Source organism: Squalius cephalus (assembly GCF_949319135.1).
Source record: "Squalius cephalus genome assembly, chromosome: 23".
Taxonomy (NCBI): domain Eukaryota; kingdom Metazoa; phylum Chordata; class Actinopteri; order Cypriniformes; family Leuciscidae; genus Squalius; species Squalius cephalus.
In genome coordinates this window covers 29255843-29400021 of record NC_137144.1, presented here as the reverse complement: position 1 = coordinate 29400021, position 144179 = coordinate 29255843, and the positions used below count along the sequence as shown (strand labels likewise).

The window sequence follows — 144179 nt, the reverse complement described above, 5'->3', positions numbered from 1 at the left end:
TTTACAAATCTAGTGCACATTTTTTTATTGAAAGTAAAATCTTTTAAATTCAATTATCTAATCATCTAATAAGATTATCAAGTGTCTATATTGTGACCCTGGATCACGTCTCGAGTCGCACGGGTATATCTCTGGCAATATCCAACAATACATTGTATGGGTCAAAATTATCGATTTTTCTTTTATGCCAAAAATCATTAGGATATTAAGTACAGATCATGTTCCATGAAGATATTTTGTAAATTTCCTACTGTAAATATATAAAACATTTATTTTTGTGAGTGAATGCACAACTTTAAAGGAGATTTTCTCAATGTTTCGATTTTCTTGCACCCTCAGATTCCAGATGTTCAATAGTTGACTATTGGTCCAGAGTCACATATGTGCTTTTATCAATATTCAGGGTTTGTGCTATGAATGTCTCAGCTAAACAGGCCAATAAGAGACTATTAACTACCATTATTCATCTTAATTCTACTGATGTCTAATTAAAACGTCTACAAAGGTGTAAAACAGATCCGAGATCAGGTAAACCCACAGACACTGGTTCACTGGTTCTCAGTGACTCCTCATGATCATGTGTTGACAGAGATCATCATCCCCAGCGGTGAAACATTGAAACGGTTATGCCGTAATGAAGCCTCGTTTGCTGAGATCTCGTGACTCTGTCAGTTTGATACACGCTCAGAACCACTGATTCAGAACAAGCGATTGGTAAAGGTTTGGAAGCTTCATGAAGCAGTGTTGTGAAATGGCCATCTCTATTCTGGCACCGACCGGCTCATTAATCTTCACCAGCGGCACATTAGCCCTCAGAACGAGCCGCTGATGACCCGAGCCTCGGCTACAGGACCTGGAGGAGAGCAGGGGCCCGTCTGGGTCGTTACTCTGATGGGATGTATTTTTAGCTGTAGTCTGTCGCTCAGGAGAACATGCTGGAGGTGTTTCCTAATGCAATCATCCACAAACTCACCAGCTTCAGGAAGAAGCGATGGTGTTTCTGCCTCGCTAACGGAAGAAACCGCTAAACTAAAGAGAGTCCAGTGAGAGACGCTGAGATGTGTTGCACTGCAAATAACATTTTCAGGAAAACAAGACTTAATATCTTCAGTCATTGTTCTTCTCCAGTAAATGTATCTTGATGTAAGAACGTTTAGATGTTTGTGCTGGAAAACGAGACAGAAACATCATTTTTTGCAGTGCATTTTTTCTGCTTCTCATTGGCTGGTGTGTGTGATTGACAGATCAATGGGCGGGACATTCAGGACAGAGAGGAAGCTGTGGCTGTTCTCACTAATGAAGAAAGCAGGAATATCGTTCTGCTGGTCGCCAGGCCGGAAATGCAGGTACGAACACACACACACACACACACACACACACACAAACTTTGCAAAAACACTTAGTGAAAACACAATTTGCACTATGAACAACACCCATGAATAACACCCTCCTGTAATTCATACACTCATATTTGTCTTCACATTTACTTTGTGATTCAGCTCGTTCACATCAACATGTTTGATTTTCACATGTGTAATCGACTTCCAACAGTAGCCTATAAAAACTAACAGCATGTTGATAACACGAGAGAGAGTGTGTGTGTGTGTGTGTGTGTGTGTGTGTCCAGACAGCTCGTGTGAACATTAACGGCTGTAATTAAACACATGATGAATGGATGATGTTTGAGGCTGTGTGTGTGTGTGTGTGTGTGTGTGTGTGTGTGTGTGTGTGTGTGTGTGTGTGTGTGTGTTGTGAAGCCGCTGACCGCTCCAGTTCATTACGCCAGCAGATCTGCAGAGAACATTACCTCCAATAATGTGTGTGATGCAGACGTCATAAAATGTGACACAGACGTAATGCGTTTCTCACATCAGAGCCATAAAAGCACAATGAACAGCTGAGTGGGTTTAATGAAGAAACGGCCTGCTCATATTTCATTTGACAAGACAGAAATGTAGCCTATTTTTAAGACTATTGCTATTTTTCTGAGGAATTTTTAAGGCAAAAAAATGTATACATTTTCAATACAGTGCTATGAGAATTTTGTGTGAAATGTGCTTCATTTTAATGACATTTTTTGTTAAACCGGACCAAAAACCATTATGTCTACACTTGAATATGATGTTCTTCCTCAGTGTTTCTGTCTTGTTTTCCAGCACAAATATATAAAGATTCTTACATCAAGATACATTTACTGGAGAAGAACAATGACTGAAGATATTAAGATATCAAAATTAAGTTTTTGCTTAAAACAAAAACAAACATCCACCAATGGAGTCCGAAAAATACACTTGTTTTCCTGTGAAGTAAAGTTATTTTCCTGAGCCCACTGACAGATATTTGCTCTTGATAAGCGTCACGTTTCAGGTTATTTTGTGTCTCCAGAAAATATATCTTGATTTAAGAATGTTTTGATAAGAAAATATGTTTTTGTGGTTTATATATAATTGTTCAGGCAAAGTTCAAAGCTTGTACAGAAGCAAATATCATCACATGATGTCACAATGCGCAGTAATGGTAATTTTCGTTACGCAGAATGACACTTCTCAGATTTTTATTGATTTATTTAATGTTTAATTTGTGTAGGGACAGATACAATAAAACATGGATAAAACTGTGAAGACAGCCTTCCAATGTGCGAATCATATTCTTATAGCTAAAGCTAATCTGCAACACTTGTCCCTTGAAGGACTTTTATAAATTACAGTTTATAAAACAGCAAACAACTAAAAAAACTTGAGTCCAAGTTTGTTGCTGAGTTAAGCCAGACTTTGTTGGAGTGAAATCCGTGATCTGCGGGTGTTGGTCGAGATTGACCCTGATCTCCTGTGGGTTTCAGGAGGAGCCGTGGCTGGATGATGAACACAGCGAGTTCTTGGAGGAGCTGAAGATGGAGATGCTGGAGGAACAGAGGAGAGAAGAGGAGGAGGAGAAGGTGAGAGAAACCAGAAGACATCTCGCACCTCAGGGGTTCTCCAGCACAAATATCTAAACGTTCTTAAATCAAGATACATTTACTGGAGAGGAACAGTGACTGAAGATATTACGACTAAAGGTCCTTGCACACCGAGTCCGAAATTCACGTTCGCAAGTTAAAAAATAAAATATGACCTCATGTTGTGTCAATCACGTTTACACACCGCCATCATAAAAAAATTCGGATCGGGTTCGATTTTATGCGTTTTCCGCATCCCTAGCAAGCACTTTAAGAGGTATTTTGACAATTCAGAGCCACCGTACAAGCGAACGGCAAAATTAGGGCTGCACGATTAATCGAAGTTTCCATGTAATCGCAATTTAACCGATTTGTCTTATTTTGATTATGAAATCACAAAGGCTGAGATTATTAGTTATGTGCAGCGTGTCAGTGACGTACGGCTCAGTAAACACTGCATCTGAAAGCTCTGAGTTTGAGTCGCTTATTACGTGCATTTGAAAAAGCAACACGTGTCAAACATTAGAAGCATTTATGAACCTCTTGTCCAACAAAAGACAACATTTAATAACACGCTTTTCCTCCAAACTCACTTCATAACGACAGTTGATCTTAAAATAATCCAGAATGGGGTCCGACATGTTGATCCGCTTCGTCTCGCTGCACAAAGCATTGTATGACAAACAAAGTGCGGAATACAGAGACTCATCAAACTGAGCCACTGATATCCTGAAGTAAACTTTGAATTGTTCGGGATAATCCCGAAATTAACTCTCCTTCCTCTCTACGCAATCTCAGGACCCAATATTTCCTCTTTCCTTTTCTCTTTTTAAGAAGAGAGAGGACACAAAAATCATCCTCACTGCTTGAAGACTCGAATTTGTATTGTTTTGCGAATTTTTCCGCAACGGATTAATTAATACACTTCGGACTCAGTGTGCAAGGTTTCTGTTGGTGACATTTTTATGATGACGAATACAAGAAAACACTTACAAACATTTTGGACTCAGTGTGCAATGACCTTTACTGAGAAAAAAAAGAAAAAATACAGAGTAAGAACATCATTTTTTGCATTGCTTGTGTTAGTAAATAAACAATGATAAATAATTTCTAGTTCCATATGTGGCAGTTTTACAATTCAAACAAAAGCTGATAAACATGTATTGTTCTAATCCATTCATACCATCTCCCAAATTAACACAAAAACTCAGTAGATTCTGGTTTCTCTTGAATAAACTCATGTCAATTCAAGTCATCTTCTTTTATACAGCGCTTTTAACAATATAGACTGTTTCATAGCAGCTTTACAGTGATAACAGGAGATTACAGTAACAGAGATTGTTTAGGCTTTACAGCAGATCTAGAATAAAGTTATTGTCCAGATAAAGTTAGTTTATGACTGATTCACTTCCGTTGTAAAGATCATTAGTTATTAACTTAGGGGCCGCTAACACACACCGTTCTAACAGAACTCTTAACCCTCATGTGGTGTTCAAAACCCTATAACACCTGTGGTCTTCCCGGGTCAAAATGACCCGAAGACCACATGAGGGTTAACACGCTCTGGCCGCTCATCCACACGACAACAGTGTTTGGGGCTCGAGAACGCAAACCATGAGATAGGTTCAAAGGTGCAAGCGCTGCAAATTTTTGAAAAACGTAAGTAATCTCTAAGGTAAGTAATAACGTAATCTCTGCGTAAGCTTCAAAAACGCGAATCTGTGAAAACGCTGACGGTGTGTATATGCATATTACATCTTTAGTCTATAAGTATTCACGTTTGAATATATATGTAATCTTTCTTTACAAATTGACCTCACCAAATGACTGGTCTGGCCTTTTTTTTTTTTCCCTGCAGGCCAGAGGAGCCGCTGAAGAAAACATCACAGCGTCCTGCTCCTACAACCAGCAGAAGATCAGTCCTCCAGACGGTTCTGAGAAGAACGTGCTCGCTCAGATCCAGAAGAGACTGTCGCGGTGTCTGCGGGAGGCTTCCGGTCAAAGAGACGGCCCGGAGAAGGAGGTTCCCGAAGGAGACCGATATCAGCAGCTGCTGGAGCTCAAGTGTCAGATCCGCAACAGCGGCGAGTTCGACCTCCTCTACACGCGCAGCAGCACCATCGAGTGTAGCGGCGTCCAGCACGAGCTCCGCATGCTCAACGAGGAGCTGCGCAGCATCGAGATCGAGTGCCAGAACATCATGCGGGCGCATCACCGGAAAGAGCCGGGGAAGAAGCTCGCGGACATCAGCGAGCATCCGGAGAAGTCGGATAAGGACAGTTCGAGTGCGTACAACACGGCGGAGAGCTCACGTAGCACGCCGCTAGCGATGGACCGATCGCCCGACCACAGGATAGTCAGGCTCACTAATCATAGGAACCTTCGTGGATCGTCCGTCAGGAGCGGGAGTCCCGATCACAGCAACCCGTCAGAGTCTCCCGCGGAAGACGAGCGATCTTTGAGGACTCGAATTGCCGCTTTATCAAGAGCGTCAGATACGCGACACTACCAGAGCTACATGGAGTTAGCCCACGGTCTGCTAGGCATGAGCGATCCGCAGGCCGTCCAGCCGTCTGAACCTAAAATGGAGTGGAAAGTGAAAGTCAGGAGCGACGGAACCAGATACATCACCAAACGTCCAGTCCGAGATCGTCTACTCCGGGAGAGAGCCCTTAAAATCAAGGAGGAGCGTAGCGGCGGGATGACGACTGATGATGACGCCATGAGCGAGATGAAGATGGGCCGCTACTGGAGCAAAGAGGAGCGTAAGCAGCATCTGTTACGGGCTAAAGAGCAGCGGCGGCGGAGGGAGTACATGCAGCGGAGCCGGCTGGAGAGTCTGCGGGAGACTCCGCTCAGCAGCGGAGAGGTGAGCATCATCCAGCTCAGCCAGCGCAAGATGATGAAGAAGCGGAACAAGAAGATTCTGGACAACTGGATGACGATTCAGGAGTTGATGACGCACGGGGAGAAAGCACCAGAGGGATCCAAAGTGCATAACGCCTTCCTGTCGGTTACAACTGTGTAGATTCACATGCAAGTTCTCAAACTTTACCCATTTACCCATGTGGTACGATCTACATTTGCCTCGTTCAATGTGGCAATTTTTATGAGAAGAGACCAGATGAATATTTTTCACACTTTGTTAATGTTTTCTAAGCAATTAAACAAGTTACATGTGCATTTTTTTTTTTTTTTATACAGTTTTTGTTACTGTAATATTTAAAGGAAGGAATATTTCACTCAAAGATTGCTGTCATAAGTCACATGTTCAACACAAACCGGTTTGCCTTTCTAAGCCTCTAGTTGGATATGATGGGGAAAAAAACTATTTTTTTTTTATCTGCTCACAATAGTTTGAAAAACTTTTTAAAAAATTTGCTTTTGCCCAAGAATTTTTTTTCATCCAATTTTTTTTTTTTCAAAATGTTTCATTTGAATATTACATTAGCCTGTTTGCTCACTAAACTATTGCTTTTCCATTTTTTTAAAGATTTTGAATATGAAAATATTCGACCCATTAACTTACTAAAGTTTTGCTTTCGTCCAATTGTCAAATTGTCAAAATTTTGAACATTGCATTCATCCATTTGCTCACAAAAGTTTTGCTTTAGTCTATTTTTTTTTCTACATTTTAAATTTTGAACATTGCATTAGCCCGTTTGCTCACTAAAGTTTTGCTTTCGTTCCAAAAACATTTTCAAATAAAATTTCATAAAATTTTGTATTTGAACTTTGCATTAACCCGTTAACTCACTAAAATTTTGCTTTCGCCCCCCAAATGATTTTTATTTATTTTGAATTAGAACTTTACATTAGCCTGTTTGCTCACTTACGTTTTTATTTTGCCCAATAAAGTTTTTTTATTATTATTATTTGAACTTTGCATTCACCCATTTGCTTATTTTTTTTGTGCTTTTATTCAATAAAATGTTTCCAAATTTTTTATTTTGAACTTTGAATTAGTCAATTTGCTCATTAAAGTTTTGCTTTCAGCCAACAAAATTTAACAAAATTTAGAATTTGAACTTTGCATTAACCCGTTAACTCACTAAAGTTTTGCTTTCGCCCCCCAAATGGTTTTTTTTATTTTTTTTATTTGAACTTTACATAAGCCTGTTTGCTCACTTACGTTTTTATTTCGCCCAATAAAGTTTTTAAAAAAAAAATTATTTGAACTTTGCATTCACCCATTTGCTATTTTTTTTGTTGCTTTTATTCAATAAAATGTTTCCAAATTTTATATTTTGAACTTTGAATTAGTCAATTTGCTCACTAAAGTTTTGCTTTCGTCTAATACAATTTTTCAAAAGTTTGAATTTGAACTTTGCGTTAGCCCATTTGCTTAACAAAGTTTTGCTTTCGTCCAATAAAATTGTATTTTGTTTTTAATTTGAGCTTTGCATTTACCTGTTAACTCACTAAAGTTTTGCTTTCGCACCCCAAATGTTTATTTTATTTTGAATTTGAACTTTACATTAGCCTGATTGCTCACTTAAGTTTTTCTTTCGCCCAATAAAGTTTTTCAAAATTTTAAATTTGAACTTTGCATTCACCCATTTGCTCACTAACGTTTTGCTTACATTCAATAAAATGTTTAAAAATTTTGAATTTTGAACTTTGCATTAGCCCATATGCTTACAAGTTTTTTTCGTCCTATAAAAATGTACACAATTTTGCATTAGCCCGTTTGCTCACCAAAGTTTTGCTTTCATCCAATACAATTTTTTTAAATTTGGAATTCCTCCCAAGTCACTGTTTGCTCAAAAAAAAGCAAAAGTTTTGCAAGTGAATGCAACATTTCTTGAGGTAATGCAACATTTTGCAAGAGAACGCAAAATATATATATATTTTCTTTCATCTCATATTTTTTTCCAAGTCCCTTTTTAACTTTCTCATGTTGAAGACAAAAAGTGAATTATTAAAGTGTATCCCTTCCTCTTATCCATAAAGAAGCATCGCATCACCTCTGACATTAATGACATTTGACCAATGAAATGAAACCTGACGCATCATATGGGCAACTTTCAGTAACAACATCAGGGGAAATTTTTTTAAATTTCTTTTTAAGTGAATTATTCCCATAATGTTTTATTTATTTGTCATTCCTCACAGGATCTGAAGTATTTTTCAAATAATGTTTACATTTCAGCAAAATGTGAATTATTGTGCAATCTCCTGCCTTTAATCAGCCTTGCTGAGTCTGTGTTTCAGATGTTGTAGGATTTTTATTGTTTGATTTTTCAACTCTCTGCACCAAACCAGCTCTCGATGACTCCGGGCCAGCTCTACCTCTACCTCACACACACACACACACACCTCCTGAAGTCCATTAAACCAGCCAACATTACTGAAAGACTGTTTTCACTTCTGCTGCCCAAACTTGATTATATGACCAGCAACTGGACAAGTTTATTGGTAATCACAGTACAGAAAGGAAACCTGTTGGCGATGTAGTTTTTCCTTAAAAGTGTCTGGATTATTTGTTCTATGAGAGGTACTGGTTTACAGAAAATAAAAATATAACAATTATGATCTAGTCCTGCTCAGTGGACTCGGTTTAATTAAAGCTAATGTCCACAAGCCATTTTAAGAGCTTTTTCAGATGCGTTTCACACAGGAGTCTGTCTGTACAAGGAACCAGTGGATTCAGTTTTTGTCAGTCTGGTTTTATTTATATTTGGAGCAACGGATGTACATTTGAATTGTAAATTTCTTTGCTTGTTCTGGCTCAGTGTTCTTAGTCTGATTTGAATAAGCTGTAGTCGTCTCTCTTGGCCAGGTGAATGTGTGGTCATTGTGAAAGTTTGACACTGAATAAATCTTTTCTTCAAAACGTCTGTCGTTCATCTAGCACACACTCTCTTCCAGGAAAACAACATTTAGTGTGTTTAGTTCATGTTTCTAGTCTTGCTTTAACTTTGCTAGTGTTCTCAGAAAAGAGCACAAAAAAATGTTTGTGTTAAAAAAGTCAAAATGCAACATTCATACATTTTATTGAGAATTATATATTTTTTTGTGTGTGCATTACAGTAACAAGATTTTGTGATGAAAATGTGTTTATTAGTCATGAAAATAATTACAATGCAAAAAAAAAAAAAAAAAAAAAAATATATATATATATATATATATATATTGTTGGTCCAAAGAAAAAGAAAGATTTCATTTGATTTAAGTAAAGAAAAAAAAAACGAAAAAAAAAAAACAACAACATTATTTTCTTTTACTGAGAATTTAAAAAGCTCCAAAAAATAAAAGTAGTTATTCAGTATTGAGACTGTACTAGTCATGAAAATAATCGCACAAATAGGATTCATCTGCTTTCCTCTCACTTGGTTTTGGGGTGAAATATGACCCGGATGTGTTCTCCGCAGGGTTTGTTAGACTGACCTCACAGTTTTTATTATTCAGAGGCTCAAACACATGATGAAATGAAGGTTAACGAGTTCATCTCCATTCACTCCATCAGCTTCATTCCTCCACTTCCCAGCACTATTACTCCATTCACATCCATCAGGATCATCTCTGCATGGGTCAGCCGGCGGGTCGCTGAGGTGTGATTAAAGCGGTTCAGTGACAGCGCTGGCATTCGTCACCAGCATCAGAAATATCATCCAGATAACGCCACTCGACGCCACTCGAGCTCACCTCGTCCTCCCTTCAGTTCATCACTGCCATAACCTTTAGGGCTCCGGAGCGCACACAACTCCCTCTCATTACACACTGTGGAGAAGACTCGCATCTTTAATAGGCCTGTCTGCATAATGAGTCTGGCGATGTCACTTCATATATTTATGGAGCAGATGATCTTTGATATGCTAATTGAAGTGTGTGTTAATGGCTCTCCGTGAGGCCGGACGCCACATTATCTTGGCAGATTATCGGATGTCTTCATCAAGACAAGCAGAGGAACATCTAGATGTACTATCTGAAGCTCTGAGCACAGATTAATGGACTAAATAAACCAATACAGCAGCTGTTTTACATTAAGAGTTCAGACAAAAGTGAAGAATCTGTCTTCATGTTCTCCCTCTCACGCTTTTTTCACAACAGAACACAAGAAAAAGATTCATGCTTTGGTAGTCATATACAAACTCACATAAAAGTGGAAATTATTACATATAAATGAAAATTATTATATAAAAAGAGAAAATTCTTACATAAAAAGTGAAAATTATGATATAAAAAGATACAATTCTTACGTTAAATTATTAAATTATTAGATAAAGTCATAATTATTATGGAAAATTATTACATATGTCAAAATTATGAAATTGTGACAAAAAGTGAAATTACAACATAAAAACATGTACATTGAAACAGTCATAATTATGACAAAAAGTGGAAATTATGACAAAAAGTGGAAATTATGACAAAAAATTCAAATTATGACAAAAAGTCAATTATGAAAGGACAAAATTATGATGTAAAAAATGAAAATTATTACATAAAAAGAAAATTATGATACAAAAAGATAAAATTCTTACATAAAAAATGGAAATTATTAAATTATTACAGTCATAATTATGATGGAAAATGATTATGTATGTCAAAATTATGAAATTGTGACAAAAAGTGAAATTACTACATAAAAATATGAACATTGTAACAGTTATAATTAAGACGTCAAATTACGACATAAAAAGTGGAAAATATTACTTAAAAGTGGAAATTATTACATAGTCATAAATAGGAGTCAAAATTATGACAAAAAGCGGAAATTGTGACATAAAAGATTCTAATTATGACAAAAAGTCAATTATGAAAGGACAAAATTATGATGTAAAAAATGAAAATTATTAGCCTACATAAAAAGTGAAAATTATGATATAAAAAGAAAATTCTTACATAAAAAGTGGAAATTATTAAATTATTACATAAAGTCATAATTATGATGGAAAATTATTACATAAGTCAAAATTTTGAAATTGTGTTGTAACAGTTATAATTATGACATAAGTCAAATTACAACATAAAAAGTGGAAAATATTACTGAAAAGTGGAAATTATTACATATAAATATGAGTCAAAATTATGATAAAAAGTGGAAATTGTGACAAAAAAAGTCTAATTCTGACAAAAAGTCAATTATGAAAGGACAAAATTATGATGTAAAAAATGGAAATTATTACATAAAAAGTGAAAATTATGATATAAAAAGATAAAATTCTTACATAAAAGTGGAAATTATAAAATTATTACAGTCATAATTATGATGGAAAATTATAAGTCAAAATTATGAAATTGTGACATAAAAAGTGAAATTACTACATAAAAATATGTATATTGTTACATAGTTATAATTTACATAAGTCAAATTATGACATAAAAAGTAGAAAATATTACTTAAAAGTGGAAATTATTACATAAAGTCATAAATATGAGTCAAAATTATGACAAAAAGTGGTAATTATGACAAAAAGTCAATTATGAAAGGACAAAATTATGTAAAAAATGGAAATTATTACATAAAAAGTGTAAATTATTACACAAAATCAATTATGACAAGTCAAAATTATGACGTGAAAATTTTAAATTATTACACAAAATAAATGATGACAAATCAAGTCATAAGTCATAATTACAAGGTTAAAAAGTTTAAATTGTGAGATAAAAAAGTGAAATTATGACTGTCATATTGAGTCAAAATTACAACTTTTGTCAAAATTGTAACGTCATAATTATGACCTTTTGTCAAAATTTCCACCTTTTGTCAATTTCAACTTTGTCAATTTTGACAGTTGAAAGTATGACTTAAATTATAATTATAACATAGCATGTCATCATTTCAATTTAGTATATCAAAAAGAAGAGTTTTTGATTCATAATTTTGACTTTTCATCTCATAATTTCGACTCTTTATGTTCTAATTCTGATTAACAAAAGCATGTTCAGCAAAATTTTCTTTTTCACACAAAGACAGTTCAATCCATTTTCTGAGACTCAGTCCACACGTTTCCCAGGAGAACATGCAGGTGTGCTGGGATCATCATGGGAACGCATGAGGAACGTGTGTGTCTGTAAACTGGGCTGAAGGTTTGTGTTCCAGCATTATCAGCTCTGGGTTCTAATGCTCTCATACATTAGAGAGTGATGTATTCAGCCCACGGCACTCGCATGAAGACTCGCGCTCACAGAAATCCTCTGGATATCTGACTTTAAAGCATGTAAATGAGGCAGAGGATGGTGAACGTTTGTCTCTCTACAGGATTAAAGTCATTTCACTAAGTGATAGAATGATCTCATCACATCTATAACCCTGTACCGAGGTAAACACTTTACTGATTTACCATAATTACACTCTCAGTGTGAGCTCAGGAAAACAGCACACGAGTATTAATGTTCATAACTCTCACTGCAAATCAAACTAACTCAGTCTCACTAACTAGCGCTTTTCTACGGAAGCCCATTTCTGCCACATCAGAGAAAACAATCATGAAGTAAATCATAATCTATAAGATGACATAATGAAAATGAAGCAAAATTATGACATGACAGTGATGATTAAGAGATTAAAAAGTCGACATGATGATTCATTTTCAACAAAAAGTTGCCGAAATTGTAATCAAAATCATTTAATTTACAAAATATGTCGGTATACCGACATATTTTGTAAATTAAATGATTTTGATTACAATTTCTGTGAACAGTGAACAGTTGGATCAACTTAAAAAATTACTTCAATTGGTAACACCTAAAGAAATTAAGTTTTCTCAACTTAAATTATCACGTTTTTCACGATAAAATGTTATAATTTAAGTTGAGAAAACTTAATTTCTTTAGGTGTTACCAATTTAAGTAATTTTTTTAAGTTGAGAAAACTTAATTTCTTTAGGTGTTACCAATTTAAGTAATTTTTTTAAGTTGATCCAACTGTTCACTTTTTACAGTACCAAGAGATTAAAAAAGTTGAAATTATGATAAAAAAAAATGTGAAGTTATGACATAAAAAGTTAGATATGCCGAAATTGTAACAAAATCATAATTATGATATTAAATTCTAAGTTGACAAAAAGTAACAAATATGAGACAAAAAGTCAAAATTATGAGTCATAATTTTAAAATTAAAAATACTTTTTACCTCATACTTTTGACTTTTTGTCAATTTAGAATTTTGTATGTTATAATTTCAACATATCTCAGTTACGACTGTCATAATTTAGACTTTTTATCTCATAATTGTAACTTAGTATGTCATAAATTCAACTGTACACTTCCATCTTTAAACACTAACAGTCTGAACTCAAACTCAGCATCAAAACGCCTCTATGAAACATTTAATGCTTCTTTAAGGACCATAAGAGCCCAAAACTCCATGATCTGATATAGATGAACGGCCAGATGGGTCATACACTGTATTAATCTCATTACAGGAATAATTTCCCTGAAAATGAAAGTGACTCGCCCTTGTGTCGCTCCAAACCCGTGTGACTTTCTCTCTTCTGTTGAACACAAAGACAGATGTTTAGCAGAATATTAAAGATGAACGTCCACTTTCATTGATCTTTCTCCATGCAGTGGAAGTGAAGAGTGATGAAACATGCTGTGATGATATCAGGATGATCTGGACATTCATATGCAGTTATTATCACTGTCTGCGACTGCAAAGAAGGCTCCTTTTAATTCTTATATAACATTATTACTATTTCTATGGAAGTATTGTTCACATTTTCTCTTTTTTATCTCTCTGCAATAGAATTGATCTGTTTTATTATTTCATTTCCTTTCCTTTCATGAGAATATTGAGCAGGAGTTAACGAAGCTCAGATGTTCTTCATGTGTTATGACTGATCTGGGATCTGTAATGCTGTTTCGTTCCTCTCATTTCCGTCTCTATTGTCATTCATGACAGAGATGCATTTCTCCTCATGCCTCTCTTACACACAAAGCATCATAAAAATGATATTTTACTCACGGTATCGTGATGCAAATACGTCTCCCATGTGGACAGGCGTGTGACGTCCTCACAAATCCTGAGAACAACACAAGATAAACACAAAATATCAAGTCAAATGTTTTTCTATTGCAATTTTCACAGTACATATGGTTTGCACACAGCTTCAAAGTAAATCACACTGTTATGTCTATAATTCCCTAGTCCTTTACCACAGAGCCATATCATAGATTTAGTGCTGGACGATTTAGATCTAGATATTGTAGTTTTGTATTGGTCAGTTAAGTTCCTTTACGAGATTTAAATGTTGGTCCGTTAACGGATCTCTTTTGACTGGTCTTTGATCTCTTTGATCCGTTAAGAGATTTAAATGTCAATCACTTTTGTTTCATTACGAGATTTAAATATTTAAATATTGGTCGGTTTTATTCCATTACGAGATTTAAATATTTAAATGTCGGTCGCTTTTGTTCCATTACGAGATTTAAATATTTAAATGTCGGTCACTTTTGTTTCATTACGAGATTAAAAAATTTAAATGTCGGTCACTTTTGTTTCATTACGAGATTTAAATATTGTTTGCTTTTGTTCCATTACAAGATATAAATATTTAAATATCGGTCACTTTTGTTCCATTACGAGATTTAAATATTTAAATGTCGGTCACTTTTGTTTCATTACGAGATTTAAATATTTAAATGTCGGTCACTTTTGTTTCATTACGAGATTTAAATATTTAAATGTCGGTCACTTTTGTTCCATTACGAGATTTAAATATTTAAATGTCGGTCACTTTTGTTTCATTACGAGATTTAAATATTTAAATGTCGGTCACTTTTGTTTCATTACGAGATTTAAATATTTAAATGTCGGCCGCTTTTGTTCCATTACGAGATTTAAATATTGGTCGCCTTTGTTCCATTACGAGATTTAAATGTCGGCCGCTTTTGTTCCATTACGAGATTTAAATGTCTAAATATCGGTCGCTTTTGTTCCATTACGAGATTTAAATATTTAAATGTCGGCCGCTTTTGTTCCATTATGAGATTTAAATATTGGTCGCCTTTGTTCCATTACGAGATTTAAATGTCGGCCGCTTTTGTTCCATTACGAGATTTAAATGTCTAAATATCGGTCGCTTTTGTTCCATTACGAGATTTAAATATTTAAATGTCGGCCGCTTTTGTTCCATTATGAGATTTAAATATTGGTCGCTTTTGTTCCATTACGAGATTTAAATGTCGGCCGCTTTTGTTCCATTACGAGATTTAAATGTCTAAATATCGGTCGCTTTTGTTCCATTACGAGATTTAAATATTTAAATGTCGGCCGCTTTTGTTCCATTATGAGATTTAAATATCGGTCGCTTTTGTTCCATTACGAGATTTAAATATTTAAATGTCGGCCGCTTTTGTTCCATTATGAGATTTAAATATCGGCCGCTTTTGTTCCATTATGAGATTTAAATATTGGTCGCTTTTGTTCCATTATGAGATTTAAATATCGGCCGCTTTTGTTCCATTACGAGATTTAAATATTGGTCGCTTTTGTTCCATTATGAGATTTAAATATTTAAATGTCGGCCGCTTTTGTTCCATTACGAGATTTAAATATTGGTCGCTTTTGTTCCATTATGAGATTTAAATATTTAAATATCGGCCGCTTTTGTTCCATTATGAGATTTAAATATCTAAATATCGGCCGCTTTTGTTCCATTACGAGATTTAAATATTGGTCGCTTTTGTTCCATTATGAGATTTAAATATTTAAATATCGGCCGCTTTTGTTCCATTACGAGATTTAAATATTGGTCGCTTTTGTTCCATTATGAGATTTAAATATTTAAATATCGGCCGCTTTTGTTCCATTATGAGATTTAAATATTGGTCGCTTTTGTTCCATTATGAGATTTAAATATTGGTCGCTTTTGTTCCATTACAAGATTTAAATATCTAAATATCGGCCGCTTTTGTTCCATTACGAGATTTAAATGTCGGTCGCTTTTGTTCCATTACGAGATTTAAATATTTAAATGTCGGTCGCTTTTGTTACATTACGAGATTTAAATGTCGGTCGGTTTGTTCCACTAAGAAATGTAAATATTGGTTTTGTTCAAACGGAGAGTAAGCCACTAACAAAAAAGTATGAATGAAAATACAGCTTTAAGGGAACGGTTAGTCAGATCAAGGCGTACAGAGGAATCACACTGAAAATATTACAGTCAAATCACGCGAAGGCATTTATGAACACACACACACACACACACACACACACACACAGATCTGCTGACCTCCTGAGCTCTGCTGTTCTACTGGACGTCAGCGGTCATTTGCATGCGGCTCTTTTCTAGAGGTTATATCTCAGAGAGTGTGGAAACCCCACGGGAACATGAACACAAACACGTTATCAGGCTAGTTACTGACAGCTTCAGGTTTGCTCGCAGCGGAGGCTGTTCACGAGCCGTGAGATTAAACCGGGTCAAACGCCTCGAGCGCTGGAATAGAGGAGGAGATGTCTCTGGATGCGCTTTCATGTCAGAAAACACATTTCTGTTTCATGCTTTGAAACAAACACAACACATGTGAAAACATTCTGACAGTTTTACTATAACTGTATCCTGATGAAAAAACAAAACACACATATATCTCTTAAACCAGTCGAAGATGGTTTCCCAGTCCACACAAAACATCAAACCTGACCTGTGTATTCTGCCAGACCAGTTGTCCACATTAAGCTGGATTAAGCTGGTCTTACAACAAAACTGTGTGCCAATTACAATTGCTCACTTTATATCACACAAAACATATGAGAACAACAGTTTAACCAGTAATTTAACCATTCCTGAGCGACAAAAACAGAGAAGTATGTTCTCATACGTGTTGTGTTAATGTTTAAAACCCATCTTAAACCAGTCTAATGTGGTTAGCTGGTCTGGACAGTTTTATGGTTTTTGGGCTCATTTGGGACCAGCAAACCATCTTAGACTGGTTTAAGTTGTGTGTTTGTCATCAAGTCTTGTGAAAGTGTCTTGTGTTTTAATGTTTAATGAGATATCAGCTATGTAAACCCAAACATCTGGCAAATATTATGTTACATAAAATGATATGCTCGTCTACCAACTCGATTACTGGTCTGGATTATGGTTTTTGGTCACATCTGAGACCAGCAGGGCCGGATCTGGGCCGACGACATAAACCTAAACCAGTCTAAGATGGTTTGCTGGTCCCAAATGTGCCCACAAACCTAGACCAGTTGGTAGATCAGCTATAACCACCTTTTTTTCAACAAAGTTGTGCAGCATTTACACTTTACTCATGCTATAAACACACTATTCGCCCGGTGTTGCGGGTTAACCTGCCCAGCCGTGCAGTAAATGGGTCAGTTTATGTTTTTCCAGCATGTGTGGCGTATATAAAAGCGCTGACGGAGGAGATTCTCCTCATCCTGATGTTATTGTCTCGATTTTCTCCTCCGTCTGTCAGATCAGATCCTTCAGTCTTTCCTGACAGAGAGAGAGAGATGTCACAGGCTCCTGAATCATAGATCAATACTCATATTCTCCATGGGAGGCCATCATAACACAGCTCATTAAAACGGGTTACGTATGCCTAACACACACACACACACACACACACACACGTTGAGCATGCCAGGCTGTTCATGCACACTTTGATGGAGGCCCATCAAATATTGATATGTTATTCCCAGCTGTCTCTGTGCCGTTATTTGACATGTCGTCGCTCTTTTAATAACCTTCCTGTGTTTTGTCTTGTTTGTCCCTTCGAGGCGTCTGTAATCTTTTTCCATTATTAATCCGGCAGAACAGAAATGTCACTCCTGCAGGATCTCGCTTGCCGTGTCTAATGCGTTCGCTCTCAGCGGGAACAGGTTTCGAATCTCCACACAATCAGGAATTACCATACGAAATCAGGAACGACTTCCAGAGGAGAATCAAACGTCTATTGAGACTCTCACACTGAACCAGAGAATCTCAGTAAACATCAAAAACACATGATTTACAGGGACAGACGCAAGAATCCATGACAAAAATATCATGTAAACCTGCATAAGATGGTCTCCTAAACACATGAAAACAGAGCAGTTCAATCACGCTACACTGAAAAACATTACTTGTAGGATTTACTTGATAAAATCCTCATAACACATTTTAAGTACATTTTTTACTGCACTGTACAACTTACCTGCTATTATCAAGTAAAATCTACTTACTTTTGAACTTAACTTTCATTTGACATTTAATTGAAGTAATTAAGTTAATTTTACTTCATTATATTTATTTATTTAATTTCATAAATAAAATTACGTAACATCTACTTAAACGTACAATATGTCTTTTTTTTCGCCGCTAGGGGTCGCTAACCTCTTACAATAACAAAGGCGTAGTTTGATGACGCAACATTTGCTAAGAATTATGGATCTTGTCATCAATGTCAAGCCGACCGATCTAATAATGTTTATGGATGAGTGAATACATCAATGTTTTTATCATGACTGTGATATGAAGCAGTTCGGGATTGCTAAGAGACAGCTATCAGCGAGTCCCGCGGATATAAAAGGAATATGGGCATTTCATTCTACCGAACTACACGCAAGTGCAGAATTACAACTCACAGGTCAGTTTATTAGACAAATTAAACTTGTGAGGTAACGCAGCGCTGTTTCACTTGGTCTAACATTACACTAAACTGCATTTAAATGTGTAATTTATGTTATTCTATGTGTTAGTTTGTCTGTATGAGACTAGCAGTGAGCTAGATCAACATTAGAATAACATACAGATCATATTCTAACATTTTATCATTGTTAACATTGATTAGTTTTATGTAAATGTGCTCACCTGTTTAATAAAGTACATGTAGGAGCGGTCGAAGTCTCGGACATGGAGCTCTCGTTTATATACTGTCTATGGGAGCTCTCGGCATCTCGAAAACACCGCGCTGATATTCGTTTTAGTTCTCCTTTTTTATCCAAAGTCTGCTTGCCATGGTCCATAATGTTTGAACAAAACAACAACAGATAGAGATTACGAACCAGGCACGGCGCCAGGATTCCAGTTTTGGATGGGCCAGACCAATTGTGGGTGGGCCTTAAATTAAAAACGTTAAAAAAAAAATAAACACGTTATCCAATCACTGCTTAACCTAATAAAAAAATATTGACTAATATAGCCTACTGTTATATTATCTGTGCGTATACATAATATATATTTTAATAGCTTGATGCTCTTTAAATATTTTATTGCATTGTTAAAAGTTTCGGTGCATAGGTCAGACCTATCCGCGATCGCTCTCCATGGTTCTGACCAAAGAAGAGCGCTCTCCATTACGTACGCATCATACCTGGGCTGAATTTTCCGATAACATTGTCTCTTAGCACGCTACGAAGACTCTTAAGGTATAACTTAACTAAAGGTACTACCACTAAAGGTATATCATTGCTACGTCTTCAGGGCTATCATCCACTCGCGAGGCAGAGGCGCTGAAAGGCAGAGGCGCTGGCGGCCTTCAACGGCGCTGTTTTTGGGAAAACATGATTTTGACGACTTCATTAAGTTTTGTTTTATAGAAAACTCTTTTTAAAAGATTTTCGTTTTGTATTAATTGTGTCTTAATTTTGATCAATGTTTTATCAATCAATTGCCCGTATTTAATAAATAAGCAGCAAATATATAGCAGACAATGTAATAAGGCGCCGGCACGATCACTTGCATTGCACGTGAACTGGAGGGCGCCGAAACTCAGCTTGTGCCTCACAGATTTGAGAAATAGTCTATATATTACAGAAAGCTTGAAATGTCTACTTTTAAACGGAAATATTCAAACCAAAATAAATAGGCTATCTCTGATTATGAAATCCATATGAAATGTGCATTTCTCTCTGGCGTTCATGCCTCCGCATCGTCAACTTCATCTTTGCAGCGACTCAGAAAACACCAGTTTATTACTAAACAATTAAATGTCTCCTTGCTAATTTAGACACATTCATAATCATTACTTTAACCGGTTCTTTGTGGCAAGCTTTATGCGTGCGGTCATAACGCTTATTATCCTGTTGTAGGCTATAGCCTATTTAAGTAATTCAATTAATATAACGGGACGATTTGTCCACGAATGGCTTAAATGAACAACTAGTCGACTAGAAAAAAAAGGCAGGCAGCCCTTATTCCGCATAGGCCTATTTTCGAACCAGCAGGCCATTCTGGGTTGAGCGAGCGACCCTGCGGAATGAGCGAGCGGAGCGGAATATTCAGAAATGCGCTCTCCACTCACGAGCTCTGATCAGAACGAACCAGAACCACTGACTGTCTGCTGAACTTGCGCAGAAACATCAAAATAGATATAGCCAGCTTTTTGAAACTTTTTTTAAAACTAAACATTTAGACTATTTTAGTACAAATTATGAGCTTATTGTCGATTTTTTTATAATTATTGACAAAATTAGAATATGTTAAGTTTTTTTTTTTTTTTTTTGGGTGGGCCTGTTGAAAAGTGGGTGGGCCTAGGCCCGTCAGGCCCACCCATGACGCCGTGCCTGTTACGAACTACACAGTTGTCCACGTCTGTCGCCTTGGTTACTATCAGAGGGCTCTGGTTGCTATGGCAGTACGAGCGGAAACCAGGGACAACGCGGATATGACGCCATTGACGGCGACAAAACGGAAATAAAGAAACGGTCCGTGTCTTTGAATTAAATTACAAATTTCTCCTGGTTTGAAAGTTGTTGGAAACAGTCGGGATAATGTAAGTACAAAACTAAAAAATATAACATAGATATAGTGATTTTTGCTATTTTTAAAGCAAAAAAACTACATATTGTACCTTTAACTAAGTTAAGTTAGCCTAATATAATAAAATGAACGTTTTACTCTAATAATATAAAATCGAATTTAACCACACTTTTAAAGTGTATGCTTTATTTTGAAACATCTTAGTAAATAATACAATATTGTATTCCACACTGTATCTACATAATAGATGCAACATGAACACAGAGACCTCACATACTTGGTACACAATACATAATAACGCTAACATTCGAAAGATCGTTTAGGAATATAAATGTCATTTTGAGTAGAAAATGAATCCAGATGTCACAATATGGCAAATTACCAAACCTAACAGCAAAATTAATGATAAAACGGTGTAAATACAGCTGGAAAACAGTGAAAATCAACCTTATTAATTATTCACGCATGATGGGAACACCAGTATTAGAAAAGTTTTTACTTAATTTTATATCGTTGAGATTTAACGCTTTAATTTCTACAAGCTTGAGTTGAGTACTAATATAGGATTTACTTAGGTTTTTTTTTTTATTCTTGTCTAAACTACCTTTTTCATGTAGAAATGACATTATTTTTTACTGTAGCACCACAGAATCACTTTTATCAGTGCATTAGAGAATCATCAAGTGCCCAAAGCATCGATAAAGACAGACTTCAGGATAATAGTCTTCACAAACCTCTGAAATACTGGAGCTCAGACGCTGCGATATGAAGAAGAATTTGACTCATATCAGAGAAGAAATGCGAGTCAGCAAACGACGGATAAATGAGTCTTTCTCTGAGCTGGAGCGATTCTTTCAATCGACTCGAACGGCCTTGAAAATCCATCAGGAATGGAGGAATTCTGACATAATCGCTTCGTATTTCACAGATGTCTGTTTCAGCGATAGGAAACTGGATGAGGGAAATCCATCAGAGTTATGACCACATTAACACACTTCAGTGGCTAACACACACCGACAAACTGACCCGGATTCAGTCGAGTCAGGACCGAGAGCCGACCGCAGGCAACGACTCAAACAGGAACATTAAAAGCGAGTGATAAAGAGACATGAGGAGTGTTTGATCAAGAGAGATTAGAGGAAAATTACAGAGAGAAGCTGATGCGCGAGAAGGAAGATTCAACGGTCGAAGAAAGAGTCGCGTTTGAGTGAATCACAAAGAACTGAAAGGTCATGATTCCGATTCTGGTTCCTTAATGATTCTTTTGAAGATGATTTGAAAGATAAAGCAATATTAGTCCTCATTATACACTTCTGAATGTGTTCAAAAGGATAATTTACAAACAATAAAACTAATCCTTATCTTTCACTCTATGAGCTCTTGCAGGGCTGCCAACTCTCACGCATTGAGCGTGAGACTCACGCAATTGACACTTTTCACACGCTCTCACGCCACACATCCATTTTCTCACGCACAGAAAAATTGCGGAGCAAAGAGGTACTTTTAATATCAAACTAATTCTCAGCTCTTAGATTCCGTCAATTTTATTACGAAATTCAGACAAAAATACGTTTGGCGCTTGTAAATGTGACGTGACAGATCGCCGAGCGCCTCAGTTCAAGTGCACGTGAACCGATCATCTGTTTCTTTTTTAAAGATGCAGTACAACTTACCGAAAGTATACATAATATCGACCAATTAGTGTTTTTCAACCACTGAAAGAGGTCAATATAACAGCAGGAGAACAATTATGTCACATAACGTTACATTTACCTCAGGAAAGCCATTTAATGACCATAGCTTGTTAATTGAATAGAAAAAATAGCTAGAGAGGAGATTGCTGAGCCCTATATTACATATTTATGATATTTTTACTTATGTCATTAAATAATTGTTATTATATCAAAAACTGCATTATATAAAAATTGGTTTGTTATTTTTAACCTTTAATAATACCAGCAGATTGGGCCATCTATGCTTACAGCATTAGGTGAGATTATTTTTTTAAATAAAATTTAAAATAAACATGTATCCAAATTAGTCAATATTGAATCAGAATCGGAATCAAATCACAAGAATGGAATTGATATCTTGAAATTTTTGTCAAGCAATATTAAAAATTGTATCCTAGTCATTGTACAATGTAAACATTGTAACGTTGTCACTAAACTTCATAAAATTCTATTTAGTTACCAAATGTTTTGACAATCACAATTACACTTATTGTGATGCAATATTTGTTTTTACATACCAAAAAAATCTCACTCCAAGCTAAACTCAAAAGTTGGCAGCCCTGCTTTTGGAGTTCAGTGAGCGAGTGAATCATTAGATTGATTCAAACTTATGAGTTCAAGAGGGAATCACGAATCTCATTTTGATTCACATGATTGGCTCATTGAGCTTTGCATTAATCTATGAACTACAATAGACAGACACAACAGCAAAATTCCCACCAAAATCTTCAAGCATGTTCTTCAGAAACGAATCCTGAACCTTTGAGTCTCACATGTTCGTTATAGCCTCTATATAATGAAATGAGTGCAAACACACAGTGTCTGAAGCTCAACCGTGAAGGAACTCGACCGTTCAGGTTTGTCAGATCTCAGTGAAGCCCTAAAGCACAAGAGCCTGAAGGGGAAGACACGTGTGTCCTGACTGAGCCAGCTTTTACCGCGGTAACAACAGAGTAAGAAACCCTGAGCAAAGCTTCATGTCTGTGATGGACTGAAGCTTCAAGTCCTTGATGTTCATATATAATCTCAGATCCACTTTAGAATAATGACGAGTCTTGAAGAGTCTAAAGCGAGAACTTCATAATGGAGACACAACTTAATATTGTTAACTCAAACCACACACACACACACACACACACACACACGCACACACACACACACACACACTTTTTATTACTAAAGTAAACATTACCTGAAATAACATAAGGCAAAACAAAAACTATAGCTAGTTGCCAAGGCAACATTTCTCATTTTTGTTTAAAGTTGAAGTACTAAAACTAAATCAACTAAAACTAAAACTTAAACTATCAATGCCACGAAATAATAATGTCACAAATAACATTGTAATGCAATAAGTCACTCTGGATAAAAATTATCTGCCAAATTAATAAAATAAAATAAAATAAAATAAAATTAATCACTCTGGATAAAAATTATCTGCCAAATTAATAAAATAAAATAAAATAAAATAAATCACTTTGGATAAAAGCATCTGCCAAATGAATTTAATAAAACAAAAAAATAAATGTAAATCTTGAATGCAATGTTATCACTGGATACAAGCATCTGCCAAATGCATTAAAAGAAAAGAAAATAAATAAAAGAAAAGAAAATGAGCAGTGATGTGGGAGAACACTGGAATGTAAGGAAGAGATCTGTAAAAGACGGGTAAAACGGAGATCAAATAATGAAAGAGTTTTAACTGAACTGTTTTTATTATTTCCTTCTTTGTTAACAGTTTATTATTTGCAGAAAGTGCAATCCTGCTTCTGATGAATCTGCAAATGCCACAGAGAGAAACACATATATTATATTATGCTAAAGCCTCCAGACTGACGCTGGTCTACATGTTCTGCATCTCCACTTTGTTGATGGGGTCATGAGAACGAGTCTGATCCTCTGGAGCCGCAGGGAATATTCCCGTGTGTCCTCCACATCCTACAGGACCTGACAGGGAACATGGCATCATCCAATTATAGGATTTCTCCGTTCTGACAGAAGCGTGTACGAGGAATCTGCGCAGGTTTAGCACTCACGCATAATCTATATGCAAATGCAGAGTTCTCCTCGTCCCGCAGCCGGTCCTGGGGCGTCACCGCCGCACACAAGCTGTGTTAGCCGCGTTACTGGATAATGATGAACCCTGATCAAATCATTTTAAATGGCATTATAACAAAGCTGCAGATTTGCCTAAAGCCGAAACCCCGTCCCGGTGTGAGGCGCTGCAATGCATGATGGGAGCATCCGCATACACACTTAAAATAGCCTACAGCATCAGCGTCAGTCACCGACAGGACAACTGTGACGTCTGCGGAGAGAAGAGAAGAGAAGAGGAGAAGAGAAGAGAAAAATCTTGAATGCAATACAAGTTACTAAAAAAATAAAAAAATAGATGAAATATAAAAAATAAATAAATATAATAAATAAATAAAATTAATAAAATAAAATATCAAATTAATTCAGTAATACATGTTTTAAAATAATAATAATAATAATAATAATAATAATAATAATAAAGAAAGAAAGAAAGTAAAGTAATACAGAATAAATATCTTGAATGCAATATAAGTTCCTTTGGATAAAAGCAAAATGGATAAAATAAAAACATCAGCTCATCCGGGAGCCGAAGAATCACAGCGTGTGTGTTCTTACTTCAGTGTTTAAACACACACAGATTCAGAGTCTGACGGAGAACAGAGAACACACATCTCACACATCTTCATCTCACACATCTTCATCTCACACATCTTCATCTGACGGAGGAGAAATGAAGAGGGAAAAGATGAGAATAGAGTCGAGACTCAGCGGAGAGAGTTTCAGTTCTCTCTCTCTAACAACTGATACACTGATGCTGTGTCTCTCTGCCATTACACACACACACACACACACACTCTCTCTCTCTCTCTCTCTCTCTCTCTCTCTCTCTCTCTAACATCTGATATACTGATGCTGTCTCTCTCTCTCTGTGTGTGTGTGGGTGTGTGTAATGATCTGTTTGTGTGCTGCTCATTACAGACTCTAAGCTCTCAGTAGTTCATTAGTCTGATGATCGATATGTGTGTTTGACCTCTGACCTCCAGCTCAAACGCTCCTCAAACACACACACACACACACACACACACACACACACACACACACACAGCTGCAGGAGCTTCGATACACTCCTCTGATGAATATCAATGCATCAATTATTGCATTTAATTCGGCCAATAAAGAATAAACACACACTTCAGAGTCATGAAGTTCTTCCTCAGTGTTTCTGTCTCGTTTCCAGCTCAAACATCTCGACGTTCAAACATCAAGATTTTTTTTTTCTTGTTTTGGGTCAAAGACGACCCGAATGCAAAATGAGGGTTCAGAACGTTTCGATATTTGTGCTGTAAAACACTGAGGAAGAACATCTCACACTCGTCTCAGAAGCTTCAGCTCCAAACTCAGAGATCCCAAACTCAGAGATCCCAAACTCAGAGATCTCAAACTCAGAGATCCCAAACTCAGATATCCCAAACTCAGAGATCCCAAACTCAGAGATCTCAAACTCAGAGATCCCAAACTCAGATATCTCAAACTCAGAGATCTCAAACTCAGAGATCTCAAATTCAGAGATCCCAAACTCAGAGATCTCAAACTCAGATATCCCAAACTCAGATATCCCAAACTCAGAGATCCCAAACTCAGAGATCCCAAACTCAGATATCTCAAACTCAGAGATCCCAAACTCAGAGATCTCAAACTCAGAGATCCCAAACTCAGATATCTCAAACTCAGAGATCCCAAACTCAGAGATCCCAAACTCAGAGATCTCAAACTCAGAGATCCCAAACTCAGATATCTCAAACTCAGAGATCTCAAACTCAGAGATCTCAAACTCAGAGATCCCAAACTCAGAGATCTCAAACTCAGAGATCCCAAACTCAGATATCCCAAACTCAGAGATCTCAAACTCAGAGATCCCAAACTCAGATATCCCAAACTCAGAGATCCCAAACTCAGAGATCCCAAACTCAGAGATCCCAAACTCAGAGATCCCAAACTCAGAGATCCAAAACTCAGAGATCTCAAACTCAGAGATCCCAAACTCAGAGATGTGGGTGGGTGGGTGTGAGATCCCAAACTCAGATATCCCAAACTCAGATATCCCAAACTCAGATATCCCAAACTCAAAGATATCAAACTCAGAGATCCCAAACTCAGAGATCCCAAACTCAGATATCCCAAACTCAGATATCCCAAACTCAGAGATCCAAAACTCAGAGATCCAAAACTCAGAGATCCCAAACTCAGAGATCCAAAACTCAGAGATCTCAAACTCAGAGATCCCAAACTCAGAGATCCCAAACTCAGAGATCCAAAACTCAGAGATCCCAAACTCAGAGATGTGGGTGGGTGGGTGTGAGATCCCAAACTCAGAGATCCCAAACTCAGAGATCCCAAACTCAGATATCCCAAACTCAGAGATCCAAAACTCAGAGATCCAAAACTCAGAGATCCCAAACTCAGAGATCCAAAACTCAGAGATCTCAAACTCAGAGATCCCAAACTCAGAGATCCCAAACTCAGAGATCCCAAACTCAGAGATCCAAAACTCAGAGATCTCAAACTCAGAGATCTCAAACTCAGAGATGTGGGTGGGTGGGTGTGAGATCCCAAACTCAGAGATCCCAAACTCAGATATCCCAAACTCAGAGATCCAAAACTCAGAGATCCCAAACTCAGAGATCCCAAACTCAGAGATCCAAAACTCAGAGATCTCAAACTCAGAGATCCCAAACTCAGAGATCCCAAACTCAGAGATCCCAAACTCAGAGATCCAAAACTCAGAGATCCCAAACTCAGAGATGTGGGTGGGTGGGTGTGAGATCCCAAACTCAGAGATCCCAAACTCAGAGATCCCAAACTCAGATATCCCAAACTCAGATATCCCAAACTCAGAGATCCAAAACTCAGAGATCCAAAACTCAGAGATCCCAAACTCAGAGATCCAAAACTCAGAGATCTCAAACTCAGAGATCCCAAACTCAGAGATCCCAAACTCAGAGATCCCAAACTCAGAGATCCAAAACTCAGAGATCTCAAACTCAGAGATCTCAAACTCAGAGATGTGGGTGGGTGGGTGTGAGATCCCAAACTCAGAGATCCCAAACTCAGATATCCCAAACTCAGAGATCCAAAACTCAGAGATCCAAAACTCAGAGATCCCAAACTCAGAGATCCAAAACTCAGAGATCTCAAACTCAGAGATCCCAAACTCAGAGATCCCAAACTCAGAGATCCCAAACTCAGAGATCCCAAACTCAGAGATGTGGGTGGGTGGCTGTGAGATCCCAAACTCAGAGATCCCAAACTCAGAGATCCAAAACTCAGAGATCCAAAACTCAGAGATCTCAAACTCAGAGATGTGGGTGGGTGGCTGTGAGATCCCAAACTCAGATATCCCAAACTCAGAGATCCAAAACTCAGAGATCTCAAACTCAGAGATCCCAAACTCAGAGATCTCAAACTCAGAGATGTGGGTGGGTGTGAGATCCCAAACTCAGAGATCCCAAACTCAGATATCCCAAACTCAGATATCCCAAACTCAGAGATCCCAAACTCAGAGATCCCAAACTCAGATATCCCAAACTCAGAGATCCCAAACTCAGAGATCCAAAACTCAGAGATCCCAAACTCAGATATCCCAAACTCAGAGATCTCAAACTCAGAGATCTCAAACTCAGAGATCCAAAACTCAGAGATCCCAAACTCAGATATCCCAAACTCAGAGATCTCAAACTCAGAGATCCCAAACTCAGAGATCCCAAACTCAGAGATCCAAAACTCAGAGATCTCAAACTCAGAGATCCCAAACTCAGAGATCTCAAACTCAGAGATCCAAAACTCAGAGATCCCAAACTCAGAGATCCAAAACTCAGAGATCCCAAACTCAAACTCAGATATCCAAAACTCAGAGATCTCAAACTCAGAGATCCCAAACTCAGAGATCTCAAACTCAGAGATCTCAAACTCAGAGATCCAAAACTCAGAGATCCCAAACTCAGAGATCCCAAACTCAGAGATCTCAAACTCAGAGATCCCAAACTCAGATATCTCAAACTCAGAGATCCCAAACTCAGAGATCCCAAACTCAGAGATCTCAAACTCAGAGATCCCAAACTCAGATATCTCAAACTCAGAGATCCCAAACTCAGAGATCTCAAACTCAGAGATCCCAAACTCAGATATCTCAAACTCAGAGATCCCAAACTCAGATATATCAAACTCAAACCGAACTCATTTCTCATCAAATGAAACGAGCTCGTATTGAACAGTGAATCCACTGGAGGAATATCAGTGATGATGAACAAACACAGATCCTCAGTCTCTCTGTGGTTATTGTTCTGCACTTCAGGAATAATTGGCCGTTCGTCATCGACAGCAAACGATCCGGCAGATATCAAGATCAAGATCGTTAAACAGATATATCTCTGTAATATGACAGATCGTTTGCTAGTGTAATTATCCTCCAGACACGACTGACCTTTGACCTCTGCACACAGCAAAGTCACGTGACTAACGTCTGAAGCGTTTCAAGAGGAACATTAGAAAGAAAACTGTGAAACACAAGAATGAGTGAAACACAAGAATGCTTTTATTCTGTTTTTCAGAGAGAGATTGTGTGCTTATGAATGTTTAAATGCATGATTAAAGTTTCAGATCCATGAGCCTCTGGACAAAAGAACAAATCTGTTCATTCAGCAAAAAAAGTTATCGCTTTAATGAATATTCACACAGTAAGTGCAAAATTAAGCAACACTGTGATTATTTAGCATATCTGGTTTAAACTTTAGTGGTCGTAGTTAAAGGATTAGTTCACCCCAAAATGAAAATTTCCTAATAATTTACTCACCCCAATGCCATCCAAGATATCCATGTCTTTCTTTCCTCAGTGGGAGAGAAATTATGTTTTTTGAGGAAAACATTTCTGGATTTTTCCTCTAACAATGTTCTTCATTGGTCACCATCGTTTTTAAAGTCCAAATCAATGCAGTTTCAAAAGTCTTTGAAGTGTTTAAACGGGCTGTACGCAATGAAGTACATTGTTAGAGGAAAAATCCAGAAATGTTTTCCTCAAAAAACATAATTTCTCTCCCACTGAGGAAAGACATGGATATCTTGGATGACATTGGGGTGAGTAAATTATTAACTAATCCTTTAATTGATTCGCTTCACTGAATCATGTTCACTTCAAAGAATCAATTCAAAACTTTGATACAATGAATCACTCAATATGATTTTTCTCTCTCGTTGATACATTTACAGGAGAAGAAGCAAAATACCTGAAGATATTTATAGAAAAATGTTTGTTTTCCTCCTTTCTGACTCCATCGGCTGATATTTGTTCTTGTTTTAAGCACAAACTCTCTTGATACATTTTTCAGGCTTAATGTCTTCAGTCGTCGTTCTTCTCCAGTAAATGTGTGTTGATGTAAGAATGTTGAGATGTTTGTGCTGTAAATGGAGACAGGAACCCTGAGGAAGAAGCTGATGTGTGTGTTCCTCAGTCTCGCGGTCATGGGTTCAGCGAGAGCGTTTGAAGACGGAGCGCTCAAGCGTCGAGTTCCTGAAGCCGTCAGTGTTCCAGCGCTGAGGAAACATGTTCCCGATCCCGAAGGAACTCAAACTCTCTGTCAGAAATGAAACCGCAGTGAGATTATGAGATGTTCCTGGAGTAAACACAGTGAACGTGTGTGTGTGTGTGTGTGTGTGTGTGTGTGTGTGAACTGTGCAGATTTCTCCAGAGACGCTCTCTGATGATAGTTTCTCTCGCAGGTCAGAGGCTTTATTCCACGCTCACTTTATAAATCGGGTAAATAACAGAGACAAGACTTCAGTTTGAGGTGAAACGCCTGAGGGAAGATTGTGTTCCTAACATTTATAATCCACCCTGAGATCTCCACACACACACACACACTATATTCAGCCCTAAAGTCAAGATTTATATAGTTGAAATGGATTTAAACAAAACTAAACTGGGCTCCAGGCGTGACGCAAGTGTTTTTTGCTAGTTTCAGCCCGACGCAGTTATCATTTTCACGTCCTGCGCCACGTTGTTTAAATAGCAAATGCATTTGCGTGGGCTGCTGGTCTGAGAACCAGGTGTGTGTTCTGGCGCATTGTTGGAGTGTTGCTATTTTGAGGCAACAGAAATAGACTGAGACATTTTTTTTTTTGTTATTTAAAGAGCAAGTTAGTAATGTGTGGCTATAGGCGGGTCCACAATGCGCTACACTCTGCTTATTACACACACACACACGCACACACACTCTCTGCTTATTACACACACAGGGGCGCACAACAACACACAAACATGCCAAATATTAAAAATAAAAGGATTACAATGTAAAAGATTATTACTGTGTACATAAAGATATGGTGAATCCGGCTTGTCCCGTAGATGTTCTGCTTGTGCACTTTGACCTCGCGCACGAGCAGATCCGCTTCCTCACTAGAGACACGCTCAGTTTTTCCGCTTGCAAACTCCGTCATGTAAATAGTGAATCCGCCATGACACGAGCGCAGCTGGCATTTAAAGGGAATGAGAGACGAGACTCTGATTGGTTTAACGCACGTAAATCCCAAAACACACCCATTACTCATTATGAGAATAGGGACGACCCTTTTAGACCAGCGCCGGGAGCGCCGACCATTTTTCCCGTCGTTAAACTAGCAAAAGTGTATTCAGACACCCTGAGTGAACTTGCGCCGTGCGTTTTAGACCATGAGCTTAGATCGTTAAAATAGGGCCCTTTGACTTATTAAGTATTTAAGCTGTCTATCGCCAGCAAAGCTTGATGACTATCCTAGGACAACATGCTTGTAACATGCTAATCATGCTAGCAATATGCTAAGTCATGCTAGCAACGTATTAAATCATGTTAACATGTTATATCATACTAGCAACATGCTAACTCATGTTACCATTGTGTTAAATCATGCTAGCCACAAACTAACAACATGCTAATCACGTTAACAACATGTTAAAACATACTAGCAACGTGTTAAATCATGTTAACAACATGCTAATCATGTTAGCAACATGCTACCAATGTGATAATCATATTAGAAATCCTGCTAACAAAATGCTAATCATGCTAGCAAACATGTTAGCAATGTATTAAGTCATGCTAGCAAAATGCTAATATTTAGCTAACATATTAAAAATGTACTAGCAATATAAATCATGCTAGCAACATGTTACATAAAACATACTAACAATGTGTTAAATCATGCTAGCAACATGTTACATAAAACATACTAACAATGTGTTAAATCATGCTAGCAACATGCTAAAACATTGACTTTCTCTGAGTAAAACCTCAAGCTTTTTCAAAGTTCTTTTAAACTTTACGACCTGTCTTTGTCAAGCGACATCAACGTTTGTCATCAAACATTACTCATCTAGTTAACACTTTTTGCATCTTTTTGATTGTATTTAAATACTCATATTTTCAAAATGCATTTATTCAGATTGCTTTGAATTAGCAAAAATATGTTAATTGTAAATACAATTATATTTATTTAGTTAAAAGTATGAACATGGTTAAAATACGACCAGCTGTGGAACAAGTAATATTCAGTCAGGTACAGTCAGATTAACACAGATTTAGTTTATTGATGATGAATATATAAAGGTGGTTATTGAGTTTATTAGTAAATCTGACCTGTTGTGTTGATGTACGAATGCATCAGTCTAACAGTGAGGTTATTTGTCAACTATGCAATCTAGGCCTAAACATTCTTCTTCACATTGACATTTTAGACACTGTAAGCAATATCAGACAGAGCGCATGTTCATTATGATCGTGTTGTGTCGGTTCTGGTGGTCTGTGGAGCGGTATTCGGGTCGCTTGCATCTCTCATGAATATTCAGTGAGCATCTGACAGATCACTTACATAAACATGATGCAAAGCCTTGTGGGAGAGAGCCTGAGCGCGATCTGGAGATGAGTCTGAATACTTCATGTCTGAGAGGAAGAGACATGTTTGTGTCTCGGTTATAACTCGATTGTGAATATATTAATTGCGGATGTGCTCTCCGTTCATAACTTCGTTTGTCTCGCGCTGATGATGCTGATGTTCTTCAAGCGCTCTGATATCATCAACTAAACCTGGACAAGACATAGCCTGACCCGAGGCCGTATCATCTGAGGAGAGACAGACATGACAGATGATAACTGTAAAGATAACCATAACTATATTAGCGTCCATAACTGTATTATGTCGTCTGTCACTTTAAATACTCGAGCTCTGAAGGCAGGATGGATTCTGATTGGCTGTCAATATTTCTATCATTCATCAACTGGAGAAAAAAAAAATTTGCTCTGAAAGCGAATTATGAAACTTAATAGTTATAGTTTCCGCCACAAAATAAAATTAAATTAAAAAGGTAATTGCAACTTTTTATTTTACAATTATTTTAACAATTGCAAGTTTTTTTAAATCGCAATTCTGTTGTTTTGTCTCCACCACAAAATAAAAAATAAAAAAGTTCAGACTTTTTCCTTGCAGTTGCGAGTTTATATCTCACAATTCAGACTTTTTTTCTCAGAATTTGTATATATCTCGCAATTCTGTTTTTTCTCATATTTATTGTTTACCATGAAATAAAATAATTCAGTGAGATGTAACTCTCTGTGCTATCGCTCTTCAGGATCCAGTGAGCTGTAACTCTCTCTGGGAAATGTCAGAGATGTGGAGAATGTCAGAGCGTCTCAGATGTTCATTAAATCAGAGATGAAGTGGATGTCTTGAGAGAAAGGGCTTGATTTCAGAGCGCTGACAACTTTAATTTCACTTTGATTTGCTAACGGCCTTGTTATTTTACGTCCCTGAAGACTTTTCGTCAAATGAACCCCGTTAATTTTATTTCATTGTGTGACTCACAAAACGCCCCGATGAGACGATTCTGAACTTTAGAAACACTTCTGAATTAAAGCAGTAATAGTAATGGTTCACTATGTCTCACAGCTGGTTTATACTGGTTTAGTTTGTCTCACGGCTGGTTTATACCGGTTTAGTTTGTCTCACGGCTGGTTTATACCGGTTTATACCGGTTTAGTTTGTCTCACAGCTGGTTTATACCGGTTTAGTTTGTCTCACGGCTGGTTTATACTGGTTTATACTGGTTTAGTTTGTCTCACGGCTGGTTTATACCGGTTTATACCGGTTTAGTTTGTCTCACAGCTGGTTTATACCGGTTTAGTTTGTCTCACGGCTGGTTTATACCGGTTTATACCGGTTTAGTTTGTCTCACAGCTGGTTTATACCGGTTTAGTTTGTCTCACGGCTGGTTTATACTGGTTTATACTGGTTTAGTTTGTCTCACGGCTGGTTTATACCGGTTTATACCGGTTTAGTTTGTCTCACAGCTGGTTTATACCGGTTTAGTTTGTCTCACGGCTGGTTTATACTGGTTTAGTTTGTCTCACGGCTGGTTTATACCGGTTTAGTTTGTCTCACGGCTGATTTATACTGGTTTATACTGGTTTAGTTTGTCTCACGGCTGGTTTATACCGGTTTAGACCGGTTTAGTTTGTCTCACGGCTGGTTTATATTGGTTTATACCGGTTTAGTTTGTCTCACGGCTGGTTTATACTGGTTTATACTGGTTTAGTTTGTCTCACGGCTGGTTTATACTGGTTTATACTGGTTTAGTTTGTCTCACGGCTGGTTTATACTGGTTTATACCGGTTTAGTTTGTCTCACAGCTGGTTTATACCGGTTTAGTTTGTCTCACGGCTGGTTTATACTGGTTTAGTTTGTCTCACAGCTGGTTTATACCGGTTTATACCGGTCTCACAGTGTCTGGTTTGGGTTTGTGTGAATGCGTGTGTTGATTCCAGGACACCGCAGGCGTTTTAACAGTAAAGCTGGTGTTTTTCATTAATTAACATGTCCAAAATCACCTGTCCTTAATATTTCTAACTTGACGGAATGAATCAATTACGCCCTGATTCCCTCAAACGCTCGCTGGCGTGTGTCTCGGCCCTCACACACTCTTCACACACACCATCTTCCAGAGCTGTCCATCACCAGAGAACAGGTTTCAATTAAAACTGGAGATCGTATCGGCAGCCAGAGGGAATGAACACGTCATAGTGAACATCAGTGTGTGTGTGTGTGTGTGTGTGTCGTCCTGCAGCGTTTGTGTCATGAATAGGGGTGTAACGATAGCCTCATGTCACGATTCGAAACATATCACCATACCATATTATTGCAATACTCCCAGATATATGATAAAAGGTTAACAGAACATGTATCGTTGATTAAAATGCTAAATTTTATATTACATTGTGTGTGTAAATGAATAGGCTTGAACTTGCTGCTGAAACCCAAAGCACAGGACAATAGAGACACCAGAATAACAATATTCATGATTCTGAAGCTGAAAACACAGGATTATTTTAGACGAATATACTTGCACTCTTTCACTGACTAGATATATTTAACATAATGTAGGACACTTTTTACTGGTAACATCAGACATTTGGCATTATCAGGACACACTAATATTCCCCATTACATTATTATACATTACATTCAACATTATATATAGCAGTTTAATGTAGTACTGACACTAAAACAGTGAAAACTAGAATTTTTTTTCATTTTGGGTGAACTACACACAATACTTACTGTCATTATCCACGATAAACACTGTTGTATTGTTGTATTGTGACGCGATATATTGTGATGAATGATTCCTCAGATCAGATGTGCTCCTTCACTGAGAGATCTTTACAAAGGCGATTTCTAAAGTATGTCTTTTATGCTAAATGAATGTTAATTTCACTGGCATCACACTGACGATCGCAGCCCAAACTCACACTATTAGTTTGAGACAATCAGAATCAATCAAAGATCTACAGTCGCAGTGGACTGTGGAAATACAGGCCTTTATTTCCCCAAGCCTCCATCACACGTTCCCCATCTCACAGACGAGTCCTGCAGCGCACATAAATAACACTGGTGTGTGTGTGTGTGTGTGTGTGTGTGTGTGTGTGTGTGAGGAGGGACGGCGAGCTGAAATTAGCTGAGAAACGTCTCTAAAATGAAAAGGCTGTTTGACTAACGACTCTCCTGCGGCGACGCTTCATCACAGACACAGCACAGCGTTCACAAAGTTTGTTTTAGTCATTTTTTAAAATACATATTTGTATGTTCCATTTATATTTTCATTTTAGTTAAAGTTTTAGTATTTTATTTTTTGTCATTTCTATTAGTTTTTTTGTATTTTTTATATTTATATTTTCTAATTTTAATTTATATTTTCTAATATTTTCATTTTTTTGTCATTGTTTTTTTTAAGTTTTGTGTTTTGACGTTTTTATTAGTTTATTATTTTTGAAAATGTTTATTTATATTTACAATTTAAGTTTTAGCATTTTTTCATTTTTGTGTTTTTTCATTTTTAATAGTTTTATTGTTTGTTTTAGTCATTCATTATTTTTAAATATATATATAATATATATAAGCAAAAATTAATCTTAAATATATATATATATATAAACTTAAAAAAGTGCATATATAAAACATATATATGTTTCTTTTAAGTAATTTTTTAAAAATGTGTAATTGTATTTTCTATTTATATTAAAATTTTAGTTAAAGTTTTAGTATTTTGGTCAGTTTTATTCGTTTTTTGTTTTAGTAATATTTTTACATATATTTACATAATACATATTTATTTTTATATTCATATTTTAATTTTAGTTTAATTTGATTGGATTTTTTCAAAAGTTTGTTGTTTTTATTACTTTTTTGGGTTGTTTTGGTAAAATGTATATTTATATTTTCCATATGAATTTTAGTTAAAGTTTGAGTTTTTTGTAAGTTTTGTGTTTTTGTAATTTTTAAATTTAAAATATGTCTATATTGTATTTTTTTAACTAAATTAAAATAAATGTGCATGTTTTATATTTTATTTCATTTTATTTCAAGTAACTAAAATGTTTTAGTTAGTGATAACACAGATATATAAAGCGCCTCATCTTGAAACTCTTCAGACGTCTGAGCGCTGAGAATGATTGCTGTCCTCTTACAGTCACGGCGCTCTCGAACTCTAATCATATTCACCGGCTGATTAAGATGAGCTCACGTGTGTGTGTCCGAGGCTCGAGAATCGAATCCGCTAGGAGAATCTTCACATGTATTGATGGGAACACGAGATATTTCCCAGATGTGAAGCAGTGATTGGAAGCTTCCCTCGAGGCGTCTCGTCCATCATGTCTTCAGATTCACTGGAGAACAGTTAAACACAGAAGATCAGGTGAAAGAGATGAGCGATGGCTTCATTAGCTCAGGCCTCAGGCCGACACACGACGATCTGATGAGGAGAACAGGCGGATCACAGAGCAAACACTATCACCAGATCAACCTCAACTACTGAACTCTCCTGAAGATTATCTCTCAGACTCGTTTCATTTACATACGCCGTCATCAAACTGACACACATCGTTGTAATCATATTAAAGTCAGATTCATGTTTCTGTGAAGCAGAACTAATGCTATGAATGAAGATATTAAACTCATAATTAGCATTACTCAATCAGATGATCTGAACCGTTAGAAGAGCTCTGGAAATGAACCTATAACCTATCAGTACTCCATCAGTGTAACTCCCTGAACAGAGATATCACATGGCTTGGCTGAACTCTAACTCCAGTAGTGTAAGATGTAGTGTAAGATGTGTTTCGAGAGTAACGAGGTCAAATCATGTGAGAATCTGCCAGTCGTAACTGGTTCACTGTGTCAAAAGCGACAATACACACATTCACACGCTCCTCAGAAACACCAGCTGCTCGTCTGGCAGGATCAGTGTGTGTTCGAGTTCTTCATCTCTGTGCAGTGCATTCTGGGAAACAAGACAAAAACACTGAGAACAACATGAGGCAGTTTCAGACTCATCCATATACACTTTATCCAGACTCCAACATTTCTCACATTATCAGTTTATTCGCTATAGTTTAGAGAATGGTACTAAAGAACTCAGAGTTATGAACTCAGTTGATATTTGACTGGTTTTGTCCGTCCTTCTGTTAGACTGTCTCACACATGAATTATGTTGAATATCTGTCAGCTGTTAAATTTAACTACACAATTAGATAATACCAGTTTAGCTCAACCAGTGACCAAGCAATGCTTCATTGTGTTCAGTCTGTGTGTAAAAAGAGCATTAGCAATTAAAGAAAACACACTTCAGCAGAACATGATCAGCTCAAAGTGTCTGAGTTATTGTTGTATTATAAATGTTACTGGTAGTCACTGTATGAAGAATATTTGGGTATAATATGTCACAGTTTATTTTATTTTGCTCTCTTCACTTACAGAAATGAACTACAGTGTCCTGATCACACGAGTAAAACAATATCAAAAATGATATCTGGTGTCTGTAAAGGACACGTCACGATTCCCGATCAGAACTCAGGATCCATAACAGTGTTTCACTAACAGAGAGTCCTGAAGAATGGCTCATTGATTACAGCCAGAGCTCGCTCTCCCAGCAGCTCCAACGGCGTCTTCAAGCAACAGAAGCTCAATTGAAATGATTGATGGTCTATTATATAACTACAGTTACTCCACAACATGATTTTTACCTCAAATGAGCCATAAAGCTCAACATGAAAGTCATCTCAGTCCAATTACGGGAAGAACACGAGATCCCAGCGGATGAAAACTGCAGGACAGAATCACAGAATGAGTAAACCGGCCTGTGGAAAACAGCTCTCGCTGTCGGCGTAATGCAGGACGACTTGACCTGAGGATCTATAAATAGTGGATTGAGATGTTGAACTGATCATGTTCTGAATATAAAGCAGATCTGTGTTCATTAATATGACAGACAAGCGTTTAATAGCAACCTTAAAATATCAGAAATGTCAAAGCCATGTTCCCCGTTTCAGTCTTTAAGAAACAGCACTCTAAAAAACACTGGGTTGAAAACAACCCAAATTTTCAGGGCTGGTTAGCCTAAATATAGGACAAAACACATGTTGGGTTAATTTTACCCAGCAATATGAGTTAATTTAACCCTGAATAGGTGATTCATGTTTACTATACTAGCTTCTTTTTTTTTTTTTTTTTTTACTTCATACATGAATTAGTGTCTACGGACGAACTTAAATTCTAAAACTCTAAACGTTTTAAAAATACTCTGTAACCACTGGCTTGTATTAATTCCTTTATTTTTAAAAAATATATTTTACAGTAGTCATTTTTAATATATATTGCCAACTTTAAGCTGATTTAACAAATATTAGAGGTAAAAATGAAACGTTTAGAAGTAATTCAAGTGTAATCGACCAGTCGTCCCGTTTCCACGGTTCTGAATCTTTTTTTTAATAAAATCATAACATTGTATGCCGGGCATCAGGCGTTCATCACGTGTAAAGACAGACGTGACACTAGTGACTCACAGCGCGCGAATGTTGATTTGCTTAAAATTAAACTATATACAGCACAATAACGAATTTTTAGATAAGATAAAATGTACACAAACCTGTATTTTACCGAAGACACACCCAAGATGGCGCTGAGATCTGCTCTCTCCTGAAGAGGGCGCGAAAACCCGCGAGAAATAACTCTGACCCAGGATCTGGGTAACACAAGAAAACTACCCAAACACTGAAAAAGAACTCAAAAAATTACACAAAAGGCTCAACCCAGGATTATTTTTAGAGTGTGTAAGTCGCTCATTTCCTCCTTTAAACCTGACTGACAGAAACAAATGGCATAGATCATAATAAATATGGGTGAGTTCAGGCTGATTGGGACACTTTTCCAAGTCATCTCAATGGCAGAAAGTGTCCCAATCATCCTGAACTCACAGCTAGATTCTATAAAAGTGTATGGGCCCTATTTTAACGATCTGAATCGCAAGTGTCAAGCGCGAAACGCAAGTAACTTTGTGGGCGGATCTCGGGCGCTGTTGCTGTTATACCGGCGGGATAAATGACTCTCCGACGCAAATCTAAAATGTGTTGGTCTGAAGCAGCTTCATTACTCATAGGTGTGGTTTGGGCGTAACGTGAAATAAACCAATCAGAGCGTCATCTCACATTCCCTTTAAGAGCAGGCGCGCTTGTTCCATGGCGGATTGCTATTATAACGGCGGATTTGCCAGGAGCGGTTCACAGCCGAGGAGACCGGCGTTCTCGTCAGGGCCGTAAAACACAGAGAAGTGACATTGGGGATGGAGAAACACACCCAGATTAGCTTCGGTTAAACAGGCGTATGATAATTTGGGTAAATGTGTAAGCTAGATTTATGCCTATTTTTCACATCTTCATGGACACAACAATGATTTCCCTCATGTGGAATATTCTTCCTTGTAATAATGAATGGTTTTCTAAAAATGAAAACTGCTGCGTCTGTGTAGAGTAGAGAAGCAAAGTGTGTGTGTGTTGTGCACACGCTACATTATGGCCAAGCATGCGCCCTTAAAATAGCATCTGAATAACACACCGCTGACTTTAGACGAGGTTTCTCCTGGTCTGTGGAGGAAGTGTTTTCTGAAACTGCAAAATAGCACCAGGGAACGTTTGCGCCGGAACACGCCTCCTCTTTTCCCTGAACCGCCCCCGGGAGCACAAGTTCATTCCCTAATTTACCGACGTGCGTCTGTGGAGGGAAAAGTCCGCTGTGCGTCGGGAGAGAAATAGGAATGACACATGCGTCGTGTACAGAGTCAGTTGAGCTGGGTGCGAGATAGGGCCCTGAGTGTGCAACTGCATCTTTCTGGGAACAACCAATGGAAACGCTCCAAACTGGTGACATAATTTCTCTCGTCCAATCAAGCGAGACGCCTGTGATCAATCCTGAGGGCTCGAGCTTATTTCTGCCTGCTTGCTTCCCAGTTTCTGCTCAGATTCTGGCAGCTCATTCATCACACACACACACACACACACACAGACACACACACCATTACCCAAACAGCTCCTGGGTTTCAGTGTCCGGATCGTTTCCCGTTCATTGCTGTAATTTATCGATGGCCTCGCTTAAAAATCTCATCACATCTCAAACACACACTTCTGTCCAGATCCAGGAGAACACTTCGACTCGCTGGTTTTTACACTCAGTTCAGCATCAGACACTCCTCCGTCTATCTATCTGTCTGTATATCTATACATCTGTCTGTCTAACTGCATTTGATCAGCTTTAATTTGAATATGGTTTGTGGTATGTTAATAAACACCAGCAAGCGTGTCAAACACAAAGAAGAGTGCAGTTTCTCCCGAATAAAGCGGAATTCCTCAGTTCTGGACCCTGTGTCACCTGACCTTCAGCTTCACATCATCATGACCCCTGACCTCAGTGTGATCAACGTCCACTGATGAACACACACCTCAACACAACTCAGAGAGAAATCACTTTTATTACAAAAATATAGTGTTTCATTCAGACATCGGGATTGAAGACGCATACACACGCTCTGACAGATTTACAAATATATCTTCAACTTCAATATAGCTCTTACAAACTTCTACATTTAAATTAATCAGTAAATTCTCATTAACACACCAGAGCACATTCATATTACACACGACCTGAATCATCAAACACACACATCCAACTAAACCTTTCATTTCTACAGATTAAAATAATTTAATTTATACTGATTAAAAAATACTGATATATATATATATATATATATAGCTAACAGTATTTTATTGTAATATTAAAGGGTAGGAGATTTTAATTTATTAATTTATTTATATAAATGTGACCCAAAGACACACAGCTGTAGTTTCAGGGTTACACTCGTACCATAGCAGATGCTGGCTCAAACTGACTAAACTGACAAAGTTGTCAAAAAATAACCTGAAATAATAAAATAAAATCATTTTCAAATGGAATATAAAATCCCCCATTTATGATTTCAGACATGCGTCATAAAGAACAATTATAATACAAATGCACCAACCTTTGATTTTTGAATTGATTTTCACATTCATAATAGCTTTAGTATTCAGAAACCCTCAGTGTCACGGAGACCTGGACACACAGATGAGCGAGGGCGTGTTGTGCATCAAGGTTATGAAGAAGTCAAATAATAATAATAAGAATAACTTATAACTGAGAGCTGGTCTGGGATCAGTTCATCTCCCGTGAGACTCGTTCTGCAGAGAGAAGAGCTGATGTACCAACACTAAGATGAGCGCCGTCACGTTCTTGTTAACAGTTTCTGTCCTGTTGTCCAGCACAAAGACTCTCAGATCAAGAAGTGTGTGTGTGTGTGTGTGTGTGTGTGTGTGTGTGTGTGTGTGTGTGTGTGATTGTCAGCAGCTGATGGTCTGGATAATATCAGTGATTCATCAGAGAGATGTGAGTCTGATCGCTCTGATCTACAGTGATAACGAAGCTCAAACCTGGAGTGTGTGTGTGTGTGTTCAAGCCTGGAGTGTGTGTGTGTGTTCAGTGTGTGTGCAGCTCTCGGATGCTCTGGCGCAGGCGTTTGGTGAAGATGTGAGGGACTCTGCCACAGTACGTGTGTTCAGCGCTCCTCAGCTTCTCCTCCAGCGGGACGAGGAGACCACGCTCCGGGTCTTCATCAAACACAAACTGGGGATAAACACAACACAGTTACATGTGTTACACACACACACACACACACTCATCAGACCGCGCTCCGGGTCTTCATCAAACACAAACTGGGGATAAACACAACACAGTTACATGTGTTACACACACACACACACACACACACACACACACTCATCAGACCACGCTCCGGGTCTTCATCAAACACAAACTGGGGATAAACACAACACAGTTACATGTGTTACACACACACACACACACACACACACACACACACACACACACACACACACACACACACACACACACTCATCAGACCGCGCTCCGGGTCTTCATCAAACACAAACTGAGGATAAACACAACACAGTTACATGTGTTACACACACACACACACACACACACACACACACACACACACACTCTCATCAGACTGCGCTCCGGGTCTTCATCAAACACAAACTGAGGATCAAACACAACACAGTTACATGTGTTACACACACACACACACACACATCAGGGTCTTCATCAAACACAAACTGAGGATAAACACAACACAGTTACATGTGTTACACACACACACACACACACACACACACACACACACACACACACACACACACACACTCATCAGACCGCGCTCCGGGTCTTCATCAAACACAAACTGAGGATAAACACAACACAGTTACATGTGTTACACACACACACACACACACACACACTCATCAGACCGCGCTCCGGGTCTTCATCAAACACAAACTGAGGATTACACACAACACAGTTACATGTGTTACACACACACACACACACACTCTCATCAGGGTCTTCATCAAACACAAACTGAGCATCAAACACAACACAGTTACATGTGTTACACACACACACACACACACACACACACACACACACACACACACACACACACACACACACACACACACACACACACACACTCTCATCAGGGTCTTCATCAAACACAAACTGAGCATCAAACACAACACAGTTACATGTGTTACACACACACACACACACACACACACACACACACTCTCATCAGGGTCTTCATCAAACACAAACTGAGCATCAAACACAACACAGTTGCATGTGTTACACACACACACACACACACACACACACACACACACACACACACACACACACACACACACACACACACACACACACACACACACACACACTCACTCTCATCAGGGTCTTCATCAAACACAAACTGAGGATCAAGAACAGAGTCAGGTGTGAGAGTCACACACACTCTCAGATGTTCATTAACATCATCAGATCAGAGTCAGTGTGACGGTGAATAATCCAAAGCCTCTTCAAAAGAACAAACCCATCAATAATGATTATACAATTATTTACAGCACTGATACTGTAACTGAACTAAATCAACACTGAACTGAATCAACACTGAACTGAACTGAACATGAACGAGCTCTCAGTAAGTACGAGCGGCTCTATCAGGTGTTTGTCCTGTGTTCAGACCCACAATGCAGTGTGTTTATGGAGGTGTGTGTTTATGGGAAGATGAGCTTTACTGCTCTACTGTGTGTTTGAGGAGCGCTAACACTGACGACATTTACTGTCAGACACACACAACTCAAGCTGTAAAACACGCCTGCAGGGACCAGATGATCCACACCAGTGTGTGTGTGTGTGTGTTTGTGTGTGTCTGTCGTGTGTGAGTGTGTGTGTGTGTGTGAGTGAGTGAGAGTGTGAGTGAGTGAGAGTGTGAGTGTGAGTGTATGTCTGTCGTGTGTGAGTGTGTGTGTATGAGTGTGAGTGTGTGTGTGTGTGTGAGTGTGTGTGTCTGTCGTGTGTGAGAGTGTGTGTGTGTGTGTGTGTCTGTCGTGTATGTGAGTGTGTGTGTGCGCGTGTGTGTGTGTGCGAGTGCGTGTGTGTGTGTGTGTGTCTGTCGTATGTGAGTGTGTGTGTGTGTGTGCGTGTGTGTGTGTGTGTGTGTGTGTGCGTGTGCGTGTGTGTGTGTGCGAGTGCGTGTGTGTGTGTCTGTCGTATGTGAGTGTGTGTGTGTGTGCGTGTGTGTGTGTGTGTGTGTGTGCGTGTGTGTGTGTGTGTGTGTGTGTGTGTGTGTGTGCGAGTGCGTGTGTGTGTGTGTTAGTGATGCACCGATGTGAAAATTGTGGCCGATACGGATAACCGATATTAATATTGCTGCTATGGCCGATACCGATATTCACCGATGTCGATATCTCTGTATAGAAAACACATTTTTATGATAATCAAATAAAGAGCTATTTTCCAAAACACTTTCTTTTTTTTTTTACTTTTGTAATTTATTTTCAGAAATGACTGATATTGGGCACCTTTACCTGTGTGCAAAATATGTCATCAGATTTTCAGAAGAAAAAATAAATATTTATATAAAAATATTTTTTTATAAAGCATACAAGTGTGTCCTGAATTCATACGGAAGAGTATTAGGGCCAGGCAATAATAAAAAAAATAAAACCATCTCAAGATTAAAGTCATTATAATGCGAGATTAAACTCGTTAAATTTCGAGAAAAAAAGTCTAAATACAATCTTGAGAATAAACTCATTAAATATCGAGAATAAAGTCGTTGTGTTTCGAGAAAAAAAGTCGAAATGAAATGTAGAGAATAACGCATTCGATCAGTGTTCATTAGCCTACTGATAGAGGACATGGCAGAGTTGGATCACTTAGTCAAGCTATATTTTAGACTTTCTTTCAGTAACAAAGCCGTCTAGGTCGGCTAGAGGAGGAGCGGTAGCCTACTATCATGGAATAATGTCCACTTTAATGCACCCTATAGGCGGGTGAGAAACAGCGCCATGAATTATGCAGAAAATGCAAGACTGCTCTTTGTGCATTGTGTAATGTGTCAAGTTCAAAGCTTCATAAAACAATAATTCCACAGTAAAAACTGCTTAAAATTTGGATTTCGTTAGACAACAGCTCTTCTATAATGGGATAATGTCCACTTTAACGCACCCTCTGATGCGGCCTAGAAAATGCACAACTAGTAGGAATGATGGCGCAATAAGGCGACTCTGAATTTGTTTGCCCCATTTAAAACTTTAACGGTCCATAAAAAAACCCGGTAGCCTACAGAAATTTGTGCCAATATTTCGGTTTCCACTAGATCAATATATGCTCTATTACTCCCTTTAGTCGGATTTAACGCACCCTTACATATGGCTGAGAAATGCAGAATTTCTTCATTCATTTCTAACACAGCTTGGTGCGAGCAATGCCATACACACAGGGTGCTTAAGGAAGCGTTGCGTCATTTAAAGGGGAGGTCCGCGAGTCAATAAGTAGCCTAACGAATAAGTAACTGGATTCAGCCTCGTATGCAATGAACTCTGATCGAATGCGTTATTCTCTACATTTCATTTCGACTTTTTTTCTTGAAACACAACGACTTTATTCTCGATATTTAATGAGTTTATTCTCACGATTATTTCGACTTTTTTATTCTCAAGATTGTATTACGAGTTTTTTTCTCGAAATTTGACGAGTTTTTTCTCGAAACACAACGACTTTATTCTCGAAATTTAATGAGTTTATTCTCAAGATTGTATTACGAGTTTTTTTCTCGAAATTTAACGAGTTTTTTCTCGAAACACAACGACTTTATTCTCGAAATTTAATGAGTTTATTCTCAAGATTGTACTACGAGTTTTTTTCTCGAAATTTAACGAGTTTTTTCTCGAAACACAACGACTTTATTCTCGAAATTTAATGAGTTTATTCTCAAGATTGTATTACGAGTTTTTTTCTCGAAATTTAATGAGTTTTTTCTCGAAACACAACGACTTTATTCTCGAAATTTAATGAGTTTATTCTCAAGATTGTATTACGAGTTTTTTTCTCGAAATTTTACGAGTTTTTTCTAGAAACACGACTTTATTCTCGAAATTTAATGAGTTTATTCTCAAGATTGTATTACGAGTTTTTTTCTCGAAATTTAACGAGTTTTTTCTCGAAACACAACGACTTTATTCTCGAAATTTAATGAGTTTATTCTCAAGATTGTATTACGAGTTTTTTTCTCGAAATTTAACGAGTTTTTTCTCGAAACACAACGACTTTATTCTCGAAATTTAATGAGTTTATTCTCAAGATTGTATTTCGACTTTTTTCTCGAAATTTAACGAGTTTTTTTCTCGAAACACAACGACTTTATTCTCGAAATTTAATGAGTTTATTCTCAAGATTGTATTACGAGTTTTTTTCTCGAAATTTAACAAGTTTTTTTCTCGAAACACAACGACTTTATTCTCGAAATTTAATGAGTTTATTCTCAAGATTGTATTACGAGTTTTTTTCTCGAAATTTAACAAGTTTTTTCTAGAAACACAGCGACTTTATTCTCGAAATGTAATGAGTTTATTCTCAAGATTGTATTACGAGTTTTTTTCTCGAAATTTAACGAGTTTTTTCTCGAAACACAACGACTTTATTCTCGAAATTTAATGAGTTTATTCTCAAGATTGTATTACGAGTTTTTTTCTCGAAATTTAACACGTTTTTTCTAGAAACACAGCGACTTTATTCTCGAAATGTAATGAGTTTATTCTCAAGATTGTATTTCGACTTTTTTCTCGAAATTTAACGAGTTTTTTCTCGAAACACAACGACTTTATTCTCGATATTTAATGAGTTTATTCTCAAGATTGTATTTTGACTTTTTTCTCGAAATTTAACGAGTTTAATCTCGCATTATAATGACTTTAATCTCGAGATGGTTTTATTTTTTTATTATTGCTTGGCCCTAATACTCTTCCGTATGAATTCACATATGAATAAGGATGAATAAGGATGAAAAGGCAATGTCAGTGTCTGAGAGTTTAACGTGTTCATGGGTTAGATGGTGAGACTGACGAGTGCTGAGAAACTGTGCTGTTGAGTTTACGCCTCCAGCCTCTAGCTCAGCGAGTGTGTACGCTGTTCTGTAACCTCTGTCATTAAGAAACATTAAGAAACATCCAGAAATTTCCCAGATATTTATAAACACCCCTCAGCAATCTCTGATATATTAAGTGAATCCCAACAAAATCCCAGTGCATAAACTTTCAGTTATGTCCATGGCTCACGTCAACACACGCTGAACACTTGCTACGTGTCGGTAAAGTAGAGTAAAGTTGGGCTGCACAAAGTTCTTTGCAATTCCTATCACTAGTGCACAGTGCCCGTGCAAAATCAGTTTTTGTGTGTGTTTTTAGTAATTGTTGGTTCGGTGTGTTTGAGTGCTCATTGTTAGAATTACACAGCAAAAGTTCAGTGACATTTTTATTTGTGCATGGTAGAAAGCAAATACTGAGACTGACATAGTGACATACAATAAATGTGGAACATTGAACTACACGCTTGAGGGAGCAGACACACAGTGAACTCCGAGAAAACGCTACGCTTGAGCAAACAGTTTGAGATTAGGCTACTACAAATGATGGCCGTTGAAGAGACTGTGAACGCATTGAATAGGATGTTTAGTTGGTGAATAGCATAGGCTACTATTACACAGCAGCGATAACGTCAAGCGTACCAGAATAAAATATAATATTCCGAAATAAACAGTGTTGCTGACTTACAGATTCAGTTAACATCCACAAATGAATAAGCGCGACACAGTGAACTCTGAAAAAATGCTATGCTTGAGCAAACAGTTTGTGAATAGGCTACTACAAATGATGTCTGTGAATAAAATATAATATTCAGAAGTAAACAGTGTAGCTGACAGAGTGTTTATGTCAGAATGTTTATTTTTAAACCACAACCCTCTAAGTGCTTCTTTTACCGATATATATTTAACGATATCTTTTGCATTTCTAATCCAAACAATGTCAAACTATACACTGCACTTACTCGTGCCCATAACAATACACCTGTCGAGTTTGAAATCCATCGGACTAACGGTTCGAGAGATATGCGAATAACAGTCACACACAGACAGACACATAGATGTTTCTGTAATTTATAGATAGATGACCATATAACTACATTCTGCCTGATACTAGGGCTGTCACTTTTGAGAAAAATCAAATTCGAACGGGTATCAAATATCAAGCAATATATTCTAATATCTACGAGTCAAAAAAACAATCAGTCAAAAAATGCGTCATGAAGAGGAAAAAAACATATATAAGTCGCATTTATTTAGAAATTTATTTCACAAAAAAAAAACAATGTTACGTGACAGTTCTCCGTTACGCAGAGACTGCTTTAAAGCTTTCACTGAGACCTCAAGCAGAACGCACAAAGCCTTTCTTTAAAGTGAATTTCATTTTGTATTAATTGTATCTTAATTTTAATCAATGTTTCATCAACCAATTGTCTGGATTTAATAAATAATAAGCAGACAATAGATAATCAGGACACGGAGGCGCCGGCGCGTGAACTGGAGCTCGTCTCATTAATGAACTGAAACTCGGCGTATAAGGTTATACTCGCCTCACAGACCTGAGACATATATCTATATAAAACTTGAAATGTCTACTTTTAAACAGAACAATTCAAAACGAAAAGAAACTGACTGCTCTCTGCTTATGTCATCCATATGAAGTGTGCATTTCTCTCAGGCGTGTTCACTACTGCGAAGATCGTGAGTCAGCATCGTCAACTTCAACTTCACACTCAAATACAGAGGAATGACTATCGGCCTGTTCACATCGGCCCTATTTTGACATCGGAACGATACCGATGTGTAAAAGAATGACCATATCGGCCAATATTATATCTGCGGCTGATATATCGTGCACCACTAGTGTGTGTGTGTGTGTGTGAGAGAGTGTGTGTGTGTGTGTGTGTGTGTGTGTGTCTCTGGGCTGTTGATCTGTTGATCTGGACATGAACTCGCAGAGACGCATCAGCAACTGAGTCATGAGCCGCCGCTAATGGATGCTCACATTAGCTAATGGTGTACGAGACTTCCTGTGATAGCAGCGACACTGACCATAATGACCACACACACACACACACACTCTCACACTCTCACTCACACACACACACACACACACACTCACTCACTAACTAGAGAACTAACATGTACTTTTCTAGGCAATTTTCTAGTGGCATTCCCAACTGTGTGTGAAAAGACTCCACAAACCCTGCAGTGCAAACACATCCTGATATTCCAACATTGCCAGTTGGATTTGGGAAAATCCCTGGCACCTGAAGCGGTCCAGACGAGGACAAACAGGAGACACACACACACACACTGAGGAGTGCCAGCGAGCGCAAACAGAGGCCGGTTCAAGCAGAGAGAGAGTGTGTGTCGGGACCGTCTGATCACCTGAGCAGGTGTGATACACACACACACACACACACACACACACACACACAGCAGAAGGAGAGTGTGTGTCGGGACCCTCCCACATTAACAGCAGCTAATTATGTTTTATGTGTTACACAAGTGCCTGATGTAATCACTCCATCGGGATATTAAACTCTCGGCGGGAGACAGGAACTGGAAATAACCACAGAACAATCTGAACAGTTCTGACGACTGATAGTGACATATTAAAGGGACAATGTGTAGTTTTTTAGGTATGTTATTATCTAAAATCAATATTTTTATTAATAAATATGCCCTCAATGGGGTACAAATACCTCTGCTAATGATCTGACTCATCCTCGTAAACGAAGAATTTATTATCTTTATATACATGGGGATGGGTAGGTCCACGGAGGCTTCCATGTCGTTCCGCCATCTTGAAAAACTATAATAGCAGAGAGGGACAAAAAGTACTAGGCCAACGCGTTTCCACAATGCGTTTTCGTTCAGAGCCAGCGTCACGTGACTAGATGGGAGAAATTCCTACACATTGTCCCTTTAAGCCCATGGATCATAGCCAGTTATTTAATTATTTTAAAATATTTTTAACTAGTTTTTCTTTTCTGTTTACATTTTAATTTTAGCTAATATTTAAGTTATTTTGTTGTGTTTTTTTTTCTTCATTTTATTATTATTCTTTTTTTTATAAATATTTTAAATATGAATAAATAAATGTGTATTTTTCAAACATTACCAGTCAAATGTTTGTAATAATTAAGATTTTTACATTTTTAAAATAAAAGGCTGCATTTATTTGATCAACAATACAGTAAAAATACCATCATTTATAGATTTTTTTTTATATTTTTAAAAGAAGTTTGATGAAAAATACAGTAATATTGTGAATTATTATGATTTAAATCATCTGTTTTCTATGTGAATATACAGTAAAGTGTAATTTATTCCTGTGATCAAAGCTGAATGTTCAGCATCATTACTCCAGTCTTCAGTGTCACATGATCCTGCAGAAATCACTCTAATATGAGGATTTGATGATCAAGACACATTCATTTGATGCTGAAAATTCAGCTTTGATCACAGGAATAAATTACATTTCTCTATATATCCACATAGAAAACCGCTGTTTTAAATCATAATAATATTACAGAATTTTTTCGGTATTTTTGATCAAATAAATGTTGAGCAGAAGAGACATTATTTATTTATTTATTTATCTATTTATTTTTCATATTTTATTTACATACAAAATTTTTACAAAATACACAAATCGAGCCAAAAAAAAAAAAAAAACAGAAAAACAACAATATAAGAATAGACGAGGAAAAAAAAGGTAAAGAAAAAAAAGAAAAGAAAAGAAACGAAAGACCTTATAATTTGATATGTCCTCTGGGGGTTGTTGAGCGTTTTAAGATATTCAGTACTTTAACATTAGTCATTTGACATTAGTTAGTGAACGATGATAACCCTATCATACCTGCTGGATGACCTCATAAACGGCTTTGAACGCCGGCTGCCGGTCGTCATGGTAAGCGCCGCGGTTGCCGTGGAGAATGTAAGCGCCGTGGTGTTCGGCGGGGGGGCAGTTGCTTCCATAGATGCAGTGATCGGGCCGGTAGTTCCAGTGGCACGGGAACACCAGCAGAGTCTCTGCGGATCCAGAGAGAGGGATTCAGAGCGGGACACTGCGTTCATACTGCATACTGGGAGAGTACATACCACCTTAAAACTAGATCCTACTGGGAGAGTACATACCGCCTTAAAACTGGATACTACTGGGAGAGTATATATCGGCATAAAACTGGATACTACTGGGAGAGTATATACCGCCATAAAACTGGATAATACTGGGAGAGTACATACCGCCTTAAAACTGGATACTACTGGGATATACCGCCTTAAGAAATATCCCTGTAATACCGCCTTAAGATATACCGCCTTAAAACTAGATCCAACTGGGATATATATCGCCTTAATACTGTATATTACTGGGAGAGTATATACCACCTTAATACTGGATACTGGTAGAGTATATACCGCCTTAAAACTGGATACTACTGGGAGAGTATATATCGCCTTAATTCTGTATACTGGGATATACCGCCTTAAGATATATCCCCGTATTACCACCTTAAGATATACTGCCTTAAAACTAGATCCTACTGGGAGAGTATATACCACCTTAAAACTGTATACTGAGAGAGTATACCGCATTAATATAATGACATCAGTCTGCTAATGAGCATTAATAATGATGTCACACTGCTTGACCTCAGTCATGAGCAGTTAACACTCAGAAACACAGCTGGGTATGTCATGCACACAGACAGCTCTACTGTGAACAGTGCTGAGAGTACTATGGGAGCATGTTATTCTGAGTTATACTATATATTCCAGCAATACACATTCTCTTTCACAATATGCATGCAATAAATATTTCAAATTTCAGAACTGAAATCATATGATTCATGTATAAAATGTGCAATATAGATAAACGTGCATCCCTTCTTAAAGGGTAACTAAACCCCTGGTCAACTCTATTGCGTTGGAGAAGCAATCCCACGTAAAATCCAGGTTTCACACTCACGGTCTTCCAGGCCAAGTGCATGCAACCACTGGCGCGTAATTTCCAAGTCTGCTGGAAAGCTATGCAGTCAACCAGCAACACTACACCTACGTACCCTCCTGACCACTGTACTAAACACAGATAAATCTACACTAACTCGTACCAGAGGCGTGGAGAGCTGGAACCTGCTTACGTCACCTGCCACCGCTAACATCCAATAGGAAAACTCAACTGCAGTCGCCACCGTTCAGCCTGAAGAGGGCAGCACTCAGATGTTTTTACACCATATAGTGTAGAATTAAAACACTTTATACCCAAATGTCAAAAAAGTTACTTGAATCAATGAACTGCACTAATAAAGCCCCATTCTTACAGATCATTAACTAAAAAAAGTTGGTTTAGGGTTTATTTACCCTTTAACACTGTTGCTGCATGACCTCACCATAATGGTGATGATGTGGTGGTCATGTGACCGGTGTACCTGGTGGTGATGATGCGGTGGTCATGTGACCTGTGTACCTGGTGATGATGATGCGGTGGTCATGTGACCTGTGTACCTGGTGGTGGTGATGCGGTGGTCATGTGACCTGTGTACCTGGTGGTGGTGATGCGGTGGTCATGTGACCGGTGTACCTGGGTTATAGTGGAATATGATGTTGAGCAGGTCTTGGTCTCCCCAGGTGATGTTGAGCTTGTACTTGTTGAGCAGCGGCATCAGTAGATCAGCCCACTTCAGACTCACTGCTGCCACGTCATTCTGTGACACACACACACACACACACACACACACACACACACACACACACACACACACACTGTGAATGACTCTCCTCTTCCTCCTGTGCTCATCAATCATCTGAGTGCATGTCTGTATAATGATCATCCTCTTGCTCAGTCTCACGAGTGACGAATAACTGAGCGAGTAAAGCACTTCAGTAATGACACACCGCTCCCTCTGAGAAGAGCAACAGCGCCATCTGCTGGACATGCTCACACACACACACACACACACACACACACACACACACACACACACACACACACACACACACACACGTTTATCAACATCAAGATTAACGTTTAAAAAGTATAGACTTATATAAACGAATGTATGAATTTAGAATTTAGATATTTCTATAAGAGAAAGTGTGTGCACTGAGATGCTGATTATCATGTCAAGTTCATCATTTTCATGATCGTACTGTAATTATTCTGCAGCTTTAATGATGTCATCACAGGTGTTCCTGACCTTGAAGTGTGTGTGTCTGATGCGGGTCATGTTCATGAGCATGACGCCGGAGTTGATGCCGGTGTGGCCGTGGTACGGGTGTCGGGAGAAGCGGTTGTACCAGCCGATGCGCGGCTCCTCGTGTTCGGGGGCCATCGCCGCCACATGGGTCCGGTTGAAGCCCTCCAGGAGCCGCCACACGTCCTCCACCGCGCGCAGGAACAGCACATCCGTGTCCACGTACAGCACAGAGTCCACGTGCTGCAGAATCAGCTGACACACAACACAGAATCAGCAGAGGAAGAACAATAATTAATGAGAAAATCAGCTGAGAAATATAAATAAAATAAAAAATCAGCTGAGAAAAATATAATGATAATAATAATAAAAATAAGCTAAGAATTATTTTTTTAAAAATCAGCTGAGAAATGATGAAAAAATAATAAAAAAAAATCAGCTGAGAAAAATAATAATAATTATTATTATTAAATCAGCTGAGAAAGACAAAAAAATATATATATTTTTTAAATGATAAAAAAAATCAGCTGAGAAATAATGAAAATAATAATAATAAAATAGTAAAATAAAAAGCATCTGCTGGTAGAGCAGGCCGGTCACAGACGCTCAGGAGGGAAATGTTCTGCTCTGGATTTCGAAACATGAACTTCAAAGAGTCGCAGACAAATCAGTTTATTGAGTAAAGTTTATTCCTCTCAGACCTGAGGCCTGTTTTACACTCTCAAACGTTCAGATCGGGGAGAGTTTCAATGTTTTACAGGAAGTCTCTTCTGCTCACCAAAGCTGCATTTAACTGATTAAACAAATCTTACAGGTCCAAAACTGTTGACCGGTGTGTGTGTGTGTGTGTGTGTGTGTGTGTGTGTGTGTATGAGTGTGTGTGTGTGTGTGTGTGTGTGTGTATGAATGAGAGTGTGTGTGAGTGTGAGTGAGTGAGTGAGTGAGTGTGTGTGTGTGTGTGTGTGTGTGTGTGTGTGTGTGTGTGTGTGTATGAATGAGTGTGTGTGTGAGTGTGAGTGAGTGAGTGTGTGTGTGTGTGTGTGTGTGTGTGTGTGTGTGAGTGTGTGAGAGTGTGAGTGTGAGTGTGAGTGAGTGAGTGAGTGTGTGTGTGTGTGTGTGTGTGTGTGTGTGTGTGTGTGTGTGTATGAATGAGTGTGTGTGTGAGTGTGAGTGAGTGAGTGTGTGTGTGTGTGTGTGTGTGTGTGTGTGTGTGTGTGAGAGTGTGAGTGTGAGTGTGAGTGTGAGTGAGTGAGTGAGTTTGTGTGTGAGTGTGTGTGTGTGTGTGGTCTCACAGGGATGAACAGTCTCTGAGCAGCGCAGGGCTTGAAGAGTCTCCTCCACTCTCTGGCGTTCTCGCTGGGGAAGCTGACGGGATACACACTGTAGAGGAACCTGGAGCGAAACCTGCGAGGCCACGAGTCCAGCTGCAGCACACACACACACACACACACACACACACACACACACACACACACACACAGAGACACGCGAACACTGAATAAGAAAAGCTTGTTTTGCAGTGTTGTGTGTAAATGATGTCAGATCTTCTCTGTGCTGACGCTCACACACACGTCTCCATTAATGCTGGATATCAGTGTGTTTTCTGCTCAACAAATGCTTTTTAATCTTTGCTGTTGCTTCAATGCAAATGAACAAGCGCATGGTGTTCGTGTTGCGTAGCGACTGACGTGTGTGTTCAAGTTAGCAGATATGAGCAGATTCTGTGCAATACACACTGGGCCCTATTTTAACGATCCGAAATGCCAGTAACTTTGTGGGCGGATCTCGGGCGCTGTTGCTATTACACCGCTGGATAAATGACTCTTGCGCCCGACGCAAATCTAAAATGTGTTGGTCTGAAGTCGCTTCATTACTCATAGGAGTGGTTTGGGCGTAACGTGAAATAAACCAATCAGAGTCTCATCTCACATTCCCTTTAAGAGCAGGCGCGCTTGTTCCATGGCGGATTGCTATTATAACGGCGGATTAGCCAGGAGCGGTTCACAGCCGAGGAGAACGGCGTTCTCGTCAGGGCCGTAAAACACAGAGAAGTGACATTGGGGATGGAGAAACACACCCAGATTAGCTTCGGTTAAACAGGCGTATGATCATTTGGGTAAATGTGTAAGCTAGATTTATGCCTATTTTTCACATCTTCATGGACACAACAATGATTTCCCTCGTGTGGAATATTTTTCCTTGTAATAATGTATGATTTTCTAAAAATGAGAACTGCTGCTTCTGTGTGTAGATGAGAGAAGCAAAGTGTGTGTGTGTTGTGCTCACGCTACATTATGGCCAAGCATGCGCCCTTAAAATAGCATCTGAATAACATGTGCAACGCGCCGCTGACTTTAGAGGAGGTTTCTCCTGGTCAGTGGAGGAATTGTTTTCTGAAACTGCAAAATAGCACCAGGGAACGTTTGCGCCGGAACACGCCTCCTATTTTCGCTGAACCGCCCCCGGGAGCGCAAGTTCATTCCCTAATTTACCGACGTGCGTCTGTGGAGGGAAGAGTCTGCTGTGCGTCGGGAGAGAAATAGGAATGATGCATGTGTTGTGTACAAAGTCAATTGCGCTGGGTGTGAGATAGGGCCCTGAGTGTGAAGATCCAGAGTGTGTGTGTGTTGTGTGTGTGTGTGTGTGGGTGCCAGTGGAGCTCACGGCGTGTGTGAAGCCGGCATGCAGCTCGTCCTCTGCGAAGATGTGGAAGTGCAGATCTCTGCGGCTGAAGAGCACAGCGGACTTCAGCATCGTCAGCGTCTCCTCCAGACGAGAGCCACAGGCCACCACCGCCAGCCCCACCGGATCCCAGCCGGACCTGCACAGGCCAGGGGTCAGAGGTCAGCACACAGGTCAGAGGTCAGCACACAGGTCAGAGGTCAGCACCCGCTGGGAATGATGTACATTCACATGGATCTGGTTCTGCAAACCCCGTCCAGCTACACACACACACACAACCCCTCAGACCCATCAAGACCCTACCTAAGCGCCGGGTCCGTAACGCAGTGTCTTCGGCACACCGGGAGACTCCCGTACGGCTCCCAGCGAGAGGCCGAGCCCGAGTCACACCTGAGGCACACAAACAGGCTCTTCGTGATCAGAGACGCATTAACAACTGGCCTGTATTCTGACAAATACTGATCCTGTTCACCCATCACATGTGGATGGCATCTAAACAAATTAATACACTTGTACTAACAACAAAAAGAACATCAAAATCACTGTTAACTCATTCAGTGGTGAGTAAACCACAAATAATGAGGATAATAATAATAAAATGCTAGACTGTCTTAAAGGGGAACTGTTCCACACCTCTGTCAAAATGAACTCAAGATGACCTGACTCGCAAATATTATTAATTACGTAACATGACGTTCACCCAATAGGCGTCACTGATTGGCGGAGAGGCAGACCGGTGGGCGGGCGTTAGCCAGCGGGCGAACTGACGGCTACTATTATGAACGAAGCTTATGAATATTAAGTAGATATTAGCCGAAGTTAAGCAGAAGAAACGTCAGAAGGCACCAAATTAATATCCATCAGCACACAATAAGGCTAAATGACCAGAAATCCATCACAAATAATTGTTAAAATTGACAAAACAGCCTGAAATAAGCAATAGCCGGGCTAAATTACTCTTAAAGGCTGCTTTCGTTGAGAATTCCCTTATTTATAACGACTGCCCAGTCATTTAAAGACATTTTAAAGATTTCACATAACGAGTCCAGTATTTATGAGCTGAATTCTGTATTGTCGTGAGGTAGTTAGTGCAGTAAATGTGTGTAGTGTTGTTGTGAGTGTGGTTTTGTACATCGAGTGTGGTTTTGTTTACATACCTGTCATCGTGCGCGCGCTCACTCAGGCCTGGATCCGCTGCGCGTGTCCGCTGCGCTCGCGCCTGTTGATTCGCGCTCTCCAGTGACGACACCAGCTGATTAAATATGTAAAGCACAGAGAAGAAGACTAATAGCGCGCAGACGAGCAACACACGAAGAATCCGCAGCATTTTCTAACTAAAAGAGCAGCCATGGAGATGTAAATCACGCTGCTCGGTTCAGCGCCCTCGACTAGCCTACTATGGCGGAGGCGTGCTCATGAATATGAATGAGGTGCTTCGAAAACTTCCTGGAGCCTTCAGTCACGTGACCACGTTTTGTCCAGTAAATGGTGAAGGGTTGAGGAACCGACCAATGAAAAGTTCCCAGATTGCTCCTCTTATGAATATGATTAAATACTCGCTAACTCTGCATTATATGTTAATATAAACACACCACAGACATTACATATAGTGAAAACTAAATGATATCACTGATATATGACAATACGCAGCAAATGTTAAAAGAAAAGCAGAGCCTTTAGTTTGTAACCAGCGCACAGAAAGCCTGTAGCTTGAATAGGAACAAATCAATGTCCTTTCACTTACTGATCCTTCTGGTTCTTGCAATGTGATGATTGGTCTGATCACGTAAGTGCGTGAAATGTGCAGCCATTGTTACGACTGAGCATATCGACCTTCTGATCCAAAGAACTGAAGCTTGAAGTTATATTAAATAACTATAAAGTGTAGATCATTACCTGTAATGCGTATTAAAAACATTAAGTGTTCATCAAATTTCTTTCATCAAATTCTTCTTGATTTTATCAATCTTCTTTTCTTATAAATTTTATCTTTTTCAAATAATGTTTATTAAAACTGTCTTTCATTAAAAAAAAACTTTTTAACTTTTATTCTCTTTGTTTTTTTCTCTCTCTTCAAACTCTTTAATCTTCTAAAACTATTTTCCCCTTCAAAATTTTAGTAACACCTGACTGCAGTACACAAGATCCAGGGGGCGGAGTTAGACCCACATCTAAGGGGTGGAGATTGGTAGGTTTAGGTATATGTAAGGTGGGAGGAGTTGGATCTGGATGTAACTCCTCCCCCTGGATTTCGTGTTCTGCAGTGAGGCCCATCTCTAAATGTTCCTCTCTCTCTTCAATTCAACATGAGAAAAAACTGATGGATAGCTAATATTAGCATGTACGGTGAGTGGGAAGGGACATGATAGTCAACCATGAGTTTAACACGTAAACAAACCTGTGTGACCATAGCAAACCTTATCAGATATGTACATTATTATTAACATTTTATTATGGGTTGAAGCACGTAGCGCTGAAACCTTATTGTATTTGTTAATTTTTCCATGATGCAGTATTCTCTGAATAGGAAAAAAATATTAACTCATTTAGTAAAATAATAATTCTGGAATCACCCATGATTAATTGACAGGTGAAATTCTGCATGCAGTAGAGCAGATACTAGACCTCCATTCAGCAGCATCAACAGCACACACTGATATCATGATGAGGATGAGGAGGAGGAGGAGGAGGAAGAGGAGGAGGAGGAGGATGAAGATGAGCAGGAGACATGCACTGAATACACAGACATTTTCTTTATTAATACACCAGCTCGAAATTCACCATGAACTGATATAGTCAGCCTAATGGTGCACAGCTTATTAAGCAATCATGATTTATTTATTTATTTAACATAATTAAAATAATTTGCAATAGTGTGCATTAAAAGTACCATTTCGGCAACTAGAACGACGCTGAGCCAAATGAAGATAAAGATGTGTTCTGGTGACTGGCGTGTTTATTGAACCAATCAGATAAGAGTAAACCGAGAGTCAGCGAGGAGCTCATCTGATTGGCTACATGATGAAGCTGGCCCCGCCCTCCTCTTGGGAGGAAAAATAATGTCGCTCCCCCGAGAAACTTTGTGTTCACTCGCAAAATCGCTTAATTTCCGCCAATAAACTTTCGCTTGCAAAAAGCTCAAAAGATTTTAAAGCATGACAGTTAATGAAGTAAATTAGATCAAGTATGAATATATTTATATTTTTTAATTTACAATTATTATTATTTTTTTAATAAACCTGCCATTTAAAGAGCGTAGAAGAAGGTGTGTAATTTATAGCCTTTCTGTTACGCAAATATCATCTTATTTACGGACTGATGAAGAGTAAATGTTGGTATATTTTCAACTTTGAAAAGTTCCCAGCATGCTCCTCTCATGAATATGATTAAATACTCGCTAACTCTGCATTATATGTTAATATAAACACACCACAGTCATTACATATAGTAGAAACTAACTTATATCACTGATATATGACAATATGCAGCAAATGTTAAAAGAAAAGCAGAGACTTTAGTTTGTAACCAGCGCACAGAAAGCCTGTAGCTTGAATAGGAACAAATCAATGTACTTTTACTCACTGATTCTTCTGGTTCTTACAAAGTGATGATTGGTCTGATCATGTGTGTGCGTGAAATGTGCAGCCACTGTTACGACTGAGCACATCGACCTTCTGATCCACAGAACCAGATAATAAAATGCATATAATAAAAGAGATATATTACATTGACTTGAAGGTGCAGTCTGTAAGAGTCCAAACTAGTGGTAGACATCGGTACTGCAGTCCAGATTCAATCAGAGATCGCTGTTTCCCGCCTCCTCAGACTCGACGCTCACGCAGGTTGCCAGATTGAGGACATGCAACAGAAACGAGCGCGACTGACAACGAAAGCCGAGGAGATTTACACACTGAGTAAGTTACTCGTCAGTAAGTTGATGAGTTAATTTATCTGCGTTTTAATATGCTCTCGTTCATAGAGATTTATAGATGGATATCGAGGCTTTTTAGGTTGTGTGGAATCTGCCATCTCTGACCCAGTTTGTTTGCTCGTTTCCATGGCTGCAATACGCTGTGTTTTCCGTCAACTGGCAACCCGGGTGTCGAAACACTATTGGCTGAACTGGAAGTGGGCGGAGTCACACAGACCAAAACAACAACCGACTGACCACACGGAATGAGTAAAATAATAAGTAGAATAACTCTCTGTAGAAGTGTTTTTCAGAGAAATGAGTATGTGAACTTAGCATGTTTCATAAATATCTGCAAACATATTATGGTATTTTTATGCTTTAGTAGAGCAAAAAAGTTACATCCTGCACAAGTCAAACATAAAAAAATGTATGTTTTAAAAAATCAGTGTGTTAAATCAGTGTGTTATGGATGACTGCTCTGGCAATGGGAGAAAAGAAGTTTAATGATGCTTTGAATCGATTGAATCATTTGCTTCATGAACTGATTCAGTGATTCTCAGCGCCACTCTGGCGACTCCTGCTGGTCAGAACTGTGTAATTACAAGCAGAAACACACATGAAAACACCTTTACACACACACTGATCATGTTTAATTGAAGCTTTAATCAATTTAACTTTGTCTATCTTTATAATATGTGTTATTTTATTAAATTGTAGGGTTGTTTTGTTCGTTTTATAGACAGCTTGATTAATCAGAAGAATAAGAGACTTTTAGATACAACTCTTCCTTTTTATTATATAAATGTGTCACGAAATGTGTACAAATGAATTAAACTGATCTGATATCAGGTACAAATCACTTTTAGACATCAATCGTTTGCAATGAATATGCTTAAAGTATATTTGTCTAAAGTATTAGTCATTTGTATTTAGTTTAATAACAATAAAGCTAATTTCTGTGCATTATAGACACAAACTGTGAAGTTTTCATCACAAACTAAACTTGTGCACTTTTCCACTGTTAATGCTCATAAGAAGAGAAATGTCAATCATACAGCATCATAGAGAGCATGTTATTACACTATATGTGTTAATCAGCCAGAGAAACTCAACAATAACACAATTATGAAGAAGAAAACTCAGCAAAAACGCAAACAAAGCAAAGTTTTGACCAGCATTCAGTAAATCACATGTACAGTTATATGATAACGGCCTGATATACAGAAGTCGCCATTAAACATTGGTGTAATGTTTTGAGAATATTATTAAAAAGCAGAAAAATGTTAACAACTGCTCTATTAATGTTACTGGAAGAACGTTTGATCATAACTTTGAGGACCTTGACTGAACGTTCCTGTTATCTGGGATTATAATACTGGCTAAAGCTGTCTGCTGTTCCTCTGTGGAGTTTTATTGTGTGATAGATATAAAACGGCATAAAATATATCAAGAAATCGCTTTTTAAGGACTAAAACAAACGGCTGGCAGGAACTACACGAGCTTCCTCCCGGGTTAGTGACATCACCAACCCTACAATTTACATAAACCCGCCTCTCAACAAAGGGCTCTATATGGCTCTGCTGAGAATAAGCTCTCGAAGCTCCGCCCCCTGCGCCGGGAGCAGCAGCTCATTTGCATTTAAAGAGCCCACACACAAAAAGGGACAACTTTAACATGCTATAACAATATCTGTGGGGTATTTTGAGCTAAACCTTCACATACACACCTTTAAGATTATAAACTTTATACATTAAACATAATACATTTTAAACACTGCAATAACACACTTCCACCAACTATACAGTCTCACTTAATCATCACGAAGTGTGATATCGTTCAAATTTACTACCATATAACTCACTATCATATTCTCTTCTGATTTCAGCCTCTAAATATAAAATATTTCATCATACAAATGAATTTATAACAATCACAATTTATGGAAATATGAAGGAAATGTTCCTCTTATTGATATCGAGCCATCAGTGCAAGTTATTATAAAGAAGCACAATGTTTATCTTCATAATCTTTCATCATAAAGTAATAACTTGATAACCTGAAACAACTTTTCTTTTGAGTCTGTATTGTATAAAAAAAATCTCAGTAACACTTTATTTTAATAATCCACTTTAGACTTTTTACTAACTATATTTAACATTTCAACTACATGTCATCTTATTCTACTCACCCAAACATTAATCTATCAGTCTATAATGCTAATACTGAGAGTTAGTTAGTCACACAGTTACTCATAGTTAGCAGAATTAATAATGTGGACCATTGAAATAAAGTTTAACCTAATCTCTAGTGTTGGAATATATTCTCTGCTTAATTATCATTTACTTTTATTAATTTAGCAGCTGCTTTTAATCAGAGTAATGAATGATGAACAGCATCAGCTGATCTTAAAGAGTCGATAAACACTAATAAAGATCCTTGTGTGTGTGTGTGTGTGTGTGTGTGTGTGTGTGTGTGTGTGTGTGTGTGTGAGTGAGTGTGAGTGAGTGTGTGTGTGTGTGTGTGTGTGTGTGTGTGTGTGTGTGTGTGTGAGTGTGTGTGATACAGTGATACAAGCGAGTCCTTCATTGTGACTGTGTACTGTTGTTCATATGAGGGCCATTATACATGTATGCATTTACTTCACTGAAATATTTTACGTTTTTTTTTTTTTTTATGGTAGTACATTTGAATCATATCACACTTCAACTGATCAGCTACATGTATTTATGTATTCATATTTATTTACTGAATGCTACACCATGCAATGGGATCCTCCTGCTGCATTGGCGGAGCCAGTACTTCCTTAGATTCAGTCCTGGGAATTCCTCTACCTCCATCTTCAGGTGGAGGTAGACCTGTGAGAGATGATGTGGAGCAAGAACAAAAGATCCGTCAGAAACTGAAGCCCCTTTCACACAGCACACGTTCCGGGACTGAACACGGCAATGTTACTATAGCCCCTTTCACACAGCGCATTGATCCCAGGAAATTGCCGGAATGCCTTCTGTGTGAACGCAAACACCTAGTAACATTGCCGTGTTCAGTCCCGGAACGCGCGCTGTGTGAACAAAAGCCGTAATAATGCCGTGTCGTAGTGATGGCGCTGAAGCCGGGATCGTTTGCCAGCTGTGAAATGGTACGTAATGTGCAAGTTTATGATCGAATCAGAGAACAAATACACAAGCAGTTGTTAAATACACAATGCACAAGCGTGGTTTCGAGAGAGAGAGAGAGAGAGAGAGATCGCAGCTCATAAGCAAACTTAAAGGAGAACTCCGGTCAATATTAACATTGAGCTAATTTTTTTGTGAATTTGGAGTGCTGTCAATACAGAGAACAACGACAAAAATCAGTGTTGCCTACACCGTGTTATCCTCTTTTTAAGATGTGCACCCTGTTGACTTCAGTGGGGCAAGTTTTAAACCTGCTTTTAGCCTCTTAACATCCTTGATGTGTCATTACAAGTGCACAGGTCATGTGAGTGATTCCTTCAGAGTGAACACGGGTGAATCTGACTGCAGTAGATGTGAAAGATATGAATAAAAATGAAGTTATTTCAGCCAGCGCTCATACCTGTGTTTACATCCTGTTTTCGGTCGAAGTCCACAGTAGTCGATTGTCGAGTTCACGCGCATAGGTTTAGTACCTATGATCACGCGCGTGAACTCGACAATCGATTACTAAGTTTTGACCAACATTCAGTAAATCACATGTACAGTAAAGCATATGATGATAACGGCCTGATTTACAGAAGTGGCCATAAAACTCAGTTCAACAAAGAAATAAGAATGTTTTACTGACGTTCCCATTAAGATATGAACATTATTTATGAATGTTTGTAGAACTTTTTCTTATGTGAAGGTCAGCAAAACATTAAGAGAACGTTCCATATTATCATTCTTCAAACATTATGGAAAAGTTACTTATGAATGTTGAATATTCTGCAACAAGTAGCAACATTTTACTTTATAGCAACATATATCTTTCCTGTAGCTCAAACAGTGGAGCACTGGCGCTTTCAACACCAAGGTCATGGGTTCGATTCCCAGGGAAAGCACGAACTGGTGAGAATGTAAATGTGTACATTGAAATGCAATGTAAGTCGCTTTGGATAAAAGTGTCTGCCAAATGCATAAATGTGAAATGTAACATTTTACAAACGTTAAACGTCCAACTGAAATGTTCCAGAATAAAAGCTCCATTAATGAAGTAGTAATAATATTTAGTGCTGATGTTCTGAGGACATTATTAAACACCAGATAACTCTGAACAAATGTGTAATGTTACTGGAGGAACGTTTGATCATAACTTTGAGAGAATCTTTCCAGAACGTTCCCTGTTAGTATAAAATACTGGTTAAAACTTTGATCATAAACTGACACTTGACTGCTGTTCCTCTGTGGGGTTTAATCGTGTAACAGATATTAATAATGACAGAAAATAATACAATATACATTCAGTTTAAGAGCAGAATTCACTGAAGAATTACTAATATAAAATCACTGCTATAGAGAAAACAAGAGTTTGTCTTCAGTGACGACATGAAGAGTCAGATTAAAGATTATAAACTAACACTGTCTTTACCTCTTCCTCCACGTAGACGTATACTCGCATACACTGTAGATTCATGTGTAATGCCATAATCCCTCAGAGTTCGATCATCCTTCAGTTGTTTGCCTTCAAAGATTAATCTGCAATTATCACCTATAAACAAACAACGAATGCGTGAGAAACACGACGTGAAGCGCTATACATTATTAAGAGTTTAAAGATAACTGACATACAATGGAAGGTGGTCTCCAGGCAAATGGTCACACACCCCCAAAGGTGTAACCTCTGATTGCAAGTTTCTTTTGTTAGTACGTGTTTCCAAGTGAAAAAGGTCCTGACTATATAATGTAATGCAGCCGGTGATTCAAGGCCTTTCTGTACTCTAGATTCGCCCGTGAGAGAGAGAGCTCTCAGCCTCATGTATTTCTTAAAGTTGGGTTTGCATCTTCTCTTTATTCCAGAGCATTTGATGTTTTGTATCGATTATCTTTGAATTGATTATGAAATTGGCATGATACATTTACCTGACATAATAAATTGTTACATTTGATTATTCTAACTGACTTTGACATTTTCATTAAAGAGTTAAAAAGAATAGTCAAACATTCGCTCACATTTAATGATACACAGATATCATTAAAACCTTTTCATTTATGGAGTCAGATGAAATAACGAGAGAATACATATTCAAATGTATTGCATTTAATAAAAAAATACTTTGCCTCGAGAAAAGGACAGTAACAGTAACCCTCTGCACTGGTCGGATGCCGGACTTTGGGCCGATCGAGCGCGAGCCTTACAAGTTCGACTTACTTTGGGGATCGAGTCTTCTTTTGAGCTCTTTAACGGTGATGTTCTCCAGTTCCTCTGAATCCACATCTACTGGTATTATCTCTCCGGTAACGTCTTTGACATCAATTGTGTGTCTCTCTATATGTGTTAATCAGTCAGAGAAAGATCAACATTAACACAATTATGAAGAATAAAACAACAGTAAAAAAAAACAACGTTTTGACCAGCATTCAGTAAATCACATGTACAGTAAAGCATATGATGATAACGGCCTGATTTACAGAAGTTGCCATTAAAGGGATATTTCACCTCTGGAAAGATGAATGTGTATTTAAAATAGGTCATTTATGTAGAAGAAATGTGAAATTATTTTTGAATTTGGAGCTTTCTAGCAGTGGCGGATTTAGCAAATCGGGGGCCCAAGGCGAAGGAAGGTAGGCTATGGCCCCCTCCCCATCCAATCTTTAAAAGAGAACGAAAAAAATATGTACCGACTGAATGGTGGATAGGCAGGTAAAGCTAATCTACGGGGAAGTAAAGGTTAGAGAGGAGAAAAAAACGTCCCCTTCAAACCCTGCATACACTTCTTTACTCCTAAACAGAAACATGTTACAATGTTTACATGGTACAATTTCTGGTAAGCTATGTTTTTTGTTTTTGTTTTTGCTTGACAAATTTAACCATTTAGATTCAATTCTTGTGATTTGATTCAATATTTACTCATTTGGATAAATATTAGGTAACGTTTCACAAGATAGGCGTTACTTTTTCTCAAGAAAAAAAAGCCCTATCAGCTGGTATAATTTAAGGTTAAAATAAGTAATATAGTAGCCTACACATATTTAGCCAAATACTCTCTATAGCTCTTTTTTTCTAGCCAATTAAATGGCTTTCCTGAGGTAAATGTTATGTGAGATTGTTCTCCAGCTGGTTTACCTCTTTCCGCGGTTGAAAAACACTTATTGATTGATATTATGAATGAGGAATATACATTTCGGTGAGTTAGACTGTATCTTTCAACATTGTTAATTCGTGTTTATTTACTATTAGCTAGAGATGATCAGTTCACGTGCCGCTATAGGAATCTGTCACGTCACATTAAAACGGCAAAACGGTATTTATTGTTTGAATTTCGTAATAGAATTGACAGAATCTGATAGCTGAGATTTTTTTAAATATCATGATTCATAAGTAAACTGCTCAGTTTTGTCTGTCGATCTCCGTGTCCTCTTTGCTTCACAATTTTTCTGTGCGTTGGACGTTGTTGTTCCTGATCTGTAGCTGCTATCCCCAACAGTAGCCGTAAAAAAGTTTGTCGTCTTTGGCAGCGTTCCCAAATAATTATCAGCGTCTTTTCACTTTTTTCTTTTATTTGAGCCGCTTGGGTAACTTCGAAACTTTAAATTTTCGCGTTTAGACTCGTCTTGCTCTGTTTGTGTATTTCCCAGTCCTCCTGTTACTGCGTGTTGTTTATCTTTCGCGCCGCGCACCTTTACAGACTTTTTGCTTTCCTCCCGCTTCCTCCTTTTTTCAGCACCGCTTGGGTAGCTAGCTTCGCTTCGTTTTTACTCTGTCTACTACTCTGTACACTCTGTCTGTCACTCTCTACACTCTGTCTGTCAATCACTTCTTTTTCTCCGTCAGTTTTTTTGGCACATCCTTGTCACTTTCGCAGATGCGCAGTAAGTGAGATAATGGAATAGTCCAATGTAGTGAGGCGGGGGGCCCCCTCATGTCTGCGACACTAATGATTTGATGCCATTTTTCACAAATGGAGTTTTAGAAATATATAATTTAAAAAACTTAAGCATAAGTTAATAGGGCATTTTGGGGGCCCCTAGGTAGCTCGGGGCCCAAGGCAATTGCCGACCTTTGCCTAATGGTAAAGTCCGCCCCTGCTTTCTAGACTGAGAAAAGACAGAAAATGTATTCTTGGCTTATGTGGATGAAAGACAACAACTCCCAGAATGCCTACCAGTTAGAGAGCAGTTAAACAACAAGGCTAGGCTACTAGTGAGTCTCCGTGACGACTCGAGTCTGCCCAGGATTTCGGGATCGCCCAAAATGTCCGGGATTCGGCTTTTGCGTTCTACAGCCGCCATTCATTATGTTTACTGTGGCGAGCAGGACGAGGCTGAGGGCCGCGGGAGAACGGCACGAGGCCGGTGGCGTCATTACTGAGACGCGCCGGTCTCGTATATCTCTCACGGAGGAGCGGGAATTTTCTTAGCAATGCTATAACGCACATCAACCGATCACTTGTTTAGCGTTCATGTAAACACTACATTCAGATTCACCGATCGGAATGAATTCAGTTAGATTGAAACAAAAGGTGAGCATGTAAACAATGAATGGCGACCGCAGAAAGCAAAAGCTGAATCCCGGACATTTTGGACGATCTCGACAGCCGGACATGTCCGGGATAAAGAGGATGGTAACCCCTACTCAGCTTTCTCCACAGAACAAGAGCCTGTTAGCTTAGCTTCCAAAGAAAGATGGCTGACACTGTGTGTACATTCTGTGAGTGAGATCCCACCCTCTATGGGCGGGTTGAGAACATGCGGGACAGCGCCTCCTACTGGCTGTAGTCTCTCGCCTCTGGCCAAAAAATCCTCTAATGACGCAAAATGACGATTTTTGCGTCATCAGAGGATTTTTTCCAGACAAAAAATACATAAATCTCTTGTCTCAGGGGGACATGAGGGAGGGAATCATGGTAATTCGAAAATACTACATGTTTTCTACTAATACAAAGCTTAATGCTAAATCTTGAAGTATCCCTTTAAACATTCAATCTTCCCAGAAAACAAAGAAATGTTAAGAACGTTTGGTGACATTCACATTAATTTATGAAAACATTATTTCTGAATATTCTTTTTTAGTGTTTTAAAAACATTATTCATGTTTATGTGAAGATCAGCAAAACATTAAGAGAACGTTCCATATTATCATTTTACAAACATTATGGGAACGTTACTTATGAATGTTGAACATTTTGAAACAAGTAACAAAAATACAATAAAAAAAACGTTAGATGAACGTCCAACTAAAACGTTTCAGAATAAAAGCTCCATTAATGATGTATAAATAATATTTTGTTCTGAGGACATTATTAAACACCAGATAACTCTGAACAAATGTGTACTGTTACTGGAGGAACGTTTGATCATAACTTTGAGAGAATCTTTCCAGAACGTTCCCTGTTAGTATAAAATACTGGTTAAAACTTTGATCATAAACTGACACTTGACTGCTGTTCCTCTGTGGGGTTTAATCGTGTAACTTTTAATTACTAATATAAATTCACTGCTATAGACAGTAGCGGTTTTTGGCACGGGCGAACCGGGCAATCACCCGGGGCGACATTTTTTGGGGGGCGCGAGCAGAAAAAAATAGATAGATTTTCTATGATCTATCATTTCACTGTGTGGGGAATTGGCAAATTTTCGCCCCCTGCAGCTGCAGGCGCCCCTGCTTGCCGAGAAGATGCCGTGCACAGAAGCTGTTTGTTTGAGAAGGGGAAAGGCGCGGGGGCGCGGAGGCGCGGGCGCGGATAACAGTTCACCTCTGGGTCCATATATCCATATAGTTATCTAAGTCAGTCACACCTCGACTTTCTTCCAAATAACGCACATTTCATTCATAATATTATAAATACAGGCCTCTATATTTCCTGCACATTTTTGTTTTCTGAATTGTCTGAATGGCTAATAAAAATAGGTAATACAAAACGATTACTTGGTCACCACCACCAAGGTGAATTGGTTTAGTCTTGACTTCTGATCATGACTCGTGAGTGACAGTTGGTATGGGGGGGATCAGGGGAAATCTGTTGATTGTCGATGTCGAGTGCCAGATAAGAGATGGACAAGAAAGGTCAAAGCCATCAGGTGCCCAATTTGGAAAGATGCAACTGTTTTCTCTATATGATTACGGTATCCATGTCATGAATGAAGGGGCAATATTAATTGGTGGATATAACTCTTATTTGTTAGCCTTTTTGCTATGATTCTTGCTATGCTTAACAATAATTCGGTTTTAACTCAAACACGAGATCTAATTTCACCATGATATTGTTCTTTGCAACAAAACTGTTGCAAGTTCAGTTATTACACTGCAAAAAATGCTTTTCTTACTTAGTATTTTTGTCTTGTTTCCAGTCCAAATATCAAACATTTCTTAAATAAAGATGCATAACGTTATTTTACTAAAGTAGTAAAATGACATAAGTATTAAGTCTTGTTTTCTGGGGGAATAAATAAAAATTTAGTTTTTGCTTAAAACAAGCAAAACATGATCTGCCAATGGGGTCGAAGGGGTCGAAGGGGTCTCGCCCAGGGTGTAATTCAATGTAGAACCGCCACTGGCTATAGAGAAAACAAGAGTTTGTCTTCAGTGACGACATGAAGAGTCAGATTAAACATTATAAACTAACACTGTTTTTACCTCTTACACATAGACGTTCAACCCTAATCACTGTAGATTCATCTTTAATGCCACAATCCCGCAGTGTTTTGTGATCCTTCAGTGTTTGGACTGCGAAGACCAGTCTGTAATCTTCACCTGTGAAACACAAGGAATGCGTCAGAATCATCAGTGTGTAAACCTCATTAAGAGCTGAAGACGACCAACTCATCATTAAGAGGCTTTTCCTGTAATTAACATAATTTTACTATAAATATCATGGCTAAAATATGGTTACTGTAGTAAATAATGGTTAATTTATATAAGTATAAATCCAACAGATGTTATTCTACAATCTGATGTAGTTCAGGCCTTTGGGTTGATCAGAGCTGATGAATAAACATTCAAATGTTGATTCAGTTTTTCCTGTTTATATCATTTTCGCATGTTATAAGTAATGTTATTATTAAACGAGTCACAGAAACACACATGGACATTAACACATAACTCTGAAGAGTTCGACTTACATGGATCTAAGCGATCAAGTCTTCTTCTGAACTCTTTAACGGTGATGTTCTCCAGTTCCCCTGAATCCACATATACTGGTATTATTCTCTTTCCGCGAAGGGTTTCGACATAAATTGTGCACCTCATTTTGTGGAATTAATGTAGAATTTGAAATGAATATAAAATGAATATTACGCAGTGCTTAGTTTTACTTTCACTGTTGTAACGTCATCCGCCCAGAGATAGACTCCGCCCACTTTATATAACTCTCTTCCGGAAGTGATCATGTTTCTTTCTCTTTCTTTTTTTGTAGACTATGGGCTATGTGCATTTATTTATTTGTGTGTTTTAGAATCTTCAATAAACATACATTTGACTGTCATAACATGATTTATGCATGAGTGAGCGAAACATTTTAAATCATTATCACCAGCAAAGTTGAGAATGTAGTGATTAATGTAGTTTTAATATAGTTTTTTTTTTCATTATACATTTTTTTTTACCAATACTGTATTTGCAGTCACTGCTAATGGAAAGTCATGAGTCGACTGTGATTCACTGATCATCCTCACACTCCACACACCCTTGAGATTAATGAAGATATATTTAAAGCAGAACTTGGTAACTTTTTTTACTTAATAAAACTGTCTAGAAATCATTTGGATGGTTAAACAACCTGTTCTGGTGATATTGGTGACTTTCCCCGCTCCCCCCAGCGTTCCCAGGCGGAAAACCAACCTTGCAACTTTGGGACTACCGTCCCGGTAGCGATATTTTTTTTCCCAGGATGGTAGGGGAAGACTCATGAAAATTCATTAGGGAAGTCATCCCTGATTGGTCTTAACCCCAGTGACGGGTAGGTTTAGGGGTGGGGTTAGGGGTAGGTCATCAGACCAATCAGGGATGACCTGGGGAAAAAAATATCGCGTCCCGGTAAGAAAATTGGAAGTCTCGTGAGAAGCGAGAACGAGAACGAGCACGAAACACAAATTGCTTTACGGCAATTCGACATAAACACACACGCATGTATGATGTATTACCAGATTACCCACCTCGGTAGACATAGCTCCACACGATACAGTTGGCTTGCTCTGATCAAAACAAACGCACATGAGCAGCGGTAGAGAGGGGGAGGAGGCCGCCGCAAGTGAGTTTTTTACGACCGTGTTGTGAAATATACACCCCACAGCTGTAGGGGGAGCTCGTGGGGAAAACATGCGACAACAAAAGGGAAAATCAGCGAAGAAGTGATTAGAGTTCGCTAGAGTTGCCGAGTTCTGCTTTAATAATAATAAAACAAGAATGATTACACACTCTTGATAATACAACTGACATCAAACACTGACGAGGGTTACTCGGTTATGACGGAGGCGTGCTCATGAATATTAATTAAATGCTTTGAAAACTTCGCCTTCAGTCACGTGACAAAGAGAGATTTTTTAACAATAATTTTATACATTATATACATTGTAAAAAACGATTAAAAAATAATCATACATAATAGGCCTACATATGGCATGGTATGTTTATTTCTCTCCTCTATTCCTGTATTCACTCGTTTTGAACAAATTAATTAAACTGATCTGAGATCAGGTAAAAATCATTGAGTGTGACAGTGAAATTCACTTTACTCAACTATATCGTCTTCTTCCACACAGCTCTTACATCAGTTGAACATGTGAACACATCAGCGCCACCTAGTGGACATGAATATTATAGCAATACACTGGAGAGAGAACACAACATCTTCCCCTTTTCAGAAAGAATACAGTTGTTTGTATATCACAACAGAAATAAAAATTTAAAAAATCACAAATAAACAAGTATTTTGAAACAATGAAATAAATGGGCTTAAACTTTTTATATCTTTTTCATTCAAATATTAATCTGCTATCTCAAGTTCGTTATTTCCTTACATATCTAAAACACAGTCCTCGGTCCAGCAGGTTTGTGTCTAACTCGAACAGACATATTTATTCATCGGACTCAGTAGGAGCAACACTTCCTGTAGCTGTCGTCAAAGGCAACTCATATATTTCACTTAAATATGGTTCACAGTTAAAATATAAATATAAATATATAAGGTTAAAAATCATATGATTAAAATAAATGATGTCTCATGGCCAATAAATAATAATTTCATGTTTATTTCTTTTTGTTTTAAAACTTTGTGTAAAAAGGAGGGAACTTATTTTTTGTTCCGTGTGGAAATATAGTTTGTTGCTATGGGGACGCTGCATGGGTGCACTCGCGAAGATCATAGAGAGAGAGATGTGCTGCGGCTTGCGAAGCCTGCTGTCTGAAGAAGATTTTAAAGTTATCCATAAGTTTTGTTGGTGAAGTGTGAAGATGAATACCCCCCTTAAGTTTACCCTCTCGGGTTCATGCGGCCAATGAGGTATATTTTCTGTCTTTGTCATTTATTTGTGTTACACGACTGTGTTTGTAACAAGCCAATTAAGATATTATTTTACATGGCATAAATTTATGTTTTATTTATTTGTTTTCTGTAATTTTGTTTATTGTCTGCAAGTATGTCACGAATTTAAGGTTAATTTATGCTTTCTGTGTTTTATTTATACCAGTTCTGACGGCAATATAGTAATATATGGCAATAAAGGAACATGTCAAGACATGTTTGAAGATTCTGTCACCAAATAAATGCCCGTTAAAACCCAGGAACGACTTGAGCCTTTATTAAAACTCGAGGGGAGTAACAGTCAGAACTCAGCCTGCTTCGTGCTGGAGGAGAAGAGAGCGGTGCCTGTTGCAACGGAGCCATTAACGAGCAGCTCGTTACATCGTTAACTACGCTCACGAGCATCAAAGACCAGGCCCGTCGCGACAAGGCAGGCAAACCAAGCAATTGCTTGGGGCCCCGAGCTGTCCTGGGGCCCCAAGACAACGACTGGTTAAGAATAAAATGCAACGACAAACTGTGTGAGCGCCCCTTTGATAGTCAATGCAGTAAAGTGCAATGACACTGTTATCGGGATCCCCCTCAAGGGGGCCCCCCTCAGTAGTCGCTGACAGCAGCCAGCCAACTGCGTGATCTCTGCTGCCGGCAAAATACAAAACCTCCTCGGCAGTCATCATGAAGCGGAATTATGCTTCAGGAAGCCAGAAAAGAATGAAGAGAAAGGAAGAGCAGGATAAGAAAAAACAATTTAGTGGTAAGTAGGGGTGTAACGATACACGTATTCGTATTGAACCGTTCGGTACAAGGCTTTCGGTTCGGTGTTCGGTACGCATTTTCAACCCGATCGGTTGGTTAGATCATTTTTCCTGCCGACCAAAATTTCGTTATTTCAAATGTAGGCGCGTTGCGCGTGGCAAGCGCGCTCATAATGTAGAGACGCCGGCGCGACCACAACATTGCCCAGTATCAAATGTGCAAACGTAATGCAAGCGGAACGAAACTGAGCTACTCGTTATTATTGTGTGTTGACGGACCGTTGTTTATCAGTTTGGACCAGTGCAGCGCGAGCCGATCGTGATCATGCGACACTGTTACTACACAGCACTAATAAGAGATCCAGTAAAGAAAGCATTTGAATTCGCCACAGAAGTAATAACATCGCTGCGAGATCTAGTGAGAAACATTCACATTGTTTGGCAGGAATAGTAGGCTATAATGCCTTCAAGTAACATTACGTCGGTTTTATTTTGACATTATGAATACAATGCCCTCAAATGTTAATCTTAACTAAAATAAACTACCATTTATAACTACTACAATATTAAATTTATTTTTTCCAAGGAGCTGTTTTGTTTTATATGCTCCTAAGAAGAGTCAATTATAGCTCCAGAATTGCTCAAAGTAAAAATAAATAATATTTTATGGTGCTAGTTTTAATTAAAAAAAGAAAAATAAATAAATCAAGGAAATTGGCATTTCTTTCTTTTTGCTGTATCGAAAACATACCAAACCGTAACACGTGTATCGTATTGAACCGAACCGTGAATTTTGTTACACCCCTAGTGGTAAGTGATAAATTACACTGGATAAAATAGATCCACTTGTCTTGTACAAATGGTGTAATTTTGCAGCAGGTAGGCTAGAAAAAATATGTTTATGTTAGATACCTGCCTGACGGCAAATGCTGCTTGTAACAAACAGTTAGTGCAACTTTTTTTTCGAACGGACGGAATATGGTTACATATTATAATATGTTTTTTATTGGGGGGGCCTCCATGTCCATTTTGCTTGGGGCCCCCAAATTCCTTCAAACGGCCCTGTCAAAGACAACACGAACTGCGTGCACGGAAAACCCGACAAGTGGCAACCGGAGTCCAGAAGTGTCGTGGGGTCAAGCTACAAAGAAGTAACACATTTAAACAAGTTAAATGTTAAGAAGTAGTTTAATCCTGCTAACTTTAAAGGGACTCTAAAGTGCTAAAAGAGGTTGAAGTGTATGTTTCTGCAATTCAAGTTTAAGTTTAAGTGTATGTTTATTTCTTTGTAAGGTGATTATTACAAACTAATTGCAAATCTAATCACAAGTTATTTGCTAAGTTAAAGGTGCACTAAGGCATTTTAAAGGGCAAGTCATATTGGTTTTCTTTGACATTGAAGGCCATTTCTTTATTTCATACAAGGTGAAAACAGTTCATAATTTGCATTAAGGTGTTTACACATTTTAAGTTAATTCTAACAGAGTTAATATTTACAGTTAAAAGTATTATATCCCATAGTTCATTACAATAATTTAGGTAACCTTACAAACATACAAGTAATTTGACCTTAAGTCAATACACATACATCAGCTCAAGTAGTGAAATGTCTGAGCCTGAAGTCCAAGGAAGCGAAGCTGTGAAGTTGCAGGAGCAAGCAAGCCCCGATGAAGGAACTGTAGACTCAAGTCCACAGCAAGAGGCAAATACAAGTCAAGCAGCTGAAGAAGATGCTTTGAGAAAAAGCCAAAGAACCAGAAAGCTTACTGAAAAGGGCCAAGCTCTACATGAAGAAAGAATGAATAAGCTTCAGTGTCGCTTTAAGACCAACTATGACAAATGGAAAGTGGTTGCCAAACAAGCTAAGAGAGCACTCGATGCACCTAGCACTGCAAGCTTACAGGATCACATTGTAAGGGTCCAAAATGCTTCAGGAGAAGTAAAGCAAACCTATCACGAGTTGCGCAGTTACGACACTCCTGACAGTGATACCCGTCGCAGAGTAGACACATGTCATGCTGTTTCTGTAAGGATAATAGAACAAGCAACAGAGATTCTTAAAGAAGAGGAAAGTGGTAAATACCCAGCTAAAAGGTCAACTCACTGGAGTGAGGCTGGCTCGGTGTTCCAATCAGCAGCATCTCACAGGTCCAAACGTGCGGGTAGTGCAATCACACATTCAAGTCATTCGAGTAAGTCATCTGCGAAGAAACAAGAAGCAGCAGCAGAACTGGCTGCAATTGAAGCCACCTTGAAAGTGATGCAAGAAATGCAGCGTGAGCAAAGGGAACTTGAAAATCTTGAAGCTGAAAACAGAAAAAGACTTGCACAACAAGAAGCAGAAAATGCTGAAAAACAAAAGATATTAGAAGAAAAGCGAAGGCAGATAGAGCGCTTTGAAACTGTCAAGAAAATGGAAGCCGCCAAAGCACGTCTGAAAGTTTACGAACAAGAATCAACTTCAGATGAAGAAATATCAGACCTTCTACACAGTAAGTCTAAGCCTAAGAAAGCTGCCTCTTACCTGGTTAGTTTGCCTGAATTTCACCTTGCACAACCCACTGCTAACCTGCAACAACGCACTGTGCCACAAGAGGCCACAAGCCGGCAACATGCAACCAATGCTACACAAGAAGATAGCACTACTGCATTAGCCAGAGCGTTAGCAGAGTCAATCAACATAAGCCGTTTACCAGTACCAGAACCTTCAGTCTTCATTGGAGACCCACTCAAATACAAAGATTGGAAAATGTCCTTTCAAACCCTGATAGACAGGAAGAACATCCCAGTAAATGAAAAGCTCTACTATCTCCGCAAATATATTGGTGGATCAGCAAGGAAAGCAATTGAGAGCTATTTTCTGTTGGGGACGGACACAGCGTATCTTGCAGCATGGGACATTCTGGAGGAAAGGTATGGAAGCTCATTTGTAATCGCCAAAGCCTTCAGGGATAAGCTCACATCGTGGCCAAGGATAGGACCAAAGGACTGTGCTGAACTACGAGAGTTCTCAGACTTTCTCAGAGGCTGTGAAGCAGCAATGTTCCAGATTAAAAATCTTGAAGTTCTCAACGACTGCAGCATAAAACCAGAAAATGCTCAGCAAGCTTCCTGATTGGTTGACAGCAAGATGGAATAGAAAAGTCATTGAGATTCAAGAGGAAAGCGGGTCATTTCCAACATTCAGCAACTTTGTCGACTTCGTCACAAGAGAGGCCAAGATAGCGTGCAATCCAGTAACGTCGCTTCATGCACTAAAGGCAAGTGACTCTGAAAAAACAAAGACCCCAAAGACCAAAAGTGTTGGTGCAAAGGTGCTAGCAAGCAGCTCAGAAGAGAAACCAGACATTAAGATGTGTATCTTCTGTGAAAGGCCAAACCATGGAATTCATGTTTGCAGAAAGTTCATGGACAAGTCAATTACTGAACGAGTCAAGTTTGTACAAACAAAGGGCTTGTGCTTTGGATGTCTCAGCCCTGGACACCATTCAAAGAAATGTGAAAGGAGAAGTATTTGTAACACATGCAAAGGAAAACATCCAACATGCTTACATCAGGAACGTGACAAGGAAGTCAAAGGACAAAGGATTCTGACAAGGAACAAAAGGACATAAGGGAAACCAAACAACCAAGTACAGAAACACCAAACAAGGCTATATCCAACCGTGTTGTACAAAACACTAACAGTGATCTCACATCCACAATCATTCCAGTTTGGTTATCCACAACAAGCGATTCAGAACACGAGGTTCTTGTCTATGCCCTTCTGGACAGTCAGAGCGACACCACATTCGTTCTTCAAGAAAAGGCGGACGCTTTAGTCACAGAAAAGAAACAAGTGCAGTTGAAACTTTCTACCCTGTCATCCAGGGACACAGTCATTCCAAGTCAAAAGCTATTTGGGCTACAAGTCAGAGGCTTCTACACATCTAAGAGAATCCCTCTCCCAACGACATACACAAGAGACTTTATCCCTGCCAATTTAAGTCATATTCCCACACCTAAGATAGCAAGAGCATGGCCTCACCTAGAGCATCTTGCTGAAGAGATCGCTCCCATGATAGAGTGTGATGTCGGCCTGCTTATAGGGTACAACTGTTCGCAAGCTCTGATACCCAGAGAAGTGGTGTCGGGGAAGGACAATGAACCATTCGCTCAAAGAACAGACCTTGGTTGGACTATAGTCGGCGGTACTGATCCCTGTGTGGACTATGGTGACGCTATAGGAAGCAGCCACAGAGTTATAGTCAAAGAAGTGACACCTTCTGTTCAGTCACCAACCTCCTTACCAAATGAAGTCATGTACGTCTGTCGTACACAAGTCAAAGAGCTAGTCACACCACTAGATGTGATCAAAGTACTGGAGTCCGATTTCAATGAACGCCGCGTGGAGGACTCTCACTTCTCCCAAGAGGATCTGCGTTTCATTTCCATAATGGAGGAAGGAGTGAAAATGAAAGCAAATGGTCACTGCGAATTGCCCTTGCCCTTTAAGAAGGACAGACTAAATCTACCAGACAATAAAATCTGTGCCGAACACAGACTCAAATGTCTAAAGAAAAGATTTGAGAAAGACACGCAATACCACAAAGACTACACAACATTCATGAATGAAACAATAACACGTGGAGATGCAGAAAAGGTTCCATTTGACGAACTGGACAAAAGCCCCTCCTGGTACATCCCTCACCATGGGGTCTACCACCCCCAGAAACCTGGAAAAATAAGAGTCGTGTTCGACTGCTCGGCAAAGTACGAAGGTGTGTCATTAAATGACTTTCTGCTTACTGGGCCAGAGTTGACCAACAGCTTGGTAGGTGTTCTATGTCGGTTTCGTAAGGGCCAAGTAGCGGTGATGTGCGACATAGAACGCATGTTTCATCAATTCCATGTCAAGCCAGAAGATCAAGACTACTTCCGATTTCTGTGGTGGGATAAGGGAAGCTTCTACTCCAACCCCTCCGTCTACCGTATGCGTGTTCATTTGTTTGGAGCCGCTTCGTCACCCGGCTGCGCAAACTACGGCCTCAAGTACATTGCAGCTCAAGGGCAAGGTCATTTCAGTGATGCCACAATCCGTTTCATTGAGAGAAACTTCTATGTGGATGATGGCCTAATAAGTGTCCACTCAGAAGAAGAGGCAATCCAGTTGGTAAATGAAGTAAGACAACTCTGCAATACAGGCAAGTTGCGACTTCATAAGTTCATATCAAACAGCCAACAAGTATTGGCATCCCTCCCAAAGGAAGACTGTGCAGAGACAGTAATGAAACAAGACCTAGCTCTTGGCGAACAACAGATTGAGAGAGCTCTAGGCGTCAAATGGTGTGTCGCCTCAGACCATTTCCAGTTTCGAGTAGTCGTGAATGAGCGCCCTCTCTCCAGAAGAGGAGTTTTGTCCACAGTTGCCTCTATCTTCGATCCACTTGGCTTTGTGGCGCCTTTCGTCCTACTCGGGAAACAAATACTTCAACAAATGTGCCGTGAGAAGATCGACTGGGATGAGCCACTGTCAAGTGAACTAAGGCCACGGTGGGAGTCCTGGCTTTTGGATCTACAGAACTTAGCCAATGTCAAGATTGAGCGATGCTACCTACCAGTTGATTTCAAAACAGTTCATAAGTATGAAGTCCACCATTTTTCAGACGCAAGTGTCACGGGGTATGGAGTCTGTACTTATCTAAGAGCAACCAGCACAACAGGACAGATACACTGCGTCCTAGTCATGGCCAAGGCCAGAGTATCCCCCACAAAGGTAACCACTGTGCCAAGACTCGAGCTGTCCGCAGCAGTTGTAGCAGTACGCACAAGTGACATGCTCAGAGGAGAATTGGAGCTTGAAGACGCCCAAGAGTTCTTCTGGACAGATTCAAACGTCGTCTTAGGATACATCAACAATGACGCAAAACAGTTTCATATCTACGTAGCTAACCGCATACAGCGCATCAAGGAAAGTACAAACCCAACCCAGTGGAAATACGTGATGTCAGAAGACAATCCTGCTGACCATGCGTCACGAGGGCTTAAGGCAAAGGAGCTCATTGCTTCCAACTGGTTTAGTGGTCCAGATTTTCTCTGGCAGGAAGAGCTTCCAAGCGGTGAGGTTAAGGTGAGCGAACTTGATGCCAAAGATCCAGAAGTGCGCAAGGTCGTTGTGCACCAGACCTCAACCACAACAGATTCTTTCACTAATCGCTTCCTTAAGTTTTCAAGCTGGACAAGACTAGTGAAAGCAATCGCCAGACTCCAAAGATTTCTCAAGGAGTTTAAGGGTACAATACAGAGAACCAATGAAGCCACAAGTCTCGAGGAAAGACAGGATGCAGAGCTTACCATCATGCTCATTGTACAAAGAGAAGTCTTCTCCAAAGAGATCAATGTTCTTGAGTCACAAAGGGAGATGACCAAAGACAAAACCAGCAGGCTGTACCGACTCAATCCCTTCTTGGACCACAGGGGCATTCTTAGAGTGGGAGGTCGATTAGAGCATGCTGCCATGCATCCACACATCAAACATCCAGTCATTTTACCAAAAAACAGTCACATAACAAGGTTACTGATCGATCACTATCACAGACAAGTGCAACATCAGGGGCGTGGCATGACCATAAATGAGTTGAGATCAAATGGTATCTGGATCCTTGGATGTAGTCAAGCTGTGTCATCAGTCATCTACCACTGCGTCAAGTGCAGAAGGTTTAGACGTCACACAGAAGAGCAGAGAATGGCAGACCTGCCGCGTGAGAGAATGGAGACAACTCCTCCCTTCACGTATTGTGGGATGGATTGTTTTGGTCCATTTTACATCAAAGAAGGTCGAAAAGAGCTGAAACGTTATGGACTATTGTTCACATGCTTGTGTTCTCGTGCAGTGCACATAGAGTTACTTGATGATCTATCAACCGATGCATTCATCAACTCACTTCGTGCCTTCATTGCCCTACGTGGAAACGTTCGTCAACTCCAGTCAGATCAGGGCACCAATTTTGTTGGAGCAAGGTGTGAATTCCTGAAAGCAGTAAAGGAAATGGATCAAGAATGCCTTAAACAACTAGGCTGCGAGTTTGTCATGAACCCTCCCTCTGCTAGCCATATGGGCGGAGTTTGGGAAAGGCAAATCCGGACAATCAGAAGTGTGTTAACATCCATACTGGATCAGTCATCCCGAACACTCGACAGTTCATCCTTACGGACCTATCTTTATGAAGTGATGGCAATCATAAACAGCCGACCTATGACAGCACATTTACTCAGCGACCCAACAGGTCCCCAGCCTCTTACGCCCAACCTGCTTCTGACAATGAAGTCCTCAATCATCTTGCCTCCACCTGGAAACTTTGTAAAGGAAGACCTTTACCTCTGCAAGAGATGGCGTAGAGTCCAGTACCTTGCCAATGAATTTTGGCACAGATGGAAAAAGGAGTACCTACTGAGTTTACAACAAAGACAGAAATGGCACAAGACAAAGAGAAATGCGAAAGTCAATGATATAGTAATTGTACAAGACGATAACGCACCCAGAAATGAATGGAAGCTGGCTAAAGTCGCCACGGTGTATCCAGCTGAAGATGGATGTGTGCGGAAGGTCCAGTTGCTGATCAGCAACTCAGCATTAGATGACCAAGGAAAGAGACTCAGCAAACCAGTCTATCTGGAGAGACCTATCCACAAGACAGTCACATTACTTGAAGCTGACTAACATAACTTTAACTTACAGTAATCGCTCACACATAGTTAATTGGTTAAATCACAAGTGATTTGGTGGGAGTGTAGCTGTCGTCAAAGGCAACTCATATATTTCACTTAAATATGGTTCACAGTTAAAATATAAATATAAATATAAATATATAAGGTTAAAAATCATATGATTAAAATAAATGATGTCTCATGGCCAATAAATAATAATTTCATGTTTATTTCTTTTTGTTTTAAAACTTTGTGTAAAAAGGAGGGAACTTATTTTTTGTTCCGTGTGGAAATATAGTTTGTTGCTATGGGGACGCTGCATGGGTGCACTCGCGAAGATCATAGAGAGAGAGATGTGCTGCGGCTTGCGAAGCCTGCTGTCTGAAGAAGATTTTAAAGTTATCCATAAGTTTTGTTGGTGAAGTGTGAAGATGAATACCCCCCTTAAGTTTACCCTCTCGGGTTCATGCGGCCAATGAGGTATATTTTCTGTCTTTGTCATTTATTTGTGTTACACGACTGTGTTTGTAACAAGCCAATTAAGATATTATTTTACATGGCATAAATTTATGTTTTATTTATTTGTTTTCTGTAATTTTGTTTATTGTCTGCAAGTATGTCACGAATTTAAGGTTAATTTATGCTTTCTGTGTTTTATTTATACCAGTTCTGACGGCAATATGGTAATATATGGCAATAAAGGAACATGTCAAGACATGTTTGAAGATTCTGTCACCAAATAAATGCCCGTTAAAACCCAGGAACGACTTGAGCCTTTATTAAAACTCGAGGGGAGTAACACTTCCACTGGATTTCTGCGTTTTAGCGAGACGTGAGGCTTTCCTCGCCGTACCATCATCAAGCAGAATCCTCACCTCTCTTCTGTACAACAGCTTTTGGTTGTGTGAACTTCCCATCACCCTTCTTTACCATCCAAGCTTTCTTAAAGGGTTATTTCACCCAAAAATGTAAGTTCTGTCAGTAATTACTCTCCCTCATGTTGTTCCAACCCCGTAAGATTCCCGTTCATCTTCAGAACACAAATTAAGATATTCCTGATTAAATCTGAGAGCTGTCTCACTCCTCCACAGGCTGCTAGGTAATTAGGTAACGTCAGAACGGAGGCTCACTATTGGCCAGCATCACACGCATCACATGACCAGCGTCGGCCAATAGTGAGCCTCCGTTCTGACGTACAACCCAGAAGCGCTGTGCTGTTACACTGCGTCAGCTCACTCAGAGACACACACAAGAACATGAAGAGTTGAATAAAGTCGTTATTTTTGTGTGTTTTTTGCGCACAAAATGTATTCTCGTCGCTTGATAAACTTAAGTTTGAGCCACTGTAGTCACTGGACTATTTTAAACATTGTCTTTACTAACTTTCTGGGCCGGCAAGTTTCAATTACAGAGAAGCATATGGAGGAGTGAGACAGCTCTCAGATTTAATTTAAAAATATCTTAATTTGTGTTCTGAAGATGAATGAGAGTCTCTACGGGGTTGGAACAACATGAGGGAGAGTAATTACTGACAGAGTTTACATTTTTGGGTGAACTACCCCTTTAACTCGAACTAGATCACCAGGTCTGAATCTTGAAGGCTTTGCAGTTCTCCTGGCATCAGTGCGCCGCTTAACCTTGTCTCTCGTCTCAAGTTTTCTGTCAGCTTCTTTAACCGAAAAGTCCATGATGTGTAACTTGGTTCTCATACGTGGACCATGGAGTAACTAAGATGGTGTAACACCTGTAGTAGCACGAGGAGTACTTCAATAGTCCATCAAGAATGTTCGAGTGAACATCTTCAAGGTTCTCCTTGAACTGAAGCAGTTTGTAGGCAGTCTTTCAGGACTCTCTTGAACCTCTCGGCTTCTCCATTCGCACCTGGATAATAAACAGCAGATCTGAAGTGACGAATGTTTCGCTCTCTCAGAAACTCAGCAGAGATAAACTGAGGTCCATTGTCTGAGACCATTCTTTTGGGTTTCCTTCTCTAGTAAAAACAGTAATCAAGAACTGTTTAACAGCAGATGTGTCAACCCTGGACGTAAAAGCGACTTCTGGCCATTTTCAGAAGTAATCCACAAGCGTTATTGCGTATCTGCGGTCTGATGGTGCCGGTTCGAATGGTCCGACAATGTCAATGGAGACCTTTTCCCATTCAGCAGAAGCCAATTCAACAGGGCTGAGAGGAGCATCATGTGTCAGCAGACTTGCTCTGCTCTCCTCATGACCCTTTGCAGGGAGTTTGATTGACAGGCGATCTGACCAATCATAATCCGCCATCCACCGAATCCGCCATTTTTGTCTGACAAAGCAGTCAGGAGAGTTAGTAGATTAACGTTGGAGGATTTGAACTTGAAAAAGGGAGTGTACTGACGTCTTTCCACGGTTAAAACAACATTCCTTCTGATGTTCATTCATGTTTATTTGATGCTATAAATGAACTAGAAGGAAGAGATGATCGGTTCACGAGCAGCTTTAACTGAGCGATCTGTCAGACACATTAACGCGGTATTTATTGTTTACATTTCTTTAAAAAATGACCAAATTTCAAAGTTGAGACTTTGTTTCATATCAAAAGTAAGCTGATCTGTCCTGTCTCCGTGTGTTGTCAGTGTCCTCTCTGCTCCGCTGATGTGTTTCACTGCATGAGAACGTGGTGTGTGTGAGAGAGGCGTGGCGTGTCGGACACAGCAACAGTAACTAAAGGGGTCGGGAAAAAAAATCCAGCGACAGTAGGTACAGAAACAGGACTATCAGCAGAAACAAGTGAAATGCTGGATGGTCGAATTCGGGGCATGCACGTTATTTCCACAATCTGATCACGGATCATTTCATGCTCAATATTTCCAAAAGCACGTTTTCACTAGTTCAAGAAACTCTGCAGCGTAATGATCAGTGGCTTGAGCGCCTTGTCTGAAGCGATATCTCTCTGAAACCACATTCGGCTGAGGACTAAAGAACTGTTGCAGTGCTTGTGGAGATCCGTCGTAGGGATCAGCCGTAAGAGGCAATGTATTGTAGATTCGTTGCCCTTCTGATCCTAAACAGTGTATCAGCAGTGCTCTCTTTCTCTCACCAGAAACTCTTCTCCTCTGATCGCAACCAGTTCTGAAATAACGTTTCCCACGCATCAAAGGACAGTTTCGGTTCACCAGGAACACTACTGTGGGTTGTGGAGAGAGATTCGTTTCACCAGGAAGGAGGAATGGATAGAAAGCTGACAGACACAAGCAGAAGCTCAGCATTCACTTTATTCAACTATACCGTCTTCTTCCACACAGCTCTTACATCAGTTGAACATGTGAACACATCAGCGCCACCTAGTGGACATGAGTATTATAGCAATACACTGGAGAGAGTTCAACAATAACACAATTATGAAGAATAAAACAACAGTACAAATGCAAACAAACCAGCATTCAGTAAATCACATGTGCAATAAAGCATATGATGATAACGGCCTGATATTGAGACTATTTCTAATGTTCTGAGAACACAAAAAACATATAACATTGAATGAACATTGAATGAACGGTCTATTAATGTTACTGGAAGAACGTTTGTTCATACGTTGAGAGAAACTTGTTTGCTGGGTATAAAATATGTATATTATTTATAAAGTAATATAGTATGTACACTGAAAAAAACTACTTGTAAGATTTACTTAATAAAATCCTCGTAACAATTTGCACAAGTATATTTTAAGTAAATTTTACTGCTATAATATCAAGTACAACGTACGTGTCATTATCAAGTAAAATCTACTTAGTATTGAACGTAACGCTCATGAAAAAATTAAGTAAAAATTACCTATTTACATTTCATTTAGATGCTATATTTATTAAAAGTAATTAAGTAAAGTTTATTTATTGTTTTATAATTAGGAAGCTTGCTTTTATGAAATTATGAAGTAAATCTTACCATTTAATGAAGTAAATAAGTAGATTTTATTTAAGTTTTTTTGTTTTCATTTACTTAGTTTTATGAAATTATAATACTCCCTATAATTATGTAAACATTGCTAATTTCTTTTTTATAAATAATCATGAACATAAATAAATGAACATTCTCTATATTTTTCACAAATCACACAACTAAAATACAAATAAACAGTTTATTTTTCAGTCATCAAAAAATGTTCTTCATCCATTCACAGTCATCTCTTGATACAGGTGCATTCAGTAAAACTTCAAAATTATACTGTAACCCTTGTTTTAAACATAAAAATGTATTTAAAAAAAAAAATTCATGCAAAATATTCAACATTCAAAACAGCACTCTGAAATAGTGAACTTTAAAGGGATACTCCACTTTTTTTGGAAATAGGCACATTTTACAACTCCCCCAGAGTTAAACAGTAGAGTTTTATCGTTTTCGAATCCATTCAGCCGATCTCCGGGTCTGGCGGTACCCCTTTTAGCATAGCTTAGCATAGATCATTGAATCGGACAAGACCATTAACATCTCTCTCAAAAAAATGACCAAAGAGTTTCGATATTTTTCCTATTTAAAACTTGACTCTTCTGTAGTTTCATCGTGTACTAAGACCGACGGAAAATGTAAAGTTGCGATTTTCTAGCAGGCGATATGTCCGCGATAATTAATGCGATATGGCTCAGCTTGTCAGTGAACTACGGCTCTGTGTAGTAAATGCCGCTCCATCTGAAAGCAGGCAATGGCGATTTACTACTAATCAAGGAACCGGCTTTACTGACGAGATGCGCATAACAATGTCACGATATATATCGCCCAGCCCTACGCAGGAATGAGAGTATAGTTCCATCAGCCTAGAAAATCGCAACTTTACATTTTCCGTCGGTTTTAGTACATGATGTATCTACAGAAGAGTCAAGTTTTAAATAGGAAAAATATTGAAACTCTTTGGTCATTTTTTTGAGAAAGATGCTAATGGTCTTGTCCGATTCAATGATCTATGCTAAGCTATGCTAAAAGGGGTACCGCCAGACCCGGAGATCGGCTGAATGGATTCGAAAACGGCAAAACTCTACTGTTTAACTCTGGGGGAAGTTGTAAAATGAGCCTATTTCCAAAAAAAGTGGAGTATCCCTTTAAAGAATACCATTAAAACTTTAATGTATTATAAATTCATCAACAGCTAAATGTTTACACAGTTCTATCATACCAAAGCATTTAATACAACTTCATCTTCAATCTTTGAACTTTAGGGGAGAGTTTAAGAAGGATGGATACATCGATTGGATCCATCAGCACCATGGACAACCAGTGTTTTAATGATGTGCTGAGTGACCTCACTGCAGCTGTCCTCCTGCATACAGTTTAGAAGAAAAATTATAATTCTTTTGAGAAACAAAAATAGAATTGCTGTAATTATTTGAAGTGACTTCATTATCACAACAGAATGAACACATACACAAACTAAATTACTATTCTTTTGTCATTAAAGCACTATTTTTACAGTTTAATACAGTAAAGCTGCTTTAAAGCAATCTATATAGTATAAAAAGCTATATAAATAAACACAACATGTGCGTGCATGTATGAGAAATACATTAAGTTCATCTTATTTCCAAAAATGTGAACAAGCACAATTTTGATCAAACACACCTGACTCAGTTTGTCCAGAAATGGCCTCAGTTTGGTCCCCAAATTGTAGTGATTCTCCTGAATTCCTCCTTGATCTAATGTGACAAAATGATTCAAGAGTACAACAGCAGAAATGTGGTTAAATAGTCTGATGCAGGGAGCAAGGGTTAATTCTGTAACGTTACAAGGACTGTAGATATCAATAGTGTAATGAACAATCCAGAGCGATTGAAAATTTTTACCTTTATGTGTAACGTTCACATACCTTCCTGAGCAATATTCAGTAAGAAAATTCAAACTTTTCCATAGTCAACAGTTAACGTTACTTCAGCAGGAAAGCGGTTCATGTTAATTTTAAGGCCTAATAATGTTAGCAAGCTAGCAGTTACAACGGTAAAGATTTTCTAATAATTTCCAATCAGTTCGAAATTTTTACACGAAAAACAGTGCTTTGTGAATCTACAGACCCATGTTTTATTAAATGTAAAACAGAAAGACAAACTTACCTTAAACACGACAAAAAGCAGTCACGCAGCAGCTCGCCAATCCGTCTGACCCAAAGTGGCAGTTAGACTGTCTTGTCCAAACACGCATGTGCGGATTCAAACGCGCTATACTTTTCGATTAAAATTTACTTAAAATGACTACGTTTATGTGAAGTGACTATAAAACGTTTAAATATTACAAGCAAATATATAATAAGATTTACTCTTTCCAACCAGTTAATTTATTACATGAATTAAATGTGTAGATATTTAAAATTTTACTTAGAAAATTCTAGTTCTCATTTAATTTTAATTTTATAAAGTAAAAATTATGATGGTTAATTTAATATATATTACTATACCAAAAAGTTCGTTTTTACAGTGTAGTTAGTTGAAGCAAGTCTTCCTAATATAAAAGCACTTTATAGAGAAAACAAGAATTTGGTCACTTATAAGACTATAAAGGGATCCTTTAAATAATTGTAAACACTGTTATTAACAATAATAATAATGATAATGCATTTTATTTAATGGTGCCTTTCATAACACCCAAGGTCACCTCACAAGTAATATACAGGTCACAGCATAAGACAATACACACAACAAACAAGCCGCACACAGATAAAGTGCATTAAAGACTTAATACAACATGTTATAAAAAAGCTTGTATAAAAAGATATGTCTTAAGACACGTTTTAAAAGTCAACAAGCAATCGCTATTGCGAACATCAAGGGGAAGAGAGATGTATAGGCGGGCGGCAGCATAACTGAAAGATCTGGCACCCATGGGAGTTAGTCGAATCCGAGGAACCACAAGAGAAGATGAAGATGAAGATCTGAGAGCACGTGAAGGAGAGTAAACATGGAGAAGTTGTGTAAGGTATTGGGGTGCAAGATTATAAAGTGCCTTATAAGTAAGTAGCAAGATCTTGAATTCAACTCTATACTTTACTGGAAGCCAGTGCAATTGCTGAAGAACTGGAGAGATGAGCTCAGCAGAAGGTGTTCTAGATAGACACGAGCTGCAGAATTCTGAACCAGCTGAAGCTTATGTAGGTGTTTGGAGGGAACACCTGTGAGAAGAGCATTACAGTAGTCTATACGTGAAGTGACTAGTGCGTGAATGAGAACGGCAGTATTATTAGTTGAAAGAAAGGGACAGAGACGGTTAATATTACGCAAGTGGAAGTATGCAATCCGCGTGATATTATTCATGTGAGCTTCAAAGGATAGTGTGCTATCCATGATGACACCCAAACTTTTTACCTGTGAAGAAGGACAGATTGTCAATGTACAAAGAAAGACAATTAGATTTAGACAAAACAGATCTAGTGCCAACAAGCAAAGCCTCCGTTTTGTTGCCATTTACCTTCAAGAAGTTAGTGAAAGCCAATCTTTAATTTCAGCTGAACATCTGGACGAAGATGGTGGTGGAAAAGAACAAGTAAAGTTGGGTGTCATCCGCATTACAGTGGAAATGAACACCATATTTCCTCAAAATGTTTCCGTTATTACACACTTCCACCAACTATACAGTCTCACATAATCATCATAAACATATTAATACTGTGGTCTGGTCAGTTAAAGTGTGATTTAGTTCAAACAACACATTATTCACTATCATATTCTCTTCTGATGTCGGCCTCTGACAGTGAGTGTATGAAGGAGCTCGTATGATCAACAGTAAACACACACACTGACCTGATATAAACACACATGTGATTGATCTGTGAGGCTGAACTACAATACACAACATTATTCAACATTATTCAGCATTATTCAACATTATTCAGCATTATTCACTGGGTTCACTGAGGCTGATTCATGTCATATAAATCACCCTTAGAACGGGACCTGGGAATTACTTTATCTTCAAGTGGAGGATGTATTTCTGTGGATCCTGTGTGTATACCGCACCCTGAACAACCTGTGTGAGCTGATGTGGAGCAGAACAACAAAACATCCGTCAGAAACTGAATATCGTGTCGTGAATCTGTCAATCTGTTCCTTTAACTTTAATTGTATGAAGGATCAATAATTCAACATGTTTTACACTCATCATAATAAAGTTTACATGTATATTATGTAGAGGATATGTGGGATAATTGTTCATTTCTGTGCATTGTTGTATAGACACAAACTGTGAAGTTTTCATCACAAACTAAACTTGTGCACTTTTCCACTGTTAATGCTCATAAGAAGAGATATGTCAATCATACAGCATCACAGAGAGCATGTTATTACACTATATGTGTTCATCAGTCAGAGAAACTCAACAATAACACAATTATGAAGAATAAAAGGTAACACTTTATAATAACTGCACACTATTAATCATTAAGTATTAGTAAACAGTTAATTCATCATTTATAAAGCATTAATAAACATTAATAAGCAGTATATAAATACAGCTATAAATGCTTTATTCTTGATTTAAAAGCGTATCTATAATGTGTTTAATAATTGTATTGTCATACTTTATTAATGATCAGTTTATCATTTCTAAATGAAGTATTGCATTATTTACACACAAGTTATTTAGGTGTTGTCAGTGATTCATAAGATCCCTTACAAATTGTAAGTAAATGTAGTAGATTCAGGGAGTTATAAAGCATTTAGTAGAGGTCAGTTAACTATGTTTGTGAGCTCATCTAAAGTGAGGACTAGTTATGCCACGTAAAGCATTTATAAAGGAGATTTAAAGGCTCATTAATATTCTAAACAGAAAAAGGAAACAAACACAACACAGTGATATAGAACATATAAATATTAAGTGACTGTTCGTTTTTTATTTAAGGGGCCACCGGAGGAGTTTTGAGATCTGTTATCAAAAAAGACATGACCCTCCCTTCGCCAGCAATACATTTTTCTATTACCCTCCAAAATGATTGTGAAAAAAGGCATGACCCTCCCCGATAATATTGATTAGACTACTTCAGTACTGGTTTGCGCATGGCAAAGATGTTCAGATAGCCATTGTTTTTGTTTTTTGTTTTTTGTTTTTTTAAACCATAAACTCTTGCTTTCTCATCTTACTAGGGCTGTAACGATAGACCAAACCTACGATTCGGTTCGTATCACGATTTTTGATTTTAGATTTGAAAAAAATCATGTTTTCGGTGCTGATGCGGTGTGACTCGTTAAACATGTGGGTGGCGCTGCGAATAAAGCATCTAAAAGCTGTCACAAAGAACCGGCAAAAGTAATGATTATTAATATGTCAAATATAGCAAGGAGACATTTTAATTGTTTATTAATAAACAAGTGTTTTCTGTGTCGACTGCAAATATGAAGTTGACGATGTGTCGCGATCTTCTCAGAACGCGCCAGAGAGAAATGCACATTTCATAAGCAGAAAGCAGTCTGTTTTCCTTTGTTTTGAATTGTTCTGTTTAAAAGTAGACATTTCAAGCTTTCTATATATTTCTCAGGTCTGTGAGGCAAGTAGCATACCTTACGCTGAGTTTCGGTTCATTTATGAGACAAGAGTCCAGTTCACGCGCCGGCGCCTCCGTGTCATTATTATCTATTTTCTACTATATTACTTTACTTCTTATTTATTAAATCCAGGCAACTGGTTGATGAAACAGTGATTAAAATTAAGATACGATTAATAAAAAAACGAAATTCACTTTAAAGGTGATGCAGATGATGATAATGATGAACAGGTGGGTAATTGAGGGAGTGAGTTCAGGTGTGGAGACAAGGAGGATTCTGGGAACTGTAGTGAGCAGGACGAAGACAGACGGTGAATGTGACACTGTGGAGGCCGATCTTTATTCATACGGTGGGTATATATCTTTTGGTTTGCACAGTGTAATTCATAGAATTACCAAAATATATTTTGCCACCTAAAAGTAAAAGATTTTTTGTGTCACGTCACATGTGTATTTCCGTCATATTAAATATAAAACGCATGTGTAGACTGATATTTTTCTAATGTCTTGACTCCTTTCTTAAGGGAGTATGGATATATTAACAGACGTTTCAAAATATTGGTATTAAAGCTGCATTATGCAGCTTTGCCGACTTCTTCGCTGTTTTCTCACTATAACTTTGCAACTACATGTAAACTTATTATATACGAACTATAACTCTATTATTCTACTAATACTGTAGTGTGCCGGAGAAAACAGGCGGAAGTGAGGATCTATATGCAGGGTTTTAATGGAGAAACACGTAGTACAAATAATAAAGAACACGAAGGACAAAGAAACAAAACCATGAGCAGGACCGAACTAGAAGCACCCATACATGTACAACAACTGACCAAGTAACAAGTGAAACACAAGGGCTATAAATACACAGGGACAAACAAGCTAAACAAGATAACAAGGGGGTGTGGCTAACTAGAAACACCTGGGGAGACTAATAAACAAGAAAAACTACAAAAGACTACAAAACATGGCACAGAACAGGAAATAAGTGCACACAAGACCCTTCAGGCGGCCAGGGCGGAGACGGCCCTTCAGGCGACCAGGGCGGAGTCGACCCTTCAGGCGGCCAGGGCGGAGACGACCCTTCAGGCGGCCAGGGCGGAGACGACCCTTCAGGCGGCCAGGGCGGAGACGACCCTTCAGGCGGCCAGGGCGGAGACGACCCTTCAGGCGGCCAGGGCGGAGTCGACCCTTCAGGCGGCCAGGGCGGAGACGACCCTTCAGGCGGCCAGGGCGGAGACGACCCTTCAGGCGGCCAGGGCGGAGACGGCAGTTCAGGAGACCATGGCGGTTCAGGAACACACACCGGCTCAGGAACAGGAACAGACACCGGCTCGGCGGCGGCCATCTTGTCCGGAGACACCGGCTCGGCGGCGGCCATCTTGTCCGGAGACACTGGCTCGGCGGCGGCCATCTTGTCTGGAGACACTGGCTCGGCAGACGTGACGTGAACAGTCTCTGGATCGGCAGAAATGATGCGAACGGCCTCTGGATCGGCAGAAGTGACGCGAACGGTCTCTGAATCGGCAGAAGTGATAACCTCCTTCTCCACCTCTCCTACAGTGAAGGAGGATCCACAAAACAGCAGGACAAAATCAAGATACTGTGCCAGGGTCCAGTTGGGGTCTTCCTCCGGTAGATTCAGGCTAAAGTCCAGTTCCAGTCCACTCCAGAAACAGTCCTTAAGCATCGCATCGTCACCAGGAACGAGGTGACTGTAAAACACGAACTCTTCCACGTAATTCTCAATGTTGTGATCATGTTGATAAATTGAACTAAGTCTGCTCAGTGGGTAACAGTTACTACCAGCTAGATCCATAATGTAGGTCAGTTGTTCTGTAGTGTGCCGGAGAAAACAGGCGGAAGCAAGGATCTATATGCAGGGTTTTAATGGAGAAACACGTAGTACAAATAATAAAGAACACGAAGGACAAAGAAACAAAACCATGAGAAGGACCGAACTAGAAGCACCCATACATGCACAACAATTGACCAAGTAACAAGTGAAACACAAGGGCTATAAATACACAGGGACAAACAAGCTAAACAAGATAACAAGGGGGTGTGGCTAACTAGAAACACCTGGGGAGACTAATAAACAAGAAAAACTACAAAAGACTACAAAACATGACACAGAACAGGAAATAAGTGCACACAAGACAAGGGGAACACAAGACAGGAATCATGACTAATACTGAGAGTTAGTTCACATGTATTTATTTCTGTCCTCTATTCATGTTCTCACGCTAGTTTTTGGGGAAGTTATATTGAAATTACTCACAGAACCTTTAATTAAACCATTGAAACACGAGGAAGGGAAACAATTCTCACAAAATAAAAGTATTAAGTGCAAATTTGGTTTAATAAATGTAAGCAAAAGAAATGATTATATTATTTGCATATGAATGTATAGAGGAAAACACAAACTCCATCATAAACTTTGACAGAGAAATATTAATATTACACTTCAACCCTCAGTATGAATATATTTATAATGGATTATGTGTTTTATCACTGTTTAATAATGAAACATGATTTAAGATTCCTCTCTGAATTTAGTGTGACTTTAATGCATTTACATGTTAAGAGCTCATATTTAACTCTAGATTCAGTCCTGGATATTCTTATATATTTCTCTTCAGAGAGACCTGACACTGTGAGACGATGTGGAGATTATGATTGTTTGCCTTAGATCTGTCTATCAGTGCCTTTATAAATGTGTGTAATGCAAAACCACTGATAGAGAAAACAAGCATTTGTGGACTTTACACTCAGAAGAGAAACTGACCTTCTGACACAAGCCATTCAGTATAGTCACTCGAGGATGACGGTGAGGGGGCTGAAATGAAAAGGCCAGTTACTTTAATATTATAAATAAATGCTTTGATAATTTCAAATACTTGTGTAATACATACGTCCAAAGCCACTGCACTTTTTAGTAATTTCATCCTCATGTTTAAAGGTGGTATCAGTGATTTCAGGCCCAAAAATATTTTTATCACATTCATCTAATCTTTCCTAACAATCCGCTAATTGCCGCACCATAAGCATGCCGTCAAAAAAACGTGTCTCTGTAGGCAGCCTAGGCTCTGAGATCTGAGGGCGGCAGCTAGCGGATCGTTAGGAAAGATTAGATGAATGTGATAAAAATATTTTTAGGCCTGAAATCACTGTGAAGAAACACGAACACAATAATCAAAAATATTTTACACTCATCATAGTAAAGTTTCAAGTTATATTGCCATAAAATGAAGCACAAAACTGATGTGTCAAAAAATGTCAACAAAAAAAGGTCTGATGTGTGTAAACGCTGTACACATGGAATTATAAATGTGTGTAATACAAAACCACTGATAGAGAAAACAAGCATTTGTGGACTTTAGACTCACGAACAGGAGAAGAGTCACCCTGGGGTCTCACTGTAGGGACTGAAATGAAAAGGTCAGTTAGTTTAAGATTATAAATAAATGCTTTTAATAATGTCAAATACTAGTGTAAATAATGCATACTTCTACGGCGCTCTGCGAAAATATGATCCTCATGTTTAATGCTGTAGAAACCCAGTGTGTTATCATCCTCCAGTGTGTTGAAGCGGCAGCGAAGAATAGTGTCTAGAAACACGAGGAACAGAGAACACACACACACACACACACACACACACACACACACACACACACACACAATATCAGAGAGCAATGTTTTCCTTATTTATTTGTGCTTTCTGAATTATGTTACTTATTTGCAAACTTCTCAATCTCAGGCTTCCCAATTTATAACAGTCTATACAGATTTTCTTTGTTAACATCACAATCTCCTTCACATATGTCAGCTAATGCACACAGAAGACTGAAGTGTTGGACTTACGTTGGTCTTCAGGAATGAGTTTTCTCTTTAACTCCTGCACTGTGGTGTTCCTGAACTCCTCTTCTGAATTCGCCACAGAAACTCTTCTTCTCTCCAGTCCGTGTCTAATATCTGTAAAGTAGATCTGGAAACTCATGTTGAATGTGCTCGAACTTTAACTATATTCCCTCAGGATCTAGTAGTAACTGCACTGATGCACACAGTGATGATAGTTTCACTTTCTCTGTTTAAACTCGCCGGTGTGTGTGTGTGTGTGTGTGTGTGTGTGTCCAAACCCTCTTGTATTTGAAGTGCTTTATTCTTATACAGACATCAGAGTTTTCTGCTGTGAAAGGAAACGTTGCCTCGACCGCTTCTAAGAAATGACAGGATGTCGATGTGACGCCTTCAGCTCATACATGACACATGACCAGGGCCTGAAATTAACACCTGACCACGCGCCAAATGTGGGTGAATTTTGCAATTGGTAAATCTGTCAATCTACCTGCCACATTGGCGGATAGCCAATGAGAATTGAGTGATTCATTAGTTGTTGTTTTTTACAGTCCGCGACGTAAAAGACGACGTTTTGGATGTGCGAGTAACAGTATTAAACTGTTGGTGAGATGGGATGAGATGAGATAAAGCAAAGCTGACGTTGGTTACAGTACAATGACAGTTACACAGATGTGTGTGTGTGTGTATGTTGGGAGTTGGGAACCAGTGAGAAAATGTCTACCCGGTAACTTTACCAGTAATATTAATGTTAATTTAATTCTGCTTAACGGTTCCTGAAGGCTGTAATTAACAGTTGCCTGTCTACGGACTAAATCAGCCATCAACACAGCCGTGTGTGATTAGGTAACTTAGGTCTATATCTGTTGAGTTAGCACGATGTGTGTGTGTGTGTGTGTGTGTGTGTGTGTGTGTGTGTACTGTACCGTCATTGTTTCTGTAAGGTGGATGAACAGAAAGGGTTAGCTGTAGCAGGGAAGACATACAGAAATGCAAACCAAGCCCAAGTCTTCATGCACTACATAGCATATAACAGACTTTCACACTGTCTGAACAAGAAAGGCGGAAACACTTTATTTCTATAGTCCACTTTAGACATTCTACTAACTATAAGCAACTACATGTCAACTATCAGTCATTGGAGTAGTAGTGTATTAGTATTGTCTGCTGAATATCTGCTAACTCTTTATCCTGATGCTCCTCAACAGATATTCTACTGACTATAAGGAACTTGGCAACTACAAGTCAACTTATTCTCCTAACCCGAACCCTTACACCTAACCCTAACCTACCAGTCTACTGAGAGTCGACTACAGCCTATAATACTCTAATGAGAGACGTGTAGTTGCAAAGTTACTGATAGTTAGAAGAATGTCTAACAGACAGACTCTTATTTAACGGTTCTGGAGTGTGTTTCCCGTATAACGCTGTAACTCGTGCTTCATCATAGTACGATCATCACTGAAGAAATCAACTATAGTCACGACTGTTTCCCGAAACCATATTATCGCAAATTGGTCATTCAACCACATTGGTTAATGATGTCAGGCAGATGTTGGAGTAATAACTACTGTTAATGAATCTGTTATGTCAATCATACAGCATCATAGAGAGCATGTTATTACACTATATGTGTTCATCAGCCAGAGAAACTCAACAATAACACAATTATGAAGAATAAAACAATAGCATTAATAATAACATTGTAGCAATGTAGAATTGTAAGACGCGACAGGGCTGTAGCAACGTTTTTGCGCGACATTCAGCAACTGAGAGACGACGTTCTGACAATTTAGTTTAATTTTTTATGCAAAATAGGCCTATAGATATCCCCCATTTAGCATTTTATGTTTTGAGGTTAATTTTTAATTAGTCAAATGTTAGATAATTATATACTTTTTAAATATTGTTTACCCTTATTATTATGACCGCCGCTAGCATAGCTAGCGAAAGCGGTCATATAGGGATTGTCAAAGTTTTTTTTTTTTTTTTTTTTTGTCATCTACTGAATTTTTCGTCAACGATACCAGGGACACCGAAACACCGGGGAACATGAAATTTGGTGGGCATGTAGCCCCACTAGACTTTTACGGAAAAATTTCGTTTGGTCCCCGGGGGCCACTCCCCCCCCACGCTGGGCCCCCCCAAACCCCAAAAATGCAGTTTTTCCTAAATAACTACCTGAACCGTGGCACCGAGGATGAAGAAATTTTTATGGTCTGTTGGTCTTAAGGGCCCACATCAACCTAGCCCATAATCACTCATTTGTGATTTGCGCCCTTTCCCATAAAAAATGAAAATGCAATATTATTCTGCTTTAATCGCCCCTATCTTCAGTGGAGATGTTCAGAACTGCACCATATTTCATGTGTATGATTAACTTGACATCCTCTGGGGGTATGCTAAGTTTCGTAGAATTTCATCCATGGGGGGGTATAAAATAAATTCATTTAAAGGGATACTTCAGGATTTAGCATTAAGCTTTGTATTAGTAGAAAACCTGTAGTATTTTCGAATTACCATGCTTTGCACCCTCATTTTCCCCTGAGAGGAGAGATTTATGTACTTTTTGTCTGGAAAAAATCCTCCGATGACGCAAAAATCGTCATTTTGCGTCATCGGAGGATTTTCTGGCCAGAGGCTAAAGACTACAGCCAGTAGAAGGCATTGTCCCGCATGTTTTCAGCCCGCCCATAGAGGGTGGGATCTCACTCACAGAATGTACACAGTGTCAGCCGTCTTTCTTTTGAAGCTAAGCTAGCAGGCTCTTGTTCTGTGGAGAAAGCTGAATATAGGAGAAAGCTGAGTAAGTAGGGGTTACCATCCTCTTTTTTCCCGGACTTGTCCGGCGAGCGAGACTGTTAAAAATGTCCGGGATTTGGCTTTTGCGTTCGCCATTCATTGTTTACATGCAGCTCACCTCTTGTTTCAATCTAACTGAATTCCTTCCGATTGGTGAATCTGAATGTAGTGTTTACATGAACGCTAAACAAGTGATCGGTTGATGTGCGTTTTACAATTTCTAAGAAAATTCCAGCTCCTCCGTGAGAGATGGGAGCGAGACCGGCGCATCTCAATAATGACGTCACCGGCCTCGCGCTGTTCTCCCGCGGCCGTCAGCCTCGTCCTGCTCGCCACAGTAAACATGATGAATGGCGACTGTAGAACGCAAAGGCCGAATCCCGGACATTTTGGGTGCTCTGTAAATCCCTAGCAAACTCATCACGTAGGCTAGCCTTGTTGTTTTCAACTGAGCACTCTTACCGGTAGGCGTGGCCTCCTAAGGGCAACTAAGCAAATGCATTCTGGGAGTTGTTGTCTTTCATCTACATAAGCCAAAAATACATTTCCTGGCTTTTCTCAGTCTAGAAAGCTCCAAATTCAAAAATTTCTTCACATTTCTTCTACTTAAATGACCTATTTTAAATACACATTCATCTTCCCAGAGGTGAAGTATCCCTTTAATGTGCACATTTAGTGACTGTACACTCATCGGCCTGTAGATGGTGGTGTTGAGCGAAGGGTTGCTGGTTTAGGATGATACTGTCACACACACACATGCAGGAATACAAACAAACGCAAGCATGCACACACACTGACATCCACACGCACAGACACACACCCATACACACATGTACACACACATACATACACGCACAGACACACACACTCACAGACACACACATACACAAACACACACACATACACACACACACACAGACAGACATGCACATACTACTACTTTTTTTTTGGTATATACATAAACACGCAATACAGCCAAATTGCTCCACGTTATTTATTTTTGTGGAAAGCCAGTGCAGGCCTGAGCGGCGGTCATATTTTGTACCGCCATGCGGTGCATCTAGTTATTTAATGGGGCTATCAGTAAATTAGCCTATTATAATCAACACCTGCAAGTTTACACTTTGAAGAGTACAAATGACAGAAGGCTACGTTTATTCAACTTTATTAAAACTACATGTTTATCAAATTCCACTTCCAAAAGTCATACATTTGTGAAAAAAAAAAAAATATATATACAAATTTCTTCTAAGTATAATAAATAAAGCATAAAAAGCAAAGATCAGAACATTTAATGAACAAAACCGGGTTCTGTACATGGCAGACAGTAGTCGAAAGCGGAATCAGTCCAGGAAACATCCACACATCCAGAGGAGCAAAGAAACGAATGACACTAAATAGCAGACAAATCAAATGAAAAACTAATCAGTGTTTTTGAAATTGAAAAGGCTGATTTTCATGCTTCAGGGCAGTAAGTCAGTGACAAGTACACATGTAGCCCAGTGGTTGTCCAGACACCCTAGGCACAACCTTCGGCAATGGCCCTGAACGGTAGTTCAATGTCAACAATAGCCGCTTTCCGACCAAGTAGTTCTAGGAACTTAGTTATAGGAACTGTCCACTTCTAAACAGTTCTATGAACTACTCTCCCCCAAACTCGGGTTTGCTGTTTGCGTTCGCACTGGCCAAGTGGCCATAGGAACTGGTAGGAGGGGTAAGGGAGTGACGCAAGCACGGTGACTTTTATTTTGACGGAGCGACTGACCTTTATTTTGGCGGCGCTGAGAACGCCAGAGCAAACAATGCTCGCATTCTCTGTGTTTATTAGTTAGCAATCTGTCTAACAGTACTGTTTAATATCTTATTAGATAGAACTGTTATAGAAAGTAGACAGTATATGAAAAAAGGTTATTAGCTTGTGCCGTGTGGTTGATGTCCAGTGTTGCTAGCTGGGCAGAAATACATAATCATGTTTGGCTTGGTCCCCTCAAAGTTGCGTTGGATTTTCTCTTCAGCATAAAGGTTTAGAGACCCATCTATCACTGTTTTCCATGTTTGTATAGTTAGTTTCTGGAGTAAATATATAGGCTATAATCTGTGTGTTTACATTCTAGCTGTTTTAAAAATGGCGGGTGCTGGTGTTCCGCGTGCGTTCGGTCATCAGCGTACACTAACGTCACGGGTAGTTCCTATAGTGCTGGTTTAGACCCTACTCTGAAGTAGGACCTAAATTAGTTCCTCCAAATGGAGTTCCTAGAACTAAAATCATTCCTAGTTCCTGCGGTGCGAACACGCCGACATCCGGGTACTATAGCCAATAGTTCTAGGAACTGTGAAAAGGTTCCTCTGGTCGGAAAGTGCCTAATGTGACAACTCTGTAACAACCTTCACAACGTAGTTAAAGCAACCTTTTGGCCATGTTGTTAAAACGTTGTTAAAAGGTTGGATACGTTGCACCAACGTTCTGTGTTTGCTGGGGATGCCGCCAGAGACCCGGGGCTGTATGTGGAAGAGTTCTGCCAGAATGTAGTGTGGCCTAGCATCCCTTTGTGGACACTAGATAACCCTGTGGTAGACTTGCAGTTATTACAAATTAAAGAAAACTATAAACTTGCTGATTTGGTGAATGAGTTTATTAGATATGAGAAGCGCAAGTACCATAATTATCAGCATATTTTCACAGATGGATCAAGATCAGGAAACACAGGTTCAGCAGTAGTGATTCCCAGTCAGGGATATGAGACACGCTAGAGGACTGCAAATAATTTGAGTGTACATACTGTTGAAATGTATGCCATTCTGATAGCATTAGAATGGGTTGAACAAAGTAAACTGGATAAGGCTCTTATTTGTAGTGATTCTGTCTCCGCTTTGAGTAGCCTCAAGTTAGGTATGACCATAAATCATAATGAATTACTTTATGAAATAATGAATATCCATTCAAGAATGAAGCAGAATGATACTGAGGTTGTAGTAATTTGGATCCCTGCACATAAAGGAATAATGGGAAATGAAAGAGTTGACAAATTAGCCAAACAAGCTTTGAAAAAGGAAATTATAGACACGAACATCAGGCTTTCACGATCAGAAGGTAAGAGTATTGTTTGGGAAAAAGTTGGCAGAAACATTGGGATCAAGAATCAAAAGGAAGACATTTGTTTTTGATTAAAAAAAGAGTTGGTGTTGTGGAAAGCAAAAGGTGAAACAGAAGAGAGGAAACAATCATGAATAGATTAATAATAGGACACAGTCAATTAAATAGCACACTCCATATAATGGGGAAACTGGATTCTGTGAGCAGTGTCAGACCCCAGAAACAGTGGAGAATGTGATTGTTAAGTGCAGAGAATATGAAACAGAGAGAGGTCATGATTAAAAATATGGAAAGTATAGGAATAACTGGACGTGGACTAAAGGACATATTGGAATGTAGTGGAAGAAAAGGAAGGGAATATCTGATCTGCTTTTTAATAAATGCAAGACTAATGACGAGGATTTGACTTATTGCTTTGTGTAGGAGTTAGTTAACTCCAGAAGATGGCAGTGATGCAACATGAAGGATGCAAGCTGCCGTTATAAATCATTGAAGAAGAAGAAGAGTGACAGGTGGATTGAGCTGATGTCACCGCTAGCCGTTTGTCTGATATCTGTTAGCGTCACGTCACCTCAGCTAATCCGCCTCGATTGCGTCACAGCGGCGCGATGAAGGCTGTACCAAATCGAAGGATCCTTCTGATGCGGCCTACCATCAGTGTTGCCAAGTCCAAGGTTTTCTCGCGGAATTGGGATACTTTTAAGTTGTTAAGTTTTTCCGCGGGGTGATTCCCACCCCTGTAAGTACGATTTCGGCGCTCCAACACCCCAAAACTTCCTCAGACTCACAAACCCAGTGGAGAATTCAGACGCCCGATGGAGACGAGCCGATGGGCTTTTGGGCTACTTTTGTTGCAACCTGGCAACCCTCCTACCGACCTCTTTCCCCGGACCGGGAAGGATAGAACGAGGAACAGCCGAGAGAAACGAGACCGAGAGGAGGAGCTGATGGAGATCATGAGGAGGACATGAAGTTTCAGAGAGACAGAGGAGAGGAGATCACAGGACAGCAGGGAGAGAATGAACAGATTGGTTTCTCTTCTTGACAGATTAAATAAACTGTTGCTTATATGAATTAAACATTTTAAGACAATTTGCTCATATGCTCTCGCGGGCCACATAACATAATGTGCCGGGCCTTGAGTTTGACACATGTGAGTTAAAGTGTGATTTTGTCACGTAACACACTCGGGAAACAGAGAGATCCATGTACAGTATTTTTATCGGGGCAATTCAACTCATAATCGTCCATGCAAGGGTCAAAATCCATCATAGCAGTTAAAATACAAAATAAACAAGAAACAGAACAGAACAGAACAGAACAGACAGATCGGAAGTGTTAGGGTGACATAAAATAACGACTCCGTGACAAACACTAAAACAGACAGGCTTATATACACAGGGAAATGACAATGCTAATGGGGAATAGGCTGAGTGCAATGATTAGTGACAAGGGACAGCTGAGTGCAATGAGGAAACAAGGATCGTGGGGAATGTAGTTCAGAATGTGACAGACACCGTGGGGAAGGAGGACATCTAGTGGTTACCCAGGGAACACAAACCAGACACTGTGACAGATTTAGTTCAGATTTACCACCATATAATTCACTATCATATTCTCTTCTGATGTCGGCCTCTGACAGTGAAATATTTCAGTGAGTGTATGATGGAGCTCATATGATCAACACTCAAACTGACCTGATATAAACACACATGTGATTGATGTGATGATTATGTGAGGCTGAACTACAATACACAACATTATTCAGCATTATTCACTGGGTTCCAGCTGAGGCTGATTCATGTCAAGTAATAAATTATCCATTGATTTTGATCTGGGAATTACTTTATCTTCATCTTCATCTTCATCTTCTGGTGAATGGATTCTTCTTCGTCGTCGGATGAATTTAAGTTCGTGAGCTGATGTGGAGCAGAACAACAAAACATCCGTCAGAAACTGAATAATATCGTGTCGTGAATCTGTCAATCTGTTCCTTTAACTTTAATTGTATGAAGGATCAATAATTCAACATGTTTTACACTCATCATAATAAAGTTCACATGTATATTATGTAGAGGATATGTGGGATAATTGTTCATTTCTGTGCATTGTTGTATAGACACAAACTGTGAAGTTTTCATCACAAACTAAACTTGTGCACTTTTCCACTGTTAATGCTCATAAGAAGAGATATGTCAATCATACAGCATCATAGAGAGCATGTTATTACACTATATGTGTTAATCAGTCAGAGAAACTCAACAATAACACAATTATGAAGAATAAAACTCATGAAACAGTAAAAATGCAATATGATTTTGAGAAGTCGCCATAAAAACAAAAAAATGCTCTAAGAATGTTTTACTGACGTTCCCATTAAGATATGAAACATTAAAAACATTAAGAGAACGTTCCATATTATCATTCTTTAAATATTATGGAAACGTTACTTATGAATATTGAATATTCTGAAACAAGTAGCAAAAATAAAATAAAAAAATGTTAGATGAACGTCCAACAAAAGCGTTACAGAATAAAAGCTCCATGAATGATGTATAAATAATATTTAGTGCTGATGTTCTGAGGACATTATTAAACACCAGATAACTCTGAACAAATGTGTAATGTTACTGGAGGAACGTTTGATCATAACTGTGAGAGAATCTTTCCAGAACGTTCCCTGTTAGTATAAAATACTGGTTAAAACTGTGATCATAAACTGACACTTGACTGCTGTTCCTCTGTGGGGTTTAATCGTGTAACAGATATTAATAATGACAGAAAATAATACAATATACATTCAGTTTAAGAGCAGAATTCACTGAAGAATTACTAATATAAAATCACTGCTATAGAGAAAACAAGAGTTTGTCTTCAGTGATGACAGTTTGAAGACTATAAACAGATCATAACTACAGTTTCACATAATCTTCATAAATATATTAATACTGTGAGCTGATCAGTTAAAGTGTGAGATCAGTCAAACTTACTACCATATAATTTCATGTTCTCGCTCTAGTTTTTGGGGAAGTTATATTGAAATTACTCACAGAACCTTTAATTAAACCAATGAAACACAAGGAAGGGAAACAATTCTCACAAAATAAAAATATTAAGTGCAAACTTGGTTTAATAAATGTAAGCAAAAGAAAGGATTATATTTTTATATGAATGTATAGAGGAAAACACAAACTCCATCATAAACTTTGACAGAGAAATATTAATATTACACTTCAACCCTCAGTATGAATATATTTATAATGGATTATGTGTTTTATCACTGTTTAATACTGGAACATGATTTAAGATTCCTCTCTGAATTCAGTGTGACTTTAATGCATTTACATGTTAAGAGCTCATATTTAACTCTAGATTCAGTCCTGGATATTCTTATATATTTCTCTTCAGAGAGACCTGACACTGTGAGACGATGTGGAGATTATGATTGTTAGCCTTAGATCTGTCTATCAGTGCCTTTATAAATGTGTGTGATGCAAAACCACTGATGGAGAAAACAAGCATTTGTGGACTTTACACTCAGAAGAGAAACTGACCTGCTGAACGTATGAAGGATGAGCAAGAATATGTCCGGTATTTAGGGGCTTGAACTGGCCATTCTCTCGTGGATGATGTGGAGGAGATTTCATCCTCATGTTTAATGCTGAAACCCAGTGTGTGATCATCCTCCAGTGTCTTGAGATCAGAGTTGTCAAGTTTAGAGTTTTTAACTGTGAAGAAACAGCAAACACAATAATCAAAAGTATTTTACACTCATCATAATAAAGTTTCAAGTTATATTGCCACAACATGAAGCAAAAAACTCATAAATAATGAAAAAATGTCAACAAAAAAGGCCTGATGTGTGTAAACGCTGTAAACATGTTATTATAAAAATGTTCGTAATGTAAATCCACTGATAGAGAAAACAAGCGTTTGTGGGATTGTGAAACTGACCTGTCGACTCGTGAACAGGAGAAGAGTCTCTCGGGCGTTTCTCTCTAACGGAGACTGAAGTGAAAAGGACAGTTAGTTTAAGAATATGAATAAATGCTTTTAATAATGTTGAATACTAGTGTAAATAATGCATACTTCTACGGTGCACTGCGATAATATAATCCTCATGTTTAATGCCGTAGAAACCCAGTGTGGGATCATCCTCCAGTGTCTTGAAGCGGTAGCGAAGAATAGTGTCTTCAACTGTGAAGAAACATGAGGAACAGAGAACACACACACACACACACACACACACACACACACACACACACACACACACACACACACACACACATATATCAACTGTTTTCCTCATTAATATGTGCTTTCTGAATCATGTATATATATATATATATATATATATATATATATATATATATATATATAGTGCCATAGCGAACAAACACACACACAGAGAGTCAGGTCTAGACCAAGACCCTCTCCGCCCCTCCCGGTTTTCGAGATATCCACACAAAACCGCTTCTCCCCTCTTCGCGAAACAGAACGCGATGCTATGATCATCGGCGATTCCATCGTTCGGCATGTACACGCTACATTAGGTAAAAGTAAGGTGCACAGTCACTGCTTTCCTGGTGCCCGTGTATGGCGCTCGCTTTGTGTCATTTCTTTCCTAACCAAGCTTTAGACGTGATAACGTGCGTGTGGAGAACGTCTGCCCGTCTGAACGTCTGCGCGTCTGCCCGTCTGAACGCAAAACGTGCCTTGGCTAATTTAAAAATAGCGCACGTACTTTTATGCAGCTAAATGTATGATGGATTAATAAATGACTGACTAACTAACTGTATTTTTATATGTACATTTCTGAAATGCATTTTCTGTAAAGCTGTTTTGAAACTATGTTTTGTGAAAAGCGCTGTAGCCTACAACTAAATTTGAATTGAATTGAATTGAATTGAATTGAATGGACTTGTCTTATTTGAGACACTGTTCGAACAGTGTGGGCTAGAAGATTTGATCATTTAAGCTATTATTAAATTAGATGAAGTAATTTCCAGCAGAGAAAATCACATTAATAGCTATTTAACATAGACCTAGCTTTTAACATCCTCGAAGAATATTAAGAAAATACTATTTAGGTTTGAATACATAAAAAAAGAAAAATCTAATCTCAACAGAAAAAGTCTTTGAATGTATTTTGGAATATAAATTATGCATGAGCATGCATGGGAATATGAAATAGGCTAGGCTGCAATAATAATAAAAAAGCTCTATAGTAGAGTGGATGCATTACTTAATTATATTCTTAAATTCGATGTTATAAAAAAATCGTACTATGAACTTCTAGCAAGCTCATTTAAACCGAGTTGTAAATTCCGAAATTAACGGAGTCTAAATAAATATTAAACTACTAAATATCAATATAAAATTGCCAGTAGATGGCGCCAAGGCCCTGTTCTATTGAGATTACTGGTTGATGTTCAACCTATTCTTTCAAAAACACAAATATATATTTAACATCCACACAACTAGCCTACTCTGTTTAGACAATTGCAGTTGTTCTGCTGTGGTGCTGTTTGGAACTGTATTTTCATTGACTATTGTGTGAAATGCCAGTCATTAATATATTGTTTATTTAGGCCTACAGGCATTCTGGTTTTCTAAAAACTGCTCATAACAGAAACATTCAAACAAATATTTACAAATTTTTGTTTTACTTGGTATTTTTTTATATCCTTGGTATGTTGGCAATTCATTTTCATTATATATATATATTTCTGTTACTCAGAAGTGAAACATTATGTGAATTTAAAGTGGCTGCGTTATAAATAGAAATATGGGTATAGTCTAAATGTATGTGCTGTTGTTGGTTGTCCCATGACATGCTACATTTTAACGTTTTAATGACAGTGTCTTGGCTATAAATTTTGCATTTCACTAATTAAGGGGAATGTAAAGCATTAAATCAACTAGGTCTCTGAAATAGCTCATGAAGCTTCATTTGACAAGCATATATTGACAGAGCACAACTCAATGCCACACATTTAGATAATGGAAGAACAACACAGAAACAAACAGGGTCAACAGTCGAAGAAGAGGAGTAATGATGTGTGGTGGAAGAAGGGTACGGAGGCAAAACACTGGAAGAGGTCAAGATTGTGGACATGTTTCTAATGAAATAAGGACACTATTGCAGACAATGTTATCAGTCATGACCTTACAATGACGGAGGGTCAAAAGGTAAAGCCGAATGTTTAGGAGAACAACAGTGTCTTCAATCATTCAAAAGTTTGTAGACAGAACAGGTGTGTAATCAGACATTGTTTTCTGTACTGTAATACTGTATACGTACTCCACTTGCATTACATAATACAGTAAATATACTTTATAGAGACAATGTAACACACAAACACACACACACACACATGCTACAAATGACATTACAAACGCTTCGTTTTGACATAAAAAATAAATTTAAAAAATCATTCAGTCATACATTTCACTCATTATTTATCTTGTGTCAGTGGAATATAACTTTTCCAAAGATGCAGAACCCCCATACAATACAAATCTGTAAGACATTTAAAGCACTGAAAATATTTTACAAAAGCAAATGTATACTATATCGAACATTGCTCCTTTCAGAAATTGTTAATGCACTGAGCCCTTAATGTACAGGAATAAATGACCCAAAACTTACTGAAACTTCCTACAAATAGATCAAGGAGTGGACATGGCTAATGAGCAGATAAGTGTCCCTCTGCTGCCACCTACTGACTTTAGTGGTCATTTACTGTCATTTTTGTTTTAACTGTTTGTTTTTCCTGCAGGTGAAAACAAGATGCATCCGTTTAAGCCTGTTACAGTTTATTTATCAGGGCTCTTAACATAGTAGTAAAAAATGTGCAGTATGACTAGGCTCAATTTAATAGAGTGCTAGGCTTTATATTTTTTTTAGTGTAGCTCTATTAAATAGTATTTATGTTAAACGATTTTAAATTGAATGATTGATAATTTATTTTAGTTTAAAATCCAATAAGTTTCTGAATGGTTAATTAAAACTAAATGCAGAATCTATGAATGAACTTGAGGCATGCAGACCGGCTGCTGCAGGGCTTTAACAAATCTTAAACAAACAAATAATGAAATTACCCACTTTTTCTGAATTTTACTAGCCCATTTTATTTGTCTCTCATAAGATCGTATCATGTACTTAACATTCAGCATTATAGAAATAAATAAATCCAATGTAGTTCTAAGTAAACTGCCAAAATAAGATTATCTAGAATGTCTATAACAGTAAAAGTATGAGAAAATAAGGAAAATTAGGCGGGCAGACGTACAGACGGGCAGACGTGCAGACGTACAGACGGGCAGACGTGCAGACGTACAGACGGGCAGACGTGCAGACGTACAGACGGGCAGACGTGCAGACGTAATCCACACGTTAACTTCTAACGTGACGCCGCCGTCACGTCTGTAAAAATCAACAGGCTTGTTCGACTTCATGCAGCTCTGCGCAGACCGATCGGTGGCTGACTTAAAGCAGTGCATGCCGGTTAGAAATTTTGTCCGACTTGATACAGCGCCGACGCCACGTGACTGTGACGTATGCCATCAAAGCACCGCGAGAGCGATTCGAGAGTAGCCAGAGAACTCAGCCAGCGCAGCTTCTCAAGAGCGGCTGCACGAGGGCTGATGACGACACAGCTGTTCCACGATTGGCCGGATTCACTGCATGACAACGATCACGTGTGTTTCGTGTTTATTCGAACACCTTTAGTTCCTCTAAAGCTCTCAAATCAGTTTTTTTATAACAGTAAACACTCTTTTCATGTCGTTGCGATGTTATATTGTGTCATGTTTATCAAATTAAAACTGATTAAAAAACGTAGACTCCACTTCATTGATAGTAGCTTATGTTGAGCTTTATTCTTGTTCAAACAGACGCTGTATGAAAGCAGTACATAAAGTATTGAATGAAAATGTATCTGAAACATCTGTGTAGGCTATTATTTGGCAAATATTGCATTTATTTCACTTCAGCTGTGGTAAAGTATGCAAACACCACGTGAGCGGTCACTACGGGAACCAGAAAGTGTCCGACTTGACGTCTCCGTTTGCAGCTCCTCCCGCCGGCACGCGGCTACTCTCGCCGATCGGTTACATCCAGCCGCAGCCGATGTCCAACACACCTTACAGCTACACGTTATTGACGTGTCTACGTGACGTGATATTTGCGTGTACGTCTCCATATAAAACAAATGGAGACGTACACGCACGTATACACGTGTGTTATCTGTCGTGCTTGTCAGTCTCGTCGCCGAATGACACAAAGCGAGCGCCATACCCGTGTTGCTGAAATTGCTGCCCGCGTTCCCAAGATTCTGAACGATGACGAGCGTGTCGGAACTGTGGTCTTGCACGCGGGAGTGAACAACATCAGACTGCGCCAGACGGAGGTTCTGAAGAAAGACTTCAGGAATCTGATCGATACGGTACGCAGCACATCGCCTGATATAACGATCATTGTGTCAGGACCGCTTCCCACGTACCGACTTGGACATGATAAGTTTAGTAGATTATTTGCGCTAAATGAATGGTTAACGTCATGGTGCAATGAGCAGAAACTGCTCTTTCTAAATAATTGGAATCTGTTTTGGGAGCGTCCTAGGCTTTACCGTGCTGATGGCTTACACCCAAGCAGATTCGGAGTGGATCTTCTGTCAGATAACATCTCCAAAATGTTAAATACCTTTTGACTAGTAACCAAAAGTCCAAATCATAGTCTCTGCTGCACCAATTTAACTGATATAAATAGTGTAGAACATTGCATAGAAACTGTGTCTATTCCTCGTTTAGTGAGATCAAATAATAATTCTACTGCAGGATCTAGAAAAAATCTAATTGTTATTAAACCAGAAAATGTTGTTATTAGTAAACAAAAACAATTTCTAAAGCTAGGTCTTCTAAACATTAGATCACTCACACCTAAGGCAGTTATTGTAAATGAAATAGTCACAGATAATAGCTTCGATGTACTTTGCCTTACTGAAACCTGGCTTAAACCAAATGATTATTTCGGTCTAAATGAGTCTACTCCATCAAGATACTCCTATAAACATGAGCCCTGTCTGATTGGTCGTGGCGGCGGTGTTGCAACAATCTATAGAGATATTCTCAATGTTACTCAGAAAACGGGTTCTAAGTTTATTTCGTTTGAAGTACTTGTACTAAATGTTACTCTCTTAGATGTTAGAAAAACATCCCTATTATCTCTAGCCTTGGCTACCGTATATAGACCGCCTGGGCCTTACGCTGATTTCCTAAAAGAGTTTGCAGATTTTCTCTCAGATCTATTAGTTAATTTTGATAAAGCATTAATTGTTGGAGATTTTAACATACACGTAGATAATTCAAATGATGCGCTAGGGGCTGCGTTTACAGATTTATTAAACTCCTTAGGAATCAAGCAAAACGTCACCAGACCAACTCATCGTCTTAATCATACACTCGATTTAATTATATCACATGGAACCGATCCAACCGATATAGATATCATTCCGCAAAGTGATGATGTCACTGACCATTACTTGGTAACTTGCATATTACGTACTGCTGTAATATATCATGCTGCGCCGTGTTATCGATTAGGCAGAACAATCCTTCCATCCACCATAGATAATTTCTCAAATTGCTTATCTAATCTGTCTCAGCTGCTCAGTGAACCTAAACAAACAGATGAACTAGAAGAACCATGAGCACCATTCTCTCTAGAATATGTTGTTGTTGCACCCATTAAATTAAAAAAGGTCAGAGAGAAAATTAAAGCACTATGGTACAATAATACTACCCATGTTCTAAAGAGAGAAACCCGTAATTTAGAGCGTAAATGGAAACAAACTAATTTAGAGGTCTTTAGAATCGCATGGAAAGACAGTATGTCACGTTATAAAAAGGCCCTAAAAGTGGCCAGGGCTGAGCATCTCCGCAATCTAATAGAAAATAACCAAAACAATCCCAGGTTTTTATTTAACACCGTGGCTAGACTAACAAATAAACAGACGTCACCCGAACAAAATATCCCGTTACAGTTTAGTAGTAATGATTTCATTAAAGGGGGGGTGAAATGCTCATTTTCAGTCAATCTCCTGTTAATCTTGAGTACCTATAGAGTAGTATTGCATCCTTCATATCTCCGAAAAGTCTTTAGTTTTATTATATTTATAAAAGAAAGATTGGCTGTACCGAGTCTTTCCGGAAAAAAACGAGCGGCTGGGGGCGGGCCGTGTGGGCGAAGCTAAAGCTGTGCTAACGCGCCGAGCTAGTGACAACACACAGAGACATTATTTGTTCAACAGTTACTCACCGTCCGGTTCCAACGCACGACCGCGAACCTTTATCATTGTGACTGCTCGATCCTTAAGCATTAGACGATCTGCAAATCCGTCGATCTGGGCTTTGTTTATAAAACAATCATCGTCGAAATGCAGGGAACAACAGTCTTACACAACTCCGTTTATGCTCAGGAAAAACAAACTCCATCCACTGGTCCCTTAACGCTGGGTTCTTTGGGAATCTGTGCAGGGTTGTCTTGCCCTGGCAACCAAAAACACACTTCTTTGGTGACACTGGCTTCCCAAAAGCCGGGCAGGGCGCTTTGATGGCGAACTGCTTTCACTCTCTTGATCTAGTCTACGAGTGCGCGCGCCCGCAATCTTACCGGAGAAGTGCCCTTAGAACCCATATAAGGAAATTCCGCCCCATCTTACGTAAGACAGAGCCATACTCGAAAAAAACTTTCCGAAACTTGTGACAAACCGGAAGGAGTATTTTTGGAACAAAAATACTCCTTCAAACGTACAACTTAGTTTTTGAAACTTTGTCCATGTTTAGCATGGGAATCCAACTCTTTAACAGTGTAAAAAACTCAGCATGCATGAAATAGCATTTCACCCCCCCTTTAACTTCTTCACTGAGAAAATAGAAAACATCAGAACCACAATTGTAAACGTTCAGTCCTCAATCGCGCCTTATAATTCAGCCTCAATTATCACGACGCAAGAAAAATTACAGTGCTTTATAACTATAGAACAAAAAGAGTTAGATAAACTTATCACTTCATCTAAAACTAAACAACAACATGTTTATTAGATCCTATACCAACTAAATTACTGAAAGAAGTGTTACCTGTAGTTGAAGAGCCTCTCCTCAATATTATTAACTCGTCTTTATCTTTAGGTTATGTTCCAAGAACATTTAAACTGGATGTTATAAAACCACTCATTAAGAAACCACAATTAGATCCACATAATCTAGCAAATTATAGACCCATTTCAAATCTACCTTTTATGTCTAAAATACTAGAAAAAGTTGTGTCCGCTCAACTGGGCTCTTTCTTACAAGAAAATGACATCTATGAAAAGTTTCAGTCTGGGTTCAGGCCGCATCATAGCACTGAAACTGCGCTCGTTAAAATCACAAATGATTTACTCTTAGCTTCTGACCAAGGCTGTATCTCAATACTAGTTTTACTTGATCTTAGTGCTGCGTTCGATACTATAGATCACACAATACTCTTAGATCGACTACAAAATTATACTGGTGTTCAAGGACAAGCATTAAGCTGGTTTAGATCATACTTATCTGACCGCTACCATTTTGTCTATTTAAATGGAGAAAAATCGATCATAACTCCAGTAAACTATGGAGTGCCGCAGGGATCTGTGTTAGGCCCTCTGTTATTCTCAATATATATGATGCCACTTGGAAATATTATAAGGAAACATGGAATTAGTTTCCATTGTTATGCTGATGACACTGAAATATATATTTCATCACGGCCGGATGAAAATGCTAAATTATCCAAATTGACAGAGTGTGTTAAAGATATAAAAGATTGGATGACGCGTAATTTTCTTTTATTAAATCCAGACAAGACAGAGGTAATACTTATCGGTTCAAAAAACCACCGACAAAACCTCTCACAATACAACTTTAACATAGTAGGATGTCCTGTTACTTCATCCTCTACAGTAAAAGACCTGGGTGTTATACTCGATTGTAACCTGTCTTTTGAAAATCATATTTCGTATGTTACAAAAACAGCCTTTTTCCACCTTAGAAACATTGCTAAGCTACGTAATATGCTATCAGTTTCTGATGCAGAAAAGTTAGTTCATGCATTCATGACCTCGAGACTAGATTACTGTAATGCTTTATTAGCTGGTTGTCCTGCATCCTCAATAAACAAGCTACAGTTAGTCCAAAATGCCGCCGCTAGAGTTCTTACTAGATCAAGAAAATATGATCATATAACACCGAATTTATCATCACTACATTGGTTACCTATAAAGTTCTGTATTAATTACAAGGTATTGCTACTGACTTATAAAGCCCTAAACGGCTTAGCTCCAGTCTATTTAACGGACCTTCTATCGCCCTATAATCCATCGCGCTCTTTAAGGTCACTAAATTCGAGGCTTTTGGTCATACCTAGGATATCCAGATCCACCAAAGGAGGGAGAGCATTTTCACATTTAGCACCAAAACTCTGGAATAGTCTTCCTGATACTGTTCGTTGCTCAGACTCGCTCTCCCAGTTTAAAACTAGATTAAAGACGCATCTTTTCGGCCAGGCATTCATATAATATTTTTAATCTTACAGTTCAAACTACAATCCGGCCTCTAGTTCATAAATGCCCGAGGAGAACTGGCCCCCGACTGAGCCTGGGTTCTCCCAAGGTTTTTTTTTTCTCCATTAGGTCCTGATGGAGTTTTAGGACACCATTAGGCCACTTGATGGAGTTTTTTCGGTTCCTTGCCACTGTTGCCTTTGGCTTGCTCAGTTGGGGATATTTAATTTTATTCTATCAATCAATAAATTCCACTAGAAACAAACCTTGTTGTATTATTTTATTTTAATTTAATACTGTGAAGCTGCTTTGATACAATCTGTATTGTGAAAAGCGCTATACAAATATACTTGATTTGATTTGACACACACACACACACACACACACACAGAGAGAGAGAGAGAGAGAGAGAGAGAGAGAGAGAGAGAGAGAGAGAGAGAGAGAGAGAGAGAGAGAGAGAGAGAGAGAGAGAGAGAGAGAGAGAGAATTGTTATTTATTTGCTAACTTTTCAATCTCAGGCTTCTCCATTAATAAGAGCTGAATCTACATTCAAATACAGATTTTCTGTGTTAACATCACAATCTACTTCACATATGTCAGCTAATGTACACAGAAGACTGAAGTGTTGGACTTACGTTGGTCTTCAGGAATGAGTTTTCTCTTTAACTCCTGCACTGTGGTGTTCCTGAACTCCTCTTCTGAATTCGCCACAGAAACTCTTCTTCTCTCCAGTCCGTGTTTCATATCTCTAAAGTGGATCTGGAAACTCATGTTGAATGTGCTCGAACTTTAACTATATTCCCTCAGGATCTAGTAGTAACTGCACTGATGCATACAGTGATGATAGTTTCACTTTCTCAGTTTAAGCTCTCGTGTTCAGTCACCGCCCACTGTTTCAGAGTCCTTCCTCTTTAATTCTTAAATGCTTCCTCTAGTCAAAGTCTTTTCACATCGAAATCCTCGCTCATATTTATTTAAACTGTTCTGGGCTGCATGTTCTGGCTTGTAAACAGTGTTTGATTCTGTGATATTCCTCTCCTGATTCAGACACGATGAACTCTAACTGGAGAAAGCAACAGGACTCATTCATTGAGTGTTTGTTGTTGCTGGAGATTTCCACCAAGCCAATCTTGAAGGGGTGATATAATGTAGGGATGTCCCGATCCGATCACATGATCGGAAATCGGGCCCGATCACGTGTTTTCAGACTCGATCGGAATCGGACGTTACCTCCCGATCAGGACTCGGATATATATATTCTCATTATTTTTTAACACATCAATATGTATGCGGTGGCAGTGGCACAGAGTTACGCCGGTTTCACATTGCACGCGTTAGTAAGCAGCGCAGGAGCAGTGCATATGGTGAGCAGGAACAGGACACGTGCGTTTTGCTTTCACACTGGCAGCGTTTGTCACGCGCGGCTGAACCGCGGGTTGTGTAGTCTACAGACAGAGTACTCCATAATGGATAAGTTGGCATTGCTTTTTTTCGTTTTCAAATACATTTAAGAGAAAAGACTTGTCAAGAAGCTTATTTTATTAATAATTTCATTTATATAACTTTTGTTTCATCTTTGATTTTATTGTTATGGCAACAAGTTTGTTTTTGGACATTTGTTTTCTTTTTAAATTGCTGTTGGTCATTTGATTGACTGTTTAAAACACAATAGATATCATCAATGCACTTTTTGGATAAAACTGCGGTGTATTTTGGCCATGATCAATGTATTGTCACTTTAATTCAGCAAAAGCGGCGCAGCAAAAATAGACTCGGCGCCGAAACGATCGCGGCACTCCTGCTCTGCTCTGCTACGCACTGCCGCGCCGCCTCTGCGCGCGGTGTGAATGCTCTAAAGCCTGGTTTAATCTGTTAACATGGGCGGCGAAAAAAAATATGCGCTGCACGCTCTGCTAACAGTGCAGTGTGAAACCGGCGTAAGAGTTAGGAGTGCAGTTCCTAAAAGCACATTACTGGCTTTGCAAACACTGTAGCACTTTTATTTTTTATTTGTTTACATGCCTGCCGGGTATTTTAAGTTGAGGTGCTATTTGTTTATATATTAGACTTTTTTTACTGTTGCACTAAAGTCCAAAAGTGAAGAATTTATGTATTACATGATTGTTCAAGCTACCTCACAGAAGTGCTCTGTTTGTTAACAGAGTTGTTGAATGTTAAAATAAGGTGAATTAAATAAAAAATAAGGAACATCCTGGATCTGTTTTTTCGCTCTTCTTTATTCTTTTTTTATGTATTAAGTATCGGATCGGGACTCGGTATCGGCAGATACTCAAAATCAAATGACTCGGACTCGGACTCGAGGGCAAAAAAACCTGATCGGGACATCCCTAATATAATGCCCTTTTTACAAGATGTAAAATAAGTCTCTGATGTCCCCAGAGTGTGTGTGTGTGTATGTGAAGGTTTAGCTCAAAATTCCCTACAGGTATTGTTATATAGCATGTTAAAATTGTCACTTTTTGAGGGTGAGCAAAAACGCACAGTTTTTGTGTGTGTCCCTTTAAATGCAAATGAGCTGCTGCTCTCAGCACAGGGGGCGGAGCTTCAACAGCTCGTGTTCTTTTACCTCACACACACATGCACTGGAAATGTCAATGTTTATGTTCAAACTGGAGTCAGACAATGAAACTCAAGAAGAGATGACAACATGTTAAATGCAACAGGACGTTTCTGAATGGTTAGTTGATGAATTTATGTAGCTTATGTGTAGTTATCTTCTAGTCATTGATTAGCATATTCTGTCATGATCATCTATAAATCTTGTTCCCGGGGGCGGGGTTTATGTAAATTATAGGGTTAGTGATGTCACTAACCCGGGAGGAAGCTTGTGTAGTCTCTACCAGTCGTTTGCTGTAGTCCTTAAAAAACGATTTCTTTAAAAGCAAATATCTCCCTTTGCTTTAAACTTTGAGCGTTGTAACTTTGCAGATGTTGTTTATGCTCGAACAGCAACATTACACACTAACTAAAGTTAGAAAAGTGAAATCATAATCAACCACCCCTTTAAGTCAGTTCTCCCCAAGCTTTCCTGAAATGTGAAATGTCCAACAATATCTTAGACCAGGAGTATACGAACATCACAGGGGCATAAAAGGACCATCTGGGACTCTCTGATCACCGGCTATATTTCTGTTTCCAGTCTATAGACCAGGGATAGACAACTCCGGTCCTGGAGGGCCGCTGTCCTGCAGAGTTTAGCTTCAGCCCTGATAAAAACTCACCTGCCTGTATCTATTTAGTAATCCTGAAAACACTGATTGCCTTGTTCAGGTGTGTTTAATTAGGGTTGGAGCTAAACTCTGCAGGACAGTGGCCCTCCAGGACCGGAGTTGTCTATCCCTGCTATAGACCAATAATACAGACAAGAACACCAATAATCAAAACTGTGACGGTGTGGCCAACAGCAGCTAACTCTCAGCTACAAGACTGCCTCCAAGAAACAGACTGGAATATGTCAAGTCAAGTCCCCTTCATTTATATAGCGCTTTTAACAATATAGATTGTTTACAGTGATAACAGGGGTGCGTTCTCCGATAACGTTGTCTCTTAGCGCGCTACGAAGACTCAAAAGGTACACCTTAACTACAGGTATACCTTTCCTACGTGTGTTCTCCGAACTATACCTTAGGATGTTGCTTAAGGTAAACCTTCTTAAGTTCGACCTTAGCAGGTGCTGTCCATGGTGGAGGCGCTGAATAGGTTGATATCGATGCCTCGATGATCGATTGTGCGCTCTTTCCTTCACAGCGGTATAGGTAAAGTATTGAGAAAACAATGTTCTTTATAAAGAAGCGTTTTAGAAATAGTTCAAACTGCATTTATCGGGGCTCATTGAAATATGTACATGCAGAAATAAATATGAGTATGTGTTTATAATTTAGCAAGTGTGCAATCCCAAACCCTCACGCCCATAAGTGTGTTAATGTTCTCCACAACGTATGCTGATTATCCACCAGCCATGTAGTTTGACATACACTAACTGGCTCCGCGGATGGCGCTGTCTTTCATTTAAAACAAGTACTCGCTGTCTTGCTGCCATAGCTATAAAGTTTGTGCAACTCATCTTTCTTTATATAGACTCCTAAGCCTTTTCTGTCAAATGGTTCGCCAGCTGATGTGCCTTAGGATAGTAATTAAAAAAGCTAACAACCATTAGTGTATGGAAACTTTATTAATGAAAACACTTCCATACACTGGGTGTAGGCTATAACAACTTAAGTATTTTATGTGTAAAATTTTAAAGTAAAGTAAAAATGTAATATTAATACTAAATCAGATTTTATATTAAATGTTCATATAAAATTTTCTATGTGTAATTAAACTGCGATGTAAAAAAGCTTTTTGCGTAGTGGTGGCCACTAGCGGTATGAACCGTCAGCAGCGATAAGGTATAGCTAAGAGCGCTCCAGACCAACCTTACGAACGTATGACTTACAGAAGGTATACTTAACTAAGAAGGTTTCGGAAACCACGTATTAACGATAAGGTACTTCTTAAGGTACAACTTAAGAACGACGTAGCGTTAAGGTAGTTTCGGAGAACGCACCCCAGGAGATTACAGTAACAGAGATTGTTTAGGCTTTACAGCAGATCTAGAATAAAAGTTATTGTCCAGCTAAAGTTAGTTTTGATTGATTCACTTCAGTTGCAAAGATCATTAGTTATTAACTTTGGGGCCGCTAACACGACACCGTTCTAACAGACAACTCTTAGGGCCCTATTTTAACGATCTGAAACGCAAGTATCAAGCGCGAAACGCAAGTAACTTTGTGGGCGGATCTAAAATGTGTTGGTCTGAAGAGCTTCATTACTCATAGGTGTGGTTTGGGTGTAACGTGAAATAAACCAATCAGAGCGTCATCTCACATTCCCTTTAAGAGCAGGAGCGCTTGTTCCATGGCGGATTGCTATTATAACGGCGGATTTGCAGGAGCGGTTCACAGCCGAGGAGAACGACGTTCTCGTCCCGGCCGTAAAACACAGAGAAGTGACATTGGGGATGGAGAAACACACCCAAATTAGCTTTGGTTAAACAGGCGTATGATAATTTGGGTAAATGTGTAAGCTAGATTTATGCCTATTTCTTCACATCTTCATGGACACCACAATGATTTCCCTCGTGTGGAATATTTTTCCTTGTAATTATATATGGTTTGCAAAAATGGTGCGTCTGTGTAGAGTAAAGAAGCAAAGTGTGTGTGCGTGTTGTGCACACGCTACATTATGGCCAAGCATGCGCACTTAAAATAACATCTGAATAACGCACCACTGACTTTAGACGAGGTTTCTCCTGGTCAGTGGAGGAATTGTTTTCTGAAACTGCAAAATAGCACCAGGGAACGTTTGCGCCGGATCATGCCTCCTCTTTTCCCCCGGGAGCGCAAGTTCATTCTCTAATTTACCGACATGCGTCTGTGGAGGGAAAAGTCTGCTGTGCGTCGGAAAATATGAATAGGAATGATACATGCGTCAAAGTCTATTGCGCTGGGTGCAAGATAGGGCCCTAAATGCACTCCGGGCTGATCATTCATATGGCAACAGTGTTTGGTGATCGAGAATGCAAACCGTGAAATAAGTTCCAAGCTGCAATCGTTGAATAATTTTGAAGTGTGTGTGAGAGTGTGTCCAGGCGCAGGTCCTTCATCAGATCTGGATCCGGCGGACTGCGGTAAACCTCGGGATAAACAAGTCAAGTCAAGTTTATTTATATAGCGCTTTTCACAACATAGGTTGTATCAAAGCAGCTTCGCAGTAATAAATTAAAACAATACATCAATGTTTGTTTCTAGTGGAACGTCCACGTTTGGTAATGCTGATCAATAGTATCGTTGATTGATTAATTAAATTAAATATCCCCAAATATCCCCAACTGACCAAGCCAAAGGCAACAGTGGCAAGGAACCGAAAAACTCCATCAGGACCTAATGGAGAAAAAAAACCTTGGGAGAACCCAGGCTCAGTCGGGGGCCAGTTCTCCTCTGGCGTTTATGAACTAGAGACCGGATTTAACTGTAAGATTAAAAGTATTATATGAATGCCTGGCTGAAGAGATGCGTCTTTAATCTAGTTTTAAACTGGGAGAGCGAGTCTGAGCAACGAACAGTATCAGGAAGACTATTCCAGAGTTTTGGAGCTAAATGTGAAAATCCTCCCCTCCTTTGGTGGATCTGGATATCCTAGGTATGACCAAAAGCCTCGAATTTAGTGACCTTAAAGAGCGAGATGGATTATAGGGCGATAGAAGATCCGTTAAATAGACTGGAGCTAAGCCGTTTAGGGCTTTATAAGTCAGTAGCAATACCTTGTAATTAATACAGAACTTTATAGGTAACCAATGCAGTGATGATAAAATTGGTGTTATATGATCATATTTTCTTGATCTAGTAAGAACTCTAGCGGCGGCATTTTGGACTAACTGTAGCTTGTTTATTGAGGATGCAGGACAACCAGCTAATAAAGCATTACAGTAATCTAGTCTCGAGGTCATGAATGCATGAACTAACTTTTCTGCATCAGAAACTGATAGCATGTTACGTAGCTTCGCAATGTTTCTAAGGTGGAAAAAGGCTGTTTTTGTAACATATGAAATATGATTGTCAAAAGACAGGTTGCAGTCTAATATAACACCCAGGTCTTTTACTGTAGAGGATAAAGTAACAGGACATCCTACTATGTTAAAGTTTTATTGTGAGAGGTTTTGTGGGTGGTTTTTTGAACCGATGAGTATTACCTCTGTCTTGTCTGGATTTAATAAAAGAAAATTGCGCGTCATCCAATCTTTTATATCTTTAACACACTCTGTCAATTTGGATAATTTAGCGTTTTCATCCGGCCGTGATGAAATATATATTTGAGTGTCATCAGCATAACAATGGAAACTAATTCCATGTTTCCTTATAATATTTCCAAGTGGCATCATATATATTGAGAATAACAGAGGGCCTAACACAGATCCCTGCGGCACTCCATAGTTTACTGGAGTTATGATCGATTTTTCTCCATTTAAATAAACAAAATGGTAGCGGTCAGATAGGTATGATCTAAACCAGCTTAATGCTTGTCCTTGAACACCAGTATAATTTTGTAGTCGATCTAAGAGTATTGTATGATCTATAGTATCGAACGCAGCACTAAGATCAAGTAAAACTAGTAACAGAGAGACTAATATTAGCGTAGACGCCATTCTTCTTATAATGTAATGAGTACACCAGGATTTATAGGAAGTGTTCCCAGTTTTTTTTTATGTATGTATTATCAGCATCATCATATGAATCTGGTATTAATATGGAAGAATATACCACCTCTGTTATGGAGAACATCCAATTCTGTGTGGACAGTGTTACCAGTATTAAAATACTTCCTTGTGTTCCCAAACCAAAAAAAAACATGGATGAACAGCGAAGTACGACTCCAGCTCAAGGCACTACCGTTGTAAAGATGCAGCAACACACAGTCACGCCAGCAGGAACCCCAGCGACGGCATCAAGGCTGCTAAACGTGTTCAAGACTGGACAAACTGGAAGAGAGGGCAACTAGAACTGCATAGAACCGGAAATAAATTTGCAACACAATTGTTATAGATTATACTTATATATATCTTGACCACCCTACCATACATGACCTTGAGAAACACTTGAGACCAGATGTACCATTTGCACTGCCTGACATGAACCCATTTATTGTTTTATTTTTTATTTTTATTTTGTTGCATTATGTGTTTCTATGCATTTTCTTACTGCTTTTAGTTCATAAGTGCTCAATCGTGAGTGAAGTGGCCATTTACGATGTTTTTCAGGTGTCTCACACAAAGCAGTGTGGAACCAAGAGAACTCCTTCAAGGTGACAAGATTGGTCAAAAAGGGACAGATTATCATCACGGGGAAGGTCCCAGAGAAGCAGAAGTTTCTCCATGAAGGAATGACATGTCAACTGAACAAGTAACAAAAGTCGAGATTGACTCTATGAACTTTGCTCACATTTTACATTGAACAACAAGTAGAATTCCTTAATGCATTCATTGCATGCAGCTACAAGAATGGAAGAACTGGAAGAGACGCCTCTCTCTGAGAGAACAAAGGAAATGAACATTTGAACTCACTCTTGTGCAACATTCGAGATTCAAGTCTCACCTCAGAATCATCCTAATCTACATCTCTTTCCCTCTTCCCCCACTCCTTCTTCCTCATGCTGAGATCACCAACATTCACCCAAGAATCTATATGGTTTAATGTGAATAATTATCATACAGTATTACACATGTTGGGTAAAGAGGTGAGAAGCCTTTATTGTTTGTGCTACTACATGTACATATAGGCTCATTAAGTTTAAAACACATGATTGCTCTACTGTAAGTATTGTATGAAACACTTAGGTTAAAGGTTGTAGATGCTCTGCATTCCAGGCCATGTATCTTGTGTAAACTGGAATAATTGTTGGCATGTGTGACTATGTTGAATTTGTTTGTCTCCTTGGTGGAAAACTCTGCTATTTTCAATATAGCTGCAGTAAAACCAGGTACAGGAGCATAGAACTGCCATGTGGTTACAATGTGATTCACAAATGCATTAACCATGAAAATGCTTTACAAATTAAATCCATCACATATTGCAAATTAGCTAAAATGGCCACTTTGCCTTCATATAGTCTTTTAAGAGACTAAATGAAACGAAGAGGCATTTGAAATCTAACAAAGAAAAAAGAGTAACAGCGAATGTGCATCTCATCAGCCCTGAGCCAAAAAAAACTTTTCATATTCAAATGTATTGACATGAAAATGAGCAGAGATGAGCCATGAGTTTAGCGTGTGCTTGGAGTTCATTGGATGTTAACAACAACGGAGTTCCTCATTGGCTTTCATTGGCTAAAGACAATTTTTGAGCTACATCTTAAAGACTACAACACACATCTAAAAGTGACTCCGCAGGGACTCATCTTAATTTGACCCACGGTGTCAAAGAGGGAGCTGTAAGACTGGAAGAGAGGGCTACTCTCTGAGAGAACAAAGGAAATTAACATTTATCTCTCCCATCCCCCATCTTCTCTCTCATGCTGAGATCACCAACATTCACCCAAGAATCTATATGGTTTAATGTGAATAATTATCATACAGTATTACACATGTTTGGTATCATTTGAAATGTCTCAGTACGACTGGTACAAATGTCTCATTCCCAAAGAAGTAAACCAAAAGGTAATACAGTTCTTAAGAGTTTAGAGATAACTCACACACAGAGGAGTGTGTGTCTTCCAGGCGAGTGGCATCCTGCTCTCTAATGGTGTAAACTCTGAATGCAAATTCCCATTGTTAGCAAATGTTTCCATGTGAAAGAAGTTTCTGTCTATATAAAGAAATGCAACAAGAAGCTCGGGGCAATTTGTAGCTCAAATGAGCCCGTGGTGCGAAGAGTGGCCAAGACTCTCAGCATCATGTATTTTATAATGTCAGGTTTGCATCTTTTCTCTTTATTCCAGAGCATTTGATGTTTTGTATTGATTATCTTTGAACTGATTATGAAATTGGCATGATACATTTACCTGACATTATAAATTGTTACATTTGATTTTATTCTGACTGACTCTGAAATTGTTTTCCCAAGTAGATTAAACGGATTCGTATGTTACCGCAAGTTTTGTGTCAGATTAGTGACGACTAATATTTGGCACTGATTCAAGTGTACTTGGTTTGCAAAGACAAAAAGTGAATTTCCGTTTAGGGCTTGACCAACCTAAATCTGGCTGTGTCTTACCTGTGTTTTCATTTAACATTACTTTAGAGAAGTGTACGTGGGAAACCACGGCATGGCCAATCCAAAGCTATTATAAGAGAAGTAAAGGTGGTCAACTTATATCTGTAGTAGTGGCCATACCTCTACTGAAGTAAATATTAAGTTAAATTCAATTCAATGGGGTCTATACCAGAGTATCTTTGATTGTGTAAACGGGAATGTGACCGATCTCAGGTATTTACCTCTGTTTGGTGACCAAAACTGATGAGCTTGTGATCGTGAGACCTGCGTTAAACAGAAGACGTGAGGACCTCTGAGCGACATAGCTTCCTAATCTAGAACGGGTGAAATATACTTAAAGAGTTAAAAAGAATAATCAAACATTCGCTCACTTTTAATGATGCTCAGATATCATTAAAACCTTTTTCATTTATGGAGTCAGATGAAATAACAAGGTAATACATATGAGAAAATGTATTTCATTTAATCTAGTTAAATTGCGTAAAAGGAAAGACAGTAACGTGCAGAGACCTTCACCCATCTTAGCGGAAACCCCCATTTGGACCGTTAGACGGGCTTACAGTAGATACAGCCAAAAAATTGAGACATGCTTCAACAATGCCAGCGATTCACGACGCATGTGGGAGGAGATCAAGACCATCACTAATTACACTGGGAATACTCCAGACCCAGAGTTAGATACACTCTGCTCAGAGCACATTTGGTCCCACTCTACAGAGAGTTACAATAACACTGAAGCAGCGTTAAAGTTAGTGCGATAATTAAGAGATTAATAAAGTAATGGAGTTTTATGTTTTATGGAGAGCTTGATTAATCAGAACAATAATAGATTTTTAAATGCTACTCTTCCTTTTTATTATATGAATGTGTCATGAAATGTGTACAAATCCACATGTAATGAAGGAAGGCCATAAAGACTTTCCAAGTCACAGGGCTCAGGGCTCGAGTCACTGGTGTTGTAAGACTGGAGAAACTGGAAGAACTGGAAGAGAGGGAGACTCTCTAAGAAAACAAAGAAAATGAACATCTGAACTCTTTAGGTCTTCGGGTCATTTTGACCCGAGAAGATTTTCTTTTTCCCAAAAATACTAGTTACTGTTATCGCATTGGACTGAAACTTAGTGACTTTGTTCCCAAAGGGTATAACTACTTCTCAAATGTTTTTTGAAAATTTTCGTACTTTTTTAGGGGGGGGGGTTTGTTACCTTGTTACACTTGTGGTCTTCCCGGGTCAAAATGACCGGCCTATAAAAAATAGCTTATAAATCCCTCATTATACCATATTTTCACCCAATCTTGGATTCAATCTTTTGTCAACTTGTTCTCTTTCAATTAGGACTGGTTTTGTATTTAATTTTCAAACGGTTTAATTGTAGGAGTCATTTATCCGAGCTTATGCACCTTAGTTTTTAAATGTGAAAAAAGCATTATTTGTAAAAATAATGCTTTTTTCACTCAAAAACTGAAATGCAAATGTGTAGGCTTATTACTAAACCTAAATTCGAGGTTGTGATAAAATTGAGTCAGATGTCACATGTTTAATTGTAATCACGTTGCCACGCGGAAAAGACAGTAACGCGCAGAAAACCTTCACCAGCTTTGTAGCGGACCCCGTCCGAATGATGGCCAAAACTTTACTGATGTTAATGAAGTTTATTGAGTCCGTTTTCACTCCAAAAATCCCCGTAAGAGCTAAACAAAGTACAAGAAGTGCGAATTACCGACTAGTTCAAAACTCTATCATTAACATTAACATACAGCGAATTACACAAAACAGTCATTATAACAAACTTATCAAATACTTTTCGGGGGGTGCTTAAAGTTGGAAACGTTATAGCTGCAAAACAACTCTGATGAACTTGAATTGCGTGCTCTCCCTTTCCTTCCCCGTAGACTACAATACCCGTCAAAATAAAAGTCCCTCCTCCTTAGTAAGACAGATAATGCATTTCTTAAACCCATTTAAACTCACAGAAATATACAAAATGTGTTCAAAAACTAATTGGAATATTTATAAAAGCAAAGTCTGTTACAAGCTTATCGGAAACTGTGTTTGGACCGATTCGGCAGGACTTACAGTGTCAAAGTGGAGTCTCAAGTCTTCATTGATTAAGACGAGTCGAGTCACAAGTCATCAAATTTGGGACTCGAATTCAAGTCAAGTCAAAAGTCGTGCGACTTGAGTCCACAACCCTGTGACGTGTAACGAAGCTTTGTTTACTGAAATCACATGACTTTGGCAGATTGATACACACTCCGAATCACTGGTTCGAATCAAATGATTTACAAAAGTGAATGTGTGTGTGAAGTTTCAGCTCAAAATATCCCTTAGATCATGTTTATACAATGTTGTAAATGCACATTTTTGAGTGGAAGGAAAAACATGCTGTTTTCGTGCATGTGTCTTTAAATGCAAATGAGCTGCTGATGCTCCACCCCCTTTCCAGAAGAGGGCGGAGCCTTTACAGATCATAATACTCTGCCGAAAACTAAAACATCTGTTTTGGTTTTGATTATCATCTCTATCGCGATCACGCTCAAGTGACACTGCAGTTCTTCATCACCAGGAAAGTTTATTATCTGTATTCGTTTCAAAGTCTATCAGTCTAAACTTCTGATATATGGTTTTCTGAGAACACACACCCGAAGCACGAGCACAGAACGCTGGATGTCAGTCGGAGCGTCCCGAGAGTATTAAAATAAGTTCTCTTTAACGTCTTATTGCGCTTAAACTGACAAATACACACAAAGTTCACAAAATCAAGTCAAGTCTCCTTTATTTATACAGCGCTTTTTAGAATACAGATTGTATCAAAGCAGCTTTACAGGAATAACAGGAAAATAATGCAACAAAGTTTGTTTCCAGAAGAAAATAGCATCACAGTCCAGCTTAAGTAAGTTCAGTGATGATTTATTATGGTTGTAAAAATCATTAGTTATTAATTTAGTTCATATATATATAAATTATCAGTTCAGTTCTCATATAATGGTGTTAATGCAGGAGATCAATAATATTGTTGAATATTAACTATTGTTTTAGGATCAATTTTGCGATGTGCGCATCAGTGATCTATTTGTGCTTGAACAGACATGTGCAACGGAAAATTAAGTTAAAATGCCCGTCTCGATGAGTTTCCTCGTAAATGCAGTTGGTTATAAGTTGTAAACAGAAGTTAAACAGATGCTAGTCATTAACGGTCTTGAATACGCGCATTCGTCTTAAAGTGACAGCAGCCTAATAAACACACAACTGTTTGTGTCACCAAAGTTCATCAAACAACAAAAGAGAACGAGAAAATCCCTTCTGTACCTTTAACAAAGATAAACTATTAATTATGTGAATCATATTTGATTTATACAGTGAAGACTATTCAGTGTTATTTTACATTTGATTATTCAATGTCTGAATATAGTTAATTTACCTTAAGAACATAAAGCACTGTTTCATCTGTCTTTCTTCTATTATATTCATCTATGATTGTAATTTGTTTATTTTCTATGCAGATTCACTCCCCTAAAAAATTACCCCAATAGAATGATTAATTCTTTACAAATAGAGCTATTAAAATCATCAGGTGAAATTGTTTTCATAACGCAATATGTATTGCAGAAAAACTAAATATCGCAATGCCAGTGTTTTATAAGCCCTAATAAACAGCTGTAATATTAAATGTCCCAAACCAAGAAAACCCGAGGCAAGAAACAGTCAGATTATACAAATTAAAAACAGGAGTCGGTGTATTTTTTCCATTATATGATGGTTGTTTACACACACTGTAATTTTACACATAATCACAGACATATATATTTATACTGTCCTCTGATCAGTTAAAGTGTGATATCGTTCAAATTTACAACCATAACATTCATAATCTTCTGATGTCAGCCTCTTAAAGTCAAATATTTCATTACACAAATAGATTTATAATAAACGCCTCATGCATATATATAGTAAATGTTCCTCTTATTGATATCGAGCCATCAGTGCATGTTATGTTATTATAAAGAAGCATAATGTTTCTCTTCATAATCTTTCATCATAAAGTAATAACTTCACATGAAACAACTTTAGTCTGTATTGCATAATAAAATCTCAGTAACACTTTATTTTGATAATTCACTTCGAATATTTTACTAACTATTAGTAACTTTGCAACAACATGTAAACTATCAGTTATTAGAGTATTAATAGACTGTCTGAAGTTCATATCTACTAACACTTTATTGTGATGCTTCTCAATAGACATTTTACTGACTATAAGTAACATTTCATCTTATTCTACTCACCCAAACTCTAATCTATCAGTCTATAATGCTAATGCTGAGAGTTAGTTGACATGTAGTCACACAGTTACTCATAGTTTGCAGAATTAATAAAGTAGACCATTGAAATAAATTTTAATCTAATTCTCTACTGTTATATATTCTCTGCTAAATGATCATGTACTTTTATTAATTTAGCAGCTGCTTTTATTCAGAGTAACGAATGATGAACAGCATCAGCTATACTTCTAATAAAGACTTAATGATTCCTACATCGTTTAGAGCTTTATAGACACTGAAGGGTTAATATTCAGTTTCTGATCGTGTGTGTGTCTGTGTGGGAGTGAGTGAGTGAGTGAGTGAGTGAGTGTGAGTGAGTGAGTGAGTGAGTGTGAGTGAGTGAGTGAGTGAGTGTGAGTGAGTGAGTGAGTGAGTGAGTGAGTGAGTGAGTGAGTGAGTGAGTGAGTGTGAGTGAGTGAGTGAGTGAGTGTGAGTGAGTGTGAGTGAGTGAGTGAGTGAGTGAGTGAGTGAGTGTGAGTGAGTGAGTGAGTGAGTGAGTGAGTGAGTGAGTGAGTGTGAGTGAGTGAGTGAGTGAGTGAGTGAGTGAGAGTGAGTGAGTGAGTGAGTGAGTGAGTGAGTGAGTGAGTGAGTGTGAGTGAGTGAGTGAGTGAGTGAGTGAGTGTGAGTGAGTGAGTGTGAGTGTGAGTGAGTGTGTGAGTGAGTGAGTGAGTGTGTGTGTGTGTGAGTGAGTGTGTGTGTGAGTGAGTGAGTGAGTGTGTGTGTGTGTGTGTGTGTGAGTGAGTGAGTGTGTGTGTGTGTGTGTGTGTGTGTGAGTGAGTGAGTGAGTGTGTGTGTGTGTGAGTGAGTGTGTGTGTGTGAGTGAGTGAGTGAGTGAGTGTGTGTGTGTGTGAGTGAGTGAGTGAGTGTGTGTGTGTGTGTGTGTGTGAGTGAGTGAGTGAGTGTGTGTGAGTGAGTGAGTGTGTGTGTGTGAGTGAGTGAGTGTGTGTGTGTGAGTGAGTGAGTGAGTGTGTGTGAGTGAGTGAGTGAGTGAGTGAGTGAGTGTGTGTGTGTGAGTGAGTGTGTGTGTGTGAGTGAGTGAGTGAGTGAGTGTGTGTGAGTGAGTGAGTGAGTGAGTGAGTGAGTGAGTGAGTGAGTGAGTGTGTGAGTGTGTGTGTGTGTGTGTGTGTGTGTGTGTGTGTGATACAGGCGAGTCCTTAAGTGTGACCGACTGTTTTTCATATTTTCATGCGCTGTCCATTATTAATTAATTACTATGATATATTCTACTTTCAGAGGCTGACATCAGAAGAGAATATGACAGTTAATGTTATGGTAGTAAATTTGAACTATAACTGATCAGCTCACAGTATTATTATATTGATGTGATGATTATGTGAGGCTGAATTACAATAAGCAACATTATTCACTGAGTTCCTCCTGCTGCATCGAGGGCCTGTCTAGACCATTAGATGGGGTCCTGATCATTACTTTCTCTTCATGTTCAGGTGGAAATAGACCTGTGAGAGCTCTCTCTTCATCTTCATCTTTAGGTGGAGGTTGTTCTGTGTGAGCTGATGTGGAGCAGAACAACAAAACATCCGTCAGAAACTGAATAATATTGTGTCGTGAATCTGTCAATCTGTACCTTTAACTTTAATTGTATGAAGGATCAATAATTCAACATGTTTTACACTCATCATAATAAAGTTCACATGTATATTATGTAGAGGATATGTGGGATAATTGTTCATTTCTGTGCATTGTTGTATAGACCCAAACTGCACTCTTAAAAATAAAGGTTCCAAATGGGTGATTTAGCATCAATGCCATGGAAAGGTTTCCCAAAGAACCTTTCAGTCAACAGTTTTTAAAATAACCTTTTTTCCATAGTGTGAAGATAATTCTAAATAAAATCTGAAGAAGCTTTTTCTTTCTACTATAATAACCTTTTTCATCTTCTGTGTGAAGTTTTCATCAAAAACAAAACTTCCACTGTTAATGCTCATAACAAGTATTAACATTTAAAAAACACGAGCCAAAAAGCAACAGAAAGCTTTCAGAGTAGGCCTAAAAGCTCCATGAATGATGTAAGGGTTAATGCCCGACGAGGTGTCCATTATCAGGTTTTGCGCGTCGGACGGTTGCCTCCGCCGAAGTCCATTAAAACCTGATAATAATGGACACCTCGAAGGGCATTAACCCGCTTATACCATAGTCACTTACGAAGGAAAAAAATATTTAATCAATTAATAATACTTTAATGTGTTTTAGAGTAAAAATCGTGAGGGTTTTTATTTATTAAGTCGAGCGCACTATTTAATATCTCCCGTATACAGGCGTTGCCAAGCAACGTGGCCACAGCGACCCGACCGCAGCAGTTGATCAGTGAGTTTGAGCCAGCGCAATCATTTAGAGCTGTCATCAGGCAAACTGACGGGACGCCTTTCCTAGGTGTACATTATCACTTTTTAATGGACACCCTGCAGCCAATCAGAATCGAGTATTCACCCAGACCATGGTATAAGTATTACATTTACATTTATTCATTTAGCTGACGCTTTTATCCAAAGCGACTTACAATTGCTGTATATGTCAGAGGTCGCACGCCTCTGGAGCAACTAGGGGTTAAGTGTCTTGCTCAGGGACACATTGGTGTCTCACAGTGGATTCGAACCCGGGTCTCTCACACCAAAGGCATGTGTCTTATCCATTATTAAACACCAGATAACTCTGATCAAATGTGTAATGTTACTGGAGGAACGTTTGATCATAACTCTGAGAGAATCTTTCCAGAACGTTCCCTGTTAGTATAAAATACTGGATAAACTTTAATCATACATTAAAAAGAACAATAAGAAAAATGTATTAATTTATTAATTAATTAAAAAATTTATTAATTTTTCTTTGTACACATATTTTTTAAGTAAATATGGAATTAAGTAAACTCTACTTAACTAAGTTAAGTGAAAGTAACAAAGAAAATAAGTCATTTTAACTTGGCTAGTAAAAGGTTGAGTAATATCTATTTAGTTGAAGTTTCCTTTGCATTACATTTCACTCAAACAATATAACATTGAATTAAACAACACAGTAGTACTTATGGGGGGGCTTATGTCAAAATGATTAATGACTTTGACCTTTGACCTTTGTGACAGGTTGAACTTCCTGTGACCTTTTATGATTGATGGGTTGTACTTCCCGAAAGGGGTTATGGGATTAACCTATTGACCTCTCCCACGCATCGATCATGTTGTATGACAGGTGGTTAATCCGTTTTAAACCTAGTTAGTCCTAAATCATAGTTTTGAAGGATAGTTTTGACGGAAGGAAATAAAACAGATGTTGTTTTGCCGGTGTCATGTTATACGGATGTGTGTGTGTGTGTGTGACAGACAACAAGCTTTGTGTCATATGTGTGAAGAAGAGTTATATGGTGTCATGTTGTACGGATGTATGTCTGTGTGAACTTTGTCCCAGTTATATGGGTTATGTGTGTGCGTGGTGTCACAGACACCACGCTTTGTGTCACTGGCATCCCCAAGCACCCTCCACAGTGAAAGTGAGAAGCGTATGTCACACAAAATATACATTGATCGAATTATTTTAGTTTTAGATGAATAAAAAATGACTGAGTTAAAATTAACACATCAATGTCCATACCACTGATGCCCACAAAAATAATTAAAGTTGAAAAACATACCTTTAAAAGTGTATAAATGTAATGGTTATAAAATAATTTTACTAAGGTTGAAAAATATTCTGTTCTTTTTAAAAGTATATAAAATAAAAAGCTTACTAAAACCAGTAGTTTTAGCTGAATAAAATCATCTTACATGTTAGAGGTAAAGTATACCACGGATGTCCATGGATGTATGAAACGGGCTCTCAGCACCATCTGTTGGACTCTCTCTGAATCAGCGATCACAATGAGATATGGTCAATGTTTTGTTAGGGGTTAAAATGATTTCAAAGTTTAAAAATGTTTTAAAGTTGTAATAATGCTTTTAAAATTATTAAAACTGGTAAAACAAAACACTGTTTTTCCTGAATGAGATCACCAGAGCTCTCAGAATGGTCCGTGTGTGCCTCTGTGTCTATGCGCGCGCCTGCATTTTATCTGGGCTTCTTTGTCCGTGAAAACAGGTGTTAGTAAAATCATAATCTCTTTAAAATATACTGCTAATGAAGCCATCGTATCTCATGCCGCAGCCGTCGAAACAGTCAAAAACAGGGTACTCCTAGCATGACAAATGACTTTTGGGTGTGCTAAAACCGGTACCAACTTTTTTTTTTTTTTTTTTAATGAAGAAACATGTAAATATACAGATACATTCAGGAGAACATAAAAGAGGTAAAACAAAGACAAAGGACAGAGTAATTATAACTTAAATACCTTATACCTTTACATAGGGAAACAATACTAACAAAGGATAGTAATAATAAAAAAATTATAATAATACAAAAAAAAAAAAATAATAATAATAATACAAATAAAATAAAACAATATATGACAGAAAGCAGGTTAATCCTGAATATCAGAGCCATTACAAAATAATTGCTCATATATTTTCAGGAATCTATCACATTTATTATTGTTTGTTAAACTAAAAGATTTAAGCAGTGAGTCTACTTCAACCAAAAAATGAGAGAAGGTAGGAAGTGAGTTCAAAAATTTTTGTTTATGGATGAAAAATTTACCAAATAAAATAAAAAAGTTACAAATGTATTCCTTGGATGTGTGGGAGTCAGTATAATAACAAATAATATCTTTTAAATTAAAAGACTGTGCCTGAATGGGGGTTTTATTTAAATAAGAAAATACGCTAGACCAAAATTTCTGAACCAATTTGCAAGAATAAAATAAGTGTATTAATGTTTCATTTTCATCACCACAAAACGAACAAGTACTAGAAATATCAATATATTTGGACACCGTTGCATTAACAGGATATATCTTATGTAAAATTTTAAAGTGAACTTCTTTGGTTTTGTTAGGAATAAAGAATTTATATGGTAATAACCACGCTCTTCTCCATTCAATATTGTCAATTAAGGCAGCCCAATGGGATCTGCCTCTAGGGCAAATTAGATCTCTTCTTTGAAAAATCTGGCGAATATGTTTATTATTGCACTTCTTATCATAAATGCTAATGCCATCCAATAACAAAGCCGACTACCTAATTATCATTTTGGTTATATAATAAGTGGCTCTTAACCAGTTGCACTAGACCTGTAGGAATAGCTTTAATCACAGTATTGTATTCTTTAAAATGAATAGGGAAGTCATGGATAGTCATGAAGCGTTCATAAGACAAGATGTTACCAGAATTGTCAAATAAAGAAATTATATAAATTAAATTTCTATTAAACCAATTAGAAAAAAAAAGAGATTTGTTTTTAACAGTTATATTCATATTATTCCACAAAAGAGTTTTATGTGGTGAGAAATTGTGGATGTAACACAATTTCCATGCGAGAAGAGCTTGCTGATGAAATTTAGATAGTTTAACCGGGAGTTTATTGCACATATAATTACATTTTAAGATAAAAGGGAGGCCTCCAATTTTATTAAAGATGAAATTAGGAATGAAAAACCATATAGAATTTGAATTTATTAGACACCTTCTGATCCAATTAATTTTAAACACATTAATAATGTTGTGAAAATGTAGCACTTCTAGTCCCCCATCACTTCTACAATTGGAAATCACAGATTTTTTAAGTTTATGAGACCTGTTTTTCCATAAAAAATCAAGGAAAATTTTATTGACACCTTTAGCAGTGCAGTCATTCACATATAAAGAAAGTGATGGATACACAAAGCGAGAGAGACCTTCCGCTTTAGACAAGAGAACCCTACCATAAAGAGTTAGGTCTCTTTGTAGCCAAAGATTTAAAATATTTTGGGTTTTCTTAATTCGACTAGAAAAATTAAGTTGTTGTCTGTCTACAAAATTTTTTGTTAGGTGAATTCCTAAATACTTTATAGTGTCTTTGACTGGAATTCCCTCAATTAACGTGTCGTCGCATTCATGCAACGACATGATCTCACACTTCGACATATTTAACTTTAACCCAGAAGCACATGACAAATTTCTAACTATCTGAATGGCACTGGAGACCTGACTTTTATCATGTAAAAAAAGAGTGGTGTCATCAGCCAGCTGCGAGATTTTTATTTCCCTATCAAAAATGGAGATACCTTTCAAGTTCTGATTGTGCATAATACTCAGTGATAATAGCTCAGTAACCAAAATAAATAAAAAGGGGGAGATTGGGCAACCCTGTCTAACACCGCGCTTTATAACAAATCTTTGGGAGGTGTTCAGATTAACTATGACTGAACTACTAATTTCTTTATAAAACATTTTAATTACATTAACAAAAGAGTCCCCAAAACCAAACAGTTTGAGAGATTGCAGAAGAAATTGGTGCTCAATGGTGTCAAAGGCCTTATAAAAGTCTAAGAAAAGAACAATGGCTTTAGAGTGTACAAATTCAGAGTAATCTAATAAATCTAAAACAAGTCTTATATTATTGCTAATATGTCTACCTTTGACGAATCCTGACTGTGTCTCTGCAATAATTTGGTCAAGCTTAAATTTCAACCTATTAGCATATACCAGGGCCAATATCTTGTAATCAATGGTTAAGAGTGTTATTGGTCGCCAATTATCAATTTGCAGAGGGTCTTTTTCAGGTTTTGGAATAAGTGAAATTATACCCTGTTTCATTGAAGTAGTCATTTCCTTCTGAGCAATGCATTCTTTATACATGCAAAGCAATGGGGATTTTATTAAGTCCCAGAAATGGATGTAGAATTCAACGGAAAAACCATCAACACCAGGGGATTTCCCTCTCTTCATAGAGAAAAGAGCGGATTTAACTTCCTCAATTGTCAAAGTTGACTCACAAAGATCTTTAAAATCATTATCAATAGTTGGAATATGGTTTTTAATAGTTTCGACAAAAGTCTCACAATTATCTGAATTAAATTCGGAAGTATAAAGTTTGTCATAAAAGTTTGTGATAAACTTAGAAATTAAAAACCGGTACCAACTGTGATTAATGTGACAAGGGGTATGACCTCGCTCTGATTCCATGAATTTGGACCGTTCCATTCGTGGGACTTTGGCTCCATCTAGTGGTCATTTTAACACTTTTCATATAGTCACCTGTATAAATGCAATTTGATTTGTTGTGTGTGGCATCATTTGCTGCAAAAAACTTTTCAGGACTATCCCCATCTCTACACATCGCTGCTCATCTCTCACAGACAATGAGTGAGTATTTTCTCATTTTATGCTAAGCTGTTTTATTTATAACTTTGTTTATACAAAATGGAAAAGACATTATAATTCATTAGTGTTTAAACACAGATTATAGTTTCATCTACCGTAACGGCTGATTCATATACATTATGCTATGGGTTTGATCGGTTGTAACTACCACTAGAGATATTCATTTAACAAATCTGCTATGACGCAGGGTTGCCAACTCTCACGCATCTCGCGTGACAGTCACGCATTCAGCCTCAATCTCACGCTCTCACGCTCAACAAAGAAATCTCACGCAAAAATAGACATTCTTCTGTGCTGTATTTTTTTTTCACTCATGTGCACTAAATTTCAGAATTACTATAAACAATTCAGGCTCTTAACTACTGGATGGACCACTAGTTATGGCGCAAATTAGTTAAAAATCTCCCAGAACCTAGAGCGAGCACGCATGCGAGACAGAGACTGTCGTCCAAGACGATAGCGCGCGCACGCACGGCAGAGAGGGAAAGTCTTACAACTGCGCATTTTATCAGTTGCGGCGCCTTCATCTATAGGCTACACTGCAGCACGACGTATATTCACATCAAATGTTAACGCAGAGGAACGGGACACTGCAGTTCACAAAAGTTCATTATTTGCATGTGCTTTAAAGCCTTGCCGGTTAAACATGTCATTCGCTGCTGATGCGCTGTCAAATATGCGCTTTACTGAGCGCGTACACTCGACGCGCATATATGCACTAAAAGCCTGTTACTGGACTAAAAGTTATCTTTTGAGTCTTATATTGCGCTAATACTGTCAAATATGTTCAATAACCAACTTGTTCAATGTTTTCATAAACAAGTTGGTTATGTCTAAAGTGAAAGCAAACAGAGAAAATTAATTAAAATCTGCTTGTCATATATGCGTGTATATTAGACGCGTCGCGTGCAGTTCTTAAAGAGACAGTAGCCCTAATAATAAACATGCTGCCGCTTGTTCTTAAAGAGATAGTTCACCCAAAACCAAACAGTTGCTGGTCCCCATTGACATACATAGTAGGAAAAAAATATACTATGGAAGTCACAGGGGTACATCAACTGTTTGGTTACTGACATTCTTTCAAATAACGTTTATTTTCAACAGAAGAAAGAAACTTATTCAGGTTTAAAACAACTTAAGAGAGTAAATTATGACTTTTTGGGGGGAGAACTATGCCGTTAATGTTAATAAAACAACAAAACACACAGAGGAAATCATTCACTGCTCTTGACTGAGAACTTTAAGTCTGTTGTGTTTTATTTTCATATTTGTCCATTTAATTACTTTCTTCAATTCTACTGTTAAATACACCTATAGCTGAAAAAATAAAGCACTGTTTATTTCATTTGTATATTAAGTTGTGTATGTGTAATATGTATCTCTGTTCTTAATTTTTAATAACAAAGAAAATAGTGACAAAGATTTCATCTTCGCCACTTTGACCTAAATGTCTGCCATTCTTTTTTATTTTATATTTTGTTACCTATATTTTGCTATAAGGCTTTGTTTTTAAAATAGGGACATTAGTTTGGCTGTAATGCTCAGTCACATGCAAAATAGTAAAACCAACATGAAAAAGAATCATGATAAAATCGTGATTTTTTCAGAAAAAAAAAACAAAAATTGTGATATTATTGCCATATCGCCCACCCCAGGTGTAAAAAAGTGCCTAGATGTGCTTAGATGCTAAAAATGTGTTATTATTGATCATTATATCACACTACAATTAAACATAATGAAACATTCATTTGAATTGAAATTGTTTTATTAGCTTAGCTAATATTATTTATTAGCTTTTTCTAGAGATTGCAGTCATGCATGACATGGTGAAAAATGACTTGAAATAATACTGAAAATAGGTTAAGATGAATGTTAAAGGTGTGCCCCCTAAAAGCACAAGTGCCCCCCCCCCCCCCCCCCCCCCCGTCGGAGAAGTCTCACTCCGAGCTAAATTGAAAAGTTGGCAACCCTGATGACGTCTTTAAACCATATTACAAGTCACCAATGTTTTAAACATTCATTATGCTATTTTATCTGCTGTTATAGTTTTTTAAATACTATATTCATTTATCATAAAATTATGAGTATGCTATGGCGTCTTTAAACCCTATTACAATTCACCATTGTTTTAAACATTTATTATGCTTTGGTTATTTGATCTGTTTATAGATATATTAATTTATCACCAATTATTCTATGCTATTCTATCTGCTGATATAGATATTGATTTATATCACCATTTATGTTTATGTTACGGTGTTTTACTCACAGCAACATCGTTTATTTGTCTTAATATCACCTCAAAACTGTTTTGTATGAAAAAGACTTTTATTATGAAAACACGTGCCTCCTGTTGTTACATGTGACTTAGCTTTTAGCTGCTAACAATGCTACAATTCAGTTTGCTATGTATATGCTTACAGAAAAAACTATTCTGATCGCATTAAATCGACGTTTTGCCATCGCGTTATCCGTCCGTCATGTATTAACACAACATCGCTGGCTGTTACAGCTCCCGATGAGCAATGTCCATTCTAGCTTAGCACCATGTGCTAGTTGCTAACTGCTCTTAAGTCGTGTATCATACTAGTTTTCCCCAACGCATCTGATTCACAAGACAGATCGATTTGTTTTGATATAATTTGGTAGAATATTTTAAAACATAAAAGTTTGTTTTAGTCACTCTCTTAAACACAGCATGTTATGGATACACAAGCCAACTAGCTCTCCGGCGCCACCTGATGCCTCGGAGTGTAAACTACACCCTGTTATACTGAAATTGTGGCCCCTACAGGTTCGGAGTAGATATGACAGGCTGATATAGTGAAATTGCCCCCTCTGCTGGTGTTTAATGGTATGACACCCTGTTATAGTGCAAATTGCGCCCTCTGTCTATCTGGAGTATGTATGACATCCGTTTGATTGAAAATACTGCCCCTATCGGCCTGTATGTATTATGATTCATGTTTCAATGTAAAAATAGCTGGCTGTTTGGTCTGAAAAGCATTTAAAATGTGATGTATATTTGTAATTTTTAAATTATTTGATTTAGGATGTTATTAATTATTCTCTATTTGTTATAAAACACTGATATATTTTATAAATCCATCTGTTTTATCACAGGTTCAAATACTGAACAGAGTGCCTTTGATGCTATCAATATGTGTAAGTACGTATTAAGCATTCTGTTTTTATAAAAATTAAAATGATCATATTTTTAAATTAGTTTTTATATAAATGGATATAATTTTAATTCACAGTAACTGCACGGACGATTGATCCGGACAGCGCAGCCAATGGTAAAGCAAGATTTTTCAAGATATGAGAAATCTATTTTTAAATTTCTTTTATGTTTATGAGAAATCAATTTTTATTTCTATTTTTTTTTTTTTTTTTTTAGATTTCATACAATTCATCACCCAACCCGGCTTCATCGATCTCACGCGAGATGGCGATGAAAACCCAACCATTGTCATAACTGATCCCCAACCCTCTCCTAACCCCACCCCAATGCTTGATGATGATCAAATAGTTCCTGAATCCAACGAGGACAAACCACTTCCAGGACCTAACGGTGAACCACCGAGAAAGAAGACTAGAAAAACGGATCGGCCCACCTCACCGGTCAGTCCTCGACCGAGCGGCCAACCACTTCCCGGACCTAGCGGTCAACCAACAAGAAAGACTTATCGTTTTACAGCAGTGGTCCGACCTGAGCCGATTGTCCAACCCCCAATAAAGTCTTATCGTTTTACCCAGGCGATCAGTCCTGACAGCCCGCCAGAGAGCCCTTCAGAGAGTAACACTCTTTGTTCAACGCCTCCAAACAGTCCTGAGACCACGCTGGTTTATGGTGAGACTATCTACATTATTTACATTTAAACTCCGGTGGAGTCTTGTCATTAAGATTTTTTTACATGCAGCAGACTCGAATGGAAACCATAACGATGACGTGACTACCTGGGACACACCTCAACTCGACGCCTGGGAACAGAGTTCTTGGACCAGCGACTAGGTCAAGAGTTTCGCAACGCACAGGTTGACGTAAACAACAGATTGATTGAGTCTCGTGACAGACAAATCGAAACCCATAGCAGATTAGACGCACTGCTCAGTGAGCTTCGTGCCAGTCACCTAGAGACACGCAGCCGATTCGATGCGCAGGATCGCTTTATTCAGGATGTGGTCGATGAAATATTTCGTCGCGTCAATGCTTTGACATCAACGGTTGAACAGCAGTTTGATAGAAATGAACGCAGGGTGAACGAATTCCATCGCGAATTGATGTTAGCTATTCATCACCTTATTCTCACCATCTTAGATGAGACAAGACAGTCAAATTGAATATACAGTTATTCCGAGTAATTCTTATATTGTGTCTATACTTTGTTTACATATAATCTGATATTTCATTTATGTTTTATACTATGATATTGTAATATTTCATGTTTACATATAATCTATTTCATTTAGCCTTTTTATACTCTGATTTTGTAATAGTTCATGTATCCATTTTATACCTTTTTGATTTGTAATATTTCATTTAGCCTTGTTTTAACCTATAGCCTGTGATTTTTTAATACTGAGTGTTTTGGTCTGAAATCTAAAAATGGACGGGTCAGACGACGCAGACTTCTGCCAATCCCCCACAGCACTGTCACCGGACGAGATTGAAATGCTAAGTATACTGCCCGATTCTTTAGAACAATATTTGTTTAATCTAGAATCCCCTCCTATTTTGGATCTTTTTGAATTAGCCGTAAATCCACATATGAATTTGTTTGATCCTCTGCTAAGCCTAGACAACGACCCCGTTGTACAACATGGCGGTGTTTTAAACAGCCCACCAGCAGCATGTACCGGGGCTGACAACACAGAGCACCGTGCCGGTAATGATACTTCACAACCATCCACATCAGGTAATGTCGAACCTACTACACAGACTCGATTAAGCCGCACAGACATTGACAGGTTGATTCGCGAGGGTGGAGACGTTAACGGATATCATGTTTTACCACGACCTCGTTTCAATAGTGTGACGTTGAGAAGGACTACGAATCTGAGAGAGATCAACTCTACAGATTTGGCTTGTTATCATACCCGTCTACACGACATGCTTACTGGAATTGTGAATTTCGCTAGGGAATTTGACACAAATTCTCCGGTGATCAATATCACATTGACGGCTTCCAGTTTACAGACCCCCGTTAGTGGGGTTTTAACCCCCGCTAATAATTACGACGTGGACAGGGTTATGGACCAAATTGAAAAAGTTTTACAGAGCAACGACCGCTTACTCTCTGACCAGGCGGTCGAATTTGAAGCCTCCCTAGCTATGAGCAGACAAGGCGGGGGTAAGCCACGCCGGAAACTCACGGACCTCGCTGTGGATGAAGTGATCAAAAGAAAAAAGACGAGTTTATTTTGCCCCACCAATATTTCAAATAATTTGTGCTTCTCCATCTGTCTCGCCCGTTTTCTTAACCCCCAACACCCCGAGAGCGAGTTAGAAAAACTGGCTACCTCCATCCAAAACAGCGTCGGCTTCTCAATCCAAGACCGAATCGGCCTCGGCGACATAGCCTCGTTTGAACGAGCGCTAGGCATTAAAATCGTCGTATTTCACAGATCTAATGCCTTGGTCTTAGAAACCTACAAAAACTCTGACGAACCCCACCCAAAAACGGTCTTCCTGTATCTCCACAACGACCATTACTACATGATAACGAGTTTGACGGCATTCATTGGCTCGGATTACGTATGTCCATTTTGCTATAAATCTTACACCGACCGCAGACACCATCGTTGTAAGCACGCCTGCAACATCTGTTTTGACCCGGAATGTTACAGGTTCCCTGTAAGAATCATACATTGCCCCGATTGCCTGAGGTACTGTAAATCGGGTTATTGTTTCGAAATGCATAAAAAAAACCCACCTCCCAGGCAGGAATACCCCGCCTGTGATATGATCAAATACTGCAAACTATGTAACAGACGTTACGACGTTAAACCGGGCAACAAGAAAACCAAACACATGTGCGCCCCGGACAAATGCATGCATTGTCGCGAACATCTGACGGACGATGGGGAGCATCAGTGCTTCATACAGCCTGTAGAGCCTAAAGAACCGTGTGAGAAATACATCTTCTACGATTTTGAAACCCGTTACGAAAATGGTCGACACGTGGCTAATTTTGTCTGCGCCATCACATTCAAAGGGGAGAAATTTACTGCTAGCGGTACCGACTGCATTGCTAAGCTAATCAAGCGCTTCAGACAACCCCGATACAAAGGCTACTGCTTCATCGCTCATTACGCCTCCAGATTCGACGCCTTTCTAATCCTGGAGTATTTTTGCAAAGCAGGGATCGCGATTGAGGTCATAATGCAAGGCTGCAAACTACTTCTGTTGTACGATGATGCATTTAACCAGCGATATATCGATAGCTACTCATTTTTTCCATTTGCTCTCGCCAAAATGCCCGCGGCGTTAGACTTAACGACGACTGAAAAAGGCTACTTTCCCCATCTTTTCAACAGGGTGGAAAATGAGAACTATGTCGGACCATACCCCGACAAAAAGTTCTACAACTACGATAACATGTCGGATAAAGACCGAGAAAAGTTTGATGCTTGGTACAGCACGGCGAAGGGCAAGTTCTTTGACTTCAAGAAAGAACTGTACGCGTACGGCGTTAACGACGTCGTGTTATTGCGCGAAGGATGCATGAAGTACAGGGCGTCGTTCCTACACTGCACCAAACTCGACCCTTTTGGGTTCACGACGATCGCCAGCTGCGCGATGGGGGTCTTCAAAACACATTATCTCGCCAGAAACACGCTCGCCCTGACGCATAACAAAGCGTACGTCCATCAGAATAAGTCCTACTCCAGCGGTTCGATCGAATGGCTCGAGTATGTAAAAAAGACTCGAAACGTAGACGTTCACCACGCCTTAAACCACGGCGAAGTATCGATCGGTAAGTACTTTTTAGACGGCTACTACGAGCAGGACGGTGTCAGGCACGGCTTAGAGTACGCAGGGTGTATCTTCCACGGGCACTGCTGTCGCTTTGAACCCAATCACGTTCACCCCCTGTCCAGAGTGCCCTACGGGGTTCTCAGGAACCAATTTGACGATAAAGTTGAGATTCTCCGGAACGCATACGGTTTGCAAATCGAGGTTCTTTGGGAATGCGAATGGAACCGGATGAAAAAGACCGATCCCTCTGTGATGGAATTTATGGCCGATTATTCCGCCCCCGAGAGATTAAATCCTCGTGATGCGCTTTACGGAGGTCGAACCAACGCCTACAAACTTTATCACAAAGTGACCGGCGATGAGAAAATAAGGTATCTGGATTTTTGCAGTTTGTATCCTTTCTGCCAGGCCAGGAAAAGCTACCCGATCGAACACCCAAAAATCATTTTCGCAGATTTTGAACCGATTGAAAACTATTACGGACTTATCAAAGCCACCGTGTACCCTCCCCGCAACTTACTGCACCCGGTTCTCCCTTACAGATGTCAAGGAAAACTCATGTTTCCGCTATGTAGAACCTGCGCCCAGGACCAAAACCAGACCACTAGCTGCACCCACACGGACCAGGAAAGATCACTCTCGGGCTGTTGGGTCAGTATCGAGCTTTTAAAAGCCATCGAGAAGGGCTATGTGGTGGCCAAGATAGATGAGGTTTGGCATTTTCCACAGCGGTCAGACACGTTGTTTGCCGAATACGTAAAAACCTTCTTGCGTTTGAAACAACAAGCGTCGGGGTACCCTTCGAACGTCGTCACGGATGCAGAGAAAGAGGCTTACATCCGTGACTATTTTGAAAAAGAGGGCATTCAACTCGATCCGGAAAAAATCAAGTACAATGCTGCCCAAAGGGCAATCACAAAATTAATTCTCAATAGTTTGTGGGGACGCTTCTCTTTAAGACAGAACTTACCTCAAACGATTCTGGTGAGCGAGCCCGAAGATTTCACCAGAATTGTTTTTGGCAATACCGACACGTTGGCTTATTTCTCATTCGTCTCAGATGACGTAGCTCTCGTACAGCATAAACCCGACAAAGAGGATGTAGCTCTCGTACAGCATAAACCCGACAAAGAGGATGTTTGCAAGACGCGCGACGTGAATGTTTTTGTGGGTGCTTTCACTACCGCGCACGCCCGACTGGAATTGTACGAATTGACAGACTAGGTGACCGTCTGCTGTACTCGGACACAGACAGCCTCGTATTTGTGTCTAGGGACGGTGACTGGGAGCCTCCTCTCGGCGACCATTTAGGGGAGCTGACCAGCGAATTAGACCCTGATGATTATATAACCGTCTTCTGCTCGAGCGGTCCCAAATCGTATGGATTTGAGACGGCCAAAGGTAAAGTTTCGATGAAAGCTAAAGGTATAACTCTGAATGCTAAAAATTCCCGAGCTATCTGTCTCAAATCCCTGATTGGCCTGGTTGACAGCTATGTGACGTCTCATGATAGATCCAAATACATCCTAGCTCAGACGGAAAACATTTTGCGAGATAAAAAGTCACTCACATTGCACAACAAATCAGTCGTTAAAAGGTTTAAGGTCGTCTACAATAAACGTAGGATTCTAAGCGATTATAGCACACTTCCTTATGGCTACTGATCAGATGATGCACAGAGGGTCTCAGGAGGTGTCCAATTTTGATTTCAGACTTCAACACCCATTCAGCTGTGTGGTATCTGGGCCCTCGAATAGTGGCAAGTCTTATTTTGTAAAACTTTTGTTGGAAAAAGGGTTGAATATCATTTCCAAGAAAATTGAAAACATTGTTTGGTTGTATGATTGCTGGCAAACTTTGTACGATGATTTACTTCAATTGTATGACATTAAATTTATACAAGGAATACCCCAGAGTCTGAATGATGATGATTTACTACCTGTCACCAAGACAAACCTTTTGGTGGTGGACGATCTCATGGAGCAAGCTAGCGCTAACGTTGAACTCCAACGCGTTTTTACGCAATATTGTCACCATCGTAACCTCAGCTCTATTTACATAGTGCAAAATTTATTTGCACAGGGTAAGTCCAGCCGAACCATCAGCTTAAACGCCAATTATATGATCCTGTTTAAAAATCCTCGGGACGTCCATCAAGTGGCGATGCTAGGTCGTCAAATGTACCCGGGAAACACAAAATACTTTATGGAATGTTATCACGACGCGGTCGACCGACCTTTCGGTTATCTCATGATAGACTATAAAGCAAAAACTCCGGAGCAGTACCGTCTCAGAACAGGATTGCTTTCGGAGCGTCAAGTGGTTTATATCCCGAAAAAAAGAAGAGCGTGATAACCATGTCTGCCAGACTTTGTAAGCATCTGCCGGTGTTAAAACTGCTACATAAAGCCACTCCTAAACAACGACGACTTATTTTACAATCGGCGTCCGACGACTTCATTTTAGCGCTCTGCGAACTGGCTCTAAACATTCTCTATGGAGTCATCCCGGTCAACAGGCAACAGTACCAAAAACTGAAAAAGAGAAAAGCGGATATTAAATTTGTAGCCAATAAAAAAATTGGCATAGCGGCCAAGAAACGAGTCTTCAACCAGAAGGGAGGGTTCCTGTTGCCGCTCCTAAGCGTAGCCTTGCCGTTTCTCACGAACTTGATAGCAAATCGATAGGATGGAGTATGCCGAGAAGATGTATTTAGTCCCTCACCATCAACTGGATAAGCTCAAGAGTGAAAATGCTCGCGAGAACATTCAACAGACCGTGGAGAACGATTTGGACTCCGCCATAAGAAATATTTTACGCCGCACCGATTTGAATCCTTACGAAAAAGTCAAACTTTACACCCATACCCTGAGCAGGTTTTTGACCATCGTTAAACAAGGGGATCGTGAGAGCGGTGTTTTAACGCTTTCGTTACCCGATCTTGATCCCGCTCATAGAGACGAATCACCGCCTGCTGCTAACGCTGAAGACGGTAAAGCTGAGGAGGCTGTCGTCGACGAAGTTCTGAAGAATGTCCCGTCGAGAAGTGTGAAAAACAGCAGATACATATTAGACAAGATGTCTAAAGCTAAAGGTCTAAGCTCGTGGAACGAATCCGGGGAGTTTGTGTTCAGGGGTAAAGCCGTACAAGGTTCACACATGGTCGATTTGTTAAAAAATGTTACGGCCCAGCAAAACGTTAGGGATGACCGGAGACCTCCAGGATGGTCAGAGTTTCTACGGGCCTTTGCCGAATTAAACATTCCTTTTTCTACGGTGCCGAATCAACAGGTCAGACGGACGATTAACTCTCTAAAAAGCAAACATGTAGAAC

At 38.7% G+C, this 144179-nt stretch overlaps 5 protein-coding genes across 9 annotated transcripts in view; 1 reads left to right on the top strand and 4 right to left on the bottom strand.

The window, feature by feature from the left end:
• The window catches only part of LOC307151855 (PDZ domain-containing RING finger protein 4), a 42839-nt gene extending 36714 nt beyond the window's left edge, over positions 1-6125 (top strand). For both annotated transcript variants that reach the window (XM_079860059.1, XM_079860058.1), the window contains 3 exons: positions 1245-1346; positions 2840-2935; positions 4794-6125. In XM_079860059.1, coding sequence (XP_079716185.1) covers positions 1245-1346; positions 2840-2935; positions 4794-5963 — 1368 coding nt within the window. In that variant the 3' untranslated portion in view covers positions 5964-6125. The remainder of the gene's footprint in view (positions 1-1244; positions 1347-2839; positions 2936-4793) is intronic.
• A 34578-nt stretch (positions 6126-40703) lies between these two features.
• gxylt1a (glucoside xylosyltransferase 1a) lies at positions 40704-57082 on the bottom strand. Of its 3 annotated transcripts, none has more exons than XM_079859376.1 (8): positions 56831-57082; positions 55977-56063; positions 55656-55812; positions 54284-54415; positions 52995-53246; positions 52379-52502; positions 50657-50829; positions 40704-41909 (listed from the first exon to the last, which is right to left on the bottom strand). In XM_079859376.1, the coding sequence occupies exons 1-8, from the start codon at positions 56998-57000 to the stop codon at positions 41763-41765; spliced, it is 1242 nt and encodes a 413-aa protein (XP_079715502.1). In that variant the 5' UTR covers positions 57001-57082; the 3' UTR covers positions 40704-41762. The 3 variants fall into 3 exon arrangements, with proteins under 3 accessions (XP_079715502.1, XP_079715504.1, XP_079715503.1); XM_079859377.1 differs by lacking the exon at positions 40704-41909 and adding an exon at positions 42393-42644; XM_079859378.1 differs by lacking the exon at positions 55977-56063.
• A 3277-nt stretch (positions 57083-60359) lies between these two features.
• LOC307151527 (polyubiquitin-like) lies at positions 60360-70077 on the bottom strand. The gene is made up of 5 exons (XM_079859621.1): positions 69861-70077; positions 69376-69492; positions 64951-65067; positions 64171-64290; positions 60360-62441 (listed from the first exon to the last, which is right to left on the bottom strand). Exons 1-5 carry the CDS (start codon positions 69985-69987, stop codon positions 62329-62331), a joined length of 594 nt encoding a protein of 197 aa, XP_079715747.1. The 5' UTR covers positions 69988-70077; the 3' UTR covers positions 60360-62328.
• Positions 70078-87133: 17056 nt separating this feature from the next.
• Positions 87134-94410, bottom strand: LOC307151922 (uncharacterized protein). The gene is made up of 5 exons (XM_079860169.1): positions 94055-94410; positions 93700-93801; positions 93580-93618; positions 92979-93029; positions 87134-88689 (listed from the first exon to the last, which is right to left on the bottom strand). The coding sequence occupies exons 1-5, from the start codon at positions 94188-94190 to the stop codon at positions 88562-88564; spliced, it is 456 nt and encodes a 151-aa protein (XP_079716295.1). The 5' UTR covers positions 94191-94410; the 3' UTR covers positions 87134-88561.
• Positions 94411-98001: 3591 nt separating this feature from the next.
• On the bottom strand, positions 98002-113414 carry LOC307151921 (uncharacterized protein). 2 transcript variants are annotated; one of them, XM_079860168.1, is made up of 6 exons: positions 104351-104601; positions 104034-104141; positions 103899-103952; positions 103499-103672; positions 101790-101863; positions 98002-100888 (listed from the first exon to the last, which is right to left on the bottom strand). In XM_079860168.1, the coding sequence occupies exons 1-6, from the start codon at positions 104469-104471 to the stop codon at positions 100787-100789; spliced, it is 633 nt and encodes a 210-aa protein (XP_079716294.1). In that variant the 5' UTR covers positions 104472-104601; the 3' UTR covers positions 98002-100786. The 2 variants fall into 2 exon arrangements, with proteins under 2 accessions (XP_079716294.1, XP_079716293.1); XM_079860167.1 differs by lacking the exon at positions 104351-104601 and adding an exon at positions 113168-113414 and having other exon boundaries at positions 99473-100888.
• Between the last annotated feature and the right edge of the window lie 30765 nt (positions 113415-144179).

Bases quoted from the DNA above. Each gene is read 5' to 3' on its own strand.
- gxylt1a (XM_079859376.1), bottom strand. From the start codon at position 57,000: ATGCTGCGGATTCTTCGTGTGTTGCTCGTCTGCGCGCTATTAGTCTTC. The intron at 52,503-52,994 runs GTCAGGAACACC...TGTGTGTCACAG, and splicing joins TCAGACACACACACTTCAAG to AATGACGTGGCAGCAGTGAG. The intron at 50,830-52,378 runs GTACACCGGTCA...CTGGATCCGCAG, and splicing joins CATATTCCACTATAACCCAG to AGACTCTGCTGGTGTTCCCG.
- LOC307151921 (XM_079860167.1), bottom strand. From the start codon at position 113,303: ATGAGTTTCCAGATCCACTTTAGAGATATGAAACACGGACTGGAGAGA. The intron at 104,142-113,167 runs GTAAGTCCAACA...GTTTCTTCACAG, and splicing joins ACTCATTCCTGAAGACCAAC to TTGAAGACACTATTCTTCGC. The intron at 101,864-103,498 runs GTCAGTTTCTCT...GCTCCACATCAG, and splicing joins ATCCTTCATACGTTCAGCAG to CTCACGAACTTAAATTCATC.
- LOC307151922 (XM_079860169.1), bottom strand. From the start codon at position 94,190: ATGAGTTTCCAGATCTACTTTACAGATATTAGACACGGACTGGAGAGA. The intron at 93,030-93,579 runs GTGAGTCTAAAG...TTTTCATTTCAG, and splicing joins GGGTGACTCTTCTCCTGTTC to CCCCCTCACCGTCATCCTCG. The intron at 88,690-92,978 runs GTCAGTTTCTCT...GCTCCACATCAG, and splicing joins TGAATGGCTTGTGTCAGAAG to CTCACACAGGTTGTTCAGGG.
- LOC307151527 (XM_079859621.1), bottom strand. From the start codon at position 69,987: ATGAGGTGCACAATTTATGTCGAAACCCTTCGCGGAAAGAGAATAATA. The intron at 69,493-69,860 runs GTAAGTCGAACT...TGTGTTTCACAG, and splicing joins ACTTGATCGCTTAGATCCAT to GTGAAGATTACAGACTGGTC. The intron at 64,291-64,950 runs GTAAGTCGAACT...GTTTGTTTATAG, and splicing joins AAGAAGACTCGATCCCCAAA to GTGATAATTGCAGATTAATC.